The 139409-nt window shown below is 40.0% G+C and overlaps 12 protein-coding genes across 24 annotated transcripts in view; 9 read left to right on the top strand and 3 right to left on the bottom strand.

Annotated features, from left to right (window-relative positions):
- Nucleotides 1-11775, top strand: part of ctdspl2a (CTD (carboxy-terminal domain, RNA polymerase II, polypeptide A) small phosphatase like 2a) — a 12766-nt gene extending 991 nt beyond the window's left edge. Inside the window, exons 1-13 of one of the 2 annotated variants that reach the window (XM_085282501.1) lie at nt 1-171; nt 1356-1567; nt 3802-3937; nt 4110-4256; nt 4444-4683; nt 4826-4919; nt 5427-5538; nt 5655-5741; nt 5857-5919; nt 6017-6096; nt 7884-8010; nt 8159-8254; nt 10517-11775. The exon at nt 1-171 is cut by the window's left edge and continues 545 nt beyond it. In XM_085282501.1, coding sequence (XP_085138627.1) covers nt 1379-1567; nt 3802-3937; nt 4110-4256; nt 4444-4683; nt 4826-4919; nt 5427-5538; nt 5655-5741; nt 5857-5919; nt 6017-6096; nt 7884-8010; nt 8159-8254; nt 10517-10582 — 1437 coding nt within the window. In that variant the 5' untranslated portion in view covers nt 1-171; nt 1356-1378 and the 3' untranslated portion in view covers nt 10583-11775. The remainder of the gene's footprint in view (nt 172-1355; nt 1568-3801; nt 3938-4109; nt 4257-4443; nt 4684-4825; nt 4920-5426; nt 5539-5654; nt 5742-5856; nt 5920-6016; nt 6097-7883; nt 8011-8158; nt 8255-10516) is intronic. The other variant, XM_085282500.1, reaches the window with a different exon arrangement.
- A 1634-nt stretch (nt 11776-13409) lies between these two features.
- Nucleotides 13410-15312, top strand: LOC146569866 (uncharacterized). Its single transcript, XM_085281110.1, has 4 exons — nt 13410-13824; nt 14387-14474; nt 14553-14748; nt 14852-15312. The coding sequence occupies exons 1-4, from the start codon at nt 13410-13412 to the stop codon at nt 14909-14911; spliced, it is 759 nt and encodes a 252-aa protein (XP_085137236.1). The 3' UTR covers nt 14912-15312.
- Nucleotides 15313-22069: 6757 nt separating this feature from the next.
- Nucleotides 22070-28171, bottom strand: parp16 (poly (ADP-ribose) polymerase family, member 16). 2 transcript variants are annotated; one of them, XM_085282504.1, is made up of 7 exons: nt 27914-28171; nt 27036-27232; nt 26170-26307; nt 25880-26086; nt 25570-25741; nt 23617-23761; nt 22070-22784 (listed from the first exon to the last, which is right to left on the bottom strand). In XM_085282504.1, exons 2-7 carry the CDS (start codon nt 27222-27224, stop codon nt 22649-22651), a joined length of 987 nt encoding a protein of 328 aa, XP_085138630.1. In that variant the 5' UTR covers nt 27225-27232; nt 27914-28171; the 3' UTR covers nt 22070-22648. The 2 variants fall into 2 exon arrangements, with proteins under 2 accessions (XP_085138630.1, XP_085138629.1); XM_085282503.1 differs by lacking the exon at nt 27914-28171 and adding an exon at nt 27697-27887.
- Nucleotides 28172-30234: 2063 nt separating this feature from the next.
- On the top strand, nt 30235-39710 carry scamp5a (secretory carrier membrane protein 5a). The gene is made up of 7 exons (XM_085282505.1): nt 30235-30430; nt 31276-31354; nt 31457-31576; nt 32679-32835; nt 32920-33021; nt 34111-34228; nt 36209-39710. Exons 2-7 carry the CDS (start codon nt 31348-31350, stop codon nt 36395-36397), a joined length of 693 nt encoding a protein of 230 aa, XP_085138631.1. The 5' UTR covers nt 30235-30430; nt 31276-31347; the 3' UTR covers nt 36398-39710.
- Nucleotides 39711-41906: 2196 nt separating this feature from the next.
- On the bottom strand, nt 41907-53989 carry LOC146569869 (ubiquitin-conjugating enzyme E2 Q2-like). Of its 3 annotated transcripts, none has more exons than XM_085282507.1 (13): nt 53735-53989; nt 48967-49071; nt 48737-48859; nt 48595-48651; nt 48347-48496; nt 47898-47982; nt 47728-47788; nt 47541-47631; nt 47388-47446; nt 45817-45865; nt 45645-45740; nt 45447-45513; nt 41907-44241 (listed from the first exon to the last, which is right to left on the bottom strand). In XM_085282507.1, exons 1-13 carry the CDS (start codon nt 53891-53893, stop codon nt 44210-44212), a joined length of 1134 nt encoding a protein of 377 aa, XP_085138633.1. In that variant the 5' UTR covers nt 53894-53989; the 3' UTR covers nt 41907-44209. The 3 variants fall into 3 exon arrangements, with proteins under 3 accessions (XP_085138633.1, XP_085138632.1, XP_085138634.1); XM_085282506.1 differs by having other exon boundaries at nt 48347-48499; XM_085282508.1 differs by lacking the exon at nt 53735-53989 and adding an exon at nt 52841-53364 and having other exon boundaries at nt 48347-48499.
- Nucleotides 53990-58264: 4275 nt separating this feature from the next.
- LOC146569870 (UDP-glucuronosyltransferase 2C1-like) lies at nt 58265-61691 on the top strand. Of its 4 annotated transcripts, none has more exons than XM_085282512.1 (3): nt 58350-58377; nt 59475-59583; nt 59751-61691. In XM_085282512.1, exon 3 carries the CDS (start codon nt 59767-59769, stop codon nt 61366-61368), a length of 1602 nt encoding a protein of 533 aa, XP_085138638.1. In that variant the 5' UTR covers nt 58350-58377; nt 59475-59583; nt 59751-59766; the 3' UTR covers nt 61369-61691. The 4 variants fall into 4 exon arrangements, with proteins under 4 accessions (XP_085138636.1, XP_085138638.1, XP_085138635.1 ...); XM_085282509.1 differs by lacking the exon at nt 58350-58377 and adding an exon at nt 58619-59022; XM_085282510.1 differs by lacking the exon at nt 59475-59583 and having other exon boundaries at nt 58265-58377.
- An 8880-nt stretch (nt 61692-70571) lies between these two features.
- LOC146569871 (neuroplastin-like) lies at nt 70572-87687 on the top strand. Of its 2 annotated transcripts, XM_085282513.1 has the most exons (9): nt 70572-71116; nt 77593-77946; nt 79276-79444; nt 79528-79622; nt 80353-80474; nt 82421-82691; nt 84332-84353; nt 86335-86411; nt 86698-87687. In XM_085282513.1, exons 1-8 carry the CDS (start codon nt 71026-71028, stop codon nt 86393-86395), a joined length of 1185 nt encoding a protein of 394 aa, XP_085138639.1. In that variant the 5' UTR covers nt 70572-71025; the 3' UTR covers nt 86396-86411; nt 86698-87687. The 2 variants fall into 2 exon arrangements, with proteins under 2 accessions (XP_085138639.1, XP_085138640.1); XM_085282514.1 differs by lacking the exon at nt 77593-77946 and having other exon boundaries at nt 70575-71116.
- A 3586-nt stretch (nt 87688-91273) lies between these two features.
- On the top strand, nt 91274-109124 carry LOC146569872 (potassium/sodium hyperpolarization-activated cyclic nucleotide-gated channel 3-like). The gene is made up of 8 exons (XM_085282515.1): nt 91274-93654; nt 97853-98276; nt 99299-99460; nt 99999-100217; nt 101551-101697; nt 102297-102537; nt 103701-103865; nt 106663-109124. The coding sequence occupies exons 1-8, from the start codon at nt 92999-93001 to the stop codon at nt 108228-108230; spliced, it is 3582 nt and encodes a 1193-aa protein (XP_085138641.1). The 5' UTR covers nt 91274-92998; the 3' UTR covers nt 108231-109124.
- A 2040-nt stretch (nt 109125-111164) lies between these two features.
- On the bottom strand, nt 111165-118960 carry pkmb (pyruvate kinase M1/2b). The gene is made up of 11 exons (XM_085282516.1): nt 118891-118960; nt 117562-117740; nt 117310-117401; nt 115576-115707; nt 115307-115493; nt 114950-115220; nt 114697-114847; nt 114453-114605; nt 112712-112878; nt 111712-111893; nt 111165-111601 (listed from the first exon to the last, which is right to left on the bottom strand). The coding sequence occupies exons 2-11, from the start codon at nt 117710-117712 to the stop codon at nt 111495-111497; spliced, it is 1593 nt and encodes a 530-aa protein (XP_085138642.1). The 5' UTR covers nt 117713-117740; nt 118891-118960; the 3' UTR covers nt 111165-111494.
- Nucleotides 118961-124521: 5561 nt separating this feature from the next.
- Nucleotides 124522-135224, top strand: LOC146569874 (protein mono-ADP-ribosyltransferase PARP6-like). Of its 5 annotated transcripts, XM_085282522.1 has the most exons (23): nt 124522-124801; nt 125497-125568; nt 126074-126180; nt 126285-126345; nt 126975-127065; nt 127152-127218; nt 127329-127478; nt 127565-127703; nt 129532-129663; nt 130103-130198; nt 130299-130391; nt 130473-130598; nt 130692-130757; nt 130907-130974; nt 131231-131279; nt 131440-131552; nt 131659-131731; nt 131859-131928; nt 132007-132086; nt 132189-132252; nt 132330-132414; nt 132544-132616; nt 135168-135224. In XM_085282522.1, the coding sequence occupies exons 1-23, from the start codon at nt 124760-124762 to the stop codon at nt 135222-135224; spliced, it is 1974 nt and encodes a 657-aa protein (XP_085138648.1). In that variant the 5' UTR covers nt 124522-124759. The 5 variants fall into 5 exon arrangements, with proteins under 5 accessions (XP_085138648.1, XP_085138645.1, XP_085138646.1 ...); XM_085282519.1 differs by lacking the exon at nt 135168-135224 and having other exon boundaries at nt 127562-127703; nt 132544-132705; XM_085282520.1 differs by lacking the exon at nt 135168-135224 and having other exon boundaries at nt 132544-132705.
- A 264-nt stretch (nt 135225-135488) lies between these two features.
- Nucleotides 135489-137467, top strand: LOC146569875 (ribonuclease P protein subunit p25-like protein). Its single transcript, XM_085282523.1, has one exon. It carries the CDS (start codon nt 135489-135491, stop codon nt 136143-136145), a length of 657 nt encoding a protein of 218 aa, XP_085138649.1. The 3' UTR covers nt 136146-137467.
- Nucleotides 137468-137808: 341 nt separating this feature from the next.
- The window catches only part of cox5aa (cytochrome c oxidase subunit 5Aa), a 3392-nt gene continuing 1791 nt past the window's right edge, over nt 137809-139409 (top strand). Inside the window, exons 1-2 of the mRNA XM_085282524.1 lie at nt 137809-137964; nt 139046-139162. Of these exons, the coding sequence (XP_085138650.1) occupies nt 137892-137964; nt 139046-139162 (190 nt within the window). The 5' untranslated portion in view covers nt 137809-137891. The remainder of the gene's footprint in view (nt 137965-139045; nt 139163-139409) is intronic.

Consider the following 139409-nt stretch of genomic DNA (forward strand, 5'->3'; position numbering starts at 1 on the left):
AGCAGCAGCTAACCTCGGATAACTCGAAAGCTTCATATTTTTGCTAACTTCTGCTGTTTACCACCCACTCCGCTGACCGGTCCGGCTTACACGAATTTTTTGTTTTCATAACTTTTCTTTCATTTATACCGGAGTCGAGTGGCCGTGACAGCTAAAAAAAAAAAGGCAAAGGTATGCGTTTCATCTGAACTAATTTGATGAGCTTCCTTAAGTTACTCAATTGTCTGCACACATTTTGACTAGATTGGTGGTGAAGTGTCCATAAATCGTGGGTTTTCGTTGCACAGCTTTAGCACGCCAATAAAAACGCATTTGACTGTATCTGCGAAGGGAGACAGAATGAGGATGTGAAAACTGTAAACATAAATAAATACAACTTTAGGAACTTGCTTCTTTGCTATAGTAAACTAGAACCACACACAGTCATGTCAACGTATGTGACCTGTATTTACACGTATTTCATAAAACAAGAATTTGCGTTGGAAACTGAGGGGAATTTAGAAGCTGCATCAGTGTTTTTCGTGCATTTAAAAAAAAAAAAACCAAAAAAAAAAACTGAAACACATTAAAGAGGTTTTTGGGTAGAGCTTAAAAAAGATGGTTAGCTTTGTGGTGTATTTTTATTTTTTTAGTATTATTTTGTTTAGAAAATAAGCAAGAAAGAACATAGATGAAGTAACTCAGTCTTAGCCCTTGCTGTACTTGCATAGTAACGCCCAAAGGCCAATTTTTTTTTTTTTTTTTTTTTTAATTTTTAAGCCAGGAAAAACCCTGACACAGTTTGTCTGCCGAAGAGAGAAGTTGCTATATCCTGCTCAGCACAAGTCCTTGTCAGGATAAGAAATGTTTGCTTTGTGTTTATGTAAAAAGTCTTGTCTTGTATGATATTGGCTGGGCAGCAGATCTGAAAACCTATCAGGATTTTTAGGCACATGGTTGGAGAGGAACTTGTGCAATTTCCTGCTGTTTCTGACCTTTTGGTAAACAAAAGCCCTTTTGATACTCAAGTAAATTAAAACACCTTTTTTACAAATTAAAAAAACAATTTAAAATAGTGATAATTTTTATGTTTTTATCACAGTCTAGGTTTTTTGAGGGGGTTTTCTTGGGGGGGTAGAGTTTCATGTACTTGAGTGTAACTTGCATTTTTGGTCATAAGTAATGGGGACATGCACGATTCCTGTCAGAGCGGCAAAGCACACTTTTTTTTTTTTTTTTTTTTTTTTTTACCACCATTTATGGATGGATTGTGTTTACTGTTATAACACAAAGGATTGAGTGTCTACCCTTTGTGTTTGAAGTGCAGTGTCAAAACCACTCAGTCGACTTAACTCCATCTTTTCCTTCCTTGTCAGATTTTTCTATGTGACGTTGGTACATGATGAAGCTGAGAGTGCGTAAAGCTCCTCAGCAGCCGAGCGTAGGCCATCAAACCCACCCGTCCCAGGCCAAAAGGAAACACTGTGAAGTGGAGCCATCGCCGGTGAGAGGTCGAGGCAAAATGCAGAAGAATGAGACAGGCCTGTTCTCCACTATCAAGAAATTCATTCGTGGAAATGCAGTCAAGGTAAGCACAGCTTTTTTTTTTTTTTTTTGTTTTATGTGCTTCATTCTGTGCTTCATAGTACGGCGCAAGAACACACACAGCTACTTAAAAAAACAAACCAAAAAGCTGATAAAGGGAAGCTGTGTCACGCATGTAACTGTTAGTAGTGTTTTTAGCCATCGAAACAGCAGGTTTACAATTATTTTAAGTCTGACTCAAATTACTGATGTCCACACAAAAGTTAGATATTTTTGTCTTAGACTGCCGAAACCTCCTATAGGCTTCAGTGGGTTCGTTAATTTTTTCCACGTTGTTTAGTTTTACAGTTTCCACATAGTGCTAGTTTGCTTGGTTTTTATTTGTTTTTTTTAGTTTTCATTGTAAATTTTTGTTAATATAACACAGGTGATGAATGTCAGGGGCAAGATCTAAAAAGTTCAGAATAGGGATTATAATACAAGCACAGCGTTCATGCTATGCAGGCATGTCAGCCTTAATAAACACATACACTAATGCATCCTAAGGTGTATATTAGTTCTACACAGCCAGGTTTTCTTTGTGTCTGCTGGCTTAACAATACCTTAAACCCCAATCAGAGATAAACTTAAGCTTTCTGCTTGCACGCTCACGTAAAAGGGGCGGCGTTTGCCCACATCGTTTGACTCTTCTGCACAAAAATAGTTCGATTTAGCACCACTCATTCCAATCAGAGACATTTTACTCTGTAAAAAAACATGACAATATCACAGTAAAATGCAACACTGCTGCTTACAGGAATACAAGAAAATGCAATGCTGCAGAAAATCCCCAGAGCTACTGAGTTCATGATCATTATTAGCATACTGTGGAGTAAAGTAAACATGTTAATATCTTTGCTGTTTTTTTATTTCCGACCAAGCAGCCACACATTAGAGCTTGAAACCTTTAAAATGCATCTATTAAAGCATCAGAGGTTACTCTGTGTGTTTGACTCTGACTCTGTCTCACAACCTAATAAATTAGACTTGGAAATCAGTTTAGTTTGCCACCAGATTAAAGTGAAATCAATTTTATTGATTGAATAGATATCCTGTTTGATAAACGGCCTAATAATATAACCATAATCAGTTTTCTGGTCTGTGTTCTAGTAACTAAAGTTCCAGCAGTGTAAAACAGGTAGAACAGAATGTAAAAAAAAAACATGTAGACATTTTCTGCATCACCAGCTGCATGCAAATGCAGTGACAATGTCACACATTCATTTCAAAAGAGGGCTTCATTTAGTGGTGTTGGGACAGTTTGACTTAACAAGTTGCATTGAGTTGAGTGTTCTCCTTTTTCCTGTCAGTCAAAGCACTTTGCACACTCTGTTTTTACCCCTCAGCCATAAAAAGGTCCATGGGGTTTTGTTGTCTCCCTACTTGGCAGACAAAACTCTGTGTGTGGCATGTGCTCACGCAGGTTTGTGAAAGTGATAACTTGATAATGTGCCATTCATACCATAGGTGCATCTACTATGTTTGAATTTCAGTGATCTCAACCTCAAGGTCAGAGGTCACTGGGAGTTTGATTTATAAGTGCATCTACTAGGAAGCTGAGGGGTAGCACTGGCAGCTGCCAGTATTGTTATCATTGTTATGTCCTTAGAGGGGTACTACAAAGCAAGTTTAGTGGGTTAGTGAGGTATGTCAGTGCACTGACTTTTAACAGATCATCCTTCAGTTTTCTTCCATTTATTTGATTCATAGTGGTGAGGCAGACTTGAGGCTATCGTAGAGGTCATGGGGTAGAGATGGAGTGTACTCTCGACAGGTTGCCTGTCTATTGCAGGGTTGACCCACACAACCATTGACAGTCACACTCAAACCTGCAGCCAATTTGGAATCACCATTTAACCTAACATGAATGTTTTTGGATTGTGGGGGGAGGCTAGAGTACCCCGAGAGAGCCCACGCAGACACAGAAAAGGCCCCGGGCGGCCAGTGGATTCAAATCTAGAACCTTCTTGTTACGAGGTGGCAGTGCTAACCACTGAGCACCGTTCCGCCCCAGAACAGAAGTCACATTTTTAATCAAATGTCATCACATGCTTGTAAAACATCCACATTGAGAAATTAAAGATGCGCTTTCTGTGGTAATGTCATGGCAACTGCTTTCAGTGCTGCTAAATATATTTTGCATTGCAACATGTTAGCGATTTGCACACTGAAGAAGTTAAAGCTGTGGAAAAATGTCAATTATGTACATTTGTAACTGTGTGTGTCGTTTCTTTTTAGGTGGAGCAGGATATTCCTGCCAAGCGGAGTCGTATTGATTGTAATCCCGACGGTGATCTCATTACTTCAACACCACAGACTAGAGGCCTCTCTAATAAATCCGTATCCAGAGTTTGCCGGAAAAGTCCAAATAAAGGTATGACAGACCAGTCTATAGAAGCTGACCATAACAATTCGCATATCTTTCATGTATATTCTGCAGTTTTATAGCTCTGTCTTAAGAACCCTAAAAATTTTACAATAGTGTCAACAAACTAAAACCATGTCCTTTTTCCCCCTCCTTTTTTTTTTCTTCTTTTCTTCAAAAGACACCATGACCTGCCATAGTAAACCAATTAAACCAAACGGTAAACTGGAGGCCCCCGTCGACTCAACGAGCAGCCCACCACGCACCACCCTCCTTGGAACCATCTTCTCCCCAGTCTTCAACTTTTTCTCACCAGCAACTAAAACTGGTAAGAAAGTCCACAAGTATTCTGTAGCCGATCCACAGGTAATTTAGGCTGAATTAATAAATAATAAATAAATGATAACAAACAATCATGCTGAAATATCATAAACTGAATGGTTTTAGGGGTTTTTTCTGAAGAACCAGCGATATATGACTGAAAGCCACATCTTATTTGTATTCCCTCTGTTAAGCCACTCCTGGCTCTGATTCTCCCGGCCAAGCCATGGAGGCAGAGGAGATCATGAAACAGCTGGACATCGAGCAGGCTGAAGAGATGCCGAGCAGCACTCTCACATCCACCCTCACATCCACCGAGGGCATCGCTCCGTGTCACACTGCTCCGATTTTACCACAGAGGCTCCACATTACCTCCGATACAACCATAGAAGAAGGAGAGATCGTCACTGAAACTGACATGCCCCCGTTAACAGGTACGACCACGCACGTTAGGCCTAATCCTCCTTGAATTTAAAACTTAATTCACATAAACAAGGACAACTTCACAGTAGAGGCTTGTTATTTCTCAGAATCATTGCATTTGAATTTCTCTTAAATCTTATGTGTCTCTGTCAGCTCCTGGGTGTATGCCAGATGGCAGCTATCCACACTCATTACCTGCAGTTCCAGCAGAACCCTCATACGATGAGGACTGGGAAGTTTTCGACCCGTAAGTTAATCAATTTTTTTTTTCTTTTTTTTAAAACAAACTCTAAATTTAATATAAATCCTTTCAGTGTTAATTAAGTAAACATTAATAGACTTGGTGCTAATAGAATAAGTGCTGCATTGTTGTTAAATTTGAGCTTGCACTTTGCGCAGCAAACCCTGTCTTTGTTGAGTTTTGTGGTGTGATTCCACTTGAAATCACATTCAAGGTGACTTTGTATGCTGGTGTTGAGCTTGTTGTGAAACTTTCAGCCACCAGGTGGCAGCAAAACCACACTTTTAAGTCTGTGCATCGCTCTGCGTTTACTTCACTGGATACTGTTTGCTCATCCCCGATTTCCCCAGTGAAGATTAAATATTCTCTTTGTTTTCCTTTATTTTTTTTATCCAACATCTATAAAAGAAACAGTAAATAAGTTATATTACTATCAAAGGTTCAACTGGGACATTTAAATACTTGTGATTTTTGACTGTTGATATATTTCCTTTTGGTTTCTTTAAATTCGAGGTACTTCTTCATCAAGCACGTGCCTCCGCTGACAGAAGAGCAGTTAACACGCAAACCGGCGCTGCCTTTAAAAACACGCAGCACACCAGAGTTTTCTCTTGTCCTTGATCTGGTAAGCAGCAAAATGTCCCTTATGCTTTCATCTCAAAATAAAATAAAAAAAAAAGACTCAAATTAAAGACAACAATAAAATAAAAATAATTTGTTTTTTTCTTCTCTTGCTTCCAGGATGAAACTCTGGTTCATTGTAGTTTGAATGAGCTCGAAGATGCAGCTCTGACATTCCCCGTGCTTTTTCAAGATGTAATATACCAGGTACAGGTTCAGCATCATTCCCCAGTTTAAGAGACTCACTTTTTATGGCTGTTCCTAAACCTTCTGTCTCTTGATCTATTTTTTCTTTTTTTCTTTTCTTTTTTTAAACCTGCAGGTGTATGTTCGGTTGAGGCCCTTTTTTAGAGAGTTTCTCGAGCGCATGTCTCAGTTGTACGAGGTAAGAGGCATCTTTTGTTAGAGTGCATACGTTTGTTTAGTCTGGCCTCCTCTCAGATTCAGTATTAGTCATTTATTGCTGTCCATTAAAATTTCAGATTATTCTCTTCACTGCTTCAAAGAAGGTCTATGCTGACAAGTTGCTCAACATCCTGGATCCGAAAAAACAGTTAGTAAGGTCAGTGGGAACGTGCATCCAAAGATGAACTCTGCCTGCTTTGTAAGATGTCTGGTAGCTGTAGAGTAAGAGAGGAAATGAACAGGATACAAACCTGTATTCATTCCATCAGAGTTCACCAGCTTTATTCTGTAGTCATCCTTAGGAGAAGATCCAAGATGAACATTTAAAATATCGCTCTTGACACAGGAAAAAAAAAAAGGAACTTCCTTGATTTTTATACCAGGTGTACTATCCAGTATTCAAGTTCTTCGTGTTTCCTTTTCCAGTAAAACTAACAGCAGGTTTTCTTTACTGGAAAAGCCATAAAGCTCCTCCCCCTTCCTGGTTGTGTTGATTTTGTAAACAAATCCTTTGAAGATTTGTGTTTGGACTTCTCAGCAAGCTCCGTTGTTGTTTAGAAGAGGTTCAGTTTATCAGGCAACCAGCTTGGTTGTGTGTCGCTCCTAAGCAGAGCCTATGCACAGCTCTGGAGAGTCATGAGGGGGAAAAAATCAGTATTCCCCAACTAGTAAGGCTTCTGGCTGTTTCGTGTATCTGAACGGCAGCAAAACTTTGAGCTCCGATCTTTACATCCTCTAATTGCACCTACACCGCAGCTAAAGCCACTCTTTTATTAGCACTTGCTCCGACCCAGCCAGTCAGGATGCTGATTAAACAAGGACCTAAACCTAAAAAAGCCAGAAAGGATGTATCAGATGACGATGTTAGCAACGAACTCCAAACCGAGAAGATGGAAGAAGCTAGCGCCCAACAGACCAAGACTAGTGTTCTGACTGCAATTGAGTTGCAAGTGATTATTGGGGTTGCTGGTAGTCGCTGGAAAAACAGTTGCTTAAGGTCCAGTCACACAGGTTTGCAGAGTGGTTAGTAACTCCCTGGCAACAACCTGTTGCTAGCATAAATGTGCATTCCCCAACTGATTGGCAAAACCCTCTTTGTGATTGCTTTGGCAGCTGCAGTTGTAGTTTGCATGGAAGTTATGGACCTCTCTACAAATGCTGTTCAGCAGCTCTGCTGGCTGTAGTGAAGCTGTGAAAAGTGTAACACAAACCAGAAATTGAGATCATGTTGCCTTCAAAATAAAAGTTTGAAGGCAATGTTGCCTGTAGCACTGAGCCACAAATCATATTTTAAAGACTTTCTCCAATTCTAGTTAGTGTTGCACTTTTCACCATTTTGCTATTGCTGGACTTGCTTGGACTAAATCTCTTTTTTGCAAATATTATGTATCAAAATAGTGTCTTGTCAATCACGAGTTGTTAGCCAGTAAGCATGCAGTTTCCCAGTCATACCCACCTTGCATTGGTATTTTGGCAAACTGATGGTGGGTGTCATTCATTTATTTATTTATGATTAATATTTGAAGGTCATCACTTGCACATAAACATGCAGCTTATATCATTTTTCTCACTCATTCAAGCACAACCAGCATTACTGATTTGGTCCTCTCAGCGTGTCCAGTGTTTCATGAATATATTATTCTGAAAGCACCATTCACTCCCTTTTCATTGTTTCAAACAAACCAATCTGAAATGCCTGTCGGGACGCTTGCATTTGTTTTTGGGGTTTTTTGGGTTTTTTTTTTTCATGAAACATTTATTAATTTCTTTTCCTTCTGTCACCTTACCGCCAACCTCGGGACAAATGCACAGTGTAAATCATTTGACCCTTTGAATTTTTCTGTAAGCATCATTAACTTCACCAGAGCTCTTCTTCCTTTGGTGTTATTTTCTCGGAATAAATCTGTCATGCTGCATTTTTCTTTTTTGCTTTCTTTCTTTTAGACATAGACTATTTCGTGAGCACTGTGTGTGCGTTCAAGGAAATTACATTAAAGACCTAAACATTCTCGGGCGGGATCTTTCCAAAACTGTAATAATCGACAACTCACCCCAAGCCTTTGCTTATCAGGTAAAGTTCTTACACCAGAAATTATTTTATTATTAGTTGTTTATTTGTTTTTGTTTTTTTTTTTAAATGAATGAATTCATTTTAAACTGCACTTTTATCCATGATTTTGTGTCACATTGATCTAAACACGCGTTTTTGTTTCTTTCAGCTTTCCAATGGAATCCCCATTGAGAGCTGGTTTGTGGATAGAAATGACAACGAGCTTCTAAAGCTTATTCCTTTCCTCGAGAAACTTGTGGAGCTGGTATGTACTTGGACTTGTAAATATTTGCATCTGTGCATTCACACCAGTGGAAAATAACCACAGCTGGCAGTCTGCTGTCACTGTTCCACCCACTCTTCACCACACGCAGAGTTAGCTGTGTAATAAACTTACCAGTTTTATATTTAGTGTTGCTAATAGAGAACATATAAACAAATATGTGTAAATTATTTAAACAAACCAGTTAAGTTTCTTACTTTGCTACTGATTCATTTAACTGAGTTTCAGTCTGTATATCTGCATTGGTTCATGGTTTGAAAACCACTGCACTGTACCAACAAAATGCTGCGTATGGCTGCTGAAATCGCAAATTTTGATTGGCTAGAAAGCTGTAGTCTAACTCTTGGTTAGATAACAGCTGTCAGTCAGCTGTCAATGGCTTAATTTGGTGCCAGGTTTAGTTTTGTGACCAATGCATTTAACCACAAAAAAGGGAAGTGTCAACTCAGTCAACAACGCTCACATTTTAATATTAGATTTTTTTTTCAAAGCTTTGTAAGTGTATAAACCCAGTCAGCAAAGAGAAGGTGGTCTGAGAGGAAGTGCAACCAAAAAAGAGCAGAAAGTAAAATGGTGCAGAGAAGTTTTAGGTAATGTGAGTAAAGCAGAGGAAGACGGACGTGAGAGGCAAACATTGCTATTAACACAGCACTGTGTAACATTAACTCTGCTGGATTGACATGCTCAGTAATATCATGATTAGAGCTGGGCAATAAAACGATAACATTATCATGCAAAAGGTTTACTCAATAGTGATATCAAACATGGTCGGTATAAAATCGATAGAGCTCACTCCATCCATGTTTTGACGGACAACACAAAAGGCCATTGACAATAAGTAGTGCCAAGACAGTCATGTGGGTAGAATAACATCAAAGCCACACAGGTTGGGTTGACGTACACGGGGTAGGAGAGACAGCCGGCAGCAGCACATGAGCTTATATTTGGGCTGCTACACGCATTGCGCTAAAAGCTCGGGCAAGGTAAAAGACGACATGGCAACAGAAAATGAAAACTCAGAACAGAGTAGTGTGCGCTCCAACACTGCAAACTGTGTTGAAAGCAGGTTTCCACAAAGGCCAGGTGACAAGGCATGATGCCAGTAAGCAGAGTCGAAAATGTCAGATTTAAGAAGCTGATTAGAGAAACTGAGCCTGTTACCAACTTCGTGGCTATAAACGTTTTTCTCAGACGACTTTATCCTGCTACATGTGGAGAGAAGAGGGAGAGATGAACAGCTTTTTACTACCACAGCGGATTAGTGGTGGAACGAGTCACACATCTGATCCATGACTGAGGTCTAAGGAGCTTGGAAAGAAAAAAGTGTCTGGACTTCTTTAAGTTGCTTGAAGACGTTTCACCTAGCCCCACCTTATCCTGTAATTTACTGAGGTCAGATGGCCCAGGCCGTGAGTGGGCATTAAAGCGTCTGGCGTCTCATTAGGGGGTCCATTGTCCCTCTTCAGGGGGACACTCCCACAGGGCTTAAATCTGGGACTCTCCACCATTTGACCCTAGAACTGAAGAAGCTTCTTGGATGAGAGGTGAAACGTCTTCAAGCAACTTAAAGAACTCCAGACGCTTTTTTCTTTCCAAGCTCCTTTGACTACAATGACCTGGATGACTGAGAAGCTTCACAGACATCCATGACTGAGACTCCCATTGATACAAAAGTAGAACACAATTGAGTGTTAGTTTTGCTTATGTTCTCCTTTTATGTATATTTGAAAGTTTTTAAAAATTTGTACTGATATGTTTAGTATTTTCTGTTTGTGGAGTTAAAATGCTTTACCTCTATACTGTATTTATTAAATTTTTTGTTGTAATAGCTGCTTTATTTTTTTGGACCTGACCAAAGAATTTAGTGTTGCAGTTCGTTTTTGTTCTTCTGTAACACTTGAAGGTTTTTCCTTGTCAGAAAACCCATGTCACATATTTAAAATACAATTGCACAATGTAGCAGCGCATTTATCATGTTCAACGGCTCAACCGTAAATTTTAACATCTCATTTTGGTGTAAAAGGGAACCTTTGAACTTTACGGAAGTAGGGATTTTAATTTTAACGTGATATCAGTATCAACTGAAAATATTAGCAGCCCAGCTCTAAACACATTGCATTTAGTGAAAGTTTGTCTTTACTTGTTTCTCGTGCAGAGAAGAAGACATCCTGAATGTGTGATCAAAATGAAATTTTAATAATTTACAGTTTTTAAATCAGTCTCACCTTGTCTGTCTCGTCCCAGAATGAAGACGTCAGACCGCACATCCGAGAGCGGTTTCGTTTGCACGACCTCCTCCCTCCAGACTGAGGTGCTAATGTTCATTTACAAGATCGCAGTGGAAGAAGGAAAAAAAACAAACGGACTCATAGAAGGATGTCTTCAGTGGATTCAGCTCTGAATGGCAGTGTTACATACACAACATTGCCATTATTATAATTTTTTTAAGTCGTACAAAAAAAAAAGAAAAAATGAAAATTATGCTCGAGTCCACAAAAAAAGTCCTGGATGTTTCTCCACACACACGCACACACACGCACACACAGTGAAGGCAGACTCAGAGCAGAGGTTTCTTAGCTCACTTGTTTTCAGTGCGACCTTGCAGACGGCCTCCTGGAAGGTATTTTGTCATTTGACAAAACTGAATGTCACAGTGTTGGATTACAAGGACATTGTTGGTTTCCTCCTGACCTCCAGTGGCCAGTCAAACCTGTAAAATATTCACTCTATTTGCCTGTAAATATATGTACATAATTGTTTTGTTTTTTTGTTTGTTTGTTTTTCTCTGAGGTTTTTAAGTCCTTTTAGTTTCACTTCAGATTTTAGTATGTACTCTGACTCGGTTGCTTTTTTCTTTTTTAACTGATAAAATGTTGTTTTGTTTGAACTTGTTGATAAGCAGCTGCTTTTCTGTTGTATGCCTGCATAATTCCTGTGATGCTTTACTCCATTACATGCAGTCGTCTCTTATAAGGTGCAGTTTAAAAAAAAAAAAAAGAAGAAGAAGAAAAGAAATGAGTGTCTTTGGGAGGAAAAATTTTTCTGAAATAATATTTTAAAGCTATGAAATGTAAGATAGACTAGGGTCTCAAATGAATACCAACCCATAATGGCAGAATCTTAATTTTGGAGATTTTTATTTAAGAGTCCGCTTCTGGTTGCGACATTTTGATCGTCCTCTTTGACAGGAGGGGTGGGTGGGAGGGTGGGGTTCAGGCATCTTGCACTTTGACATCCAGCCCTTTGTAAGTTGATGTAAACTCTTGTCACTTTTCTACACAGATGTGTATCGCCTAAATTTGTTATGTGGGGGAAAAATGAAATTGTAGCACCAGCAAATTGCCAACATGTTTGCTTTGAATCTTCTTTTCCAAGACGTCTTGTATGTGGGATCTTTGATGTAGGAGTCACGAGTTTTATTGACTTATTGAATGATCACTCCTGGTGTATTCAGTGTTACTCAATGGTTTCCTTGAAAATAAATACATTTTTATACGACACAAGGCTTCCTAGCAGTAACTGAGATTTTAGTTTGTTCAGCAACACTTTTTTTTAAAGATTTATTTTTAAAGTGAAGACAGCTTGCAGGATTATGCAAATTGATACAGAGGTGGAGGAGTGAATGTGGAGATGCTCCTCTGGGATCAGTGCAACAGGAAAGAGGAGCAGGAGTTCTTTGGTTTGCTTTTTCTGATCAAAGCATCATTTTGATACTTAAAACTTTTTTCTTTTTTTAATTTAAACTTTATTTTGTTTCCTAGACCTCATCAGATGACATAACCTTCAATGTTTTTGAAGGTTATGGGGACTAGACGGGGCATATTTATCCTATATGGGCTTCTCTCCTTTGGCTATGTCAACGACTAAGCAGTAGGACATGAGGACTAATGTGTAAAAAGATTTAATTGAATAATTAAAATTAAGTGAGAGAATAGCAGCTAACGTTAGCTAGCTGGCGTATTATTTAAAGAGGAAGAATAAAATTATTAGTATTATTAAAAATAATAAACCTGTGGCTCTCTTTCACTTTTGTCCTGTCTTCCTCCCCTCGTCCCCAACTGGTCTCTCAGATGGCCACCCCTCCCCGATCCTGGTTCTGCCAGAGGTTTCTTATTGTTAGAAGGGATTTTTTTTTTTCCTTCCCACTGTCTCCAAATGCTTGCTCATAGGGGGGTCATCTGATTGCTGGGGTTTTATCTGCATTACTGTAGGGTCTTTACCTTCCTTTTGTAATGCACCTTGTGTGCATTATGTCTAGCCTCTTCATATTTTTTTTTAATTGTAGTTTTATCTTCCTTTATTAAATTGTTTCTCTGCACTCAGTAAACCTGGACGTGTTTCCAATTCGCTATGTTTCTCGTTTGTGGACCATCATACTAACAGTTCGTATGGATCCAAATGAACATAGAGCATATTAAGAGCCAAAGCTAAAGAAATCCTTTTCTGTCCTCCAGGATTTTACACAGAACATTTCCTCAAAGTAAAGTCATTAAATATCTCTTGTGGCTGGGGTTATTGTGGGCCTTTTTTTCATTCAAAAATTGAATAAAAAGTAATGCAAAACGGGTTTAATATCCAAAGCGGCTAATTTTAATATGTTAACTGCAGCATAAACTACAATAACACAAAACAATTTACCTTTTTGTGACTTGCCGAGGACTAAGTATGTTTCTGCAGCAGTTTGTCCTACTTTTAAGCAGATGTTTCCCTCTTCAAAAGGAAAGAAATGACATACAGCAGCTGCAATGTCAACTGACAGACACCCAGTGAGTGCGGCCATATTTTACTGGCATGCACACAACCTGCGAGATTTTTCATTCAGCTAAGAACCTTGTGAGGCGTCCGGATGAGATAACCTGCTGATTTGTTAAACCTTTTGTTCTTTTGGGAAATGGGACATTATCTGATTACAGGTGCACACCGAATTGCCCCTTTCAGAGGTCATGTGACTCCGAATTCACCTTCATCCGAGTTTATCTAACAATGTTCGGACGGAAGACTTGTTTCAAAACAAAATCGCACTGTTGATAGCGTGGAGATAAGACGTGGGGATAATTAACCGTATATTTTAGACTAAATCCATCCATCTATTGGCTGGTGGTGGTGGGAGGAGGTTGTGGCTCATAAACTACGAAGCATGTGGTGTGACAATGCCGGGGTGCCCGGGGATATAAAAGGTGCAGACAGGCGCTCTCCCCTCAGGATAACGTCAGGTCTATCAACGATGCGGATGCTGCTATTTCTCAGTGCGCTGTTGGGGGTGTTCGGGTTGGAGAAAGCGTCCCCCGTGGACACCCAGCAGCTTCGGGCCCTTCAGTGCCCGCCCTGCGAGCGGATACACTGCTCTTCCCGGCGGGCGCTGAAGCTCCAGTGTAAAGGGGGCGTGACGACGGGTGTCTGCGGATGCTGCCCCGTGTGCGCCAAGACGGAGGGGGAGACCTGCGGGGGGACGTGGGACTACCTGGGGAAGTGCGACGAGGGGCTGGTGTGCGTTTTTCAGGACTCGGCAGCTGCCAAACCAGACGCAGAACGCAAAGGGATCTGCAAAGCAGGTGAGATTGTAACCATTACTCTAAAATGATGACAAGCAGCCACTGCGCATCAGATCCACGGGTGATGCTTTAATCACTCGTGAAATGCAATAGTGGGGAAATGAAAAGTTTTACAGCAGCACAAAAAAGTTATCGAGTTGTTCTGATTTATTCACATGTACAGAAACCATCATGCTAATTAAAAGAAGGCTCTGTAAGCAAGAATGCAATATTTAACTCTTCCTTCTGGAAATAAAGTTGGCGGGAACTACAAAGGCGCTAAAATCTTCTCTAAACGCGTAAAATGCACTTGGTGAGATTCTTTGACTGTAAGTCTGTGTAGTGGGAATGGTGCTGGTGCGGTAAAATCTGGTTTATGAGCTGTGAAGACTGATAGTGTGGTCAAGGCTTCCTTTGAATCAAAGGTTCCTCAGCCATAATTACTCATCTTATCTGTCCCCGATGAAAAGAAGTGTCACCGTTATCAATACGATATCAGACCTTTTACAGTTTTCCTGTCTTTTTTTAAAGTCTGACTCCACAATGCGGGACTCTCATTCGTAATTTCTTTAAATCTGTGCAGTGATTGAACAGCTGGATGCAGAGAGCTGCCAACCAGAGTGCACCAAGGAGTACTGCCAGGCCAACCCCTCTGCAATCTGCTCTGCCAGGTGAGCCCCCTCTCCATCCTCTTAATGCCACGTTGTTTTTGTTGTTTTTAGCAATAATCAGAATTTCCTCGTCTGTAGGTCTACATCTCTGCAGAATAAAGAGTGCCAGGGCTCCTGCCAGCACACGTCCTGCTCCAGCTGTCTGCTGCTGAAGCGTCCATCGTGCTCTCAGACCTGCGCCCCGTCCGATTCCACCTGTCTGCAACACTTTGGGAAGTGTGTGCACAATCACCTGACTGCACCTCACAGTCCCATATGCCACAACAACCTCCAGGTAAGGAAAAACAATAATAATAAAAACCAAACTTTTCCCTGTTTTTTCTTTTCTCTTCTTCATTGCGCTCTGAATCCAACACGGTCTTTTTTTCTCTTTGCAGAGTAACTGCGAGGGGCATTTTGTGTGCTTGATCCCGGACTGTCCGAGCTCATCCAGCTAAGAAGAAACCAAGAGGAACACTTGTAGCAAAACGTGAAGAAAGGCAGCTATGTTTAAACCCTGTGAATATCTCAAAACTACTTAATCAACAATTACTTTTCGCCCCCTGCAATTTAAATCAAGATTAAAACCTTCTACTTTTTTAAATTCTATACCATCATGTATTGACTTTGCTCTATTTATTTATGGGGATTACCAGGCTGGATCTGCACTACTCTAGCTGTTAATTAATGCTGTCCAGTGATGTGCATTGCTTTATATGACGTTAGACAGTTGGCATAATCACTGTTTGTTTTTACGTGTTTTCTTGTATCTTATATGAACTTGTGTGTCACCATAAGTGTTTAATTCATGTACCACAACATGAAAACCTACCTGCTAAGTAAACATATGTCAGATTCTCTCTGTCACCTGTGTGTCAATTATTTAATTAGATCTCAAATTACTGGATATCATTACCAGTGATTGAATATTCTAATCCATATTCTTACAGTTTCAGCTATAAAATACAAATGCAGTAAACACATTATTTATAAAACACAAACTAACACAATACTTTACAAACAACCTGCAGTTTTTGGCCAGACCAGTAAATCCACTGCATAAAAAGAGCCCACAAACATGTGATAGATCTGTATCAGTCAGTCTACTGCCATAAAATATACTGACCAGCCACTTTATTAGGTACACTATACTAATACTGCTTTGGACCCACTTTTAGTTAATACCAATTTAATTCTTTATAGCACAGATTTGACAAGATGCTGCAATTATTCCTGAACTCATTGTCATGCTCTTAAGCAGTTTGAGATGATGTGAGGTTTCTGAAATGGAGCTTTATTATGTTGGAAAGAGCCATCAGGAGATTGGTGCACTGTGATTATAAAGGGATGGACATGAGCAGCAGGAGTACCTGGTACGCTATGGCATTTAAAAATGCTCAAAGTGTGCTGAGAAAACATCAAATCACCACCAGCTTCAACTGTTGATCCAACTCGGGATGGATTCATGATTCATTTGTGCAGTTTATGCCAAATTTTGACCCCACCATATGAGCGCTGAGATACTCAGAGCAAATTCACTTCCTCCTTCTAACGCTTGATTTGAACTTTAGCAGGTCATCTTGACCAAGCAGGGTAAAGACAACCTGCTCCATGTGGTTGGTGTCATGTGATTGGCTGATTAGATATTGGTGTTAACGAGCAGCTGAACAAGTATACCTAATGAAGTAGGCAATGAATGTACATTGCAATCAACAGATAAAAGCAAAAATAACAACAAAAAGATATTTTACTTCTTTATCAAACAAGTTTCTGAGGTGTTTGAATGCTTTCCACACCTTTTCACTTGTGTGTAGCAATGCTTGCAGCAAGGCATCATGTATAGCAAAACATTTTATATAAGACATCATTATTTTCCTGCTTTGCAAAACCATCCAGTGGACTGTGTTGAACGTTTAAATCACGCTTAAAAACTCGCCTGTTCCATCTAGCTTTTGAAGCAAATTAGTTTGGACTTCCACCTGGTCTGCATTTGTGCTATGTAACTGTAACTGTCACTGTAACTATAATTGTTTTAACTGTTTTTGTTGCCTTTTGTTGTAATCTGCTTGGCTACCTTGTAGGAAGCACTTTGATGGACACTGACCTTTTTAAATGTGCTATAGAAATATAATATTGATTGATTGATTGTACTCTCTGACAGGTCTGCTCTGGCCTCGATCTGTAAGTGAGGGTTTTGGAGTTTTGGAGCAAATTGATTGATTGAATCTTTATTTTGAACATGTTGAAAAAGTATAAAAAAAAATAGAATTAAAAGAGACAAATGAACAAAGCAAACAAAAGGAAAACGAGCAACCACAACTCCAAATAACGTCCATGTTCAAAAAGGAGCAGGAAGAAGCATAAGCTTATTTAATCCCACCCCTTTTCCACTATCTAGTATCAATAGACTACAGAAATACCTCCTTGCAATTACATTATATGTTATGTGTAATTTATTTATTTATTTATTTTTTTAAATATATACACATATATGTTTCTATCTATCCATACATACGTATATACACACATACGCACATATACACATTTTCAATAACCCCATTAACACCTCAAGGATACACAGCCTACAATTATATATATATATCCATACCAACAAACCTGTGCATGCGCACACACATGAAAATATTAGACAAGAACACCCTATCAAATCTCTACCTTTTCCCTGTACCCTGTAAAAACCATATCCTTAAACCGCTTTTTAAACTGCGCCATGCTTGGACATTGCTTCATATCTTTACTTAGTCTGTTCCACAGCTTCACTCCACACACAGAGATGCAAAAACTTTTTAATGTTGTACGGATACGAGGATGTTTTAAATTTAATTCCCCCCTCAAATTGTATCCCCGTTCCCTTTTAGAAAACATTTTTAGAATATTGTCAGGAAGCAGGTTATTTATTGCTTTATATATAATTTGTGCTGTGAGAAAATGAACCAGATCTGTGAATTTTAGAATTTTTGATTTTAAGAATAGTGGATTTGTATGATCTCTGTAACCAGTTTTATGGATTATCCTTATGGCCCTTTTTTGTAATATAAAGATTGATGATAGCGAACATTTGTAAGTATTGCCCCAAACCTCTGCACAGTAATTCAAATACGGTGCAATCAGGGAACAATAGAGAATGTGGAGTGATTTGTGGTCCAGAATGTGTTTTACTTTACTCAAGATTGAGACACTTCTTGAAATTTTGTTATGTATATGATTTATATGAGACTTCCAGTTTAATTTATCATCTATAATCACACCAAGAAACTTATGTTCAAGTACTCTTTCAATTTCCACACCATCTACATGAATCTGCACTTGTGCATTTCTAAGGGAATTCCCAAATAAGATAATTTTAGTTTTACTTAGATTTAGCGATAGTTTGTTCCTGTTAAACCATTTTTTAATTTTGCACATTTCTGAAGTAATTGTATCCAGCAGCTCCTTTAGATTCCCCCCAGAACAAAAAATATTTGTGTCATCTGCAAATAATACTAATTTTAATATATCAGATGCCTTACAAATATCATTTATATAAATAATAAATAATTTTGGACCCAGTACAGAGCCTTGTGGAACACCACAAGCAATGTCCAAGCATGATGAGGAATGGACACCCAGCTTCACAAATTGTTTCCGGTCACTTAAATAATTTTTCACCCATTGCAGTACAACCCCCCTAATCCCATACCGTTCCAGTTTATTAATTAATATGTCATGATTGATTGTGTCGAATGCTTTCTTGAGATCCAGAAATACTCCAGCTGCATACTGTTTCTGATCTATAGCATTCGTAATCTCCTCAATTGATTCGATTAATGCCAGAGATGTTGATCTTTTTGATCTGAATCCATATTGACTGTCAGAGAGTAATTTATATTTATCTAAGAATTTGTCTAATCGTTTATTAAACAGGTTTTCTAGGATTTTGGAGAATTGTGGTAGTAAAGAAACAGGCCTGTAATTTGTGAAGTGGCGTCTATCCCCGGTTTTATACAGCGGCACAACTTTAGCTATTTTCATTTTGTTTGGCACTTTTCCCGTCTGAAATGATAAGTTGCAAATATATGTTAGAGGTCCTACAATTCCTTCAATGACCTTCTTGACGATTTTCATGTCAATATCATTACAATCAGTAGATGTTTTATATTTACACATGTGTACAATGTCAATTATTTCTTTTTCCTCCACTGATGTGAGGAACATTGAGTTAGGGTTCCTATCAATCAGGTTTTCACTACATTCTACTGATGGCAGTGACTCAGGAATTTGTTCTGCCAGTTTTGGTCCAATATTTACAAAATAATGATTAAAGCTGTTGACCTTATCAGCAGTGTTTTCCATAATATTGCCATTATCGATAAAGTATTGTGGATAACTTTGTTGTCCAGAATTATTTTTAATGATACCGTTTAAAACATCCCATATTCCTTTCATATTATGTTTATTGTTGTTCAATATTTTACTATAATACTCCTTTCTACATACACGTATAATATTGGTCAACTTATTTTTGTATTTTTTATATTTATTTTCAGCATCTTTTGTTCTTTGTTTTAGGTATTCCCTATAGAGTGTATTTTTCTTTTTACATGCATTTTGTAAACCCTTAGTGAGCCATGGTCTATCTGAATATTTGTGCTTTCTGTTGTATTTTATTGTTGGACAGTTTTTATCGTACAACTCCATGAATATTCTTAAAAATATGCCATATGCAATATCAATATCAGCTTCTTTGTACACATTGTCCCAGTCCTGATTTAATAGATCGTTCTTAAATGCAGTCATCGTTTCTTCCGTCCTCACACGTCTGTATCTCAGTTGTTCTTCATGCTGATTTTTCTTATAATTAGTGTCATAAACTGCAAAAACTGGTAGGTGATCACTGATGTCATTAATTAATAATCCGCTCACAATGTTGTTTTCCATATTGTTAGTGAAAATATTGTCAAGTAAGGTGGCACAATGTGGTGTAATTCTGCTACGCCTGGTTATTTTAGGATGTAAACTCAAACTGTACATAGTGTTTAGGAATTCGTCGCTCATTTTATGCTTTTTTGGATTCAACAGGTCAATATTAAAATCACCACAGATAAACATAACTTTTTGATTTGTTTTAGAGAATATTTCCTCTATGAAGTCATTAAATACTTGAATACTAGAGCCAGGTGTTCTATATATACAGCTAATTATTACATTTTTTTCTTTTTCCTTATAAATTTCAATTGTTATACATTCTAGTAAATTATCAATTACAGTTGTCATACTTTCTACCACCTTGTAGTTTAGGTTTTTATCCACATACACAGCTACTCCCCCTCCACTCTTGTTCCTTCTATTTACAAAATTCACTTCATATCCCTCCAGTCCAAAGTCCATTCCTTTCTCCGCATTGATCCATGTTTCAGAAATGGCAATAATTCCAAATGGATTTGTCAACTCAATTTAGATATTCCTTTATATTGTTGAAGTTGGCATACAGACTTCTGCTATTAAAATGGATTATTGATAAAATGTTGGCAAAGACATATGTTGGCAAAGATAACAAACATCATACCTGACTGCAGACCTGCCTCAAGTTCAGTCCTGCACAATACACGTCTTTTACAGGGAAATATTAAATTGTTAATGCATGAATTTTTTTTATGAAGAAAACAAAGTGTGAGGCACAAACATTTAGTGGAATAATACAGATTCCCTTTCTTCTGATTGCTTCTCATTTTGGGAGTTTTTTCCTGATAAACAAGTTGAGCTCCCTCTACGGCTGCTGCCCCCCTCACAGTTGATGGTTATTGAATAACAGACAGTTTATGAGGCAGCAATAATGAAGCCTGTACATAAAGGGAATAAAGTGTGGACCAACAATGGGCAGTTTGTTCTGTGGCCTTCAAATGTGAGCCATTTCTGATGAACAGAAGCAGTTTATCTGAAGGATTTCGCAAGACGGGAATGGTTTTTAAACCAAAACAATGGCCTGCAATGTCTTTCATCTTCTTTCAAACTTGTTAGTAAGCTGCATCCGTGACGTAACGAGACATCGGAATAATATCTGATGTTTAATTAAAGTACAGAGATTTGTGCAGCATAACAAGTACACCTGAGGAAACGAAAACTAAGACTGAAAGCACTGTGCCATCGGTTATTTATGAGTAAATGAAATTATTTATTGACACAAAGTGTTCTCCTGGTTGTCTTCATTTCTTAATGAGAACCCCGATTTAAGCTAAAGTCTTGCTTTACATCGTTGCTCCACAAAACCAAACAAAAAAATTCTCTTTTGCGCGTTTCTCGGGCTGTTAATACACACACATCAGCACATCGGGTATCTATTAGGAAAACAGGATCGGTCACCAAAGCAGGCCGCCTGTGTTATCAAACCCATATATCACTCTCACTTTTTTCTTACTGATAAAGTACCACAGTTAAAAGAGGACTGTCTGTGTGCCAGCAGTAATAAATTTGCCCCTGTTAGAGGTAACCCATGTTTGAATGCAACACGAAAAGCTGAGAACAATAGAAACGACGCACTGTTCGAAAGAGGTGCCTCGCACTGTAAACACTGTTTACATTAGAGATGTTAGTATTTCAAATTCATTTTAACCTGATGCTTTAACACTTTTTTTATGCTGTATGGAAAAAAAAGCATGTGCACTGTGAAAGATTTTGAGCCACCCCTCACTTTTTTATATTTTGTTATCAATATGGGACATAAGTGCAATCATTTATCAAAATGTGCAAAAATACATAGATGTACAGCACCAAGACACAGGGAATAAAAGTCATTATTTCCTGGGCCACCTTTATAGTTAGCTCAGTCCATGACTGATAGTGCTTTATTGTACGTTTTTCTATCCAGGTGCGCTGTTACTGCAGTGGCACTGCGTTTGTGATCGATGTCATGCTGAAGAAATGAGACACACTCCAGATGGTGGATCAAATCTGGTTTCAATTTAGAAATTTTAACAAGACCTCCAACAACACTGGCTGAAATGCAGCCGTGACAGAGCCGCTGCCGTGTCTTACAGATAGCTGAAACTCACGGTTGTACCTTTCTACTGACCTCCATACATACTGACAATGATTTGAACCAAGCCGCTGATTTTCAGTCCACCTCTTGTGTAATTTAACGTCCCCGTTTTCCTTCCTTCAGAATGGCCTCATGACAGCCAACCTTCCACTGAGAGTATTTCTGATCAGGCTTCAATGAACAGTAGATGGATCAGCTGAAGGGCCAGTTGCATCTCTCAGATCCTGTGTCTGGTCTTTGCTGGAATTGTTTCATATTTCTTAAGGACATGACTCTCAGATACTGTTCATCTGCATTAGAGGGTTTGTTTGTTTGTTTTTTAGGTCTGCCACTTCTTCTTTTGTCATCCACATCTCCAGTTTCCTCAAATTTTTAAGAACATATATCGAAAGATTCCAAGTTTTTAGCTACTGTAGACATGAAACTGTCATTCCACGAGTTAGGTACCTTTTTTTTTATGTTTTGATGATTCAGAGATCAGTGGTTTTAGATGACAACCCTGAATATCTACTGATCCATACTACAACGCCGCAGTCCCCAAAACCGAATGTATACATTAAAATAAAAACCACTATATTTGATCTACACTTAAAAACAAAAGATTTAAAAACATCCCAATTTATTAATTTCCAAAATACAGACAATGACAATCTTAAGAATTTAAAAGTGGAATTTCAGTTTATCATTAAGGCCAGAAAAACTGATTAGTGATAATAATGGCTCAGTTAACGAGGAGTTCGCTGCACATCAAACCAGAGAGAGAAAATCAAAACACACTGATTATTTAAACAGGATGATCTCCATCGTTGTGTCCTCGGAGGACTGAAACAACACAGTAACAGAGATTAACTATAAAACTGATTATTTACTGAATCATTCAAACTCAAGGAGCAACACTGCAATTGTCTTAAAATCAACAAAGATCTTCATACAGATTTCATTAAAATCAATATATAACAAGATTCCCATCTGAAACGATATGTTATCTTGCACTTACAGTAATGATGACTATATTACATTACATATTGCAAACAAAGCAAAGAACTATAAGAGAAAACAGTAGAAAGGTGCATAAAACTCTTCTTCTCATGCCTTCAGCCAACATCTTGGCAGGAAGGCACTGTGGATTAGAAACATCCATGCCATGTGTCCTGTTGTCGTTTCACCTGAATAGTCTGTTCCAAAAGGATACAAAGGTGTTGGAGTTTAAGGCACCGATGAATACAAGCAGCAGAAGGTAGAGACTCATCATGATGGCAAAATGGTGTCTGAGGAGCCACGAGCGGCTGCGGGAATGTCTGAGGAAGAAAAACAGAAAAGCACGGTGACCATCAGCACAGAAGAGCGAGCTATCAAACCTCGGGATGAAAACAAGTAAACATTTTCATTTTCTTTCATGCTATTGATTATTTATCTGTCAGTTCTCTTAACCACTCATTAAATGAGGGTCACAGCGGAGCTGGAGCCAATCTGACATTGGGCAAGAGGTAAAGTACACCTTGGATCTGGACCCTGTTTTATTTTATTTTATTTTATTTCAAGTGGCTACTCGCGTCCATCCAGCTCTGGGTTTAAGAAGAGATGCCTACACCACTCCTGGTCCAGCCACCTCCTCTAGCTCTGTGGCATTCCCAAGACAGCCAATAGAAAAAATACTGCCAGAATGTCCTGGGTCCATCCTGGGATCGCCTCCTGGGTAGACATGCCTGAAACACCTCACATAGGAGGCACCCAGGAAGCATCCACCACATCAACTGGAGGAGTAGCAGCTCTACACTGAAGTTCACTCTAAGGCCAAGCCCAGATACTCTTCAAAGGAAAGTTGTCTCTACTCAACACTATACTCTCTTTTATTTAATCTGAATTAGTAAATGAATGAGTAAAATAGATAAAAACAAGTTTAAAAAATTGTATTCTGCTTCTCTTCTTTGCTCTTAGTGGGCTGTAATCAGATTACTGAGACTGCGTGCTGGAGGACATTCAAATAAATGTGACCTTTCCACAACTTTCACATTGAATTTCTGATTTGTCAGCCAATCCTGTTCTGTATGAAAGCATTTTTAGGTCTAATGTTGCCTATTCACCAGTACACAAAAGCAAACTGCATCATTTGTCCCAGAAAAGTCTTACCTGGACAGGTGCCTCTGCTGAGAGTAAACAAGCAGGTACTTGACTCGTAAAAGCTGATTATTGGTGACTACAAAGTATTTATGTGGTACATCCCCTCCTTCACTGTTCTTTGCCCTCGAGCGCTGGCGGTCTACAACTTCAGAATCTGAAATGAAAAATGAGCGGAAGGCTTTAATAGGTTCTGATTTAAAGAGCAATAAGCAGGTAGAACATTCCTGGAAAGATTTATGCAGTTACTGAGTGTTTTGAGAGGCATAAAGGTCCGAAATAAATTCAAGACAAAGTGTAGGCCACTTTGTTTTTACCCACAACGTGTCATATTACATCATATAAGAGCATTATCGCTGCCACGAGTACTCTCTGCAGTACTTTGTGACTCCCTGAATTGGTATTTTTGGCAACAGTGAATTTTTCTGTTTCCCTAACTCTAGCCTGTCTGGACATTAAGTCCTCACTCTTCCTGATAAGTGGAGGTCAGCTGTGAATCAGGAGAGCAGATTGCATGCATACTCCAGTGGGCTGGTCCAAGTGTCCCTGTCCAAGATATTGGACAAAGTGCATCCACGTGAGTGTTTGTAAGAGGTAAAAAGTGCTTAAAAGACAAGAGAATAAAGCAGTGCATTAATGTGTGTGTGAATGAATGAAAGTGACTTGTAAGTGTTTTGAGGGCTAAGTTAGAGTAAATGGAAAAAGTGTACTCCGGGTCAGGGACAGGTTCCTGCCCCAAGTTGGAGGAGTTTGGTCTTGTTCATGAGTGACGGGAGAAGGAAGCGGTAGATCGACAGACGGATTGGTGCAGTGTACTGGTCTGTTGTGGTGAAGAGAGAGCTGAGTGTAAAAGCGAAGCTCTCAATTTACCAGTTGATCTACGTCCCTACCCTCACCTATGGTCACGAGCTGTGGGTAGTGACCGAAAGAACGAGATCGCGAATACAAGAGGTGGATATGGGCTTCCTCTGAAGGGTGGCTGGCCTCTCCCTTAGACATAGGTTGATAAGTTCGGCCATTCAGGAGGGGCTTAGAGTAGAGCCGCTGCTCCTCCACATTGAAAGGAGCCAGTTGAGGTGGTTCGGGCATCTGACAAGGATGCCTCCTGGGCGCCTCCTGGGTGAGGTGTCCTGGGCATGTCCCACTGGGAAGAGGCCCCAGGGCAGACCCAGGACACACTGGAGAGATTATATCCCTCGGCTGGCCTGGGAACGCCTTGGTGTTCCTCTGGACAAGCTGGAGGAGGTGGCTGGGGAGAGGGAGGTCTGGGCTTCTCTGCTTGGGCTGCCGCCTCCACGACCCGACCCCAGATAAGCGGAAGAAAATGGATGGATGGATGGAAGTGTATATAGGTATTTAAGCAATAAAAGTACCTTGTTTTAACCAAGTTAGCACAGGAGCCTTGGTGGATCTTATGCAAGCAAAGAGACTTAAAAACATCACTGTGCATCGTCTACATGATCATTAGTGCAGGCTTGGTACCCACAGCTGTTTTGGTCCCATCAGCACCACCCAGATCCCCATCACCTTTCTCTTTCTCCATCTTATGCTGGCTGATCGTTAGGTATTATTATCTGCTATGTGAAGTATCACGACTCAAGTATCAAACAACAAATACTAATTCTGTTACAGCCTTGTTACATGACGTGTCATTCGAAGTTATCCCTATCTAACATCACTCACCCATCAAGTCCCTCGCCCATTTCTGCTCTGGTTCTGCTCACTCCACCGAATTATGTCTCCCAGTATTTGCTCTGTTCCTTTTCTCTTCCCAGTCTCTCTGATTCACTCTTATTTAAAAACTGTGACCCGTCATATATGTACAAATGCTCTTTACTCCATATGTCTTATTGCTAATTGTTGACAGCTCAGGTGTTTTCATAAACTGTCACTTTTTTGTTGCCTCCTCATAGCTTTGGAATCCATGTTGAAGACATACTGCTTTTACCCGACTGTTAAACATACCTTTTTTCTTCACCTGGCATTTAACATCTGGATGATCAATGACTTCACACAAGGCGACACAGCTCAGCAGTGGACCTAGAATGCTTTCTCTCCAGCCGCTGCTGTGGGGACTGTAGAGGACAGCCATACTGAGGTCACTAGTGAGGTAGGTCCCCTCTCCAAACACCGAGTTCTGCAATGAAAAATGTCCATGTAAGCCCAATGTATCACTCTGATTTACACTCCAGCCCTTCAGCATCCTCTTAAACTTGCCTTGCTCCTCATGATCTGTAAAAAAACAATTTTTTAAATAAGGTTTCGGTACACTGACCTTGTTGAGGTGACAGTGTAGGCCGTTGTGAATAATCGAATGAAAGTTCTCCAAGCGGCTCCCGTGGAAAGCATAGAAAACATCTCGTCCTTCCCTCGTCCTCTCAAACCTCGCATTCATCTGATCAGAGTACTCCAGCTCAAAGAGGAAGTCTGGCACGGGTGCAGACATCCCTTCATTTTCCGTCAGGCTGCAGAGTTTGGCGTACTAGTGAAGATCGGAGAAACACGCTTGAGCAAAGAAGAAAGCTGTGCAAGTTTGTGGTTTATCTCTCTATGCCTGTAACATACCTCTTCCTTCTGTAGTGTCTTTACAGCAAAGCTCTTTGAAGACAGAATCCAGTGTGCGAGGGCCAAATGATGATCTGCTTCTCCAGGTCGTAGTCTCACCAGCTCTCTCACACCAGGCAACGAGTTCACATCTGCCAGCTGGAGAAGGAAAAACTCCTTTCTTTTATCATATTACCACAAACAGATTCAAATGTCTCTTTTACACACGTCTCTCAAAGTGAGAAGACACCAAAGACATGAAATGATCACAAATTCATCTATGAGTAATAATTGGCATGAAGCTACCATTAACAGCACATCACTGCCACCGAGTGGATATATATCATGTTACATTTGATCAGTTCTCTCAATTATCTTAGCAGACCATATCGCAACTGAAAATAAACAATTCTTGTTTCTTCCCACTCATTCAACACAGGATCATAGGTCAGCCTATATGAGTGGTAGTGGATTTGAGAGTTGATACCGATTACTTGCTGGGAATTTTTCTGAAGTAGCTACATTTTATGTTCTACTGTTGAGTCTGCCATCCCTCTGTCTTCCCCTTTTGTGTAGATGTGTGCATGTATGTTATTTTTTCTAGTTGCCATGTAAAGCTCTGTATCACTTTTCATGTTAATGAGTGTCCTTGTGCTAGGATACCTCTGTCCATAGGCTTGGTGATCATTCTGATCAGTCACCTGAGTGAATGAATATATGGCTGAACTACAGAGGCGCTGCTGCTGTTGGTTTGGTGATCTTGACCCTACCCCTGAGGCTGGTTAAAGCTTGTATGATTAAACTGAGGAGCACTTAGGCAAGCATAGGCTACCAGTGACTATAATCTAGGATCTTCAAGAGGTTTTGACAATCACTTTAGCACTCACCAACTCCTCAAACTCCTTATTGTCACCACTTAAGTAACGAGGAGGGAATGGTCTAAGCAAAGAGTCTCTCTTGTAGTTCTGAGTGGCAGCAACGAAGAGGCTGCATCGCAGGTCTGCTGCTACGGGGTCTCTTTGCAGGCAAGAGCACACCAGCTCTCTGACTGCTTCAGGTGGCAGCGGTGGCTGCATTCCCAGCACTGTGTACAAAGAGATAAGATAGCACACGGCCAAGGTCTAGGTTTCCGCTTTATGCAAGTCTGCAGTCAATAATGACTAAGTTTTTAATCCTCACACATTGAAATATTTCAACTATCAAGGCTCTTGTAGTTTATTTCACTCAAATCCTCACATCAAAGAGGATGCTATAATTTAACATTTAGCTTTTTGGTGAGTATTGTGGCAGTGTGGCATCTCGCTGCCTTTTTTCTTTTACTTTGAAAGATGTTCTGCTTGGGATGCAAACGCTGACATTACACCTCACCCTTGGTTTGCTAAACTAGGACACTAGCTAAATTCAGCTCATCTACTGGAACAATTACATACTTTAGCTTTTGCTAAGTTAGATTGTTTTGGTTTAATACAATCTTTATAAAGTCAATATTAGGACAAAAATGACAGTTCAATTATAGTTACTAATGCTGATTTGTAATGTTAGTCTTACCTTTCTGTATTTGGTTACTAATATTATGCAAAGAAAGCGACGTCTGAGTAGCTAACATTAGCTGAGCCACTACAAGAGAGCATAACTGCCGCTCTTCACTAAATAAAGCCTTGTCGGACTACTGCAGGTCCCCGTATGTATTGGGAATACATCACTGTGGCACTCGTATGAGTTAAATTTGACAGACCTTGTTTAGAAATATAATTTTTGCCCTTACCTTCAGTCTTGCTTAACTCATAGCACTGAAGGGAAAGCTAGCGTTAGCTTCAGGCACTGCTGCGTTCAAGCACAGTTCTGCCTTTTGGAAACCGTATACGAAACACATCAGACAGATGTGCAGCTGAGAAAGCGTGTGAGCCGTGCTATCGAGGCAGTCTGAGACAAAGACGGAGCACAAAATTAATTTCCGCATAAACGCCAATGTGTATTCGGTCTGCTGTTTTAAAACGTTTATTCTACCTGGAGTCTAACATTGCACAGGGCACGCGAAGGCAGGATTCATGAGACCAACTGTACCGATGTTTCAGAGAGCCATCTAATGTTTGACAGTAGCAACTAAACAGTGCTTCAGCTGCTGGGGTGGCACGATAGACAGTCTTAGGCCATTCATATCTTTGTATTTTATTAGGCACACCGATTTAGTGAGATATATGCAAACATACAGTACATTGAAGTACAGAAAAAAAAAGATTTTGGACCATTCTAATACGTTTGAAAGTCAATATTTGATATAAACATATCAGTTTTTCACCACACCCTGAACGCTCTTTGATAAGCTTTCTTATCATTTCTTTAAGCAGACTTCAGAAATAGTTCTCCAGGTTTCTTGAAGGGCATTCAGAGGTCTTTTTTGAATGTTCGCTGCCTTTTGTTCCACTCTTTCTCAAGATCTTCCCACACTGCTTCAGTAATGATGAGGTCCAGGCGCTGGGAAGGCCAGTCTATGACTAATAGTGATCCACTGTTTGATTTGAATCACATGTTTTCCAGATGGTAATATGTGGTGGATCAAAATCTGATGGTATTTTTTGTGTTCATTATTCCATCAATTTGCGAAGATCCCAAACACCACTGTGTTTTCCAGGTGGCTGTCTGCTATACCTCTCTCTCCTGACCTGTTGCCACTGTTCTACAGTCCAGTTCTTGTGTAGTTGGGCATACCTCAGCCTTTTCTTTCTGTTTCCCTTCCTTCAAATCTGTTTTCAAAGACATGTTATATCCATCAATTACTCTTAAATAGAATTAAATAATCTACCAGACCAATTCCTTCAAGAAAACCAAACATTTCCTGTGGAATAGACTACTGTCTTTTGGTCTTTCCGTAGATTTTTATACAACAAACACTAAACTCAGAAATATTTGTGGGTGTTTTCTTGTTTGTTTGTTTTTTGTACTACTTGAACACTAAAATGGTCCTCACATGAGATGACAGTGCCAGCAGTGGCCCACAGCGCATTTAAGTTTGAAACCCCTGTTCAAGTTAGCAGAATATTTACTTTGAATAAAAGAAATCCCTTGGTTGCTTATGGTTTCCCAGTTTCTAATAATACTAATCAAGTCACATGAGGGAATTGTTTCGCAGCCTGGTATAAAAGTGATCAATAAGTCATTTATAAATAATTTACTACTCCTTAGTATCTTTTCAGCTTGATAAGTATTTTAATTGCACACAGCAATTTCAGCCATGCTGATTATGTGGTTTCTTTGGAATAAACTTAACTTACTGTGAAGCAAATTTGTAGTCAAGCATAGGAGAAAAGCACAAGAGAATTGATCCAGTCCATATTAACTTGTTGTACCTCAGGTAAAGGTACTATAATACTATTGTTTTTGGATGAAAATATTTTGCAGCTGGTGCCCGAAGTCTAGAATTTATAACCAAATGCTGCACTTCCTCCCTTGAGAGGATTTGCCAGCTGTTTAATGAGTGTCTCCTTTGCTTGCAGCGACATCTTTTTAGACTTCGTATTGAGCATGTCAGTGCACTGCTACTAAATGCACGGAATAACGAGGGAACAGACCTCATCTAATCATCAAATAACTTGTTGTATAATTGTACATGTTTCGACCCTCTGAAAATAGGGGGTACATATAAAAAGTTCCTGAATCAATTGAATTGAAATCCATTATCTTGGTGTACAGATGCAAAATTACAAAAAAAGTAATTCTACTTATCAAGTGTGTTTTTATTTATTTTGTTTTGTTTTATTTTGTTTTATTTTATTGCACTTGTATATATATTAAAAACTACTACTACTACTACTACCACTACTGGGAAAAGAGTTGTACATTGAAATGTATTTATACTACTAGTAAAGCGGTATCTTTATTATGGAAGTAGCTGATAACAGGCAGCCAATCAGGTCAGGTTGTGTAATGCCTCCTCTGATTTTTAACACTGTCAACCTATTGGTTAAGAGCTAAAATATTTCTCCTTTGTGATTGGTCAGGTCAGGTCAGCAACAAATCCATTGTTTTTCCAGGGCCCTGGTCCTACCCGGCCGGGCACAACCCAGCGTCGAGGAGGGGGCCGGTATGTACGTAATGAAAAGACCATACGTCACGTGCCCGCCTCTTACTCCCAACCCCATCATTTAAGGAAATACGCGACATTTTCGTGTGATTAGCGCCAGATCTAGCTGTTTCGGCCACTGTATTTTAATACAGATGAAATCGTAGGATGCAATTTAAACGGACGGAGGTATTCTAGCGACATTCACGGACTGAACCGGAGGTAGGACATCGCATTTTCATTCATTGGTCTCCAGCTAGAGAGGGAGGGAAAATATTGGATTTTTTTTATTTTATTTTATTTTATTTTAGCGGATTCTAGCTTCGGTAAAACCTCGAAATTTGTAGGCCGGGCTGTTTACTGCGAGGAGTTTGTGCTCGACTTGCTCGACGTCCGGATGATGAACAAGAGCCCCGATGCAGCAGCCTGTCGCGCAGGCTGAAGGACGCTTCTCCATCGCCTGTAATCTCAATGCACTACCCCACTGCAGCATCACTGCCGCCAGCCGAACGAAATACACGTCTAAGACAGCCGGCGATTCACAATGAATAAAAGCAACTTCAGCCAGACAGCATTTTCGTGGCATAGATTGGTTTATCTGTGCCAGAAAGATGCCCTTCAATACACCATGCGTCCACCATGACGTGCGCTACAAATATGATTTTCTAACACAGTTAAATATGGAAGGTAGTTGATTATGGCCTGCTTAGCAAGGAGAACGCGATAAACAGAGAGTAACGTCTATATAATCCAGCCTTTAAGCTCAATAGGCCTTTCAAACGCCTATTTTGAATCCCAAAGGATATGCATTCGAGATCACGACAAGGCCACACTGTGTCCTGGAGCGCGCATTACACCGCTAAAATATGTGACCAAGAAAACAGGTTCATCTCAGTCTATCTGATGCTCCTCTGGAGGCTGGGTACCACCATGGGTACCTCCTCTCTCCAAATCGTGTCAGGATGTCAAAGACTCCTATTGCAGTGATTGTGGCCTGTTGCTTACAAGCAGGGCCGGGATAGTAAGTGATGTTGCACTTAATCATGCACTTCTCTCCTTTTCTGCAGTTTGCTTTTCAAGGGAGCTGAGATTGAAGAACTCTGTGTGCCTGGTTTACAAGTGGCGGAAAGCAGTGAATCATGGCAGGTGAGCTTCCCCCTTTTATAAAGGTTGAATAAAAGCTCATGCACCTCTCTTGACTTGATTTCTTCTTGATGTGAAGCACTGAATCATGTCTCTGTGTCCTAGAAAACAACTTCCCTCCCCTTCCTCGCTTCATCCCCCTTAAGCCATGTTTTTACCAAGACTTCAACGAGATCCCAGACCAACACCGCACTATGTGCAAGAGGCTCTACTACCTCTGGATCTGTGAGTGTACCTGCAGGAAATGCTTTTTATTTTCTTTGCATTTGGAAGCAGTCGGTATTTGCATGCATCTAGCTGTAACCCGTTAACCTGTCTACTTCTCTTCCTCCTCATGCCGGGCTGCTTTGTTTTACCCAAAATATTATGAGAACTAAAGAGTGCAAACACTCCGTGCAGCTGGGAAACTAGATTGGCCGGTCTCACATTATGTCACAGAGCCAGATAACCACCGTTTTCATTTTACCGTGGTTTTTATTTTGAGGGGTAAAGTTCGAAAATGATTTAGCTCACAGATTTACTTTGTGGTTTGTGATTTGACTGACAAACTGTTTACAAATCTGAAGCCCAATTGAGGTCCCACGGGCAGAAAATGAGGACTTCAGCTATATTTTTTTAATTTCCCAAGAAAATAATTTATTTACACAAATCAGTGGGGTACAAAATGAAAAATGGTACATCGTGAAACAAAGTTACAATCCAATACCAATATTTGATAGTATTGATACTTGGATTGTTCCATTCACCTCTAATGTATGCTATAACTCTTAGAATATAATACAGAAGTATGTGTGTGCAATCTTAGGCTTGACAGGTGTCACCTGTCACAGAAAGAGGAGTTATTGTACAGTTTTATAGTGAACGATAGGAATAATTTCCAAAAACATTTATGCTCTTTGTTTATTCCCCACTATTATCTGAGATCCACTAACTCTTAACTCATTAATGAAGAACATAATTTGTACATAATTACAGTCACATGAGTATTATGGTATGTTTTTCATTATCACATAGGTGCTGCTATTTAAAGCAAAAATGTAAGTCTGGTGAAAAGAGTTTAGAGTATATGTTATGTTGGGTGGAAATGGTGTGCTGAATAAAATGCACCTCTATATCATATTTTATTATTGTAGTTTAAGTCTTGAATGTAGAACTGGAAATATGGCAGTGTGTAGTTGTTGGTCTTCATAGTGATTAAATCCTACTGAGTTATGAGTAATGATGGAGCCTGCGGGGTGTTTGCTGTAGCGTTTTTTTTGTTTGTTTGTTTGTTTGTTTCCTCACTCTTTTATGTTTTTGTCATTCTTCCTCTCTGTGACGCTGATAGTGCATAGTGCCACGCTAGCTGTTAATCTGATTGGTTGCCTGGCATGGATGTGTGGAGGCGGTGGAGCTACCAACTTTGGCATGGCTATCCTGTGGCTCATCCTCTTCACCCCTTGTTCCTACGTGTGCTGGTTCAGGCCCATCTACAAGGCCTTGAAGTAAGCGTGTTTCCCTCTGAGTTACACTTCTTCCTGCTGTTCCGCTGAATCAGATCGTTTCTGACGATTAGTCTCTCCACGCAGGACAGACAGCTCATTCAACTTCATGGCTTTCTTCTTCGTCTTCATGGCCCAGGTGGTGATCAGTATTATCCAGACTGTTGGCATTCCAGGCTGGGGAGTGTGGTAAGAGTTTGTACTGGTTTATTAAAAGTAATGTGTACAGATGAAATGGAAATTAACTGGCATGTATAGAGTTTATTTCTTGTCTTATATTGTTGTTAAAGATGATTCTAGAAGCACCTGAATCAAGGGGTATACTTTGTAATCTAATCTAAAGCATACACTTTCATTCAAAAAATAATTTTTTTCTAAACCAATGAGGCTTTAAAGAGGTTCATTATCCTTCTGAGGTCTAAGCCATCAAACTTTAACTCCTAATTCTTAAATCATTTTTTTGGTGATAAAATATGATTAACTTTGATGCATGGTTGTTTTCTTTGTTCCCTGATTGCCAAGATATGGGAAAATAATTTAATAAATGAAATAACTATATTCCCATCACCTAGGTTTAGAGTTAGTGTTCGGGTTTTCCACCACCACATAAGTATACTGTAATATACTCAACCTCTCTTTAACGTTAATGTACTGAAGAGAAATGGGAAATATTAAAAAGCAGGTATACAAGCAGTTTTTTACCCCTTGTAAATCCTTTTTGTTCGAACCACCATTAGCAGACGGCCTGCTATACCTCCTGAGCTACAGCAACCCCAGGAGACACCCTTTAGGAAAACACAGAGTTTGTCCAGCACAAGGCTCTCTACAACTTCCATTTTGATCAGGCTGTTTTGAACTCCACAAACACAACAACCAGCTGATCCGAACAGAATCATGCCTGAATTATTCTTCGGCAGGAAATCTATGCTGTAGCTTTCGTTGTAACTGAAAACTCTTTTTAACTCTACACTGTAACCTGACATTCAGCTTTTAAGAAATGTATCTATATGCTGGCTCAATGGCATGGAGGGTTGCGATGTAGGGTTAAGAGGGGTTTCTGGTTGTAAAGTTAGGATGTAGATTTTCTGCAGAAGTCTACATCAGGCTTTAGGCACAGCATAGATTAGTAATTCACAGCTTCTAACAATAGTCTCTAAATATTTTGGTATCAATCTTAAAAATCCAATATCAGAATTATCTAGAATTATCAAGCTTAATGTATTATTTAAATATGGCGTATTGTGAGCATATGATGATTCTTCTGTGCTTCTTCTTCAGCGGTTGGCTGGCCACCATCACCTTCTTCAGCACCAACATTGGCTCAGCTGTGGTCATGCTGATTCCCACCATCATGTTCACTGCAGTGGCTGTTTTATCCTTCATCGCCCTCTCAAAGGTGAGTGACAGATTTCTACCTGGCCACAGAAATTATTAGATCAATCAGTGCTGGTATTATCAAGTGAAAGATAGCAATCCAGTCCAAGTAGCATTGAATAATTAGCTTGTATTATAATGCCAGCGCCGTTTCCCACTTAAAGGGAAGCAGTGATAACATGACATTTGATCCATTTGCACTAGCAACAGAAATTTTTGGAGGTGATATTTATTTATTTCAGGCTGTTTTTAAATCCCTTTTTGGTGAATGCAAGGAATCCATGAGGGGCCCAAGTACTTATTAGAACTTGGTGATCAGAGGTTATTGTGGCTGTTTTTTTTGTTTTTGTTTTGTTTGTTTTGTTTGGGGGGGGGGGGGGGGGGGTTCTATAACTCTGTATTTGACAACATATTACAGTAAGGTTTAATAGGATAACATTATGACGTTTTCTATACAAAATGTCGAAGGTTGACTTCACTATGACATCAGAGTGTTCTGCAAAAACATTTGAAGCCACAACTCTTGAAAAGAAGAGGGGATTGTGACCATATTTCATGATTGGTGGCATCTAAGTTGATGATGCTAATCCCGAGTTCTAACGTTAAAGCTTTGGTCAAGGTGTGACTGTTTTGTGCTGCAGGATTAAAGATGTGTGTGAAGCATCCACCTTTTAGAATCTGTTGTTTCTTTAAGGCTATTATTCTAGTGTTTTAACTATACCTGCTAAGTCATTGTGGCAATTTCTTACCATGGGAATGCTGTCCATCTATCACCACACCCTCATATATCAATCAGCGGTATTCTTTGCTCTCATTGGTAGTTGCTTCACTTTGTGGATCCCAAGTTAACGGGTCCCAAAATAGCAACACCAGGAGTTATTTTGTCTTGATGTCACTTATTGTCATTGAGGGTCCGATGCCCCTTTGGCTGTGCCTGCCCACATGGACATTACATAAATCAATCGGTAGTCATGACTAGGTGGCATAAACACACAGCTCTGGATCTGCACTCAGCTCTTTTGTCCAATAAACTGTGACAAAAAACTAGATGATTGTGAAAACTATCTTTTTGATTTTAGTAAAGCACAGCAAAGCAAAGATATTACAAGAGGGGCCTCAGGAACGACAGAAATTCAGTTTGAAATTACTTGCAAGTATGTACCATTACATATTTATATAAATTTATTATTCATATAAAAAGTGAAGTAAAAACGGTAATAACAGTTGGTTATGTTGTGATAGTGCTCATTACTCTGACCTGAATTTACCGCTCCTGTATTAAAGTTTGTGTCCCAGGCAGGCGGGTCACAGATTGGCCTTAACACTTTGCTTAAGACTGGGTAGGATTAGCAATGAATAGCCAACAGCCTGTGTTTATGTTTTTAATACATTTTTCAGAGAAATACATCAGTTTGCCTTGTGTTTCGATCAGAAGATCTAAGATCGGGTGGGCTTCATGGGATTTTCTGGTTTTTAAGTGGGCCGCAGCATAGTGATGATTTTTCATCCACTTCATTATTGTTTTTTCATATTGGTATAAATTCAACAAAAACAAGATATTAGTGTATTTAAAATGCAACATTAAAGTAGTAAATAATCATAAATATCCCACTGCAGAATTGTCACATACTTAACAAGGTGCGTCAACTTCATTAAGAACGTCATTAAGATATAGGATGATATCATTTAGTATTATAAGCTGAGAATTTCTTGCGTTACAGCAGGTATAACATTATTTAAACATGACAAGCATTGGGAGTGTAAGTCTCAAATATATCTTTTTCGGTCTAGAATTGCTTAGGAACAGCTCTTTGGAAAGTAAATGTTGCCAATAATGTGGTCATGACACAAAAAAATGAGGTGCCACTACAGACAAATAATAAAATTCACCTTTTCTATATGGTAATTTGGTCAATTTTACAAATTTAAAAAAGTAAAAGTCATACTTGATAGAGAGTAAAATTCATGTTGAATCCCATTTCTCCTTTCTGTCTTTTTTTAGGTGCATAACTTCTACCGCGGCAGTGGTGGCAGCCTGGGTAAAGCCCAGGAGGAGTGGGCTACGGGTGCCTGGAAGAACCCCCATGTCCAGCAGGCAGCCCAGCAGGCCGCCATGGGGGCTGCTCAAGGCGCCATGCAGCAGAATCAGTACTCAGCAGCTCCCACCTACAACTACGACGAACCCATGTAGGACAGAGGAGTAGGCCAGGCGGCTGAGTGGGAGAACTAAAAAGGGATCAATTAAGAACACAATTCAGAATTAGGTGCCCGTCATTATAACACTGTAATGCTGAACTCAAACAGAACAATGTAAAAGTCATGTTTTTGGTGCAAATGTACTGGGATTTCATTATTTTACTCGGTTCACATTTAAATCAACAGTTATTTTAAAAAGCAAAAAATGTTGCTGTTGTTTTATGCTGCTCAGTTGTAGCTGGTCGGTGTTGTTTTCCAACAGAGACACATAGCCTAAAATAGGTAGACCCAGTCCCCTGAGCATCTTCAGTTTATTTGAGTAGGTGGTCTCCAATGTCACTCTGTAAATTTTCTAATGATCTTTAATGTGATATTTAAGGGACTGAAACAGCTATATTGTTAAGGGTCTTTACTTTTATTAGCCTTGAAGATCACCAATGCTGAAACAGTTATTTCTCAGCTGATGTAATGGACTAGCTGTTTGGCTAAATTCTTATATACAAATGTCAAGAATTTTTTATTTCCCATTAAAGGAATAGTTTGACCATCTTGGGAAACACCTTAATTCACTCTCTTGCTTCAGGGTTATATATAGGGTATTATAAAATTAATCTTTGCTAGCAGCCAGTTAGCTTGAATTAGCAAAAAGACCAGAAACTAAAGCTGAAACAGATAGTTTGGCTTTATCCAAGGATATTAAAATCTTCTTAGCAATTATAGCTAGCAGTATAGCTCTAATAATCTGACTAGCTCGTTATATGTCACTTAAGAGCTCTTAGAGGCAGATTTTATTTCATTTTGACAAAGTCATGCAAGCTGTTTCTCACAGATGTGAAAGATCCACAGATCGCAAGGGGAAAATATGTACTCTCCAACGGGCTAGCAAGTGGTTCCTGGATATTGCCAATAGTCACCAGGTGAAATCACTCAAAAAAAAAAAAGGGTGCAACACCAAAAACCTCCCTTGTGGTTGCTTTGGTTGCTAGCAGGTCAAATTTAGTTTGCATTGAAGATGCTGACTTGTATGCAAATGCTCGCTAACTATTGACCTAGCAGCAGTAAAACTTGAAAAAGTGCAACTTAACCAGGAACGTTCTGCCTTTTGAAACATGTTGGCTGCACCGCTGAGGCACAACTTTTATTTTAAAGGCTAACGTTTTCCGTTTCACCACAGCTCAGATAGCAGTTAGACAGTTTTTGTAGACAAGTTAGCATCTTCCTTGCAAACTACTAGCAACCGCAGCAATCTGTTAGCGACCAAAGCTATTTCATATTTACATACAGATGTGACAGGGGTTGCTTTTTAACTTACAGCAAGAAATTAATTGGATCAAACTACCTATTTCTTAAAGGTTATGGTACATTTTAAGTAACCTTTTGAGTTGTTGTTTTTTTTTTAAATTATGCTTAAATACCAGTAAAGAAACTCATCATCTTTCTCTGCTTTTTTTCTTTCCTTTTTTTTGATTGAAAAAGAAAGTTAAACCGACTAAAATGAATATTCTAAAAAACAGAAATATGGAGTTTTTGTTTTGGTGATCTTTTTGACAGTATAAGTCGATTTATTTACATTCTCAGGAAAAGTCTAATAGCTGTTTTTAAATTCTACCTGTAAAGCCTGTAGAGCTTCAACATGTCGGGCTTTTGTCTCCTTATATCGCCCCTATTGACCATGTTTGGTTTTGTCGTTACATACTAGTTTTATGTTGAGCAGGCTGAGTTTAGTTCAAGTATTTCATTTTTTTTTTCATGTTAAAGTGAAGCACACGCAGTATTTAAAGATTGGAGTTTATTGGTCAGACATTCCAAATCGATGTTAGTATAAAGGTCAAAGTGAAAGAAAACCAAAACACTTGCAGGTTATGGTAAGTAATAGTAATAATTGTTGTAAGGTGGTCATAACATTGTATGGAGTGATGGATGTTTACTCTCCCTTTGGCAAACTCTCCCGCTTACCCCTACGTGTAAATGCTTCAGTGACTCCTTGTTTCTGAAATTCGGGATTTCAGGCCTTAGTGTGTTATTTCGTGGATGTTGGTGTTATTCCATGAGTTGGTGTAATAAGAAATCTACATAAAAGAAAAAAAAAGAATATTAAATTCAATCCAGCTATTTCTTTATGGAGTAAAATATCACAAAAAGACATTCGTGCGTAGCCCCGGTGAGGCCTGATGTGTTCAGTCAGAGACGGTGTCGTTCTGGTTTCTTCGAGTCTTTGAAAGCTTCAGCATACAGTAGATGGTTCGTACAGTCGAACACTATTAGATTTAAAACAGTGAAGTTATCTGAATCCTCGTTACTTTAAAATCTGTGAGTCGTCTTGTCTGATTGTGATGACGTGGTTTCCAGTAGGATGTTTGTTGTGCTACCTTTTAGTTGTTTTGTTTATCTCTCTTTTTTCCTGTGTATTTGAATGACGTGTGGATGCTTGTGAAGCACATGATTTGTTGTGTCTTTCTGTTTTTTGTTTTTTTACTATACTTTTTGTTTTTGGAAAAAAAAGTAAGTAATATTTGCGCTGGTTTTCCTCTTGGCATCGGTGCAAACTTCATTCAGAGTGGAGCAATACTAACAGTAGAGTTATTACAATCAGCTGGGGTCCTGTTGTGCAGCCTTTAAATACAGGAAGAAAAATGTTACCAACCCCAACCTAAAGTGTCATAAAATGAATAGCTAGCCTGTTTTTGAGTTGGACACCACTTGTATGATTTTACAGTTTCATAGCATTTTCACCAGCACATGCACACACAGAAGTAAGGAGGTGTAACCCTGTAAAAAGTACCATACATCCGCTCATCTGTTAGTAAATGCACAGCTGGCCATTTCTATAACGTAAATGTGAATTTTTTTGCACAAAGTTGAACAAATAAGCTACTTTCCCTGTGTATGTAGTAAGTTGGTGAACTTTGGATCAGTCCAAACTTTCCGCCATATGTACATACGGCACAATTCATGTGTTTATGGAAATTGCAGCTGTGTAGTTATTGTGTAGCAGGAGCCGCTTATACACTTAATGCCACTGTATCAAAGCTTCTGAAAGCCATTTTCCATCTTATTCCCACATGTACTGTATGTTGTGTAAGATGTATTAACATGTACTATATCATAAGTATATATGAATATATAATTACTTGAGGTGCAGTAAATATTTGCCATGGATCAAACAAATTGAGTAGGCCCTAAATAGTCGAATAAGTCGTTTGAGGGGGCTGCGTCTCCACGAGTGAACGAGGAAAACATTTTGTGTATTACTTTTGTATTATTTGGTCTTACCCTAATAGATATTAAATAGTTCTTGTTGCATCCTGTTTTGTTATGTGATGAGTTTGCATACGGGTACTATACAGTTGTAGATATGGAAAATGTAACTTTTTTTTAAATGAACTATTGACTTTTAGGTGTAAATAGCTGTGTCGAGTAGCTGACCTTCAATTTCTTCTGTCCAAATACAAACCTTAAATATTCTAATATTCATCTCACCTCCGACATAATTGAATTTTGATTCTTTTCTAGGTTAAAACTCGCTAAAAAAAAAAAAAAATCCAATTTAGCCTAAACATGGTGATGAACAGTGATGTGGTTTCTTTTTACATCATAAATTACAATTCATAAACACTTTTATGGATGCTTCATTTTTAAGGAAGGTTGATGATTTGAATACTCCAAATGAATCAGGGGCATTTGTATATATCATTCATTTCATACCTCAGCACACTGTATCCGATTATTACAACTGGAAATGATGTGGTAGTGGAGTAGTAACTAAGTAACCTATAATAAATTACAGAGTTATAAAATATAACAAAATGGTTCTAATAGATACAAATAGCTCTAATTATAAATATTCCAGATGCTGATCACTATGCTAGACAATCTCCCAGTTTATATTTGTTATATTTGTTCAACCTGCCATCAGCAGCCAATCAGCAACTAAGTTTAAATCAGAGAGGGAATAGAGCAGGTTAATGAGGGTGGCAATAAAAGAAAAACACAAGAGGAAGCCCATTGCTTTCTCCATATCCCCCCTGACTCGTATTTCTGTAGCTTTGCTCTTTGCTAGTGCCATCGTCCCTGCTGGTAGCATGAGATGGTACTTGCAGCCTATTCAGGTTGCATATCCATGCATGCTGTCACAAGAAAATTTACTGGGTCTTCCTGCACAGTCCAGCACAGAAATGGAGAAGGGCATCAACCAGGCAGCAGGACCAGCCCCTTTGTGCGAGGAGGAACAGGAGGAGCTCTCCAAAGTGACCTGCAGCAGGCTACTCGTGTAAATGTTTTGTCAGAAACAATGAGATCTGCCAGTGAAGCGCCATGTGAGCCCTGAGCACATGTGACAGATGTGAAAGGGTCTGGACACAGTGTGTTCAAAATTACACTACCAGCAACATCATCCAGCATGATCCTTCAAGGCATATTCTTGAAGGATACCATAAACCTCCATGTTCCAGCCAGCAGTACCAGGCTAAAACCCTCGGATCTGATGGTGGCCTCACCCATCATGTTCCCCAGGCACATCCATGACTTTATCCAAGTCTGGGGGAAGATTCCCAGCACACCATCCACCATCACTTCACGAGTGTTCCCAGATGTTGGGAGTGCACATGCAAGTGGGGGCTGTAAACAGTAATGAGTACTAAATGAGCTGCATCAGCCTGTAATTTGAATTTTTAACTCTGCTTTTTGTGGTTTTGAATCCAGCCCTCAACAAGCTGCTGAAAGGGTTTACACTGACCGTTATATCATTTCATTCTCAACAATTTATACTGCATCCATGCTTACCAGTAAAGATTTTCATCTTGAATATTTCATTCATCAAGAGCCAATGTATATTTTAAGTGTTTCCTTAATTTCCTGGAGGTGTAAAAAGAATTTATGGATTCCTAAACACAGCTCTAAGAGATTAAGTATTTACCCAATTATTCCAATAAACTACAGACTTAAAGGATATCAATCCTTTGTAGTAATGTTTGTAAACTCACTTGAGTACAAATATTTGCTAAATAAGCAACAGAAACAATTTCCCAAAGGTTTTGTATTTATGTAGTTATTTACACCTTTGCCAAATTTTGAGTCAAATATTCAATTTTAGTTATATTTAAGTATTTGAATACATTTTCCACGCTTGGCAATAAGAATAATGTAAAACCAGGGAACTCTGAAACTAAACTTTAACATCACTACTAATTATTGCACTTGAGATAAAACCAGATAAGAGTTACCTTACTCTGAATGTGCCGGTAGATTTTACCTCATTTTAACTATTTTTCTTTTAAGTACATAAATTATTACACTACATTGTAAATATGCAACTACATAATAAAATTGTGTAAATTACTTAATACACATTACAACTGCCACCTAATCATCAACTTTAAATTATGGAGAAATATATTTGATATTTAAGAGAAACAAAAACTAAAAAAAATTTGTTACTGAATAAAATGTAAATTAAAACAATTGAAAAACTTTACAACTCCAATGCTACACACGAATACCAGTGATAATCTTAAAATTCTTTATTCATAAACTTGATGCAAGTTTACAAATTACTGTACATGGTCAAAATTTCTTCAAATGGAAAAAAAAACCAAAAACAAGAAACCCAAAATGAGCCAAGAGTGTCAGACTTGTTGGTGCCAGAAAATGAATTGAGATAAATGATACACAGTCCAGTTAGAGAAGCGCCCAATTACCATTGCATGACCGTCAAACTTGAATCGTCTCAGTATCTGTTGTGACCCAAGCTTTTGCATTTTGAAGGGAGGCAGTCACACATGTGGATAAAGGGTCTGTAACAGAGGGTTTAATGTGCACCTCCTCTCTACACCTGACCACACGGGTCCCCATCATTGGTGAAAGTGTCTTGATAAAAGATATTAATAACCTCCACCCTCAGATACATCCTGTTGTCACAGGTCTGATGTAAGCAGTGTGCTGAGAACAAAAGAAATTCTGATCAGAAATTATTCACGATATGACACCTCTCTGGGGAGAAGGGGGGTGGGGGTGAAAAAAAAAAAAAAAAAAAAAAAAAATCAGTGAGAGCAATTACACAGACTGGTCAACATGCTCCTTGCAATCCAGCACTCGCTATGTAAATTGCTTTATTACAAAGTCATGCGACCTGTGTTTTAAAGTTCAGTTCATCAGTGGGCAAGTATGTCAAAACATTACTGAAACTGCGCACTAATTAAACCCAGAAAGTCACCCGCAGCTCAACATGGACATGTACCGATCCCCCTCCTAAGTATTGTTTGTTACCTGAGTTGCCATTCAAATGTACTTTTGCAGACAGTGTTAGCAAATAAACTGCAAAAGAGCCAACAGATTGATAGATACAACGTGTGTCCTGTAATTTGGGGAAGAGCAGCACTCTGTGTGTACTACAGGATATTTCAAGGTCAAAGTTCGAATGTACAGTTTTATAATCACACTACTAAATCATCCTTTTCCACAAGCAACACTGAAACACACCTGTGCTATATTGTAATGGCAGAGGAAGCCCTACAGATAATGGACATTTAGCTCCAAGTCATGTCGAGTGACAGGGCGGCAAACTTTAAATGGGCAGGGAGGGGAACGAAAAACAAAACAAAAACAAAACACTACAACAAATTTATGCGAGGATGATATGACAAGTTTGCTTTAAAATTAAATTTAAAAAAAAAAAAAAAAAAAAAAAAAAAAATGAACAGAGGAACATCCAAAAAAACCTTAATTTATTTCCTCAATAAAGTCCACTCCAGCAGATATGCTGGATGAAATGACTGCAATCAAATCAAACCCAGCTTTTTAGATCAGCGGCTGAATAGGGGGCTTCTGTACAACGTGCTGTTAACTTTACACACAGATGGCTTCATTGTCAGCATCCAACTAGCCATCAACCTCTACAGCTATTTAAAAAAAAAAAAAAAAAAGCACTTGCAGCCTTTGACATAAATATGGCAAGAGGACCCAAGAGGGGTTAGAACTTCCAATCTTATGTATCCTCTCACTATAAGATATACAATATGAAAATTCTGATTTATTTCATACCTATCGGCCTTATTTTCTAATTAACTGCAAGTTGACTTGTTCACAACACTGCAGCATTTTGTTTCTGCTTGACCCGATGTTCTTCACACATTATAAAAAGCAAGTGCCAAAAAAAACAAAAAAAACAAACAAAACAAAACAAAAAACAGTGAGTAGGTAATCTCAAATTTAAGATAAGCTTACAAAATATGGAATCGTATCATTTGTTGTCTAGGATACCCAAATAATTTAAAAAAAAAATGCCAAATAATATTTCTAGAACAATGTTTGCATCTATGTACCAGTTAATTTCCAAAAAAGAGAAAAAAAGAAAGAAAAAAAAAAAAAAAAAAAAAAAGCAGTTGTGAGGAGGTTCTGCTTCTGTATCAATCTTCCTTTAAAATTCCCACTAAATGAGGGGTAATGGACTGTGAAGCCAGCTTTGTCAAAGCAGCTGAAGAAAAAGCATTTCCCCAAATTTCAAGGGAGAAAATTTTTTTTTGTTTGTTTTTTTTTGTTTGTTTTCAAAAGACAAATGAGCATATTTAGAAAACAGAACTAGTGATAACCTCACATAATCCTCCTCACTAAAACACTGAGGGGGAGAAGCAAAGTGAGACCGGAATAAAGTCTTTCCTGGAGCGAGGTGACGGGAATACTTGTCAAATGAGCCACGAGATGGTTTCTGTGAGAACGATGATATATTCCCAGTAAGTCAGAGAGGGAAAATATTCCAAAGAAAGCAAGACGACTCAAAGACATGTTCCCGGTGCATAGTGGTAGAAGCTCCTTATCCATCCTCTTTAGGTGGTGTGTACCAACCTGAAGGAACAGAAAGACAAACGCAGTTATTTAAAGAAGCCTTGTTAAAGTGGAATTCATTGACAGTGCATATTGTACACGAACACACAAAAGCCTGATATAAATGCAGTTTCAAACAACTAGAACTGTAACACAGATGTGGTGAAAGAAGAGTGCACAGTTCATCCTGCATGTGGGTCATTGATGTGACCTATTTCTGTGCACCAGCGCATCATTTCTGTTAAATGAATTCGTTTATTTTATAAAACTTAGTTTGAATACATTTGTAGTGCCTTCAAATATGAATTTTTAAAAGTTATCTAAAACCTGTAAATGTCACATGGTCCAACTGTTCGTTTAAATGAACAGAAGACCATCTCTTTAAATGGTAAAATATTTAAAATAAAATATATCTAGGCTGGTACACTTTTCATGGCAGGTGGTATGACCAGTGTATGTCATAAAAAAGTGATATGTTTATACTATTGCTACCAAAAACAAAGGTCAACATTGGTGTCCAAGTAAAACCCTATTTAAACTGGTAATAGTTGTGAAAGTAAGGAGTGCAATCTCAGATCTTTCTTATCTAATAGCTTTTATTATTTAATAGTTTTACTTAAAATATTTGAGAGACTCAGCTTTTGTCATGAACTGAATAAATTGTTTTATACAGAAAATTAGGCACAAAATATGATTCAGAGACACAAATTTATAAAACATTCATACATAAATGCGTTCATGCATGAATACCAAATACTACATCACATCGATGACCCACAAATGACTGCAGTACCCAAAAAAAGGCCATTTTAAACCAAGAGAAACAGGGTGTGTGTATATACATGCAAATGAAACGTGCACTTATAACCTTTAAGGAAGTACAGTACAAAAATGCAGTGGTACTTTACATATGTGGACGTATGCTTAAAGCTAATGGAAATGCCATTAGTAAAAACATAATACTCAAATTGTAATTTGTGTGAAAAAACAGTGGGACTAGTATGGATTTTGTTTGTAAAAAGGTTAATTTTTTTTTTTTTTTTTTTTTTTTTTTTAAACACTTGCCTATAAATTTTAATTTCCCAGTAAGAAAAGCTTGCTCATGTTTACATTTATATGAAAGTAGACTGTATACATGCATCAGTGAATGGGGACCATTAGCTAAGGATCATGATGTTCCCATTGTGTGTTTATTGAGTGTCAGTAATTCATAACTCTTTCCTTACCATTCTTTTCATGAATCTGAACCAGGGATTTGTATGACTGTTGTGCTCTGGCAAGATTGTACTGGTTCTGAAAGACAAAAGGCAACATGTCAATACGCAGAAGCAGGATGATCCATTTATTTTACTTGTTTTCATTACTGAAACAAAGTTCATTTGAAAACAAAAGCAAACATCACACCAGTTCATGATATGTGTTACCTTATTGGCTCCAAACTGCACCCTGGCTTTTCCTTTAACCAGAGTTGCATTTATCTGCATAATGACAGATTCTATGGAATAGGCACTGCTCCAGCCCTAACAAACGCAAATAGAAATGAATCAGTTCCTGTTGTTAGTCCTAATTATTATTTTATTTATCCCATTTGCATACCTGTTTTGTGAGAAGTTCCATGCACAATGCTCCTCCCCCTAAAACATAACTGAAAAAAAAAAAAAAAAAAATTCACAAATGTGTCATTGAGTGAGAGTATTAATCTTTTCAAAAAAAAAAAAAAAAAAAAAAAGTATTTTTCTTGCTCTCCAGAATTTTCTTTCTTAATTTGCTAAAATTATCAGAAGCCTTGAAAGTAAGTATAGCACAGTGATGTATGGCAATGGCGTGTGCTTTATAATTCCTTTTAAATTAAATTTTAACTGCTTCACCTCTACTGCCATAAGCATAGATACAGTGAATCTTCACAAGTCATACCATACTTATTTACAACAGGACTTCTCTAGCAGAGGATCTCCTGTTCTATGATAATAGGTTATTTCTACCCTGTACCGAGCACAATAGCACAATGCAACATAAGCCACTGTATCTTTTAAAAAATAAATAAATGAAAAAAAAATCCTAAGCCACTTAATTTCATGTAACATTTGCTTTATTGAACCACTTGACACACACTTTTTTATTTTTACTTAACTCTTTAGAGTACTATATATATATTATATCATCAAACTCCTTATTAAGCACCTGTAATTCAACTTTTGTTTTAAATTTTTTTATTTCCGACTTCCTTTGTTTTATCCTGTTTAAGTTCGGTCTTCCCATTTTCATCTTCGTAATATTAACTGCCTTCACTCACTCCACGCCATACTTGTCAATGCTCTTGTCACATCTCGTTTAGATTTTTGTAATTCTCTTCTCTGTGGTCCACCTCAAATCTCTCCATAAATTGCAGTTAGTTCAAAACAAAGCCGCTCGTATTATATTCTGAATTAGATCTACTGAACATAGAACACCTGTTCTTAAACCGCTCCGTTGGTTTCCAGTTCACCTCCGTGTCCATTTCAAGATCCTGCTTCTTACTTTCAAAGCGCTTCTTAACCTTGCTCCCCCATATTTATTTGATCCTTTCCATACGTACTCACCCCCTAGTACACCTTGCTCTTCTTCAGTTTCCCTTCTGTCTGTTCCACCTGCTCGCCTGACTTTCATGGGACTCAGACCCTTTAGTTGTTTTGCCCAGAGACTTCACAGTTCGGAGATGTGGTAGAAGTGCATTCCAAACTCTCTCTCCACTTTTAAATCGCGTCTTAAAACCCATCTATTCAAAATTTCATACCCTTCATCATGATTCCGTCATAGTCCATTTGTACCTTGTTTAGCTTTTATACTTTATTTTTCATTTACCTTATGTTTTATGGGTTTTTTGTACTAATGTAAAGTGACCTTGAGCGTCTTTAAAGGCACGATAAATAAAATGTATTATTATTATTAGTTTTTTTTAAGTTATTTCTTTAAACACCACCTATAAAATGGCTTAAACAATCTTAAGGCTGCAATACAGCAGGAATTTACATATTTGTTTAGTCTAAACAGTGGGGTGTTATTTTTTAAATAACAGAAGAAACCATTTGAAGTTGTCAAGCAAATCATAAAGCATATTCTGGGCAGTAACATTCATAAGATGCATATGATGTATGTAATTTGGGCTGGGAACACTACTGCACACTCACCCTCCAGAGAGCACAGGCGAGACAACCCGTACAAAAGGTGGGTCAAAGGGAAAATTATCCTGTTGTAGAGAAGAAGAAAAACTGCCTTAAGACAGCCCTATACTACAAAAAAAATAAAATAAATCTGTTGACAATTACTTCCATAGGACTCACTTTATAAGAGAAATTGAGCAAAATGTAATCCACTCCTTCCTTTTCTTTTAAGACCTGCAAGTCACTATGTAATGGACTATCTGGGTCTACCCTGTAACAAACAGCAACAGAAAAGGTCAAATAAAAGCATAATTTTCAAAGTTGGAAATATAAATAGAATAAAAATACACTCAGAATAAGAACTTACGTCCTTAACTTCACATGCCATTCATAAAGGCTGTCATTGACTAGTTCGACTGAATAAATACCTGTGAAATGAGTCACAAACGCACAAAGAGCTTCACTTAAAGCTTCTGGAAAAAAAACATTAAATACAATGCAAGCCACAAGCATTGAGTAATGGTTCCTTGTATTCACCTGTCTTGTAACTCTGTGACCTATAGATCTCCCTGAGTTCCTTCATTAGGCGGTCTGAGGCTTGCACTGAGCCAGAGACTGCACCCTGCAACATAAAACAACTGACGGTTAAACAACTGGACAAACAGGAAGCATACCAGAGGTTTTCAGATTTTGCACAATTTTCTTGGACTGCTGCATTTTTGCACTGAGTGTTGGAGGTTGCTGTTAAACTGGTAGGTTGCATGAGAATGTACAACTTCTTCCCTTTATAATTGACAGACTCAATGAGTCTGTCAATTATACCGCGCCGAAAAAAATAAACAAATCATAATTAAAATTATTTTCTAGTAGAAATTCATACAAAAGACTAATTATCTCATCGTGATTGTGCATTCATAATCTCCAAAAGCCAAAAATATTAACTGAGATTAAGGTTTGATTAAAAATGTGACAGATGGAAATCTTACATTCAAGTGATCTTGTCTCTGATTTTTACGGATTTTCTCCAAGATAGCCAGATTTTCTTTTTCTATCCCTTCATCTTCTGACTTTTTTCCATCCACCGGCTCCTCTTCTTTCATTTCGTAATGGTCCAGGTCTTGGTCAAGATCAATATCCTGCTGGCAGAACACATACATTTGTTCAGAAAAGAGAAAAAAAAAACCCAAAGATATTAAACAAATTGACGATCAATCAATGGATCATATTTGGATACCTCTCCCATTTCGTCTTCTTCTTCCTCTTCAGATGTCACGTCACCTGATAACCCGTGCTGTGAAAGGTTGGAAATTGAAAAACAGTGAGTAGCTAAGGTCAACGAAAGACTCTTGAGCTTTACTCTTATTTACTGAGCTTACTTTTCTGTCTTGGGTGATCGGGCCAGCTGGTAGAGGCTGGTCCAGCATTTCTACATCTGGATGTTGTGGCAGGTTGTAAAGACGACAGAGATCACAAATAAGGCGCTTCAACTGCTGTAGAAGCTATAAGAAACATCGAGAAGATCAACTGTCAATAATAATATTAAATTACATTTTCCTAATGTAGCAAAGCATCCTATGTGGAGCAAGAGCCATATTAACCATCTTACCAATGTGCTGCCTTTCCTCACATCTTCTAGGCGCTCCAACACTTCAGCCAGACTGGGATCATCAGAGTCGACAAACCATATTGGTGGCGTTGAGGGATAGGATTCCTGCAACAGCAGCAATAAGAATCATGCTCAAGTGCTGATGGCTTTACAGTCAACAGAATGCACTTGAATTGTACAGAGAAAACCACTGCTTTTAAGAAACAAAAATGTCACCCTGGGTTAAAAATCTGATTAACATAAAGGGTAATAAAGTTCGTTTCAGAGTTACAAGTGACTTCAAACCAAAAGCCTTAGCCCACACAGCCACCCACTGCACAAAATTAGCCTCCTACAAGCTGAAGAGCGAAAGCAACTCGAGCACGAGAGAGAAGTGGTTAAGTGCTCCTTTGACATTTCAATTAGGTCTTAATACAGCTTTTGAAGTCATGAGTAAAAATCCAGTTTTCAACTGCTGTGCCTAGCAGCAAACGTATTCAAACAAGCATTTAGACACATATGGTAGTACTATGTAAAGTTTGTAAAGCCCAAGAGAAGAAAATACTGCACACAGAAGAAGAGAGAACCGTGTATATATTAATAAGAGATGTTTTATTTTTGATTAGGTTTTTCAGAAAGTTAAGAAAGATGTTGAGAGAAAACATGCTGTATAAAATATGCAGTAATGACTGTGCAGTATTCATGTTAAAATGACTGCACTGAAGTCTGAGAAAACTTCCCTACTTTTCAACTGATTCAAGATCCCAATTTAAAAAAAAAAAGAAAAAAAAAAAAAAAAGAAGTTTGTCTCGATTGGTAGTTTTAGTTAAAGTTCAAGACCAATTTTTCTTCTCGTTTTAAAGGTTAATAAATCTGCTGGTTTTCCAGAGTCTGAGTAATCATGCTGATTAACTGAGTCAGAAACGTCCCTCAATCATAATGCCTGCTTTCAAACAACAAAGATGGTGATGACCAAAAAGCCAAACTCGTGTTTAAAATAGGATCTGACTGAGTGCCTGATACATGCATGCGCCACAGATGAAAAATATTATAGTATTTACAACCTCCAATCAAACCTGGCATAAGATCTCTCATCCACTGTGGGGAGGAGTTAAACACACGGTGCCACAATGTAAACTACACTGTGTAAACTGGGCATCTAATTGTAACCATGACTTGGATGCTGACGTGAATGCTCTTTACAAGTCAGAAACTGGTGAACTGGTAATTACGATGCCTTTATTATCAGCACAGTGCAGTGTTAGTGTAACTCAATAATATGTGCCTTTCAACTTCTTACTAATCTCCATACTAGAGTTCAGCTGATAAACTGATCTTTTACACAAAATGTCATCAATTTCCGAGTTCCTGCTTCTATTTTACGCCTTCGATAACTAAGTGTCATGAGATTTGGGCTGTTGTTACACATTTTAACATTTATTCTTCTGTTTAACTGAACTCTGACTCTCATTCAAGAAAAATGCTGTAAAGTTTATTTTATACTTGCACACAGTGGCCCCCTTTTTGAAAGCTGGAGTGTGTGGTACATAATGGGCGAGCTAGAGGGTCAGTCTCTGCAGGTATTTAAACAATTTATCAAGGACAGAGTACAATGGCAAGGAATTTTTGGAAAAAGACTGCTGAAACAAGTGGAAAATAAAAGACTTTTTGCAGAGAAGTCTAGAAAAAACACCTTTGTGTTTTTAAGACACTTCCTACTTCCTATAAATCATTGCCTACAACTCCAACAGTCAAGTGTACCCGTATGTGTGACTGTCTAGGATAAAGCCATCTATAATTTCATCCATCTAATTTCAAGCTTATCTAAGGTCAGGTCACAGAAGCTGTAACCCTTAACATTATATTTCAAACATCTTTTTACTCCAGTTACTCCTTGAGGACACCCACTCCATCCCAGTACCCAGGGATAAATAACCTGAGTGTTCTGGTTTTGACCCAGGGTCTCCTCCTAGTTGCCAGTGCCCAGAAAACCTCCAAAGGTAGGTGTTAAGGAGGTATTCTGACCAGATAACAGAACCATCTCAGTTAGCTCCTTTAAAAGTGAAGCAAGAGGGACTCTACTCTGTGCTCCCACTGGATATCTGACTGTCTTACCCAGTCTATAACACTGAGCTCAGCCACCATATGATGGAAACTGATCAACCCCTTTTATTTGTGACCTTGTTCTCCCAGTCGCAACCCAAAACTCATGACAACAGGAGAGGGCTGGAACTACAGACAGTACAAAAGATGATCCAGGCATCTGATTTGGGTCTGAAAAGTGAAGTCTATTTGTCTAAATCTGTTACGTTCACATGACGGCTCTACGTGTACATGGTAAATAATGTGCACTTGTCTTTAAATAATACCAGCGAGAATAACAGCATCAGTGGGTGCTCTCCTATGTTTCACGAGACAGAACATTTGGTTTATGCTTTGACCCGTCTTCCTCCCTTCATACCAACCATTTGTGGAAGATGGCCACCCCTCCCTGAACCTGGTTCAGCTGGAGGTTTCTTCCTGTTAAAACAAACTTTTTCCTTCCCACTGTCGCCAAACACTTTCTCATAGGAAGTCATATGTTGGGTTTCTCGGTGTATGTATTATTGTAGGGTCTACCTTAAAATATACAGTCCCTTGAGGTGACTGTTGTCGTGATTTGAATTAAATGTCTCTTTGCTTTTCTAATCCTTGGAAGACTTGGTTTAAATATCTTTTAAGTATCAGCCGTGCCAGTTTTTCCAACTATTTTAATCAGATATTTTGTGGCTGTCTGCCAACTTAGATGCTAGCATAACACTGTGAATGTGCTGCTTACGTAGCCTTAAGCTTTATTTGTGCTCACCACATTGGTAGCCGTGTGCACCTACTGTGATGTCATTGCAGTACATCAGACTAGAAATCTTCTCCTGATTGATGGAGGTCACCACTCAGACAAAACCTCTGCATCAATGCTTGCATAGAAGGAGGATGCAAAGGAAACAGTTTTATGTTATTTTCCTTCAAAGTCTCATCTTTCTGAAGCAAACTTAAGTGGTGAAAACTGGGCCCTAGACTGCAGTCTAAAGGGGCAATTATAATTTGTATTGTCACCGTTGCAAACAGTGGTGCCTCAAGCCATGCTTGGTCATTTAGGCTGCTTGTACATCTACATTGGTGGCAAAGCTGGTAGACATGAATGTATGGCTGTGACAACTTGCACCACCTTTTCAATGATATAGCAGTATAGGAGCTCAGTGATTCACAAATTATAGAGAGGGAGATGCCTCCAGTTTTGATTTCTTCTACTCCTAAACCAGCACTAATGTGGAGGTTTCTGTCTGAGCAGAGAAGAATGCAGTTCAGGAGAAGAATGAAGCACTGGTATAAATGCTGACCAGTTTGTAGTGACATTACTGTTTGTGCACAACATGATCAATGCAGTAAACCTAATGGGCTTTGGCATAATCCTAGCTATGTAAAAATAATTAAAAAAAAAAAAAAATCACTCTGTAGCTCTGATGTCTTCGTGGCAATCTGCTTCAAATCATACCCAATGATATCCAACATGACCATGTTCACAGCATGGGGCCACATTTAACTCACAGCTACCCCTCTGAACAGGAAGAATGCAATATACCTGAGTGTAATCTAGTTTTCCTTTAGCATGAGCTGACTCAAAAGGACACAGACAGTGAGGTTTAATCTCAATATGGCAGGGTATTCGGAACGTTTCAACAAGCACTCGCGCGTCCTCAAAATGCGCATAAGTGTAACTCTGTGTGTGCATGCTTTTGCTGAGAGGAGGAGGATGTGGTCAGGTTGTCAGGAAGATTCATCATCTGCTTACCTGAACCAAGCAAAACAAGTGCCAAGCGAAAAGAAAGAACCTCAGTTGTTAATAGATTACACCTACCTTCATCCACATTTTGTGATGGCTGGGAATGTCTGCTTTGCGCAAGTTTGAATTTGATTTTAATCGCTAATGTATTGGAGCGGGCTGTGAAACGCGTATAAATACTAGGCCCCTGTTTCGTTTCTTTTTGGTGGTGGGGGGGGCTGCGTTACTAAAAAATATACAGTTCCGCTGACGTTAACAGCTGGTCAAAAAAGCAATATTGTCACGTACATTTCACATGTACATTGCGTCGCTTTCGTCAGGTTTTAGTGTCGAGATAAAGAAGACACTAACGTAACCGCTTTAATGTATGCCAGTAAGTTCGTCAGAGGGATCAGTCTACTTACTGAAAAAGGCAGAAAGGACGACCGAACAGCATTCCATTAAACCGCTTCTATTTCACGTCAATTAAAGCCATGTACGGGACCTCGACGCTATGTCTGTTTAAAAAACACACGTACACAGTAATATACTGCTTGAAAGCAGCTGGGGTGTAGTGAAAGCCCTCGTATGACCGAACTAAATTAAGTTTAAATTGAACTAGATATAGGCCATAAGTGATAAAGTTAGCCGTTGTACTACTTTCAACAGTAACGCAGTTAATTTGGCAAACAAAAACAAGCTAGCATTAATGTTAGTTTCAGTTAACAAGCTAGCAAAAGCAACCGCAGCGTCGTTACTAATCGACGTTTTATTGTATAATTTTTCAAAGTGAACATAACACTGTTCGTGTGTCGTCCACTTTAATCCACGGGGTTACTCGGATTTTAATGGCCTGACACAGTTTATAAATGAAAGCGAAGACTTTATTCGTAGTTAATTTGTAAACACGGTGCCTTCCGCGGACCGATTTGGTTTCAGTCGATAGTCAGACGCTGGGTTAGCTTGTGCGCAGAGCTGGCCTGGACTCACCGTGATGTTGCAGTGGATGATCAGCAGCTTCTCCCCTGTTACGTTGAATTGGCAACTGAGTTCATCGGGTTTCCAGTCTATTATTCTGAATCGTTCGTGGTTTGGGTCAAAGATTGACTCCAAAAACTTCAGTTCGGCCTTCAGCCCCGAAACCGACATCTTCTACTCATCTCAAACCACCAGGCCGCTGGCAGAGGGGAAGTCGGGGCGGAATGCGACCGCGCAGTCGAATCGGCTGTACGGATCTCGCATATTAGCGTGAGAACAACAACAAAGGGCTGGAGAGTTAGCTTTATATAAACCTGTGTAGCGCACATAGACTCTTAGCAGCGTTTTGACAGCTGTGACACCACATACGTACATAAATATATTTACATTATTTTATATTTATTTTCGCACCACTACAGATGGAGTCATAGTTGTGACTTTTGCTTAAACGAACCATTTAACAGCATGAAAAGGTTCAGTGTTATACAAGATAATTAGTGCCCCCCATCCCCTTGTTTTTTTTTTGTTTTGTTTTGTTTTGTTGTTGTTGTTTTTGTTTTTAAAAAAAGAGTATTTCCTATATGCTGTTAAACAAAGCAAAGAATCTTAAACACGGACAACCTAGTTTTATTTTGGATGGTTACTACTTCACACATAGAAATAAAATTATTTAGGAAAAAACGAAACTACCATGGTCAAAATTATTAGCTTCCCTATTGCCAACAGTCAGTTGTGTATCCTTTTTGCTGGATAACAGCCTAGAGTCAGTTGTTGTAGTTTTCACCAAGTCCCACAAGCAAATCTTGAGCAATCAATTCTTTTTTGGCAAATCTCTCAAGCTCCTTCAGATGTGATGGTCTTCTGTCTGGCAGGGACTCTGGTCTTCAGTTCACCCCACAGATTTTCAGTGGGATACAATTCAGGGCTTTGTGTGGGCCAGTCAGCAACGTTCACTTTGGTCTTCTGTAGGTAGTTCTTCACCAGGAGCGACCTATGCTCAAGGTCGTTGTTGTGTTGGAAGGTAAAGTGATGACACAGACACAATTTTCCTGTTTGAGGTTTTTTAAAATAAAAATCTTCACACACCATTCTTTCTTAATTATTGCTTCTGCTTTGATAAGATTTCCAGTTCTTGATGCACTGAAGTCTCCCCATAGTATAATACTCCCACCACCGTGTTTACCCTGGGGATGATGTTCTTTGGGTTGTAGGCCTCTCACTTTATTCTGTAAACATAAGCAACATCTCTTTGGCCAAAGAGCTCTAGTTTTAGGCACACTGCCAGTATAATCTTTCTCCAGGTTGTCCTGGGAATACTCCAGTCTAGCATGAAGGTGTCTGTTTTGCAAAAGCAGAGTTTTTCTTGGTCTGAAACCTTGGGGTCTATTCCTGAGCATTGATTTAGTTATTTTCTTCTTTAAGACTACAATTGTCTTCCTTCTCATATCCCAACTAGTGGCAGCAGATGGCTGCCCCTCCCTGAGCCTGGTACTGCTGGAGGTTTCTTCCTGTTAAAAGGGAGTTTTTCCTTCCCACTATCGCCAAAGTGCTTGCTCACAGGGGATCGTTTGACTGTTGGGTTTTTCTGTGTATGTATTATTGTAGGGTCTACTTTACAATATAAAGCACCTTGAGGTGACTGATGTTCTGATTTGGTGCTGTATAAATAAAATTGAATTGAACTGAATTACAATTGCAGGCTCAGCTAAAGTATTTACTAGAATCTTAGCAGTTGGTTTGGGGCCTTTAGACACATGTTTCACCAGTTTTACTTTCGTTTATCTAAATTTATCTAAATCTTTCAAGTTTTGAGCATCACAAAGTTAAAACACATCATCGTACAGCAGTGGTTTGTACCATGGCTAAATAAAACGGTCAGTTTCTCAGGAGAATAATAATATTGACCCTGGTCAATTTTGTTTTTCTGAATTAATACTGTTATTGTGTTCAAACAGAAATAATTTGTGCAGTCTAATGAAAAATAGTATGTTCAGGAAGTGCTATGTTGACAGTCTCTTGCGCTATTAAAAAAAGCACAGGCCAATTTCGACAAAAACTTTAAATTTCATGGGGGGTAATAATTTTGTCCTGATATGCATATACATGTATTGATACTATTTATCAATCAGATGTATAATTAGTCAGTGTATAATACCAGTCAGACATGTAGCTACATCAGCTGTTTGGGAATTGTGAATGTTTGTGGCACAACAGCACATATTAACTGTCACGCAAAGCAAAACTGTGAATCATGAAAAGACCACAAACTAATTGACATACTCAAGCCTGTGGTCTTATGAGTGTTGCCTGGCTTCTACAAGATAAGATAATATAAGAGAAAAGACGACTACATAGTTTAATGTAGAATAGTTAAATAAAATAACAACAATATGACAAAACAAAGTATAGAAATGCACAAAAGCCAATACTTAAAACGTATTGTCAAATGAAGTGGTAAAGATTTTCTGTATCTGTCCTGTGTCAAACAGAGTAAAAGAACCGATTAACAAATTTTGAGCCTATAGTCACTGTGTCAACAGTTTGGCCCATATATTTTTATTTCTTTTGTTTTTGTCGTTATTTATTCCCTCCTTTATTTCCTAAAAAACATGTAAATCTTCAGTGAAAGTAAATATATTTTAGTAAAGTCTTCTAGGTCTTGAATATCATCACACTGTCTTTAAACATGTAGCTAGTGTAACTTATGTGACACCGTTGATAAACCACTACTTATTGTAAATGTTATCTCATTGGCTGATAAGCTGATATCATTTAATATAGCCAATGCTGGATGATAACAATGTTTGGTGTTAATGAAAATAACAATGGTGCACTAGAGGGGCATCAGTGAGACAAATGACAAGACGTGAATGGTTTTACAGGTGGAGGCCAGTGACATTTTTTCCTCCTCATATTTCTAGACTGTTTTTTCACTACTTTTGCATTTAACTATAGGGTCAGGGTCACTACTGGTAGCACAAGGCGATACCTGGACCCTACAGAGGTTTCACAGGTAGTCCCACTCCTCCAGTATGGCATATGTGCCACTGGAGTTTGTTCTGTCTTCCAGCAAAGTCTCAAGAGCATGGAGGAGATTCCGGGAGACAAGCAGTTACACTTGGAGAGCTGGGCACAGCTGTGGAAGGTCCGTAACCCATCAGCCACCAAGGACAGGATAAGGACTGCCAGAGCCCTACAAAATGACTTCCAGCAGCAGGACACTGGTGTGAGTGTCTCTGACCAAGCAATCAGACAGTGACTTCACAAGGGCCTGGCATCCTCAAGTGGGACTGTGCTCACGGCTCAGCACTGTGGAACCAGATTGGAATTTGTCATAGAATTACAGGTCCAGCATTGGCACCCTGCGCTTTTCACAGATGAGAGCAAGTTCACCCTGTGCATATGTGACAGACGCATGTGAAAAAGAATGTTTTGCTGCCTTTAACATTGTTACATTGAAGGCATATAATAACGTAGGGAGGGACAGACCTCTACAGGCTAGCCAACTGTGCTATGGCTGCCATTCACTACTATGCTGGTGGAGTGGGTGCTGGGTTCCTCCTGATGCACAACAATGCTTGGCCTCATGTGGTGAGAGTCTGCAGGCATTTCCTGGAGGAATAAGAAACTGAACCATAGACCGGACCCTACGTTAAAACCTATAGAGCACCTCTGGGACCTTACATTTTGGTCCACCGAGTTGCACGTCAGCCTGTGCAGGATCTAAGTGCTTCCCTGGTCTAGATATGGAAAGAGATCACCCAGGACATCATGTCTTCTCATTAGGAGTGTGCACCAATGATGTCAGACATTCATAGTCAGAATCTATACAAACTACTGATTATCGTTCTGAGTTGCTATAGTGACATGTTAGCATTTCCAGTGAGATGCTCTGCAGCCACTTACAGTTGCTGCTTGTTTATGGGTGTTTCTGCATTCAGTCTTGTATTTAGTAGTGGAAAAACACCCGATTTAAGCTCAAGAGCTTTGATCGGGTGACTGACGTGGTCACTGGAGAATATCCCATTTCTTTGCCTTTGGGAAACTCTTGCAGTTTGCTTTGGGTCATCACCATTATCACTACGAAGCACTGTCCAGTTTGGAGCATTTGGCTATTTTCATTCTGTCATAATGCCGTGTGTGAGCCAGGAAGGATCAGGACCTAAAATACAGAACTCAGAAGTAGGACTAAGTTATAAGTGCATATAAACCAAGTTATTCCATTGATATGAGTTACAGCTGCTTTTTAAACATTCAGAACTTTTACTTCTATACATCTATAAACCATCTCAACATAATATGACTGCATTAATAAGCACATTTCTAACTGATCTCATAGAGATAATCGTTTCTGGTAATTTTAGGCTGTGGAAACACTTTTTTGCATGCACCCATGCAGTTTAATGCTCTGGCCTAGGTAAACAATCAAGCAGTACAGAGTAATGCACTGATTGGACACTAGATGGCAGAAAACATGCATCTGTTCTGTTTACAAGCTAACATGAACTCTGGCAGTAGTAGTTCAAAGCCCAGTACACACACCTTGTATAACACAAATCAGTACACCGTGTAAAAGGTGGATTTAACACAGCACCAAACATTGCATAACCGTGATAGCGAACTTGAACCTGGGGTTCACGGCTCGAAGCATTTGGGTAAGTATTACTATAGCTTAAAATGTAAATATGTTTGGAGAAACATCCCGCACTTTGTGATAAAACACTTTATGATAAAAATGTGAGTCTAACTATTTTAATTTTGGATGATTAAACGTCTATAATTAGATATTATGGAGTGGTACGCCTAGATTGTGATCTTAAAGGCAGATTTAGCTAGCTTTGTTGGATTTGATTTTATTAAACAGTGTGGTCTTTCGCAAGCAAACTGCAGTTGGAGTTGTATTATATATAGGCTGTGGACCAAAATGACGCAGAGCCGGTTTTTCATTAGAACTTAATTCAATTATTACAGTTTAAATTTCTAGAATGTTTTCAATTTTTCCCTCGTGTGGCTATGAAGAGTGAGGCTGGTGCAAGATTTTATTTGTGAAATTGAGCGTGGGTGTGGATAATTACAATTATACTGTTTGATTTGAGTTTTGTGTCTGGATCCCTTTCTTTATTTTTTTAAATCTCTGAGAATTATGAAGACCCAGGCTGGTATAAAAGTTTTTTTTTATTTTTCACTGTAAGGGAGTGGGAATGTGGACTAGCAGTCCAGCGCTGGTTGTGTGGCACATCCCCGCATGGAAGCTGTGGGTCCAGCTGTGGGGAATGACCAGTTAATGCCCAGCTGCACGTGTGAGCTGCACATCCCCAAAGCACAGAGTTTCCCAAACCCTGGCTTGGTCCATAACATGGACATATGTGTCCAGCTTCTCACAGAACACAAAGACTATCAGCAAATATATTCAAAGTATCCAAAGTTAAAATGCCTACATAAAAATTCTTTTAATGTCTAATGTTATAATACTGTTAGTACTGATGCAGTGAGGTATAAGAAGCCCTGTTTTATGAGTTTAAACTGAGCTGCTTTTTAAAAACTGCTTTAAATACAACAAAATATCTTAATCCATAGATTTCTAAGGTTTGGGTGCTCCAACAATAAATAAAAAAGCAAAAACAAAAAAAGACAATACACATATGTTTATTTTTGCCATATTTGCCATGTTTCTTTAGTCTTTTAGAGGACGTTTGAGTTTTATGAAGTACTAAATAATTTGAACTCTTCTGATCTACATAAATTATTTCAGTGAATCCCTGTGAGAAGATTAGTAGAGGAATCCCCACACAGCTCTTAAACATCAGAAACACGACAGGGAGCCCCAATAGGGCACAGCATGCTTCTATAATCTCTGATAGGTAAAAAGAAACTTTGGGTTTCAAATATTGCAATGAAGTAAACACTATTTGTCTCTTTATTGCAGTGGAGTAGACATATATAGTCAAGATATCAAGTGGAAATATCAAATTATACAAAAATGATCAGGCAGTACTGTGTTACCGACTTGTTTTTGTGTATTTTTAAGGTATCTGAGGGACGTCATGAAGATGCTTTATTTACCTTTGATCCTCTTTACGCTACTCTCATTCCAACCACCCGGTTCATTTGGGGGCAAAATTCTGGTGTTCCCACTGGATGGAAGCCATTGGATAAACATGAAAGTGCTCATAGAGGAACTGCATGCCAAAGGTCATGAGATCACTGTCATTCGGCCATCTGATAGCTGGTACATCAGTGAGAAATCTCCACTCTATACCTCTGTCACACTTCCCTACTCTAGTGGATTTGAGGAAAACTTTGAAACATATTTGTTTCAACAGCTGGAAATCCGGCTTCAGGGAAAACCTACGTCCTCTTGGTCCCACATCTGGACTCAAATTCAGATCCGGAATGTGGTTGTAGAACAGTTCACTCAGTTTCACAAAGGGATGAGAGAAACAATCGTTCAGATGTTTGAAGACAAAGAGCTGATGCAGTCTTTACATGCTGCTAAATACGATGTGCTTTTGACTGACCCTGGCATCGGTTGCGGGGCCATGCTGGCACGCCGACTTCAGCTTCCTCTGGTTTTCAATGTAAGATGGACCATTCAAGGCGAGGCTCACTTCCTTATTGCTCCCTCACCTCTGGCATACATTCCTTTTACTGGAACAGAGTTAACAGATAAGATGACCTTCTCTGAGAGAATAAAGAATATGTTGAGTTACATTATTGGCATGTACACATTGTTTCACATGGCAGAAACAAACTACAAACCGGTTGTTATGAAGTACTTTGGGCCTGATGTGGATTACTCAACGTTTTTCCTGGACGCTGATATATGGCTTATGAGAAATGATTTTGTCTTTGAATTCCCACGTCCAACATTGCCAAATATTGTCTACATGGGTGGATTTCAATGTAAACCCTCAAAAGCGCTTCCTGATGACCTGGAGACATTTGTCCAGAGCTCTGGAGACCACGGAGTCATTGTGATGACCCTCGGGACTTTAGTTGCAAAGCTTCCTCAACATGTTACTGAGGAAATTGCTGCAGCCTTTGCCCAACTTCCTCAGAAGGTTATATGGAGGTATATTGGACAAAGGCCAACCAACCTGGGAAACAACACGTTACTAGTTAACTGGCTGCCACAAAATGATCTCTTAGGACATCCCAAAACTAGAGTGTTTGTGACCCATGGAGGCACCAATGGAGTTCAGGAAGCAATTTACCACGGGGTGCCTATAGTTGGACTGCCCTTATTCTTTGATCAGCCCGATAATCTCTTCAGGATCAAAGCAAAAGGAGGAGCTGTGATTGTGGATATCGCTATGCTCAAAAGAGATAGCTTTGCAGAGGCACTGATGACAGCTCTTTACAATTCCACTTACAGGGAAAACATGCAGATGCTCTCCAGGCTGCACAGAGATCAGCCTATGAAACCTCTGGATCAGGCAGTGTTTTGGATAGAATATGTTATAAGACATAAAGGGACCCGTCATCTGCAGACACAGTCGTACAAAATGTCGTGGTTTGTGTACAAGTCTCTTGATGTCATTGCTTTTTTGTTGACCGTCGTTTTGCTTATGATGCTCATTTGTGTGTCATGTCTAAGGCTAGTGTGGAGAATGATCTTTTCTGGAAAAAAAGTTAAACGTGAATGATCAGAAAAACAAAAGCGATCCAATCTGAAAAACGTTCTCTGCACCAGCCATGTGCTAATTACCTGAAAGCATTTTACTTTGCCATATTTATCTTGAGAAAATCAAGAGCATAACCCTGAATGTTTCTGATTTCAGTCGAGGTTTTTATTTGTGAAGCTATGATATCTGGTGGTGAAGAATCATTAAAAAAAAAAAAAAAAATCAACCAATCCACACATGGATCAACTCTAGAAGCGAATCACTTTAAAGCTGGGCAAGCCCCACCTTGTTTTTCACCAAATTGTTTTTTGAAAAGTGCTTTGTGAATAAAGATGATTCTAGTATTTTCTATTTAATAATTTCTCTTGTATTTTCATTGTTTCCTGCTTACATTTTTAAAGAATTATGTCAGTGATGTGTACTGCTCTTAAGCCATTTACTGACCAGGCACTAGATGGCAATACAAGACACGCTGCACCTATCTGTCCCGTACTGTTTTCCTGACAGTGAAGTTAAGCTGATTTTTATTTATAATGGCTCAGTCCAGTCCTGCATTAGTAGACGTGCCATTCTGTAACAATTTGTAAGAAATTCAATTTATGTCCTTTTGTGTTTGAAAAATGAAGAAAATGGATTCTGCAGGATTTTAATGAAAGCCCCTGGGCTCAGGAAGTAGAGCAGGTCATCTGCTACAGAAGGTTGGTTGCTCAATCCCTGGCTGCTCCAGTCTGCATGCCAAAGTATCCTTAGGCAAGATACTGAACTCAGAGTTTCACCTGATGCGTTTTTTCAGACAGTGAATGTATGTGAAGGTTAGACAAAAAGCATTTACACATTCAAAAACAAAAACAGTTTTTAGGACTATGTGTGTGAATGAGGCTTATATAAACTGCTTTGAGTGTTCAAATAGAGTAGAAAAGCACTCTACCAGTTCATTTACTATTTATTTACTCTGTTTGTCAGATCTGTGGGCTTTATGAAGACATAAATGATTTAAAAACGCTCACAGTCAGCAAACAGATGTAATTGCTTGTCCTGTGTGCATGCTACTGCACATTGGCAACAGACGTCATGTCTTACTTTTTTTGTTTGTGGCTCTCATAGTCAGTGAATTTCCAGGTGGACTCGGGATGAGGGACAGATTCAGTAGCAGTGGGTTAATTACAGTGAAGCAAATTTCAAAGTGACCACTAAAGGAATTGTGAATAGCGTGTCCAGAGGTCTAATATATACAAATCCACAGGGTCTCTTCCTCACAGGGAAAAACACTCTGTCTTGGAAAATCACTCAGAGAAGAGAAAATGGTGAGACATTTATTTTATCCTAGTCTACACTTAAATGAAAGCAGATGTCCTCTTAGCACTGTGAGGTGCAAACTACATCATCAGTTTATCCATCCGTTCTCTTCCGCTTTCTCCCGATCAGGGTCGCAGGGAGGCTGGAGCCTATGCTACCTTGGGGCGAGAGGCAGGGTACACCCTGGAGAGATTGCCAGTCTGACACAGGACTCAAACTACATTATGTATTTGCTTAACTATTACTCACCTCTCATTGAAAGTTAACAACCACTAAGATTATTGTACATTCACAGATGCCTGCTAATTACTGCAGCTGAAATTTCATTCACAAAAACTGGAGCACATTTGTACGGTCTGTTAGTACAATTAACTGCACATGAGTCACATTGTTTGACAAATAACTGAAGAAAAAGGAACTGACAAAGACCAGTGATTGTATAACAGGGTCCAGTTCAGTGACCCCATACTGCGTTGTTACAAAAGGGAGGAAATGAGCTTCGAGCCATTCCTAAATGCAACGGAAGGTTTTCTTGCAATTCAGCTAGTGCTTTATTTTTCAGCCTTTCGGGTTGTTTTTTGCAAATCATCCCTTCACAGAAAGCCACAGGGAAACTTAATTAAATGTCATATATGTGTGCCCATTTGTTTACCTCTTTTGCTGTGATGCACCTGCGTGTAGTACTCCTAAACACCAATGATGTGTTGATGTGGATATTTTCTCTTTTTTTGACCGTTCTCTATAACTCTGGGAAAATCCAGTTCAGCAGTTTCTGAAATACTCAGACCAGCTAATCTGGTATCAACAATCACGCCACATTCAAAGTCACTTAAATCACCTTTTATCCCCATTCTGTTGCTCGGTTTCAGCCCATTGATAAACAACAACAAATCCTGGTCTGAGTGTGGGGGATTGTCACATTTTCTCTATCTAGTTTCCAGCTCCACAAAAAAGTGATTTTTTTTCTTAAAAATATAAATAAAAATTTTCAATCAGTTAAGCATATTAGAAAATTGACATGACATGCCCTAATGTAAAAAGAATGGTGATAATTATTGTATCAAGAAACAATAAACCTTTCATCTAATTAGAAATCCCAGTCTTCAATTAATTCAATACAAAATATTACATAGAGTGCACTATACAGGTCATCGGATGTTCAAGATGGGCTTTACGTCTACCAACAACTGCTCACACTGCCAAACCAATTCACCGGACAATTATATCCACGCTCTTTGGTTCTGTCCACCAGTTCAGAAGTTTTGGCGCGAGATATGTGAAGACTTATCGAAGTGTCTGAAATGTAACATTCCAACTTCCCCCTTAGTGTGTTTGTTGGGCAGCTTAGATAATGTCACTTCAGAAAAGAATATCACCCATATGGTTTTCACTGCCCTATGCATAGCCAAGAAAACAGTCCTCATGAACTGGAAAAATAAAAATAATCTTAATTCTAACCAATATAGAAATTATCTATTAGATTACATTAGTCTTGATACAGCCTCGGCCACCACATCAGATCAATTGCTCTGGGCTCCTTTGATCAGCTCCATCACCTAGTGGGGGTGGGGGGTCATAGTTTGGTCCCGCCTTCACTGTTGTGATTGGTGTGGGGGTAGGGACAGGCTTAGGGCGTCGGGGGGGTTCCCCGGAGGCATCTTCCTTGGGGGGCTCAACCCGGGGTAGCGGTCATGTCCGGTTAGGGGCTCTGTTGGCTCTCCGGTGACTGTTTCCTCGCGGCTGCGTGCAGCGGGGCTAGGGGAGGGTCTGTGCTGACGGACGTGGGTTACTGACCTGGTAGCCTGGCTGCCCCTGGGTGGGTCCGGGATGGGCGTGAGGTTCTGGGGGCGCTCCGTCTCTGGGCTGGGACCCGGACCGGGCCTCGGGGGCTTGGGTCCTGGTTGGTGTGTTGCCGGGGTTGTGGGTGGGTGGGTGCATGGGGGCCCAGCCCTGGAGCAGGGTGCCGCCGGTGCGTCGAGCCACCTGGGGGGCTCTTCAACTGGTGGGGGAGATTGTCACATCTTGCAGGAGCTTTCCTCTCCTCAGGAGCTGCCTCTGCAGGAGGGGGAGATACAGGAGAGGTGGAGGAAGATCTCAGCCTGGGTGTTTATTGTCTTATGTAGTCTGGAAGATGAGTGGATGGTGGGGTGGGTGCAGTTTTCTCTGTGGTGGGGTTGGGTGGACTGTCCCGGGCTCTGTGGGGCCGGGCGGCGCTGCTGCACTGGGCCCGGTCTGGATGGGCCTGGGCCCCCTTTCCCTGGCGGGTCGCGGAGTATGGGGGTGCCTACTGGGGTCAGCGGGGGAGCTGGCCCCAGGGAGGGGTCACCTGCCCCTCCCTTCCTTCCCTCCCCATCTCCAGCTGCCTCCCTCTTCCCGCTCCACCACAACCACCCACACATGCAGGGCCTTGGAGTAGGGGTATGTCACCAGGGTGCAGAGGAGGCTACCCCCCCCCCCCCCCCCCCTGTCCCCTTCTGGCTGCCTCTGCCTCAATTTTATCCCACAACTTAGACATTCACATTACTCACACTCTCATTACACATACATATAGGATCTTGGGGGTGGGCACGATACACGGAGTCCAAAGTACCATCAGGGTGTACACCCCACCCCTGGCATCGTTGCCCACCTCTCAATTTTAAATACACGTAGACATTGAGGGCTAGCAGGAGGGACCATGCGCTTACCTGCTGCTCTCTGGCAGGTAGCTCCAAGCCCTCCTGGGTTTTAAATGCACCTTAGAACACACATGCATCGACATTACAATGAGCGGGTGGAGGGAGGTTTGGAGTCTTCTCTCACCCCCGTTCTCTGCGACCTGCTGGAGCAGGGGGGCTAGGACTAGGAGGAGGAGTTGGCCGTCCGACTGCGGTCTGGAGTGTGGAGCCTTCCTGCTGCTGCGGAGTCGGGGCGGTCTGCCTCCCCCCACCGCAGGGAAAAGGGAAACACCACCTGGGTCTGGGTGCAGTTCCCCCCTCCAGGGGCGGGGGCACCTAGACCCGGTTTGTAGAGTACGCTTGGGGAGTGTGATCGTGTGTACAACGTCTCTTTATGTCTGTCTCCACGTTGGTTGAGTGTGGAGTAAGTGCATATGAGAGCATGAGGGTGGGAATGGATGTTTGTATCTGTGTGTGCCTGTATGTCTGTGTCTATATGTCAGGTTGGGTGTCAGGCGCCACCTCTCTGGGGACATCTCAGGCCCTCCAAGGTTTGGAGGCCTATCTCCCCCTACCACCACTTCCCCTGCCAGTGGCGGACCCCCTCAGACATCGGTGCGTTGGTGGTTCTTTGTGTCTGGGGATGGGCGTCCAGGTACACACCGGCTCACTCCTTGGCGGCCGCTTATCGGGGCCTGGAGCCTGGGGCTCGCTCGGGCCACTTCGGAGGTGGGGTGCCCCCGGCCTCTCGGCCTGGGGCTCGGTCACTCAGGCGCAGCTGGCTGCTGGCGGAGCTCACGGGCGCGTCACTGCAACTCCCCCTGGCTTCTGCTCCGCGGCTGCTGAGTGAGCCCTCATCTGGGACTCTCCTCAGCTCTTTCCGGGACAGTGGCGCAGCTGCCCCTCTGTTGGTCTTCCTTGGTCTCTTGTGTTCTGGGGGCCTCTGGATGTCTGGAGTTTTGATCTCCTCCACACCTGCTTCACGCCCTGGAGGACGGGGCTGTGGCCCCCCCCACACCCTCTAGCAGATTATTACATGAAGGAACCTTTTAAAAAAACAAAAAACAAGCGCGTCCATGCTCACAGGTGTACACACGGGTGATCACACCCACAAACTACACCCTTTTTGGCTCCTACCTCAAAGCACACTGTGTTCTGTTGATCTTATGTGCTGCACAATAATGTTTAACATTTAGTATTTACTGTCATATTCCCATATATCATTGTGATGTTGTTTATTCTATTACTCTTGTTTTCTTCTGCTTGCTTTCTTTTTTCTTTCTCAGCAGGTGATCCAGGTGATTGATATATGCATTTTTTTTCTCTGCCCGTTCTGTTGGTTTTTGTCTTTTGCCCTTCTCCCCCGTCCCTCTTCTCAGCTGTTTCTCTTTCCCTCTTTCTTTCTCCCCTTCTTTCCCCCAGTCAAGTCTGTCCCGTATTCAGTAAGTGAAAATAAAATAAACAATAAAAGGTGAATCAAATGGACCATTACGGCAAGGCTGGGATGGTCAGTTTGGTAAAGTAAATCCGTTGGGCATCTTTCTTTGCCTTTAGACAACAATTCTGATGGCAAAAGAGCCAAACGGGACAGGCCAAAAAAAAAAAAAAAAAAAAGGGCAGGGTTGTCTGGTTCTGTGGCGTATGAGCCAACATAACTCTGTGATGATTAAATGACAACAAATAACCGCAAAGTTGTTTTTATAAATACTTTTAATTACATTATACATGTTTGGACAGCTATTTTCAAGGGGTAACTATCTGCAGTACAGACTTTGATGGAGTGGAAATATTCTCACACTTTCAGTCCAAGCTTCTTCTCTTTTTTTTTACATGCTTGTATTTATTAGCCTCTTTAGTTGACACAGAGACATATGCAGTTTTCACCTTCACTTTTTCCATCCAAACTTCAGCTGAAAACGTGCTGTAATTGGTTTGCCTCAATGCTATTTTGTTCACTTGCACACAGATTTTCCATACGCATGCCTAGTTATTTGTGAATATCTGACCTATAACAAACAGCTGTTGGCTGGCTGCTTAGTTCTGCCTCAGATGAGAGCAACCTCTTTGCCACAGTCGACATACAAATAAATAAACCGTTTATTTATCAGGCTTTTAAACAACATCGAGCTCGTTATACAGTCGTTAGGATGACTTGTGTCATGCATCAGTTTGAAATGTCATCTTGTGACCTTATTATCCCCCGTTGTTGTGATTAAACCTGTATTTGTGACTCTCTTTGCTTGTGTGTGCGCTTGTCTGCAACAGGTGTTGATACATATAAAAAAAAAAAAAAAAAAAAAAAAAAAGGTATCGCACACCACAGCCGCTCTATCACGTGACCACACTGATCCAACGTGCTACGGTTATAAGCCGAGTTATGCAATGTCGCAAGTTTTGTGAGGTGCTTTTTTGATATTTAATGGATCGATTACATTTTTTATTTCTCTCCGATATCCGATCCAGTAATTTAGGTCAGTATCGGACCGATACCGATACGTAATATCGGATCGGTCCATCTCTAGTGTGTAGTGAGGGGTTTCATAGCCTTAAAACATCTATAATAAAAAAAAAAAAAAAAAAAAAAAGAAACAGTGGATCATCTTTTTTACTGCATACTTCTTATCTTCTGCGGCTTCCCCAAAAAATACTGACATTGTCAGCGCCACCCCCGCATTCACCGTGAATGAAAGCGGACTTTTATAATGCATAACAAAAATAGTGGTTAAATACACCCATAAGCGTGTTGGGCACTGAATGTGGGAATACCGGTAGTTATGATGATGAACGAGCACAAATTTGCCTTTTTTAATAAAAAGAAAAGAGAAGAATCACTCGAGGCAAGTAGTAACTTTCTTTTGCAAAAGAGTAATTTCTGAAAATACAGTTTCAACTCAAAATGACATTATACTGATTAACATTAGATTTTCCTGCTAGTCTTGGCTGATAGGAAGTGTTCTTATTGCATAGTAAATAATAACAAGAGTCCAAACAACTGATTACATCATGTTATAAGGATGAAAGAAAATGAGAAACAGTATCGTGTTTAGTGTATTATACTAACGTCTGATGGGGTAAGGTAACACTCCAGATGTCCTGTCCAATATATATTACAATTATTACATTCTCACATGCACCTCTGTTTAGGGATGTCTATTAATATTCAGCGTTTCAGTGCATGCTTGAAAACAGCTTAAGCAAAGTGTTGGACCACCAGAACAGCATCACTGTCTCTCTGCAGTGATTCTCCAGACGTCTGAAACTTTACTGGAGGAATGGAACATTATTATTTTAACAGATGTCTTCTGTTTTGGTATTTTGATGGTGATGGTGGAGAGTGCAGCTCAGTTGACTGACAAATTGTACTGTTGCAGTCTTACAGGTTCCAGGGTTGCATAAGTTTTGGTTCTTGTTTTGAATTTATAGTTGTTTTTTAGGTGTTCGCGTTAATCAGTGTAGTCTAAGGATAGTTGTCCGTGCCTATGTGTTTATATAAACACCTGCCTTTGCCCTCACTTTTGTCTGTTTACTTTCCCTCCTGTATATTTGCTGCTGTTCCTGTGAACTTTCTGTTATCTGGGTTTTGTATTTTGCCTACCTTTGCATGCTGCTTTTGGGTCATCTCTTCACTTACTGGCCAAAATGAGTCACACTATTTTCATACTCAGGCTTTCTGACTGATGATCCTGCCACTTATGCCCCAACAACGAACCCTGTTTTAAAGTCACTGTGAGAAATCGTCCATTTTTTAAAAGTCAGAACCAACTGAACCAGCTCAGCAGTTTTATACAGCAGGCTGAGAAAACCTGGATATAAACTGATTATTGTGCTAGTGCATTCCTTGTATTTCTTGACCTATATATTCAGGTTTTTAAATCTGTTATCCATCTGTGATATCTGGGAGTCCAGATGACCCACTTTATGTGGGACTGTGCACCGTTTTTCCTGTCCCCTCATCCCACACTGAAATGCCGATGAAGGCAAAATGACAGATATGAATTCAAAAAGAAATGTACTGATCTAAACAGGCATACCTCATGAATACCAAAGGTGATTATCACAAAGAAAAGCTGCTGAAATAACTCTAAGGTTTTACTTTTCTCTTTTATTAATACAGGAATTTAATTACTGACTGAAGAAGTGGTGAAACAAATCTTTAATTTACAATATAGAGTGTTGGCAACAGTTGTTGTCATTGGTTGCGATATAAATAAAGCTGAATTGAATTGTTTCTTTTTATTTGATATGTAGATGCTTTTTTTCACTTACATATAATTATGCAAACGATGCAAGTATGGTGATATGAGTACAAACTCTTGGTTAATACGTTGTTCAATACACTGGTTCAATCTCACATTAATGCAAATATGTGATCAGCCAATCAAATGGCAGCATCTCAGTGCATCTAGGCACGACCAGGACAACCTGCTGGAGTTCAAACTGAGCATCAGAACGGAGAAGGAAGATGGACTACAACAGCAGAGGACCACACCAAATGCCACTCCTGTCAGCTGAAAACAGGAAACTGATACTACAATAATGCCTGGTCTGGTAGAGACAGAATTGAGTGTTAACAACATAAATGCATTCATTCTTCTTGACTTGTATCAGTTGTTCAGGCGGTTGCTGGTGGTAAAGTGACGTATTTGCATCCCTTTGTCCATCCCTTTAAAACCACAGAATACTCATTTTCTAATGGATGCTTCCAGTAGGATAACACACCATGTCACGAAGCTCAGATCCCCTTGAACTGGTTTCTTGAACGTGAAAATGAGTTAACTGTACTCACATGGCGTCCACAGTCACAAGATCTCAATCCAACAGAGCACCTTTGAGGTGTAGTGCTACGGAACATTGGCATCATGGATGTACAGGTGATAAATCTGCAGCAACTGTGTGATGCTGTCATGTCAGCGTGGATCAAAAATAATGTTTCCAGCACCTCATTGAACCCATAGCACAATTAACGCAGTTCTGCAGGCAAAAGACACCATACTCTTTGCCCCACATTCATGATGTAGAAGACCAAGTGACTTGTGCTTCTGTGCTGTAGGTGTCAGCCTGCCATTAACCTATATTTGCTCAAAGAGAAATTGGATTAAAAGTTTGCGTAAAGCCACAGGTGCTGTTGGGTTCAAGGCTTAGTCAGCCCGAGTGAGAACCTGCTTGACACAGGACACGGCTGCTCAGCGAGTAGCTACTGAAGGATGAAGTGTCAAAGAAACACTCGCTTCTGATTGGTTTGCAGACACTGTAGGCGACAACGGCTTAATTTGACTACAAGAAAGAAACAATCGCAACTATATTCTAATTCTTAAGGGGCTTCGTACAAAACAGGTCTAGCAGTATACATATAAAGACCATGGTTATTATCTTATTTCAACAAAAATCGATTTGTGCTTCACTTTTGCCATTGGACGCACCGTCTTGTCTCTGCGCTCCTCCAAGATCTCGCGGGATTAAAGATGTAACGGGTGGTTAAGAAAAAAAAAAAAAGGAAAAAAAGGTGGTTCGGTATCTGCACCGGGTTGTCAGCAGAGCGGCACAGGTAGCCAGCTGCACCTCTGTGGGCTCACGCTCGTCTACCTAGCGACGCTTGACTCAGTACGTGACACGACTGGGGAGTATCTGGAGGTGCGAGCCTCGGCGAACCAGCCCGCTCCATCATAACCGGCGCAGGTCACCTTAGCGCTCTCCTACCGGCATTTTCCGTCCACCGTCTCCGAAGATGATACCTGGCAAACGCAGAGCTGCAGTCATGATCTTCTCGGTGGCGATATTTGGAGCTCTGATGCTGCAGTCCGTCTCATCTCAGAACGGTAGGAAAGCTCTCCCTATAGAAAAACGCAGCGCGTTACACATCATGGTGAGAATGCGGTTTTAAGGGAGGCACTGGCATTGGCTGACTTTGATGCATTAAAAAAAATGTTACTTTAAATGAATTACTGCAAGATTCCTCCAGCCTCATTAGATAATCCTCTGTTTCTGACAGAAACACACACCAGAGCGGATCGATTGGCGTCTTGTTGGCCCAGCGTTAGAAAAGAAGGGTTAATAAATCATTAATGGGCTACAATCTGTACTGCTGTAGTGAGCCATAAGGAGGCCTGTGCAGTGTCCCTAAAATGTCCTTTGAAGTGTGGAGCTGAATACTGAGCCGATACATGAGCGGTTCAGGCAGCAAGGACAAGTTCTGTCCACGGGTAGGATCGTGCCACACTGAAGTTTAAAACCTGTGATGCCAGCACACAAACACTCTCTCACATGTCCAGTCAACATGCTGTCACGCGTGGGTCTGCTCAGAAATGGCAGGATAGAGATCAGGAATTCAGAAAAAATAAAATCCTCTGCTACAGAGTGAAATAATTGTATGCATCAGTGCAGGTCCTTGTAACATAGGCCCATGTAATTATGTAGGACCTTAGAAGCGCAGCTCTGTAAATAGCATCAGTCCATTTTGCTGCATGTTCCTATTTTTAGAGCAGAGATGCTGCACTGGGAACTATGGCTTTAATGTCCTCTTGCAACAGTGAATCTGTTAACTCTTTGCTGAGACGTGCTGCACTGCAGAATGGCATTGATTTCCCAGCGCAGCTCCACTTGCCCAATTCACCCTCAGCTCGTAAACCTCATCCCCCCCCCAAACTGATTAGGGCTGTGTAACCCCCCTCTCAGTCCACTATCTGTTTGTGTATACTGTAAGCGTGCAGTGCTTCTTGCATTCCTTTGCGAGCTCTGTGTGCGGACGAGTGAGAATGGATTGAGCTCCGGCCTTCCCCGGAGTGGTCCATGTGTAGGATTGCATTACACATCTCCTCCTATACTGTGCGCCCACTCACAACATCTCTTCTCCAATCAGAGCTGACAAAGCTCAGACTTCTGATTAGAAATACTGGCTTTACATCTGACAGGAGGAGGTAGAGATCAATCTTCTTTATTGCCTTTCAAATATTGTAGTTTTCTCTCTTCTTCTTTTTCTTCTTCCTTTCTTCAGATTGCGGTCACACAGAATATTAGCAAACACTGCTGCCAGTCACGTCCCAGAATCCATTTGGCTGCTTATATGTGAAGCTATATCTCAAAAGATTAATACAACAGTATATCATGTTGCTTCCTGTCGAGATGCGTTATCCCCCCTCTGACACCAAATATCAATGTTTTTTCACAACATACAGATGCTCTAAATCACAGGTGTCGAACTCCAGGCCTCGAGGGTCGGTGTCCTGCAGGTTTTAGATGTGTCCTTGATCCAACAAAGCTGATTTAAATGGCTAAATGACCTCCTCAACATGTCCTAAAGTTCTCCAGAAGCCTGGTAATGAACTGATCATTTGATTCAGATGTGTTGACCCAGGGTGTTATCTAAACCCTGCAGGACACCGAGGCCTGGAGTTCGACACCCCTGCTCTAAATAGATATCAATCCAGTTTGATTTACCAGACTCACTTCTTCATTTCTCTTTGAGCTAATGTTTTAAATGAAGTGAAGAAGGAGAAGAAACTGACTCACATGGGGGAAAAATCAGACTGCCAGTTAATTGAATTGGTATTTAATGCAATAGTAATCTGTAACACAACAGTGCACAGATGAAATAAATGATTCTTTTCCCAATGTATCAAGATCGTATCTTGTGATTCCCAGCCCTACTCTCTGTGGACGTATGAGTCTAAAGTGAAGTTAACATAACAGACTGTTTAAACAGTCTGAAAAACAAAGTAATGTTTTATTTTCAGAAGCTAAAAAATGATATTTTGTGAGCTATTTCAGTTTGAGTTGTAGATTTTATTGTTTCAGTACCTGATGAATTGGCCAAATTACAAATAATTTGCATTACATTTGTAGATGTTTCCAGAGACTGAAAATGATTGTGTTTAAGGAAACGATTTAAACATGTAAAACTAAAAGATGTAACAATGTATTGTATTATAATAGAGCAAATTAACAAAAGCATATAAAGCACGATAATTGCCGGGGATATTAAATATCAGTTGTTTTCATTGCCCAGCAATCCATTGATTATTACTCTCACTTGGCTAAAAGATTATTTGGTCAACATATGGACGAAGAAGGGAAAAAGCGGGGAACAAATCTCATCACAGTTTTCCGAAACATAAGACGATGCTGACATGTTTCTCATGAAAATTTAAACCCCGAGCAGCTGAGGAGCACACAGGAGAGAGAAAAAAGCTAAATCCTGCAATTAAAAGGTTGGAACCAGTGAACGGTTTGTATTTTTGACTGGTAAATGACAGAAACCATTACTGATCACGACTAACCACAATTGCCCACATTTATTCTTTTTTTCTGATAATTATTGGATGGATGCATTGTTTCATCTCTAATGTGCATTTCTGCTATATCTAACATCAAAGGCAATCCCTACAGGGAAATGTAAGAGAAGTAGTGCCGTTTTCTGAAGCCCCACGATGCATATAAAAGATTAACATGCTTGAACATCACAGTTGTCAAATTCAGTTTAATCTGATTGCATGTAAGTATAATTATTGTTACTATAACACATCAGCTCCCTTATGTTGCATTTCAGTGCTTCGAAATGTTTATTAAACTATATCAAAACATTTAAGACATATATATTAGAACCATTTTCACTGTGCAGTTAATGCCGTCCAGCATGTGAATGTATGTAATTGCTGTTTTCTTCAGTATGTGTTGGAACATAAACTGGGACTGTGGCCAGAATTTCTTCATTTTAGACACATTTAAATTGGATTCGTCAGACGATTCGAGGTCGTCTGCTGTCAGTTTGTGCTCTTGGATTTGCAGTTTGAATAATAAAACTGAAATTGGCACACAGTGTCATAGTGTGGATCTGGACAGGAACAAACACTCTGATAAAGGACAAAAGAAAGTTAGGACTATTTATATACTGGACTGATGGGCAGGTGGAAACAGGTGAGGAACGAGACACAGCTTAACCTAATCAACACAGTTTATTGCAAGCTGAAAGTAAAACTAGAGTGAGGAACGGCAGAAAGGTAACCTTCAAAGCAAAAGAGGGAACAGCTCAGAAGACAAAGGGTAAATGCAGCGGCTAACAAGAATAACAAACAGTGGAACAGACGCTAGTAGAAAGACAAGAAAGAGGAACAGATGGGGAAAAACAGAGGAAACTAAAACTGCTGCAAAGAATAAAAATAAACACCTGAACTTGAACTGAAACCAAACTGAAAGGCTAAAGGTTTTAAAAATAACAGCAACAACAACAAAAAAAACACGAGTCAAAAAGTGAAAAAGTGCAAAAATATAAAAAATAAAAGGACCAATAATGCACAGATCTTACCAGAAAAAGCATATAAACACAACATCTAAAGACCAAACAATTATTTCATTGAGAGAACAAAAGACACACACACACAGGTGCTTTATGCACATTAAAATTCAGAAAGAATTTAGAAGCAAATTGGGAACACAGACAATGAAAACGTTAGATGGCAATAACAGATTTTTGGACTGTCACGCTGATATAGCGTATATGAATAGATCTCTTGATAATAAATGTGATGTGATTTGCTACAACAAGTACAATTTTACAATGTTGCATTGGGTTTTTATACGTTTAAGTGTGAAATAGGCAAATTATTTCCTTTAACATGTCAATATGAACTAAATGTTCTTTGCACAATGTTATGGCTGTTGAGTTTAGCACCATTTGTTTTTAGATTGGTTGCCTCCCATCATCAAAGGTTTATGATGTAATTCTGTCTTGCACCAGATACAAAATCTCTCAGGAAAATCACTAAAAAATGAGAAGACGATAGCAATTTTATTTTCCCTGGCATTCATCGGTGGCGTTCCCTAAGCGATGGAAATAGCGCAGCAGCAACAAGCGCAGTAACTGTGGAAAGTAACAAATTAAAGAAAAAATTAATTGGAGGGGATAAAGGAGGTGAAAAAATAAAAGTGAACCTCAGTCTTTGTGACAGCAGTACAGGAAACACATCTCACTGTGAGTAAAAACAGATTCATTGCTAACAGAAGGAGCTTTGATTTGTGGCTCAAATAGGGACTGTGTAGATAATTTAGGCCTTAATGAAAAGGACAAACATTACAATTCTCCACAGTTTGGTGAGCTGTCCTCGCCCAGCTCATGTGAAAAGAAGCACATTTTGAAATCCAGCTGGAGTAGCATAGTTTTCCACCCCTCGAAATCCCGGGCCCGCGTCAGTCATGAACGTTCTCGCTGAGTTGCACCAGGAATGTGACCTTAAGTTGCATTCAAACTTTGAAGTGCTGTGTGAGAACTTTATCTGTGGACATCATGTTTAATTTAAGATATTAAGCTAGCTTATTATTCACTAATGGAAAAAAAACATCCCACACATTAGACGCACACAAAACTAAACCGAAATCCTCTTGACGCGAGTGGCGTCATTCGGACATGTGCTGTACAGTGGTGTGCGAAGACGTGGCTACTGGCTCAGCACTTTTAACATGTCTACTCTGTCGGAGTTGACAGGGTCTGTCTCTCAGCATTTCTGCGATAAGAGCTGAGGGGCTGGCTTTAGGTTTCAGTCATGTTATTTGCTGGTTTGCATGTATGAAGGAATCTTTATGTGCACACTGTATATGGTCTGGTTTTCAGGAGCCCGTTGCAGGCTGTGCAGCAGAGTCTTGTGATGTCAGCAGCTTGACACAGAAACCAGGTGATGGTCTGTCTCATCTGGTTGGCTGTCTCTTCTTCCTACTTTGTTGCCGTAGAGTGCTTCTATGGAAACGCAGGGGGTCTATCACCATGTGCCCACACACTCCCCAGAGACCCAGAGCTGAGGCTTCTATAAATCTCTTGTCTCTCTGCAGAGCCTATAGAGCGTGCATATAACTTCCACCTCCATGATTAAAAGCATTTACATTTAAAAGGGAGACATTTCAATCCAGTCAAATTATAAGCAGCTTGTTGTATCAGTGTCCTTGTTATTCAGTAATTACATAAACACGATTTTCTGAGCACTGAGATATTTTTATTATACAGCCAAGAAAATGACAAGGTCGTGTGGAGGACTTCTTGATGTGAGCGCTGTGCGAGCCAGGCGCAGTTTTATATGATGCCATTAATTGCACAGAACCAAGTGAGAGCAGCCTCGCAGGGCCGTCCCAGAAGAACTGAATTAAAGCTTCCCAGGAATAGCAGCAATAATAGTTTAGACAGATCTGGGGTTGTCTCTTTTTCCCAGAGCAAAAATTGTCAGTGTGATGACTGATGGCTCATCAGAGGTGAAACTGTTTGTCAATGAACTGATTTGTGACTTTGCATCAGACGCCATCACATTGCGCTGGGCTCTGGTTGAGAGCGAATGGTCGCATCTGATTTGTTTTTTCATATTTTGTGTAATATATACTGTATATATACAGTGGGTGCTTGTTGTGAACATGGTGAAGTTGGCTTAAGGTGAGAGGATTTAAAACGTCTTGAGCTGACAGACCCAAGATGAGATGTATAAAAGGATTATTTTAAATTTGGTGTAAGATTTGTGCAAAAATGTTTTTTGTAGCGGTTCACACCAACCGCTAAATTTTGCAGGAGAAATTTTCAGCATTTATTTTTTGGACTAAAAACTCGATTTTTCACCGATTTGTTGAAATATGTGCAAAAGAGACGGTAATACAGATTCAACTTCTTGATCAAACCAACTTCCTGATGTTGTTTCCTAGTTAGAATAGGATGAACCCAAAATCTCAATCTCTTTCTTCTTTGATTTAGATTCAGAACGCACTGTGGATAAAAAATAATGCTTAACTGAAATCTGTGGGGTGATTGTGTAACAGCAAAGTTGGTAGTAGAAGAATTACTTACAAACCAGGAACCTTTCTTTAGTCAGATTTGACTGGTGTCCTTATTCATCCCTGGGACTACTGAAATTAAAGTTGTGCCTTGAGGTGGCTACAAGTGGTGAGACTAGCTTCAAGGATCCTCTGATAACAAGTCCCTTTTCAATTGGGAAAAACTAATGAGTGCCAGATTAATTAATGAAGGGAAATGATGATATTTGCAACTTTAATCTGAATTTATCAACATGGCTAGACATTTTATAAACCAGGAAATGATTAGATTAATTGGGGAGTTAAGCAGCTGTCATTTATTCATTTATTTATTTCTAATTTTAACATAATTTGTCTGTTCTGTTCATTATTTTGCATTTGTTGCTGTTCTTTTCATTTGGTCATGTCCTTTGTCTGGCTCCTGTTTTAATTTAACCTGTTACTTTCTCACCTGCACCTGTTTCTCCTCTTTTGTTTTGCCTCTGGACACGCTGCCCCCGTAAACGACCACCACCAGCACCGGCGGGCTTTGTGAAATCACCTCTTTCTGAGACTAAGCTCACAGGTGACACCTTTGAGCTGTACTGTGACGTGGTAGGTAACCCCACCCCCGAAATCCAGTGGTGGTACTCTGAGATCAACCGAGCCGACTCTTTCAGGCAGCTGTGGGATGGTGCCCGGAAGCGGCGGGTGTCCATCAGCACCGCCTACGGCATCAATGCTGTGAGCGTGTTGGGGGTATCGCATCTCACACTAGACGATTCTGGGACATACGAGTGCAGAGCCAGCAATGACCCACGGCGTAATGACCTCCACCAAAATCCAGCCACCACCTGGATCCGTGCTCAGGCCACTATAACAGTGCTGCAGAGTGAGTGGTCAGTGTAGAGCAATCCTCCCCCAGTTCCTGTGTGATTCAGCCTCCATCATACCTCTCCAGAGGAGCAGTAGCTTCCTAAGTAGGTGCCACCCTCCCCCACAGACCTGAGAAATGAGGAAAAAACACCATCCTCTCATCTTCTTGTTATCTTTAGTAAGCAGAGCTGAGTAGTATTCTTTTAATGCTCATCGCACATTTCAACTCTTACTTTAAATAGAGCTCACAGAGCCCAGTTTTTTCCTTCTTTTCCTCCCTTTTCTCCTCTTTTCTTCTAATTTCCCAGAATTATTCATTATAATTGTGGTTTTTCTCTCATTGTTGTAACCTGCTTGGTATTTGGCATTTGGTATCACCTTCATCACAGCCATGTTTTATTTGGAGAGTGATAGCACGTCTCATTTCTGACTCATATTAGCGCTAACAGTAGTTTCTTGTTTGCTCACCAGAATCACAGTGCTTTTTCTAGAGACGTGTATCTTCTTCAGCTTTATAAAAGGACAAAATGGGGGCCAAATCTCCATACAGTTTTTTTTCTTTTTTTTTTGGGAGGGGGGCTGAGTACCTGCCAGCACAAACCTGCAGGTGCTTTGTTGCAGACGGTGTTTTAGGCCATGACTAAAGATTAAGAGCTTCACTGGTGTCTAACTGTGCAAACAAGACATAGATAATCAGGATTAAGCAGAATACTAACTCTCCAATTAAGATCTTCATTGTTTAAAAGCCAACTGAAGCGAGCAGCTTCGGCAGGTTACATTTCTACGGGATGCAAACGAGGAGGCAGATTTTAATTGTTGTAAGAGGTTCATTTTAAGGTAATAAATCTAATCTCTAAATTAAGTGGAGGGATATTTTCATGAAGCTAAATAAGTTGTGGTAAGTCCAAAGAATTGGTATAAATAACATTAGTGTGCTTCATAAAAAATGTTCTGGAGTCACTGTAATGTGAAACCTGTTTTTATCCACCTGCATTGTAACAGATGTATACTTATCATCATGCCTCACACAAAACACATCCAGCTGCTATAATTAAACCAAGTGCTTCTCCAAAGCTAGCCTGTAATCCAAAAGCTGCATTTTGTTCTGTAAAGTTATATTTGGTAATGTAGTTGCTCGAATGGGTGTATTTCATGTCCAGCTACCCAGAAAGTGAATGGACCTTTACTTCAGCAGGCTGGGATGCCCAGAATAATTCCTCCCACTTTAAACTATTCCTGAGCATTATTGAAAAACGACTAGTCGTCTGTAGTGTCTGAACTCTACATCTTCCAGCGCGCCTTCACCCACTACTTCTGCTGTGGCTGAGCTACGCTTCTCTTGCAGAGCCGTCCATTGCTGCCTCTGAACACGTCACGCTTCCAGTGGAAGGAGAAAGCCTCACACTGCAGTGCAACCTGACCAGCCCCCACAGCACCGTCCAGGAAAGCTTCTGGATGAAGAACGGCGAGGAGATCCCAGAAACGCGTGACTCAAGCAAGAACACTGAGTACAGGTCAGCTTTTTTCACGAGTCTGAGAGGAAGAGGTGTTTAGCAGCCTGGCGTGCGTTCACGTGAGATGTATTTCTGCTCCGCAGGCTGAAAAGACCAAGAGCAGATGACGCTGGAGTGTACATGTGTGTCTACAACTTCAGCACGACTCCTTCGGCCAACGCCACCATCGAAGTTAAATGTAGGTGTTGACTGGCGAGCTAAAGCCGTCTTTGCAATTTTGAGGCCACATTAGAGATGCCACCAATAAAAATGGCCTTGAGCACTTGTATCGCTGTCATGTGAGGACCTGTGATCTCAAACGGCTCTGCTGGCTGCTCAGGGGCAGCCGGTGCCCTTGACACCTCCATCAAGCCAGTGCCCGGCTCAGTGGCAGCAGATGGTGTCTTGTTTGTCTGATGGAAAGGGATTATGTAAAATCTGGTCAGCCTTTTCTGCTGTTGCATTGCAATGGAGGTAAATTGGATTTCAGGGGCAGTTTTCTTGATATTATATGGGGCATTTCTATTATTGCAGTCCGTTTTATAATCTACTGAGTAATGCACACAGTTTATGGTTACATTGGCTCAAATACTCTTGCTAGATTAAATGTAATGCTTTATGTTTGAAGTTCACTTTCATACACACAAGTGTTCGTCTCTGCAGTGTAAAAAGACTATTGGAATGACTCCTGCTTTGCGCTTCAGTGCTTTATTCTTAAAAAAGAAAAACAAACTGCTGTGCGTGATTTACCTCATGTGACTGTTTTTTAGCTTTTACTCAGATTACTTCATAAATGTGCAATGTGGTTAAATGCAATACAGCGATCAGTGAGAGCATTACTATCAGTTTCAACTTGGAAAAATAACAAAAATTATATTATTATTGTTATTTTAAAAAAATTAATTTCTCAAATGTGTTTTGTGTTTTAGCTGCTCCTGAGATTGTAGGCCACAAACGTAGTGAGAATAAGAACGAGGGCGATCACGCTATACTCCACTGTAAGTCTGTGGGTTATCCTCACCCTGTGTGGTCCTGGCGCAGGAACGACAAGGTATGTCATATGAATTTAAATGATACTGCTTAGATATCATTTGTGATGTTTAGATTTTATGATTTTAAAAAGATTCTAAGTCTCATATGTACAGCAACTGGTTTCAGTGGTAAAGTAAATCTCCTGTTAGTAATTGAGACTAGCTACCTAAGCAGAAGGTCACCATTAAGAACACTTAAGGTTAAGAGGTCCACAAATCCCACAGCTGCAGTCTAAGGATTTTATGTGTTTGACTTACTCTAAATATTAAAGCTCAACAAGAACATTTACGATTAACAGAAACAACAAATGGAAAATATTGTAGATCGATTCTTTAATTGATCTACAATAAATGGAAAAATGAAAACGTATCCAGAATAAATATAAACCCACCGGTATAACAGTTTCACCTGAAAAGTATCACACTCAGGCACGACTGTTGTTTTTCAGTCTGATTTTATGTTTTTTTTAAAAAGCCCATGGTCATAGAAAGTTGATTAAAAAACAATAGCTAACCTTTCAAAATAAAAGTGAAAATACTCTTTTCAGTTTATTTTTACTTTAGTATAACTACATTCATATACAGGGTGGGGCATTTATATGGATACACCGTAATAACATGGGAATGCTACAGTTAGCAAACTGTTTGCCCCCTCACATATACTAATGTGCCACAAACAGGACTTTAATATCACCAACCATTCCCATGTTATTACGGTGTATCCATATAAATAGCCCACCCTGTAGTTAAAGCTAAGTTTTATTGGTAAAAATCTATTTAAAAGATGCTATTGAACTCCAAAATGAAGTAGAAAAATGGATGTTTTTACTCTCCAGCTCCTTGGTTTAACTAGTGTTGATCTGGAGGTAGTTCTGCTGGCACCAGTCTACAAAGCCTTGGGTCAGTTCTCTGTACTCCTTGTCGTCCCCATCAGTGATAGCATAGATAAAACCAGGTGCTTGAAACAATCCTCATCTCAAAGGTGCTCCATTGGATTGAGATCTGGTGAATGTGTAGGTCATTTTAGAAACAGTGTACTCATTGACATGTTTAAGAAACCAGTTTGAAAATATCTTAGCTTTATAACATGGTATATTATCCTGCTGTAAGGAGCCATCAGAAGACGCATACACTGTGTGGATCGGCAACAATACTCACGTAGGTGGGTGGTGAGTCAGTGATGCTCTGGGCCAAGAAAATATCCCCCACACCATAGACCACCACAACAGCCTGAAATGTTGATAAAGGGCAGCATGGACCCAAGCCTTAATGCTGTTTATGCCAAATCCTACCATCCAAATATTCAGGTAGAAATTTAGTCTCATCACACCAAGCAACATTTTTTCAACCCTCTATCATCCAATTTTGGTGAGCCCATGCGAACTGGAGCCTCCGTTTCCTGTTCTTAGATGACAAAAAGCAGCACGTGATCTTCTGCTGCTGTCGTCCATCTGCTTCAAGGTTGGACATGCTGTGCGTTCAGAGATGCTCTTTTGCATACCTTGATTGTAATAAGTGGTTATCTGAGTTACTTTTTATCAACTCTAAGCAGTCTGGGCATTCTTCTCTGACCTCTGACATCAACACTGCATTGTCACCCAGACAACTGCAGCTCATCCTTTTCAGATGATTCAGAGATGGTTGTGTGGGAAAACCCAGTAAATCAGCAGGTTCTGAAATGCAAGTGGCTTAAATCACCTTTCTTTTCTGTTCTGATACTCAATTTGAACTTCAGCAGGTCGTTTTGACCATGTCTACAAGCCTAAATGCACTGAGTTGCTGCAATGTGATTGGCTTATTAGACTTTTGTGTTAATAAGCAGCTGAACAGGTGTACCTAATAACATGTCTGGTGAATTTATAATACTCCATGATCTAAACTAAGGCACAAAAAACTGTCCATGTAAAAAAAAAAAAACTCTCACTGCCAAATCACCAGGATGATTCTCTTCATTCCCTCTTCGTAGGACTTTGAAAACTCAACACGCATCTACATCGTCAGCAAAGACAACTACACAGAGCTCCACATTCTGAATCTGGACATTGATGAAGATCCAGGGGTGTACGTCTGCAACGCCACCAACATGATTGGCCACACTACTGAGAAATCTGTGCTGAGGGTTCGCAGCCACTTGGCCCCCTTATGGCCTCTCCTGGGGGTTTTGGCTGAGATCATCATCCTGGTCGTCATCATCGTTGTTTATGAGAAGCGCAAGAAGCCAGAAGATTTACAAGACGGTGAGTCACCGCTGATAATGCTTAGGAATGTTTTATTAGTCCATCGTTTAAATATAACTGGGGATAGATTAGCTGCCTTCAGCATACAAATGAAATACCTAATGGGTCTGTCATGTGAAAAGGCTCTGGTGTGAGCTTGAAGGCATTTCTTCCCCAGGTGCACCGGCAGAGTTGCCTGACACTGTGCCCATCGCTGTGCCCGCATTCAATAATTCAGGCAGCGAGGCTGACCCAGAACGCAGACACTGTTGCACCTTGTCAGGACAATATCATGCCTTTAATATTCATGAGAAATATGATACTGCAGTGTTGAGGAGGTGGGCGGTTTCAATTATTAATACCTTTCCAGGGACCTTGTAGTGTCCTCAATGCAATGTCCCTAATGCAAACTTAACAATGATGCTCGTAATTTAGCTGTGAAACCTGGGTATGCCATCCTGCAATTTTCTGATAGCGCTGAGCACTTCATTTGAGAGTCTAGCTACGTCATATATTATGCATTAATGGTATTTGGGCAACCTTTTCCTCTCAAACAGAATTTTGATGTTGTCACCTGCTGATTAGCTGTAGCACCGAGGGAATGACTGACACCTAAGAGCTGTCGGTGGTATTCACTAACGCCTACAGTCATTGCACTTGAACGTTTTCTCAGTACGGTTTATTATTTTATCAGAATAGATTGCAGAATATGGGAGCGATATAGTCCCCTCGAGAATCCGTACAGCCTTTAAGCAGCAAATCAAGACGGATGCAGATTGCTTGCTTTCGTGAATTGTTTTACTTGAAACTCTCGGACCTGGTTTCTCTTCTCTCCGCTTGTTGCATATATTTTAAAAGATTGTTTTAATATCTCCCATCCTCCCCTTTTTCCAAATTGCCTAACGTAAACTGTGTTTGTGGTAAGTGAGAGACTTTGCATGCCTCGTGAATTTCAATAAGCATTCAGCCTCGTCATCCTCCCGTCTGCGGCACATTATAATCAGCACTTTTAAACGTTTCAGTTCCAAATTTTAGGTTTTTATTTGTTTTGATGAAATGATTATGCCATGTCTTTGCATCACACTCATAAACATAATCACCGCAGCAGAGAAATGGCATGTAGCACTCTAAGGAATTTGAAGTGTTTCGTCACTGTTTGAAAATGCTGCGCTGAGTTATCACCGCAGGGCTGATAATCATGGACCTGCTTCTCGCTAATCTCCTTGAGTGAGCAGATGTTCTTTGTGAGCGCTGCTTGTCTGTGCATGACTACAGTATTTTTTTTCCCCAGTTTGAATTCTGCCTGTTGTTCTCAGTTGCTCGTGCATTTTATTGTGATGTTTAATTACACTCTGTGTTTTGTGAGTGTTCTCATGAGCTACTTTTCATTCTGCATCGCAGCCATTTTTATATATATATATATATATATATATATATACATATATACACACACATACACACACAGTTTGCTCCTGTGTTACTTCACCTAGGCTATGTTTTTATTTGGTAACAGTCTGTACTTGGAAACCACAGACGTAGAGATTTTTAGGGCACTAAATGTCAGCTTTAAGCAAAACACCTCATCAGCGTGTGCAGCTTCTTTGCGATTATTTTATTTTTTTTGGTGTTCATTTCTCCATATTTTCCTCTTGCTGCCACAGATGATGATCTAGCTGGACCAATGTAAGTATAAACATTTCACCTCTTACCACCTTATCTCTGTTTAGCTTGGTAAAGTAATGTGTGTTTTGTTGTAGATTATCATGATGTATCTACTCCAGACAGTCTGTAGAGCTCACTGTGAAGTAGTTCCTAAAACTGGGTCACAAATAACGGTGAGCATCATGTCCTAGTATTTCAGATAAATCACCGGATGGTATTTTAAGGTCAAGTTTGGCCACTGTTGCTGTGACTGACAAGTTGTCTGGATTAGGAAAGTCCTGCTTAATCCGCCCATGTTTGGCAGTGAGAAGCAGTATGCATTGTTTATTAAATGTTTTTTTTAACACGCTACAACGTAGTTTTAGGCAGATGTGTGATTTAAGGCATAGTTTTGTTCTTCCTGTTTCCCCTCCTGGCTTCAGTAATCTATTGATAGGTGTCCTGGTAACCTAAATTTTAGTTACCTAGTATCTTTTTTAAGAGGAAAAAACTTAGCTCACTGAAATGCACACAAAAAAAGAACAGAAAAAACTCTCAGCAGGTAAAAAATTATGTTTAAAAATGTTTTAAAAATATTTACATAACTGGTCCTGGGTCTGGTTTTGTCCTTGCTGCAGTCAAAGACTGAATGTAAAAGATGGAGGTAGCCTCAGATCTAAAAACTAATCTAATGCGAGAGTGCTATATACCTGCATTCTCTTTAATGGCCAGCAGGGGGAAACAAAATGTCTATAGAAGAAAAAACTAATATGCTTCTTACATGACTTAATACCTCAGTAAACATTTTCCTTGTGTGTTTATGGTCTCATTCACTAGTTTTAAGTCGTGTTAAAGAAAATGTGATGTTAATTTTATAACTTATTGTCCCATTTAGTATAAAATACATTATAGCATGGGCGTCAAACATAAGGCTAGGGGGCCAGAAGTGACCCAGCAAAATATATATAGGAAAGGCTAAGAAGTGATCTGCAAGACTTTTCTGTACTTTTACATTTCTAATGTAAAAAACTGACATGTGCTGTTGAAATTGTACTTCTTTATATTATATTAAGATATCTCGGGGATTAAATGTGTAGTTAAATGTCTTTAGACTGACAGAAATTGGAGTTTCACTCATTTGGCCCACATAACTGGGCCAGACTCGGCCCTCGGTGTAGAATTAGTTTGACATCCCAGCATTATATAGACTTAAAGGTTTAGAGACTAGACATGACAAAAGGACTAAATGACAATCCTCTGGCTATGTCCATCTTTGATATACAGTTTATGGCTGCAAACAGTAGTAGTAGATGTTTTCATCAGTGGTTGTATTAATAACCCTGAGCCATCATCAAGGCATCAGTCAACTGTCAACATCAGTCAGTTTCATCTATAAATAAAATGATGGTAAATTTCTACCACAAGCTTGCAGATGTTAAAATTGGTTAATTAGCAGCCTGCAGCGTTTATTTTATGTCATGAAACAGAAAGCGGAGCATTAGCTATTTTTATTTCATACACGACAACAATCATTTTACAGTTGTTAGGACTGAGATCACTAGTTTCTGTGTATGACATGTGTTCAAAAGTTTATTTAAATTAGGCTCATCTCTGTTCAAGATCAGCTTCTTGATCATGTCCAAAAAATTTTTGCCAAGAGACCAAATATCAAGCGAGCTGATTTATATTTTTCCCCCTATGAAGGATTTGTGCCAGAGTGCCATCTTGTGTCATTGTGAGCGTAGGTAGCTTCATGAAAAATGATGGGTCACCACCCAGACCGGTTGATATTTGATATTTGAAGTGTCCAATCATGTGTTTTAAGACAAAAAGCAGCAGCCTTGCTGAATAAACTGTAAAGGTGCATGAGAAGATAACCTTGAATTTGAGATTTGCCATTTACACCACAAGGCGGTTTTTTTGGAGGTTTTTTTAGGGATTTGATCACAGAACTGCTTGATAACACCTCATATACGCTTTGTTTGAGATGAGAGCTGATTGTGTGTTTTACTTCTTTGTAAAGGAAAACTAACTCGACCAACAACCACAAAGACAAGAATCTCCGCCAGAGGAATACAAACTGAGCAGCCTGTCTGCTGAGTAAGTATTAAATTATTAAGAGAAGCCCTGATAATAAAGACCTGTGGCCACAAACCCAAGATGACTGATTTGATTTAATTTAATTTAATTAAGTGTAATTACATAAAACCAAATGAGAACAACAGTTGCCTCAAGGTGCTTTATATTAAAAGGTAAAGACCCTCCAAGAATACAAGTTGACTATACGAAACAATAACTGAATGCTTTTGTCACGCAGGATAACTCATATATACTAATAGATCGCATTTACACTGGGCTAACAAGCTGAATCTTCTCTTTTCTGCAGGTCTCATTACACATGTATTGACCATATGAAGGTAAACAAGAATGGACTCCATACCCGTTGTTTATAGGACACATCTGCCATTAAAAGTATGGTTGTGGAGGAATTAAATGAGGCATGCCTTATGATTTTATTGTGTGAGGGTGTGAGGTCAGGAGGTACCCAAACCATTATAGAATTGTTAACATTATAACCATTGTGACTGCATGCGGTTGTTGACGTTTATTATTTTTCCCCATGCTCTTAACCACTAATTTAACATTTTTACTACTTCTAAAAATAATGCATGCAAGACGTTGACCTTCTGTTTGCTACAGAAATGGCTTTTTTTGGTTTTATTTTGGTTTTTCTCTGAGAGTGGCTTCATTTTAATAATCTGTACTGTGTGTTTTAGAGGAAAAACGACACTCAGCAAAAGAAAATACCACCGTAATCTGGTATGACAGATGTGTACAGTTTTATCATCCTGCTGCATACCATTGGTTCATTTTATCCGACAGTATCTATTACATTTAAGGGCTTTGCAATGTCCCTCTAAATTTGATTAAGATCTACTGTATGTATGTACTGTATGTATTAAATCATAATAACTATGTATCAGATCACCGTTAATATAAAGACTATCCATATTATATGATGCACTTAAATGTTGAAAAGTATGAAAAAAACCTGTATAAAAGCCTACTTTAGGAAATCTGTACTAATCATTCTAACGTATTATTTTATAATTATGTGTATTGTACAGCATGGCTATTATCCTATGCAATTATCATCCATATCAGTATATGGCAAATCATTGCAGCTTTTGATTTCTCTGTGACAAAGCTTTAATCTAGTAGGATCACCGTAGAGCGTCGATGGCACACAACACAGCTGCATGAATTCTCGACAGCTTACGTGGGGCAGAAAGGAAAGCCCGCGTCCGAGCTGACACATGTGAAGCAATTCCAAGATCCCGAGTCATTTTTAAAAATAAATATCTTTAAAAAATCAGACATGTCTGGCAAATCAGTTTCTTTGCAAAACACAGAGTTGTACTCTTAGTCACATGGACTCTCAAAAGTGGAGAACAGCTCCATCTAGTGAGATTTCAGGAGGTCGAAATGGGGAATGTAGTGATTAACATCAGAGCAATAAAGACCTGCAAACCGTGAGGAAAGTGTTCGGGGGTACGTTTAAGTCTTACGCTGTGAAAATCAAGGATCAGATTAGATATGAAAAGACAGAAAGTAGTACACGGTGAAAGGACTTTGAGTGACAGCCGAGGGATGAAGCTGCCTTTCTTTTTAGGATTAATGGAGGATGCCACTGAGGTCACGTCTTGAAATGAAGGAAGGGAAATGAGTTTTAAACAGCAGATTCAAATATTCAGAGGGCTCGATGTTTAGAGTTCTGTTTTATGGTGCAATGTCAAATACTTTGACTTTGTAGTTCTGCCACTGTTGAGGGAGCTTTTTATAAGTTGTCAGGTAGTGAAACAGGCAAACCTACATGTCAAGTCAGCCATTAAAAGCTTTGCATTCATGATTTTAGTGCACATCATTGGAATATGCATGCATACATACATCTCAGTTCACTTACTGAGACTGATCTGTGTTCTTGTTGTACATTAGATACCAGTTCTTTTTGCTTAGTATAAAAAATCAATGTGCAAATTTAACCTGAGTCACATGAGACATCCTTAGTCTTTGAAGCCTTTTCTTTTTGTTAAACTTTATTCAACACTTTGCATAGTACGAAACTGCAAACATAACAGATAACAGAGCAGTCACAGACATTTATGTAATCCCAAAAAAGATTACTTTCACATCAGTCCATATCTGGACTTGAAACTGTTCCTCTTAAACACTGTCCTCTGCTGCTCCGTCTTCTTCTTTTTCTTCTTTAAAAAAACAGAGATCAATTTATCTTGTAAAGCTTTAAAAAAAAAAAAGAAGTATGATATCTCACTAGATTTAAAATAAATACAGCATATATTCTTTCTCCTGTGTTATCCTCGAGCTGTAGTGGGAAGCACTTTCATCACAAAATGTGGGAAACTGCTGCAGCCCAACAAAGGCGGGCACTATTTTGTCATTCCTTCTGGAAGGTAGCATCGGTTTCTTCCCTGATGGACTTTCAGGAATATTTTAAAAAACTATTACCAGCCAGAGAATAATAAACTATTGTTCTTTGACCTTTTTTTTGTGTCTTTTTTAACTGTTTTATTAATTGTTTGGGTCTAATTCCTGTGATGTAATGCTGCACCCTGGATTAATATGTCAGCAGGATTCAAACAGTAATAAAATCAGTCCATTTCTAGAGCAGAGAGACATCTGTGACTTTGTGAACCCGGAAAAAAAAGGAGGGAACACAACTCCTGACAAAAATGATTTGTTGTTCTCTCGGGGCGGATTAATCTCTCGGATGTCAGGTGAACTTTAAACCGGTGTGATGGACTACTTCTTAAACAAGCCAGCGGATTGTTTTAATAGCAAATCTAAAGAGTTCTCCAAACTTAATGGAGAGATTAATGTTTTATTTATTTATTTATGGGACTTTATTTACATCTGCTGCCACAGTTGTCAACATCATGTGTCACAAATGGCATATAATTAGTTGTCTTAAATAAAGACTTTTTGTGGTAAGTGAAACAAAGCAGTGATTAGTGCAAAATAGCATCATACAGTGTGACGTACCATTTAAATGGAAGTTTTGGGTAATACATGATTTTATTAATTGTTTGACACCTAAATGAAATGGTATTTTGTCAAAATGAATCTTTTTTTTTTAACTTAAACAAAAAATGTTTCCAATGTGAAAAGATACTCGATGTTACTCAAATGTGGAAGCGTTAACTCACAGCGGTAACTTTCAGTATTTCAGGGGTTGTTTAAATCTCTCTATTCTTATTGCAAACTAGTCAAGCTTTGTATGAGTCTCAGCACCCTAGACTTATGTAACGGCACTGATACAAGCTACTTTGGCTTCTGTCTCTTTAAAACCCCTCTCCCATTTTCTTCTGATTATGTCCATCTTGCCTGGCTTTTGCAAAAAGAACCTCGAGTTTGTGAGCCTCACGTCCTCTGCTTGCCAGTTCAGAGGTTCAGAAAAACAAACAAAAAAAACCGCAGTAAACCTATCATTTCTTGTTCTTGATCGGAAATGGCAGCTCCGCACCTCCATCTGCATGTGTTAGCACCAGAATCCATGGCCAGCACAAACATCTTAAGCAACAACGATTACAACAGAGCATGTCTATTCTGTGAATTTTGAGCTCATTGCGTGCTAACTGCGTATATAATCTATATAAAAAGTATCTGTTCTTGGCTGACAGGAGCGGCACCTGACCGTCTTCTGCTGCTGTAGCCCATCTGATGGGGTGCTCAGGAGGTAGAGCAGGTCTACTAATGGGAAGGCTGGTGGTTTGATCTCCGGCTGCCCAAGTCTCCAGTTTACATGCCTAAGTACACCTTGGCAAGATACTGAACCCCAAGTTGCTCTTGAATGTGTTCATCGGAGTATAAATGTATGTTAATATTAGATAGAGAGCACTTAGGTGTAGAAAAAGTAGGAATGTATGAATGAGTGAAAGAGGCATGGGGTATAAAGCGCCCTGAGTGTTCAAGTAGTGTAGAAAAGTGCTATGCAAGAACCAGTCCATTTACCATCTGCTTCAAGCCTGGACACGTTGCATGCTCATAGATGCTTTTCTGCATACCTTGGGTGGTTATTTGAGTTACTTCTCCATCAGCTCACAGTAGTCTAGCAATTCTCTTCTGACCTCTGCTATCAACAAATCATTTTCACCTAGAGATCTGCCACTGAGTGGATATTTTCTCTCTTTTGGACCATTCTCTCTAAACCCTGAAGATGCTTGTGTGGGAAAATCCCAGCGGATGAGCAGTTTCGGAAACACTCCGACCAGTCTGTCTGGCACCAACAACCACACCATCTTCAAATTCACCTAAATCACCTTTCCTCCTCATTCTAGTGCTCGGTTTAAACTTCAGCAGGTCATCTTGATCATGTCTTCATGCCTAAATACACTGAATTGCTGCCAGGTGATTGGCTGAGTAGATATTTATTAGATTGTTTATATTTATTGATATATTGATATAACGATTTGATATATTGATTTGATATTAACACATTAATGCGCAATTAAAGAAAACATGTACCTAAGAAAATGGCTGGTGAGGAGTATGACTCTATTGTTTTCTCTAACATGTTTTCTCATTTTGACTTGGGTGTAAAATTATTATTATTATTTTTAACATTTGATGAGCTTCTTGTATTTTGGGATAAGATGGGATCTATTGTGATGTCACAGGTCAGAAAATTAAGCAAGTAGTCAAATGTAAATCAGCCAAAGCCACCTATACAGTGCACTAGGGGTACGAATAAGGATGACACTGCATGGAAATTCAGATTTGCAGCCCAGTGAAGACACACCGACCTGATTTCCAGCAGGCTGGGATGTTTACATTTGCAGGTACCAGAAAGGGCTGGAAATAAAACTCTGACAATTTAGCTTTACTGCCTACCAAACATCACTAAGCTTGATGATTGTGGTGTAAAACAAAAAGTGTTAAGTCCTTATCTGGGCATCCCTTTAGGAGACTAACAAGCAGCAAATAAATAAAAGAGAATAACCTGTTTCCCTGTGTGCTACTTTATATCCGCGTATTATGTGGCCGCTGATGGCGGGGAATTAAAATAAATAATTTAAGTGGAGGAAGAGTTCTCTTAGTTGTGCAAGCGGCACACAAATGATGATTTTAATTAGTTTACCACTGTGTCGTGGGGAAACATTTCGAGGGAAACAAACTGTTCAGCCCTTCTTGTTGGTTGGCAGTGAGCCAGATGAGATTGCCGTATGGTTTAAATCACTTTAGTGACATTTGGATTGAATCATACAACCTTAATGCAGCCAGCTGTCAACAACCTTTCATCAAATTAATTTGCCACATTGGCCAGAAGTATTTCATCGCTTCTCCCTTTAACTAAAATTGTCTTGTTGAGCTAATAAAACTGAAACACTGATGCCAAAAACACAGGTGATATGTGACCAAACAGCTTTGTGCACTATTTTAGTTTTAATTAACCCCCAACTGATGATTTTCAATGAAGCATTCAGCGTTATTTATACAGTGGGGATCATGCCAGTGTTTATGGGAAAAAATAAAATTCAATACTATCATTACCCGGTGGTCAATTTGAGATATTTTAACCCTGGGTGAGAAATCTGGGCAGTTAAGAGAATAATTTGGGTTGGTTTATGGATTACAGGTGCCATTCCTTAGATTTTTCCACGTGGACTGTTTTTATTTTTATTTTTTTCATAGCCAGGTGAACCTGCGAAACCCAGATAATGCAGTAGAGCCATACACATCATATAGACGCACATTCTGCCTGCCGTACATGTGCTGCCAAGGACGTACTATCCACGTTGCCCACCAGAAATGACCAAGATGGGCACAAGATTTGCGCATCCTGAGCATCACAAACAACCACGCATGCTTAAACACAGGATGCAGCTCGTGTAAAACTCGTGTCAATCAGACTTAAGTGTCAGTTTTGTGCCCAACATCATTCACCGGGTTGGGCAAATATCAGAATTGTTTGTTGCAGTGTAAGGCCCGATGCCACAAACACCAAACCTTAAGATTACATTCTCTCAACTATTTAACTACCAACTCCAATGCTAGATCGCATCCTTGAATCATCCTCTCCAGTTTGTCCTGCCTGGGCGGGGTGAGCGCGTGTGCCATCCTGGCTCCTATGGCAACCCGATAGATTAGCTCCATCAATATTCACGTTATTAGAAAGCGCGAGGCTTATGGATTAGTGATGTCAGCGCTCAGTGAAAGCCAGGGGCAGCTGCGTGCATGTGTGTATTCACCTTGCGCCGTGAGAGGGCTCAGATAGGCTTTCGGGGGAGGTGGGGATCATGCTTTGTCATTGAGGAGCTCAGCAGCAGCAGCAGCATTCTCCCACTCCGGCACGTCCGACGCTCAGCATGCTGCATCCTGATGCGCTCCCGTCTGCACTCAACGAGCTTACCTGGATTTACATGCATTTGTCGTTTGGCGCTTTTACATGAGCGTCTGATCGCAGCCGCCGCGTATTCGTTGACGCATCTCAATGTTTGAACCGGAGGAGAGCGGCACGTCCCAAGAGTCAGATAAGATACGACCCGTCCTGCGGACCTCCCCCGTCACTGTTTTTGCCTCCAGCGGCACCCCGAGTGTGTGAGATTCATGATTCATCCCCCCGCTTTCACGGGCTGTCCTTAGAGCGCAACCTCTTCTGGTTCTTCCAAATGGAGAGATTCCAGTCCTCCATGCGCAAACGGCTCTACAGCTTGCCGCAAAACATTGGGCAAAAGCCCTTTGTGACTGACGAAGGGGAGAACGGCGACAAGGACACTAAAAGGAAAAGTATCGGGCTCAAACATTTGTCCTCTCTGTCTCCCGCGAGCAGTTGTAAGAGCATTGGGGAGGCCGGGGTCGAAGACTTTGAAAGGGACGTCACCGTGAAGACCAACTTGAATGGGGACTGCCGCTTTTTTAGGGGCAGCATCTCTTCCATCTCCGGACGGCATCCCCCCGGGTCAGATTTGGCGGAGCAGAGGCGCCTCATTCCCGAGGCTGATGCTGGAGTCAACGAGAGTTTCCCCGGTGAGCACGGCCCCGGGGCCCTACAGCGGGCAACGGGTGGGCTGACCGGCATAGTCGGGCAACCGTCACTGTTTGACCAGTCAACTTTCATCAAGTTGGAGGGCTCTGAGCAAATAATACCCGAAGATGAGCGTCTCTACCAGGCTGGCTTCATGCACCGGCAGTTTGGGGCGATGCTCCAGCCGGGAGTCAACAAGTTCTCCCTGCGGATGTTGGGCAGTGAGAGGGCCGTGGAACACGAAAGGGAACGCGTGAAGTCTGCAGGCTTCTGGATAATCCATCCCTACAGTGATTTTAGGTAATTTCTGTGCAGAAATCCTTTTTCTTTTTTTAAAATCGCAAATAGTTGTGTCCTACAAAGAAGTGCTGCAGTGATCCTATCACACATTAAAGGCTCATTTGGCCTGCGCATGCGTTAAAACTAATAATTTAAAAACTGCCTGGAATGAATGAGCCATAAAATGTGTTAAGGGTATAAACTATAATCCCCGTGCATGCCTTTCTGTAACTACAGTGGCCATATTAGCAGCACGATAATCAGGAGTGTAAGCCTCTGCAGAACAGGTAGATCATTAGCTAAATGTGCCTCAGTAGCCCACCTTGAGCAGATAAATGGCTTAACGTGTGCAAATGGACATTTTTAAAAGCGTTGTCTACATTTTTTTTGCAGGGAAACGTGGTTATGTCATGCATATCCAGGATATAAGTCCTTTTGCTTTGGTTGGCCCAGTTTGTGCATTTGTGTGTCCATGGTGTCATCAGGTTATGTAGAACTTAATTAACTCTTTGCAGCTCTTTGCATGTATGTGCAACAAACTAAGCCAACCACAGTTAACAAATTTCCCAGCCATGCTGCACTATTTCATTGCACACCAGTATTCTGGATACGTCCACCACCAAAAGATTTTCCCGGCATTTAACCTTAATGCTCACTGTCATCATATTTTTCATCAGTCAGCTGTATGCCGATGTGTGCCACTGCAGTTTTTTCCACTCATCTGAATTACACTTTTTTTGTCATCATTTAGCCAGGGCAATGGATTACAGAGTGCAGCAGGGGCTTGGAAATGGGGTAATCAAAATAGGGTAACATGACCATTCAAGATATTAGAAGCACACATCAGTGGGAGATTATTACAGCACAATTAGTCTAATGGAGCAGAGATGGTGTGGACGGGGAGGGGACATGCCACAAAAACGCAGAGAGAGAGCGCACGACACACACACACACACACACACACACACACACACACACACACACACACACACACACACACACAGAAAGAGAGATTGAAATGAAAATGGTGTGTTGTGAGGAATCAGGACGGCCAGCTGTTAACTCCGTGTGTGAGGTACGAGGTGTTGTTACTTTATGCTCACTTTGGGTCGCAGTGCGAGCAGGAGGGGCATTTTTAGTGCTTGCCATGGGTCTCATAAGGTGAATGCTTTATCCCGCAGATCCCATTTTAAGTTACAGATGCCTTTTGCAGCACCAGAGATTATTCTGAGATTTTGTGGCAATCCAGCAAAGAGGCAGCTCCGTGCCCTGCTTGTGAGCTGACATACCGTGCGCATCCATGACAGTCAGCAAGGCATTGTATAACCGATGTAAGGTTTCCTGTTATCTTCCTATAGACACACACAATCTGATGTTTTTATCAAGTAACTGCTGTTTTTTGTTTTTTTTTTCATTCTAAAGCTTTCTAAGGATACAGCAGCAGACACACTGAACTGGCACACTGCGTAAATATGGTTAATATGATTGCTGGTGGGCCTGAGCCACAGTACAGGTGTGTGTTAAGCCACTGAGCTGCATGCAGGCTGTTGTGTTTCAGCTGCACTCTGGCAGCAAGAGATAAGTATCTCTAGTACAAATGTGATCCCTTTTTCAGCTGTCCTGATTGATCTAAGCTCCTTTCACCATTTTAAGCCTTTTTGTGTTCACTTTGCTTGTAACTCCCCTCTCTTTTTTGCTCTCATGCTCTTTAACGTAGTTGCACTCTGACCTCAATAGTGCAAGATTTTGTCTCTGGACCAGTCGAGGTCCACAGACCGTACAAGCAGCAGCTTTGTTTCGATGGTAACATCAGATTACACCAGCCAGTTGTCTGTTTTGTGGTCTGAATTCTGCGCGCACAGGCAGCCGATGTTCCAGCAGGGTGGTCAGCAATGTACCGTCCTCTGCAGACCTTTTTTTTAAAAAATAAATAAATAAATGAATAAAATTATCCAGCTGTTCCAGCGCTCTGCAGCACAGTGACGTTTGCAGAGCAGTAATGCTAACTACTCAACATCTGGCTGATGGGTGCTGACTTCTGGAGATGACATGGATTCACAGGAGATAACGGTGGATTTAGCCAGAGAGAGGAAGCGCAATTAGGACCAGTGTGTCACTGCAGAGACAACGGGCAGATGTCGAGAGAAATGCAAATTCTTTGTTTGGCAAAGAACAACAGAAAGCTGATTAGAACAAATGGCCACCGTGCCCTCACTGGTTTCTACATTTTGTCACATGTGACTGTGAACGTTTTGGGTGTAAGTAAACTAGAAGAGGTAGAAGTGCATTCACCAGATTCCTCTGCCTCTTTCCACCGTGTTGTCCTCATTCGACTCTAGAATGTTTTCCATCACCAGTAACACAATGCAGCACCTGTAACTCATCACAACAGCAACCCACTGGGAGGTATCACCTGAAAAAGCAAATATTACATCTAATATTGTGGTGAACCTGGCATGGATCAAACAGTGACACTCTGAATGACTGCTGCATCCTTTGCACACAAAAAAATGTATAAAGAAAAAGCATAATTAAGTCTTAAGAAAATGCAATTCAGTTTACCTTTGAAAACAAATGTATCGCTTAAAAGAAAAAATTAACTAAGAAAATAAATAAATACATAAGCTAATTAAAAGCTCAGATCCTGTATATTTTAATATTTATGAATGTATACCAATAACTTTACACTTTTTAAAAGAAAGAAATATTTTGGCATGCTTGAGCCTCCATATAGTTTTCTTCCCCCCCATTCATGGAGAAAACGCTAAAGTTTTAAATATACCTGCTGATGAGATGATGAGATATTTGGTTTCTTAACCTCCAGCTGGCGTGCAGTTTTTGCTGACCCTGCATGTTTGTCCTGTTGAGATCATTTGTTTTTGTTTTGTTTTTTGACACGACTCACTCATGAAATCGCACATGTATGGGTTCTCATCTTACACGCTCTTTGTGTGGATGCGTTGTACATTACTGTGTGACTCTGACAAATGTAGAACGCTAGATTAAAAAGAATGAGTATAGCAAATAGCTGGGAAACATCAATCAAGAGTCAGAATAGCTTACAGTGAACTCCAATTAGCCATATTTCTAAATTTCATAAGAACATTTGCTAAATAAATGTGTTCTGTTTTGTGTGTAAATGACTAGTAACAGGCAGTTTTCGATGAAACTGAACACACTCCTGCTGATACTTTTGAAAATCAATATGTATTCATGATTAATTCAAATGAATTCCCAATAACCGGTGTCACTCTTTTCCCATTTGGCCCACTCTTTAACTGAATCAGAGAATAATTCTTTGCTTGTTTACATTGTTTCTGCTCACTCGGACAGAACTCTGCTGGGTTTTCAGACCGTGTGAAACAGCGAGGTTCATTTCTATAAGTAGCCAGAATCACTTTGAATTTGGAGCACATACTCACACATACTTGTATTAATTGTTTTGTGTAAACTAAGCAGCATACACTGATTGGCTTTGTATTGATGAAATGTTCCCATCAATACGTCCCTGTTTGTTGTTGTTTTAATACAAAGTTCAAACAGATGCGTTTTTATTACCAGTTATTCTGTCCAATTTTTTTCTTAAGTGAAGGCAAAAAATGCTCATTTTGAATTTTCAGATCCACAAGCAGGAATTTCCTATTTCTCTGGTCACCCAGAAACATTTCATTTACATCAGTTTTGCGTTTGTTTAGCTCGGCTCTTATGACAAAGGTATGACATTTGCAATCAGGTTTTCTGCCGTGCTGAGATTTAATACCAGCATGTGTTTATTTAGATTCTGTTTTTAAACTAAATTAGTAACCAAATTGCATTGCATTTATGAGCTCCTACTATAATTGCTTTTCTTGGCCTGTTGTCATTGTTAGTGCAAGTTTACTTTTCGAATGAAACTAGGTCATTTAGCATAGACCACAACTAACACCTGCAACCTAATATCATATGATAAATTAAATTAAATTTGATCAAAAGAACAGAGGAAAGTCAACACATGAATTTGTTCCTTTCACCAAAATGTTGTCGCCTCTAAATCTTTATTTTTCTGTGTATTATATCAACAACGTCACTTTGGCGACCCCAAAGAAGTTTTAGCCAGACCTAGAGGAGACTATACCCTCTGTTTACATCAAATAAGAAGAAATTAGCCGTTTCTGTGCCTTAATGACGCTGGCCTGCTGTGATTTATGGTGTGAGTCACATCCAACTGTCCATCTTTCAGGTTCTACTGGGATCTGACAATGCTGCTGTTGATGGTGGGAAACCTCATCATCATCCCTGTGGGCATCACCTTCTTTAAGGACGAGCACACGCCGCCCTGGATAGTCTTTAACGTCGTGTCGGACACCTTCTTCCTCATGGACCTGGTCCTCAACTTCCGCACGGGCATCGTCAAGGAGGACAACACGGAGATCATCCTGGACCCGCATCAGATCAAGATCAAGTACCTGAAGAGCTGGTTCGTGGTGGACTTCGTCTCCTCCATACCCGTGGACTACATCTTTCTTATCGTGGAGACGCGCATCGACTCAGACTTTTACAAGACGGCCCGAGCTCTGAGGATCGTCCGCTTCACAAAGATCCTCAGTCTGCTACGGCTGCTGCGCCTCTCCAGACTCATTCGCTATATCCACCAGTGGGAAGAGGTAGATGAAGATAGCCCCATACTGGCTAGCTTCAACTGACTGGTTGGATATTTAAAAGATTTTGTTACAGTCTTAAAAATATTAGTCGATAAAAATGAACAAATTCACAGCTTCTAGCTTTTTAAGTGGGAATATTTTTTAAGTCTTTTAAGTAGTGTGGCTGATATTTAGAGAATTTCTTACACTATTTTCCAGATTAATACCTGCAGCATGCTCTCAGATGCTTCTCTCATTTCAAAGGGGACGTCTTGTGCTCATTTCCACCTTCATCCTTATATTCCAGGACTCTACTGGAGTAGCTTTGCATGGTTCACAGTTCAAAAGTAATCATTGTTTACCAGTCAGCCAGTTTATCAGTTCATCCTCTTCCTGACAAACTATTTCACATTCTCTCCCTTTAGGCCAGCTTTCCTCTCATTGGCTGTGTCTTGCAAATAGAAGGTTTGAAGAGCTGCAGAATGAAGGAGGAGTGCAGAAAAAAACTCAATCTGAAACCAAGCGTTTGCAGCTGCCTGAAGCCTGATCTCATTTTTTTAAACTTTCTCCATGTTAAATGTGCACATCCATCTTTTTAACAGTACAGGTTTCCCTTTAGGCACCGTGCATACTAAGGTTTCTCTCTCATTAACAGATTTCTTACACTTTCGCTCTGTATGTGGGGAAAAAAAGTGCTGCTGCAGAGTTAATTTGTTGGCTCTGCATTTAAACACACTTACACACAGTCAGCTTACTCAATAAGAGATATTATCCCGCGTTATTATTTTTTATATGTTCCATCCCCATCAGCCATTAACGTTACAGATGGTTGCTCTGAAATAGCCTCTGGTAGTCTATAGAAGATTAAGTGTGGTTCGGTATAGTTTGCTTGCATCCATCAACACCATCATCGCGGTTCCTCCTGTTTATTTCAAATCCTCTGTTTGCGTGCATGGGTGTTAACATTTTATAGAAGAGATATGAGTGTTTTATTATCTCTCTTTTTTCTCTCTCTCTCCCCCTAATTCTGAAAATCTGTGTCACAGGTTTTCCACATGACATACGACCTTGCCAGCGCCATGGTGCGTATCATGAACCTGATTGGTATGATGCTGCTGCTGTGTCACTGGGATGGCTGTCTGCAGTTTCTGGTTCCCATGCTGCAAGACTTCCCCCCAGACTGCTGGGTCACCAGGAACAAGATGGTGGTAAGTGGATTATTTATGAGTCAGACAGCCTCCAAAATGTGTTCCTCCCCAAAACACGACGAACCACATGCAGACATTTATCTCTAAGCGTCATTAGTTATCAGTTTGAGAGCACAGATTAAATTAATGTCAACAGGTAGCGTGTTTAATCTTTATATCCAGTTTTCAGTCACACATGTTTTTCAATAAACATTTTGCAGAAATAGGGTGGTTTTTGTTTATTTGCAAAGCTGTTAATACCTCCTGAAGAAGATAGAATAGAATAGAATTAGAATTCAACTTTATTGTCATTGCACATGCACATGAAACAGACCTACCCATAAATGATGTTTTGTAACAGTTGGGACATACATCTGTGTTCACGTCCATAAGCTCAGATTAAGCTGATTTAGATGTGATGTACGATGGCTCCGTAATGTAGTGGTTTACACATTCAGGAGAGGCATCCGGTGTAAAAATCTAACAAATCAAATATTTCCTGAGCCGCTGGTCGTAGATAGCCGTACGCGTTATCTCTCCTCCTCTGCATCCCTTTCAGAATGACACCTGGGGTCAGCAGTACTCCTACGCCCTGTTCAAGGCCATGAGTCACATGCTGTGTATCGGGTATGGCCTGTACCCTCCTATCGGCATGGCTGACGTGTGGCTCACTATCCTCAGCATGATCGTGGGTGCCACCTGCTTTGCCATGTTTGTGGGGCATGCGACTGCACTCATTCAGTCTCTGGACTCCTCCAGGAGGCAGTACCAAGAAAAGGTGGGTGTTTGCTGAAAAATCATCCACAGTTTTACTTCTGATATAACACTTCTGTTCCACTACATTTCATAAGGTAATATTATTTAACTGTTTCACTTATTACATTATCAAATCATGAAGTGTATCAAATTCGGTTCTTTTCTGAATTCTTTTGCCAACAGAGAAAGAACAAAAAAAATAGTCATCAGTTCATAAAATGTGCTTTTTTAGGTTAAACTGCCAGCTATATATATATTTAAGTTCCAGCTTAAATAGGGCCTTTATTTACTTATACCTCATTTATAATGAGCGGCTACAGCAGTCTGAAGCCTGCGATTTTGAGTCAGAGGGATTACTTGCACATATGCTGACCTCATTACTTCAAACTGTGGCCACATTTAATATGAGTATTTTGCATATATATATATATATATATATATATATATATATATATATATATATATATATATATATATATATATATATATATATATATATATATGAACAACAATAAGCTTAAGCTTAAAAGGCAGATTACAACGGTAAGATGTGCTTCATCTTAAAAAATAAAAAATATGAATACTATCCTATAATATTATTATTATTTGATATCATATATTATTAGGTACAGGAGAGGAGCTTTTTTTCTGTGTGATGTATTTTAATCTGGACACCTACATAAGTGCAATTTTTAATGCAGGATTTCTGTTTTATATTTCAATATTGCTACTTTTCACTAAGTGACAGATCTTGAAGGGGAGCGTAAACCCACTTTTTTGTTTGCAAAAACATGTTTTATACATCCACGTATAGCTGCCGTTAACTTTTCATTTGGGGAATATGGGAAAGGACAGACGAACTGCAACATGACACAAAAAAAGACAGACATGGCAGTGCATTATGAAAAGCAGAGCTGACACTTACAGCTGGATTTACCATGCATAGACAGGGTGCATGGACCATATTTGGTGCTTTGCTGCTAGAGTACACTGCTGAAGGACACAGTAGTTAATGTTATTAGCTGCAGCCTGCAGAGCACAACTGTAATTGTCAGATGGGGCAGAGTCACAACATTGCACTGTGGGCAGGTTTCACAGATGGCCTGACAGTTGACTGTTAAAATAATGAGACACATTATATTCCTACCTCTGAGCCAACACATCAATCAGTGTAATATATTCATTTTGACATGACTTTGCATTTTGTCTCACGGTTATGTTACGTTACATTTGCAGCCTTCTGCTACTCTAATCAACAGGAATATATATATATTTATATCTATATATATATAGATATAGATATATAGTTTTTTTTAAAATCATGTTAATAAGTGTGCTCTTTGTGCTTTTCATAGTACAAACAAGTGGAGCAGTACATGTCCTTCCACAAGCTTCCTGCAGACATGCGTCAGAGGATCCACGACTACTACGAACACCGGTATCAGGGCAAGATGTTTGACGAGGAGAGCATACTGGAGGAACTGAATGAGCCGCTGAGAGAGGTCAGCCATCAACAGATGATTTTTAGATAACATACATTATGCAAACAATGTGTAAATGCTTAAAGACAACATAAAGTTGTTATTTGCTCTCTTAATCATTTACTGTCCGTTTAATATAACCCTTAAGTAAAGTCTGGTGTTTAAAAAAAAACAGATGCTTTTTGACAAATACATTTTTTATTCTTATATAAGCTTTCAGCTACATTATTCTGACCTGTAGGCTATTTGTTTAGCATTTCTTTAATTCTTCTAAATAGTAAAATGTTAACAAAATTATTCATTGTCCTTATTTTATTTTGCAAACATTTTATTGTCGTCAGCAGCACATGTATAAATGCATGACATGAGCCACGTTGTTCTTAATGGTGAACAGTTAATTATGTAATCTAATATGGCTGTGTTACTTTGACAATGTTAATAGTCATGTAATCTGATAAGTAATGGCTTGAAGAGGACGGGGGACCTCATTAAAAAAGCATTAAGAGCATTAAGCTGTTAGCCCCCCTGCTTTTATCATGACTGAAATTTGTTTTTGAAGGCATTGCATTAACAAAAAGAAAAAAATGTAAAAGGTGAACTTTTTTTTCTCTTTCCTGCAGGAGATCATCAACTTTAACTGTCGCAAACTGGTCGCCTCCATGCCCCTGTTCGCCAACGCTGATCCCAACTTCGTCACCTCCATGCTAACCAAACTACGCTTTGAGGTCTTCCAGCCGGGCGACTACATCATCAGGGAGGGGACCATCGGCAAGAAGATGTACTTCATCCAGCACGGCGTTGTCAGCGTCCTGACCAAGAACAGCAAAGACACCAAGTTGTCCGATGGCTCTTATTTTGGAGGTGAAGTCGGCTGCTCTGCATGCTAATATGTTCTGTAGTGGACAGTGGGTCAGTTTGAATGCATGTGAAGGAGTGGTGATTGTATGATTTGTTTTGATTTATTTGGCTCAGGCACTCAGCAGATTATCTTCCCCGACTATTACAGCTGGGAAAAATCGTCCACATCATCTCCTTAAAAGCGCTGGGAACTAAGAGGGGCAGAGCTTTGCGATCTTTGATTCCATCTGTGGGGTTTTCCCCTTTTTGTTACACCATATTTAAAGCTGAAATCCAGAATTTTTCCTCTCGGTTATGTTTTCTCAACCTGCTGTTGTCTGTTCCATCTGTGCACCAAAGTGAAATGTCATCATTAAATGTCAACTACGAAGCATAAAACTCTTAATTCTTTTCAGATTTGTTTCGGCAGAAGTATTAAACGAGGAAAGGGGGAAAAAAAGCAGCTAAATTAAACCTTTCATAGTCACGCATTTATTTGGAGTAAAACAGTCAGGGCAAAAACAATTTGGCTTCAAGTTATTCTCCTACATCTAAAAACACGAAGAAATGTTAAAATAATAAACTAGGACAGAAAAGATCTAAAACCAACACAAGATAAAAAGAAATCCCATGATGTAAAGTGTAATAAATTCAAGAAAGTGACAGAATAGGGCGGAGAGAGATGGAGAGAGACAGAGTATGTGTGTGTGTGTGTGTGTATTTGTGCGTCTATATCCTCAATATGTCTGTCCTGAAAAATATGCCTCATTTTTTTCCCTCCTGTTTTCTTTTAATGGCGCATTATTTTATTTTTCTGATCTGGCACGACAGATGAGGTCAGAACAAACTGTAAGCTGCAGAAATTGCATTAAGTGCTCCATCTGTGGAGTTCAGAGGCATCAGCCTTTTTCATGCTTTATCATCTCATACTAATAATACTATTTTGGACTTTTCTTTTGTGAATGGATCTAAGAAGATAGGAATTCTGTTGCGGCTTGTCACACAACTTCTGAAAGGAGGAGGAGGGTGGGTGGTGGTGGTGGTGGGGGACTCATTATATAACACTTCATAGTAATGCGTTGTTTTTAATCCTTGCTGTTAATACCTGTCTTGCACTCTGCAGGAAGTCTTTTAAAGCGGTGAAACAAATAATTGAAGGGTTTTTTTTCTCATCTCTTTCCCTGCAGAGATCTGCCTGCTGACCCGAGGCAGGAGGACTGCCAGCGTGCGGGCAGATAACTACTGTCGACTGTACTCTCTGTCTGTAGACCACTTCAATGAGGTGCTGGAGGAGTATCCCATGATGAGGAGGGCGTTTGAGACTGTGGCGCTCGATCGCCTGGATCGCATAGGTTAGTCCTTAAAGATAAGATAAAACCTATTTACTGGCACCAATTTTATATTATTATCAATCATTCATTTGTTCATTTTAGTGTTGCACTAAAATTAACATCAGTTGGACTTTATATCTGTTATTAGTGGTGGCGTGGATGTAGGCACGTATTTAAGCACAGCGGCTAACAAAAGCCAAGAATAGAAAACAGTGTATAATAATAATATTTAAATGTAAGCGTGCCACATTAATCCATGGTCTTTAGACTTTACTAATTAATCTTATATGAATGGAAAACAGTTTAAAGTCATTTTCCTGGGTACACCTTGCTAAGGACCCCCTTGTCCTTTGGAAGTCTTAATTCTTTGTAGCACAGATTCAACAAGGTGCTGGAAACATTCCTCAGAGGTTTTGGTCCATATTAACGTCACAGCATCACACAATTGCTGCTGATTTATAAGCTGCACATCCATGATTCGAGTCTCTGGTTCCACCGTGTCACAAAGGTGCTCTGTACTAAAGAGCCCGAAGTGTGCCAAGAAAATATCCCACTCACCGGCATCCGGAACTGATCATACAATGCAGGATGGAGCCAGGCTTTCATGCTGTTTACACCTACCATTCCAGTGTCATAGCAGAAATTGACAGTCATCTGACCAGACAACTTTTCTCCAGTCTTCCACTGTCCAATTTTGGTGTGAACTGTAACCTCAGCTTCCTGTTTTTAATTAACAAAGACCTAAGCCATCTGCTTCAAGGTCCAAAGTGTTATGCATTCAGAGATGCTCTTTGGTTGTGACACGTGGTTATTATCAGCTTGAAGCAGTCTGGCTATTCTCCTCTGACCTCTGGCATCAACAAGAACTCCTTCTCACTGGACAATTATTCTTTTTCGGCCCATTTTCTATAAACCCTAGAGATGGTTGTGTGGGAAAATCCCAGTAGATCAGCAGTTTCTGAAACACTGAGACCGGCTTAGGCAACAACAACCATGCAAGATTAAAAGTCAGCTTTCTTCCCCCATTTTGATGCTCAATTTGAACTTCAGCAGGCCGTCTTTACAAGGCCTCTGTGCCTAAATGCACTGAGTTGCAGCCATGTGATTGGTTAATTAGATATTTGCATTTTTAAGCAGCTATTCAGGTATACCCAGTAAAGTGACCAGTGAATTATACTATAAGCAAGTATTTACTAAGTAAACTAAACTCAAACAGAGTATTTTTTGTGCAGTCTGCAGTTGGATTGGAACCTAAAAGAGACAGTTAGGTCTAAAGGGTGGCATTTTTCTAACTTTTTGATTGCTTCCAGTCTAATCTGGAGACATAATATACCCACATAGCAAAATTGGTATGGCCCGGATCTGGCCCACAAAATGTGCTTACACATGGCCCCACATACCGCAAAGAATGACGGCCCTGTGAGATGTGGCCCACACATGGGCCAGCACAAGGCCAGTTGCAGACACACTGCTGGCCCACAACAGTTTCAACCCTGGCCCCAGATGTCAGCCCAATGTGTACCTTAATCAAGCCATGTAATTACAACATGTTCTATATAAGAATCAGTGAATGGACTGATTCTTATATAGCGCTTTGCTACTCTCCCAGATTACTCAAAGTGCTCTATACAACATGCCATATTCACCCAATCACACACTTCCGCTAAACTGAGTGCTTCCTAACTACAGCCACACACATTCTCAGTTTTGCCATGCAGACTGGAATAACCAGGGATCGAACCACTAACCTTCCGATCAATGGGTGACCTGCTCTTCCTCCTGAGCTACAGCCACCCACTGGAAAAAAATGAGTAAACCGACTTTGGATAAAGTGTACACTCACAAACCTGTCAAACCTGCATTTGAAACGTTAGCTACCATAGCAGTATAGTATTGCAACATGGCATTTGGTCTTCTAACTAAAATAGAAGACCAAACAGTGCCATCATTTGCAGACCTGCCCCACATCTGGTTGACATACACCCTGCCATGACACCTTGATGCCAGATCCAGGCTAGACCTGTTTTCTATGGGCTTGGGCCACATAAACCAAACCACAATCGGGCCAGATATGGCATCCCATCACATAAATAGTGCCATCTATGCCAGGCCTGGCCCAAATCTGGATGACATACATCTTAGAGAACCAATATAGTAGTGATACATATGCTGTATAACATTGCAATGTCTTTATATACTGTGTATTTATGCAGTATGTTGGTATGTTAGTTAGAAGAAAATGAAAATCTCTGGATCATTATAGATTAACTTCACATAAGCATATTTCAAAAACTAGTTTGCAACTTAGTGACTGACTTTACTCCACTGTTTACTCAGCAGTGGTGCTCCTCCGCTACATGTGCTACAAACAGTGCTGGGTTATTGTAAACGATGAGACTACATTGTTTTAAGACCCACTGTGCCAGAGTGTGAGATTGTAAAGCATGGAAATATATATGACAAAATTTGCACTGTTGAACTTGTAAGCCAATATTGTCAGATAATATCTGTCAAATTGTGAGTGTATTTTTTGTAGTGTTTTAACAGCAGGCTGCATTTTCTAGAGGTATCATTTGCCTTTTTACTCCCATATACGAGAGGAGTTGTGGGCGCTTTTGTGTGCAGAATAAGAAATACATAATTTAAAAGTGTTTGCATTGCATGGACGCACTATTGACGAATATATTTTTGAGTTATACAATTATATTTAATTCTTCCTCTTCAGCGTGTGGTATGATGTGTTGTCTAAGGATGTCATTTGTGAAAAAAGGGGAGGGGCTAAAAGTGCATCACGGCCTTATTTCTCTTTTCTTAACAGGGAAGAGGAACTCTGTTCTTCAACACAAAGTTCAGCATCACCAAAGTTCTGGCACACTAAACCTTCATGAGAGTGAGATCATCCAAAGAATAGTGCAACACGACCGCGACATGGCCCAGTGCACTCAGCTGAACCAAACCAGCACTGTGCCGAGTATAAACCGTCCGCCTGCTCCTCCGTCACCCACCCCGGTCATCTGGGCCCCGCTGGTTCAGGCTCCGCTCCAGGCTGCGGCTGCCACCACCCCGCTTGCTATGGCCTTGGCCCACCAGTCCCAGCTTCCTCCAATCCTCTTCCACCATCCTCTGGTGCCACGTCCCGGCTCTGTGAAGGACCCGTCCAGCTATTCAAAGAGAGTACATGTTGGAGCGAGTGCCTCCAGTAGCTGTGGTTCAGGGCCCAATTCTCCCACTAGCTCTGCCAACCTTAGATCTGAGGTTGAGACTGCCACACTAGTATTCCCCAGGACACAGCTACTCTCCAGTGGGCCGTTGTCACCCATACTGACGTCTCAGCCCATCTTCACCAGCAGCCTGCAGCCCCTCGCCCCTCTGCACACACACCAGCCTCTGCTCCATCCTCCCCACTCTGGCATGGCGTCGGTGTTTCCCATCAGCCAGGCCACCGTCTCTTACACCTGCTCCGCTCAGCTCCACTCCCAGCCGTTTCACGGTGCTATGACCACCCCACCACGACCGATAGGTTTACTCCAACAGGGGGCACCAGGGAGGCTAGCAGGGAGATTCCCGGCCCCCTCAGCCACCACATTAACCCCTCTTATTTCAAGCTCAGTCGGCCCCATACTGAGCCAATTGCAGCAAACCTCCCATATCACCTCACAGCAGGTGGGGTCCAGCAGTGACAGAGCAAGCAGGAGAACCAGTGGCCTGAACCTCCCACATTTTCCCTTCATCACCAACACCCAGTCCTCCGCTGGATTTAATCAGCCAGTGTCTGCAGTCGGAGCCGGGGCCGCAGCCTCTCTGGCCCAGCACAGCCTGGCAGGACTCCAGTCTGTTTTTCTCCCGCAGGTTCTCCCAGAGCACTCAGCCCTTGCCTCCCTGGCCCAGTATGGCTCTGCAGAGGCCTCGCCTTGCTACACGCCTCCTGTCCACAGTCCCAGCATCCAGAGCCCTGTGAGGGGAAGGACAGTATGCCACAGTGAGCTCCCCAGCACTGCAGACTCTCATAGTCCTCTAACCCTTCAGACCTCATGCCCTGCCAGGGTGGCCTGTACCCTCAGACAGAGGGCAGAGTCCTCGGTGGATCTCTTTTCCCAGGAAATAAAGACTATCTCAGGCTCTCACAGCTCTATACACCAGGAAAGGCCTTTGGCCATAAGCGGCTCCTCTGAGGGTGTAGCAGGGGCGCCCAGCCCCTTCTCCTCACCGATGGCTGTCAGTAAACCCTACACCCCGATCCCGGGTCAAGCCACTCCTGTCAGTCGGACACATTCAGGGCCTGAGCCTCAGCACCAGTCCGTTGGTTTTCACTCTTCTCCCATTAGATCTCCCGCTAAAATGTTAGAGAAGGAACACAAACAGTCCAAACTCCCGTCCAATTTGTGAGATTTAGACACACCCTCCTTTAATGCCTGAGTGAAGGGAAGATCACTTGGCATCATTTTAACCACTATGTCAAATTTTGAAGTAGGAGGGTGTGCTATAGCTCAGTGGTTTTGTTTTTAACCAGAGTGAACGGATCGAGTTTGATAATGGACAGTGACAGATATATATTTTTTACAGGATACTGCGTCTTTAAAAATGCTAATAACATCCAAACTGTATTGATGGGTATATGTAACACCTCATGAAAGTATCAATTGTTCCGTGTATTATATTCTAACCGCACTCTGTGATTTGTATTTGTTTAAAACCCCATCGTCCAGGCAATTTGTGTAACCTTTTAGCCACATCCTATTTAGTTGGAACGTCGTCCACAACTGTATCCAGTTATGATCAAAACCAAAAAAAACCTGCTGTCCTCTGTTCACATCCTTTCCCACTGCTGAGAGCGTCGTGTGAACGCAGGGTTACTCCGTAAGAGATGTGAGGAGAGATAGACTGTGCACTTTGCTCGTTTCAGAAATAACCTGAAGGCTTGACGATGGCACGTCTTCCAAGATAGCTTTCCAGCAATATTGCACACCCAAATGGGTCACACAGATCAGATAGTATTTAAAAATAAATCTAAGTAATGAATGTAATGAAAATGTGTGAGTGGGAGGAGCGGGATTCATTTTGAATGTGTTTAAACATGAAGGTGATGACAGATTTCACAATAGATGCCAACTTATTTCAGTCTGGCAATAACTTTGGTACAAAACATCCACCTGAGCCGAGGTTTGTGTGCCATTAGCATAGTATGCAATAATCTGTGTGTTCTTTTGTCTTGTTTTTTTACTGGTATGCAAAGGTACTGTGAATCGAAGCACTGATTTGAGATCAGACTCATTAAAACAAGGGAACTGAATTTAAAAAAAAAAGAAAGAAGCAATTGTCGATAATCAAAACATCCTGAAACCAGCGATGCACTGAGATTGCTCTGAATGTTTCTTGCACCAGTCAAAGGGCTAAAAGCAGTTTCCTGGACTCAAGATCAACGAGAACCCCTGATGGGTCATATTGCTGCATATTTACCTCTTTCATTGTACAATATTTGAAAGATTTGACATGTATTGTTGAACAATTGCTGCTTTGTGATGCTATGCTGAATCAATAACGTGTATATCAACTGACTTACTTTTAAAAACCAGACTCTTAAATCCTTCTACTTGTTAATAAGTTCACGTGTTTAGATGATGCGTCTACCTTTGTGGACCTGCAGCCGGTGACAAACTGTGAGCTGGTCGGCAGGTCGGATCATCAGAGGATCCTGTCCAGTGGCTTTAGCTGCCCGGTTGGTGAGCCTGAGGTCTGCAATGACTCTGAGTTCCACAAGAAAGAGATACCATCAGACACTAGCCAGCCTCTGCCAATGGGCTCGATCAATCCTTCATTACTATTCTCCTCCAACCGCCTGCCACAGGCATTTGCTTAGAGGTTATTTTGAGTGCATTCAACTTAAAAGTGTCATTCGTTCATCCATCCATTCATATATTTATTTATCATTTTGCTGCCTTTTAGCCATCGAATCTCATTCTTTTGTCACCTGTATGTTACAGACATTTTATTTAAGCCTCCAAATTCAATGCAATAAAATGACATATGGTTAATTACCCTCACCTCAACCGTTTAATTCCTTCCAGGAGGAGAGTGTGCGAGAATCTGATAATAAATTATGGCAAAGTTCTAGACTTTAAGCCGGATTAGAAATTGAGAACTGAATGGTGTTGTCTGGTGCCAACAATGAAAATAACCAGGATTATAATCTGCCAGATACTCAATACAAAGAAATTATCTACCACGTTCATGGAGCGATAACTGCTGGTTTAGTGAGTAAACAGATTTTAAATGCAGGGCTACTGCAAAGTTTTATTAACAGACCTGACAGACCTGATCCTCCATATCCTTAAATAACTTCACTAGATCAGCTGGTTTTGGAAGATTGCTTTATCATATAATGATCTACTTAATTTTTCCTGTCCTTTTATGTAACTCTAAATTTATAAATATTTCTCTTTATATCAACCCTTTGCAGTATTCAGGGATTAAAAATCATGAAATACCAGTCATTGGAGATTTCTGGATATCTGATTTCCTCAGTTAATGCTTAAAGATTGGCATTAATTTAATCACAAATCTGAAAAAAAAAGTCTAATAGTTTTGGATATTTAATTCTAGCAGCTTCCTATTCATCCTCACAACTAATACAACCAATCACAATGGCTCTAACCCAGCAGCCCACCACAAGCAGTCCAATCGCCTTGATGGCTTTGGGAAGTATGGAAATTTCAAAGGAGGGGATCAACTTTGAAACTAACAGTAATTTCATGTTTTCCAAACACACAATACGCATATATATATATATATATATATATATATATATATATATATATATATATATATATACACACACACACACACACACACACATTATTAGAAATAATAAATAAGCACAGACTAAGATTTGAAGAAGCAACAAAGACAGCAATTAATTTACATTTCTTTGTAGTTGCTATTGTGTTTGCCATTTCTAGGTGCAGTAGTTCACTTATTACACATTTAAAACAGGTAGCGTTTGAAATTGTTGTTCTTAACTGTCAACTTTTAAAGCTCACATCCTAAAAACAATTTATCAAGTTATTTGTCACTCTAGTGCAAAGGACACCATCCTGTGCTTTCCTTTCGATGACTGCTTTCCAGGAAGTGGCCTGTTTACAGTGGGAGGTTTAAATGGATGTTTTGTTATTGCAGTTCTGTTTAACACAGCTAGTAAATGTTTGCCAAAGTGTGTTTTTTAGTAGTTTATTTTTACTTTATCTGTTTTTTCAGATTTGACAACATGTTTTCTTATTTGTTATAATTTTGCTGACTCAGTGACAGTGATTACAAGAGTCAAAGTTGATCACATAGTTCCTTTTAATGGATGTAAACCCAGTCATACCAGTTCACTTCACAATGATACATTTGCACTAGCCATGAACAAAGGAAAAAAATTGCTTGAAATGAGGCTAAAGTGTGCACTGAGAAGCAATGTTGTTCACTTTGTTCACCAGAAGGGTTGCCACTAAAAAGTTTAGTCTCCAGCAGCAGGATTTAGACAGTGAATGAGACATTTATTCATGCTGTCTGTAGACATCAACAGAAGAGCTTTCTGAAAGCAGTAGCAAAGTTCAATATGGAGGGAAGGTGGGCTGCAGACGAGTAGTAAGTGATATTTTTCGATGAAGTTCAAGGCACCAGCACAACCCTCATGGTGTTGGTGTAACCAGACCCTGGGCGCCACCCGGTCACAACAATGGCCATGTCTCCAGTTTTGAAGAATTTGCGGTGCTTGCCTACAAAAAGAGGTTTTTTAAAAAGGGAAAAAAAGATTAAGTTAACAAGCAAAAATCTCTTGCTCAGCTTTACTGAACTACCAGAACATCCTCTTAACTCTGACACTCACCAACTTCCATAGCAAAGTTCACACGCAGGTCCACGTCCTCAGCCCAGACGGCGTTGGCAGTCTTGGTGTAGAGCACAGGGTAGATACCGCGATACAGGTGAGCCTGGCGGGCGGCCTGACCGCAGCGGGTCAGAGCAATGATGGGGGCACGGGGCCTGTACCTCGACAGCATGTGAGCAGACCTGCAGGTGACAGGCATAAGTCACTGCACTCTGACATAACTTGGAGCAGTTATAAAATAGCTGGCTATTTATTTTAGAAGTTAGGGAACAAAATATTAATTCGTTTGAAGTTTAAATGAGTGTTATTAGTGCAAGTCTAATATTTATTCTCAATCTGTCTTTTAGTTCAACTGCTGATTAAAATGCTTGGCTTTCTAGCAGCTAAATGCTTTATTTAGTTTACCTGCCTGTTGCTAACTATCTGCTGTTTCACACTATGTAGGTAGCAGGCTGTGAACACACCTACTGTGGCAGAAAGAGCCCACCAATAAGAGCAGAGCAAAGCAAAAAGGTGTGAGACAACCAACACTGAGCTGAAAGATGCTACACATCTCCACAGAGCTGATCTGAACAGCAAAGTCAGGAGATAATTTAGTTCCGTCATATAAATCACTATTTAAAAGTATTAAGTATAGCCCACGTTATTTCATAGGATTATCATTATGAAATCAGCCCAGTTGACTATATGTATGTGCTGAGTGCCATGTGCTGGGAGGATGAACTCTAAAGTGGAGAAGAACGATTAGGGAGTTATAATTAACTTGTAAAATGTCAGGGTTCAGATCTCAAAAAAGTCACGGGCAGAGCACAGATTGTGATTGCAGTGAAACTTGGCACACTTCAAACGAGCTGGGGGCTTGCGTTCAAGAAGAAGCGGAGGCAGCAGGATAGAAAAATATTATAATGCCCCAGTTTCTTCTCTGAGAGTGGGCGCCGGGAGGATATTATGACTCAGCTTTACAGAGATTTACTGGGTGGAAATGTTCCCGGAGTCTCACCTGCCAGTCTTGGTTAGCACAATGATTGCACTGGCGCAGCACTTGAAAGAAGCCTCGACGGCACCAATAGCGACGGACTCTGTGGGGTCACGGGTCAAATGAGTGAGGCGACGCAGCTCCTCGAACACCTGCCTGTGGAACATGGCTGCCTCAGCTTCACGGGCGATCTGAATAAGTGAAAACAGATTACAGTGGCTGTCAGACTGCAGATACACAACTAGTCTGAGCTGTGGGAGCAAAGACCAAAGTTAGGCTTAGTGCAGAGTTCCTCATACCTGAAAGCAAAGTGAAACATCAAGCTACACAACAGCCATGGCTGCGGCGTCCAGAGACCGTTGCTGTGCACTGCAGACACATGCAAGCTGAGCTCTATCACACCACGCAGAAGACAAGAGGAGATGCTGTTGGTAGCAGATGGAGTGCAGGAGCAGTGATGGGCAAAGAAGGTTGAAGAAATGGGAAACAAGCTGTTAGTAAAACCCAATGTGATGGCAGAGATGTCATGCCACCTTTGACCTCTGACCTTTCCTTAAAGGCCAACAGATTGAGCTGAAGGTCGAAGTGATAATAATGCGATGCAGAACAATTTATAACTACGTTTCTTACTGCCATTGTTTTTATTTACAACATATACGCATATAGGGAATCAGATATGTGGATTCTAAATATCAGGTTACTTTGACCTTTTTTGGGGGCGATCGTGGCTCAAGAGTTGGGAGTTCGCCTTGTAATCGGAAGATTGCCGGTTCGAGCCCCGGCTTGGACAGTCTCAGTTGTTGTGTCCTTGAGCAAGACACTTCACCCGTTGCCTACTGGTGGTGGTCAGAGGGCCTGGTGGCGCCAGTGTCCGGCAGCCTCGCCTCTGTCAGTGTGCCCCAGGGTGGCTGTGGCTACAATGTAGCTGCCATCACCTATGGGTGGATGACTGGATATGTAAAGCGCTTTGGGGTCCTTAGGGACTAGTAAAGCGCTATATAAATACAGGCCATTTACCATATATTAGTAGCATTTGAGAAATGATGCTGGTACATGGGGACTAAACTGAGTTTTTCCTTCCCACTGTCCCCAAAGTGCTTGCTCAAAGGGGATCATATGATTGTTGAGGTTTTCTGTTTTCTTCGTATTATTGAAAAAATTAATTGAACTGAATTATACCTGTTCTAAAAAACGTAACGTACGTGACATGGCAGACTTGATTATCGTAAGAAGTGCTTATGTTTACAGTCTTTTTTTAATTTCTCTGGATTTGAGCGTGGATAACATTCATGGCCTTGATCATTATCATCAAACTTTACTGATATGCCCTCATGGAACCTGTGAACAAAACGATGTTACATATTCTGAGCATAAATTTTCTGGACGCAAGGCACACAGTTCGCGATTAGTAAGCAAGACACGACAATAACGAGTGCAAAAGTGAAACAAGTAGCTTCAGATAAAAGGAACGCACAAAGGAGCAAGTCTAATCTGAATCATGTGAACCTTCTGTTGCTGAAAAACTATCTGTTTGGCAGCAAACGCTCAAGATTCACATGTAAGATAAACCACACACTTTATACTTATAATGAAAGCTTCCTCACAGGCTCAAAACACAACAATTTGACTGAGTGTGACTGCCGCGGCAGCGGCAAACTTCACAGGAGGAGTTCTCACATCAGACATTCAAAAACCTTCTGGTGTTCTTTTGATATTGGTATTAAAGATGGTTACACTGAGCACATTCACACTGAAGCCATCTTACCAAATGCTGTGTGCGCACTGCCTCCAGAGGGTAGTCTCCCTTGGCTGTCTCACCGCTCAGCATGATACAGTCGTTGCCATCCAGCACAGCATTGGCAACATCACTGGCCTCAGCGCGAGTAGGGCGAGGCTTCTTGGTCATGCTTTCAAGCATCTTAATGTGAACAAAGAGACAGACTGCATCATTTCACGTCTGCAGAAAAGCACTTATTTGGACTCCACTAATCCGTGCTCCCATCACAGACCTGTGTGGCACAGACGATTGGCTTGCCAATCCTGTTGCATTTGCCGGTCATCATTTTCTGGGCGATGAAGACCTTCTCGGTTGGGATTTCAATTCCCAGATCTCCACGGGCCACCATGATGCCATCACTAGCTTCCAGGATCTCATCAAATCTTTTAGAAAGAAAAAAAAGGGGGGGGGGGGATGAAGAAAAAAAGTTCAACCATCAAAAAGACAGACTTGTGCTGTGATCGTTTGCACACTACACCACCCACCTGCGCACGCCCTCATGGTTCTCCAGCTTGCTGATGATCTTGATGTCCTTGCCCTTCTCACCCAGCACTTTCCTGACAGCATGAACGTCAGCGGCCTTACGGATGAAAGAGGCGAAGACCATGTCAACACCCTGTTCCACGCCAAACTGCAGGTCCTGAATGTCCTTCTCAGACACTGCAGGCAGGTCAACAGCAGCTCCGGGCAGGTTGACGCCCTTCTTGCTGCCCAGCGTGCCGCCGTTCTCAATGTCACAAATCAAGTAATTGCTGCCTTCGGTTACAAGGAAGCACAGAAAAAATATTTCAGCTACTGGAGGCAGAACGAAAGGAGGACGGACAAATTGTTGGTGCTCTTACCGACTTCTTTAACCTTGAGGGAAATCAGACCGTCATCAACATAAATGTGGCTTCCAACCTGCACAACCTTAGTGATGTTTTTGTAGTCCAGCCACAGAATTTTCTCATCACAGTTGTCTGTGTACTGGTCATCGAGCGTGATCTTGATGGTTTCACCCTTTTTCAGCTCAACCTCAGCAGTGCCACTCTGAAAACAATGAGAAGTGACTTGAGGAGAGAGTTGCTCACACTGGCTTCATTAGAGCTGCGGTAATCTGGCAAGAACTCACGCCTTTGATAAGTCCAGTCCTGATTTCTGGTCCCTTGGTGTCCAGAGCGATGGCCACTGGTCTGTAGTCAACAGATCCAGGTACAAAGCTCTCAGTTGCGTCGCGGACATTCTTGATGGTCTCGGCATGGTACTGCATGAAAACAGATGTTATATTAAAAAGATCTTGCAATGGTTTAACCCTTTAAAGCCGGTCGGAGGTTTTGCGTAACTATTTTTAAATCCCCATAGAACCGGAACCACGTAAGCTAGCGCGATAATTTTTTTTGCATATGAAACCGGAGGAGTTGTACTTACATCTTATGCCATCAGCTTGTCCTAGGTCACGGTTTCCTTCCACATATAGTTTTGCAAAAATTGCATAAAAAGCAGTATATAAAAATTATATCTCTCAAAAATAAAACAAAAATAACACTCAAAATAAATTTCCTGTTGTTGTAAACTATTTTTTGCAACTTTTTTGTATTTAAAGTTTTGAGGGATAAACTTCTTAAATTTCTCCAAGTAGAAGTATATGTAAAAAAACAAAACAATTTTCAATTTTTTTTGTAGTTTATTGCACTTTTTTGCAATTTATGTAGTTACTATGGACTTAATGCATACATATTATTAAAATTTGGGCTATAACAGTTGTATTGATGTATAGCAACTTGAAATGCTCCCAAAGATGGTACTACAGCATGTAAAAATATAAAGTCAGCTCTGGCGGACTTGGTTCTATGGTAGGTCTTAAAGGGTTAAAAAGCAAATAAATTAAAAACGTTACAAAAATATTAAAGGTGGATATTTATACATTTTTTAAACCCTTTGTTTAAAAACAGCTAAATTCAGTTAGTAGAGCAACAGGTGACGCCTCAGTGCTGGTTATGTAACTATATATTTATTTATAAGTGCAACATATTTTGAAAGGAAGACATTGTTCAGCTGAACTGTACATAAACAGCTGCCACATACGTCGGTACATGACCGGTATGAATGTATTTTTCACTTAAACAAAAACAGTGATGTGAATTCTGACTGCTGTCCTTGGTCACTGGCTTCTCTACATGCCTTCTCCTCATACTGTTGCTGTGGGGGGGTGACTCCTATTTATAGCTGTACTGGCAACTGTGACACCAATAACACAGAGGTCAAATGTATTTTCCCCTCCTCAGAAGAAATCATACATTCACTTTGCTGTACAGATAAAACTGAGGTCTTTTTATTTGACTGCTGTTGAGCCACTTTGAGTCAAGTTAAATTGGAGAGAATTTTTTTTTAACATACTTAATCTTTCAAGATCCAAAAATTAACTGTGGGTGTTCATTGCTACAGCTGATGACATTTGACGGCTCATCCACTCAGGTGACAGTGAAAAAGGGAAAGAGGCTTGACTTTTAAAGGCAAGGGGTCAACAGTGTAATGTCGGCTGAAGAGCTGGCCACGATACAGTGGGTTCACAAGCTACCAGACAGACCGAGCGCCAAAGGGGCGAGAGGAGGCTCAAAGATCACATTACAGATGGTCACCAGGCCACAGGAGTAATGGCACTCTGACTGCTGCTGCAGTAAAGGGTAAATCCTCACCGACTCACTTCTAAAGGGCAAAGAAACTGACTTGACGATCTGGGTTTGTACTGTCAAGCATGTGGCTTTACTGGAATCTGTGACGTCAGGGCTTTAGCAGGTTAGAACATTTAATGTAAAACAAATAAGGAACTGAGGTTGGCAGAAAGTATTTCTGACCCTTCACTCACTTCATGTGTGCCATGGGAGAAGTTCATTCTTGCAATGTTCATCCCAGCCTTGATCATTTCCTTGGCCATCTCCACAGATCGGGTGGCAGGTCCTGCATCGAGACAGTTAATGAACACAGTGAGACACGGGCCCAAGATGATCACATTTTTGCACCAAGGTCGTGTTTCTTTTTCGATGCAGATACATGAAGAAAATAATCAGATTGTACACATAATAAGCACAAATCAATGGGCCTTGGTAATGCGCCTGACCAATTGTGCAGATGATGCCAGTGTTGCGAGCCACAGCCGGCTCAGAGTCGATATCCAGCAGGCACATGTGCTCAATAAAGGTGTCTGCCATAGCAGCTTGTAGCTGCTGGGTGTGGATGATAGAGGAGCCTGTATCCTTTGGCTTCGACATGGCTGGATCTGTGTCTGCGGGAAGAGACCTTGGAGAGAGAGAAAGAAACATGAAAGATAATCGACCGGGGCCCTGGTGACTCTGGTGTATGGCACCAACCACAGGTTATGTAGAAAATCTCCTGTTTTTTTCATGGGCATCTAATATTTTTACTCGTGACACAATGGAATTTGCACTTACAACCAATAAGTTGAAGAAGAATTTATATAGACAATAAAAAATCAAAAAGAGCGTACAAACAAAAAAAGAGACCGAAAATATGTAATAGGAAAAGAAGAGTGCCAACACAAACTAAATGTTCCACTTCTCTGTGGATGACTTTCAACCCTCTCACAGTCCAGTTTTGGCTAACTGGAGAACAGCCGACACAAAAAGCAAGGACAACAGTATGGGGCTGAATGACTGCACTCTCCCACATGTATGTTAAAGAAGAGGAGCTGATCACTTCTGACAGCGACTAAAGCTGATTCACATACACAAAAAAACCCGCACAAACTTGAGGAGGAGGCTGAAAAAAATAATGTTTCATGCCTGAAGTGTAATGCTGGTCCACAAGCCCACATTATAGAGACAAGTAAAACTTATATGATTCAGCTTGCACTTGTTTAGCCTGGAGGAGTGCAGCATGCTTGATAAAAGTGTGTTGTCGGGCAGTGCATGGATTTGTGGTGGGTGGGCTGAGACCATATGTCTGCCCTTTGTATTCACCTAAAATAACAGTCAGCTGAGGCTATTTGTGGACTGTAGAAACATCAACGTCATAATCAAACAGCAACAGACATTTTTATTAACTCATTATTTAAGTAAATCAAAGTCTTTATTGATCCCTTTGCTGTCTGCAAAACCAGCAAAAAATAAAATAAAATAAATAAGTGTAACAGCTACTTCCTAACCCAAATCACTGACTGAAAGGTGATACATTTGAACGTTAATAAATGTTATTGCGAGATTACGGTTTCTTTAAACGTGCAGTTCAGTAAGAACACATTTGGTTTTTAGCTGCTTAATTAACAGGTAACGTGCTACATATATACATAATTACCAGATAAATCTAAAGGATTGCATGTGCAAAACCAACATTAACGATTCTGATCTTCCACACAGCTAATATACTACATTTCTACACTTTTAAACCTTTCCTCCATCTCGAAGACACAAACTCTGCTGCTGTTACTCACCTACTAAGTGAACTTCGCAGGGACCAAAGCGCCACAAGTCCTGTCGCAGCGACCGGTTTTATGCCTGTAACTGACCGGGACTACTTTCCTTTGAGTGACATAGGATATAGGGCGGTGAGGGCAATAATGGTGAGTGAAGAGATGCTTGAATTAAATGTTTATTTTGACAGTTGTTTCAGATTCAGGGGGAAATATTCAGATAAAAAGACGGAGGTTTGCCAGATTTTGAGTTATACAAAGTTTACGCTTTAAAGCACAGGTGCAAGTTTAGTTCACAGTTTAATCACAGAGCTTCCGCCGAGTCCTCAAACATGACACCATCATCTGTTTGGCCCGGAGACAGCTCAAATTCAGTGCAAAATACCGATGATGTCGTATCTGGAAAACAGTAACAAATGGAAAGCAATCCTGTTCATGTATTAATCACCAGGAGATGTCATATAAAAAGAGATGAGATGTGCCAAATCCCGGGGTTAAAGTGTTTTATTTTGTTTTTGTATTTTTTAAATATTGATATGTTCCCTCCTTTTAAATCCCGTTTGTCATTTTTAACCCTGATAAATCCCTCTGAGCTGATTGGTGGTGTCATGAGAAAAATGGCGCCTCGTTATTTGTGTTACAGAGACACTGAGGCACGAGACCAGACAGAAGAGTTTTTTTTAAATTTCTTTTTTGTGTAACTAAAATAATTGTGTAACTAAGATAATAGTGACACATGTATGGATTTGCACAAACTGGAGATGGAGACCTTGTTTGCTGAGGTCTTTAATCTTGTCAAACTGACAGACAGAGAAGACCATTCAGAAAATGACGATTCTGCGAATGCAAGATCTGGAACACCGGGAATGAAATAGTCACTGTCTGAGGCCTGTTGGTGAGGAAATCTGTGATCCAGGACCAGGTGGGCGGGGGGATCTGAAGATGGTCCATACTTATGATATTGCTTTGTAATGTGTGTTATTGTGCTGTAAAATAGATGTAGTCTCATCATCTAAGGTCACACTTGAATGCTTTCTGTTCTTTGATGCTTAGTTTTTAATCAGGTTCAACCCCCAAATTCAGGAGTCAAAAACCTACCATATCACACAGTTTTTCAACTTGACGTTTAATAACAGTCAGAACATTGGCTTCCGCAGACTCTCATTTATTGCCCTTACTTTGTTTTCCAACTTAGTTTAACTTTTGATGTTTCCCTTCTTTCCAGTGGCTTCATATTAAGAACCACCAACTTGCATTTAAGACTCACAGAAAAATCTCTTTTCCCCCCCTGATGCCAGTGCTGTCTTCCACACTGACACATGAGCTCCATCCAGGACATGAAAGGTTACCAAATGGTTAATGAGTATGTGAGTCATATATATAGTATATAGTATTTTATTTTATTCTATTCTGTACAGTTGTGTACTGTATTTATTCTTATTGTATTCTAATTTTTGCCTCATAACTTTTGCACTGTCCACTCCTGCTGTGACAAAACAAATTTCCCACGTGTGGGACTAATAAAGGTTATCTTATCTTATCTTATCTTATATACTATGGCCTTCACATTCAAGAGCTCTTAACCCAGTCGAGACTCCCTTTCCATTGCCAGAGCAAATAATCAAAACACCCAATAGGGAAATGCCTTTTGAAAGAACGCTTTTCCATCCTAGAGACATGTAAAAGCAATAAGCTGTCCTGGCAGCATGTGGTAGCTCATCACCTTGTCCAGACACTTTGTTCTTTTAATATCTCATAGTCCTAATGCATTTAAGAGTTTTCTATTTTGTTTTGTTGCATTGTGTATTCTTTCCCCATTATTATTTCAGGTTTTATCCTTTTTTGACTTTTCAATTTAACTGAGCAGTGTCTCTCTTGACTTCTTACACAATTCTTACAAAAACTCCTCGTGGCTCATTTTTACTTAATCTCTAAGTTCCACCTTAAATTTGAAAGACTTCTTTCAGTTGTTTTTTCCTGGTGTCGCTGCAGTGGATCATCTCCCTCCATCTTACCCTGTCCCCAGCAACCACCACTATCACCCTCTGCATGTCCTGCTTCATTACATCCATGGCAGTTCAGTCTTCAACCTCATTTGTCCAATATATCCGCTATCCTTCCTCTGCACATGTTCAAACCATTCCTGATCAAGTCCATTCTGATCATTCCAAATGTAAATCCTAACATCCTTAGCTCAGCCTGCTGCTGTCTTTTTGTTTGTGTCACTGTGTCCAAACCACACATCATAGCATCCTGTAAACCACCTATTTCACTCCTGCTGTCATACTTCTGTAAAATATTATCACTGATACTCATTTCCACCCAATTGTGCCCTATTTGCACTCTCTTTTTCACTCATCTCGTAGTGTCCGTTACTTTAGACAGTTGACTCCAGTTCTCTTTCACTACCTCTACTCCTTCCATCTTCACCTTAAAGGACTACTAAGTCAAAAATAATCAGTTTGTCATAGTTCAACTTCCTTCATTTGGCAAGCACAGAAATGCAAAATCTAACATGCACGTGCTGTAATGCAGTGGTAACATGCCGCTCAAAACATTTAAACCAGACCCACCCAGAGTTGACTCAATTCAGTTTTATTTGTATAGTGCCAAATCACAACAACAATCACCACCAGGTACTTAATATTGTAAGGTAAAGACTCTACATTAATACAGAGAAAACCCCAACAATTAGATGACATATAACAGCACTTGATAGTGACAGTGGGAAGGAAAACCTCCCTTTTAACAGGAAGAATGTCAGGGATGGCTGTGTGGCAGACATGACTCAAAAAGGACAAATGGAAAATTCAAAAGCAGCTCTACTGCTGATCTAAGAATGACAAAATGCATAATACAAAATAACTCAGGCTACACAGAGGAAACAAGGCTCTAAGAGGAAGGAGGAAACACAAAACACACAAAGCACACAGCAAGAGGGAGAACACGACATGGGGCAAGAAAAGACAGACATACTGTATACACACACTGATGATGAGGGAACAGGCAACAGGTGTGAACAAGGTTGAAACTTACAAAATAACAAGTAAGAGGAAGAAGAGCTGAATACAATGCACACAAGACAAGAGACTATCAAAATAAGACAGGAGATGACACTTAGACCTAAGACACACCAGCATGACAGAGGAAAAACACTGAGACAAGAGGGGAACTATAAATGGATATAAATAAGCTCTCCTTAACCAAAGACACGATAACAGGAACTGAACCAAAACAATATAAACAGAATACAGAATGAAACCAAGAATAATTAAAATTACAAACCAGAGAAACTCAAAACGGCGACAAAGAAACCTTCAGCAGAACCAGGATCAGCGAGGGGCATCCAGCTGGCCACGACTGGTTGGGAGTTGTATTCAGCACATATTTTCACACTCTCCAGAGTTTCATTAAACCAGTAGGCCAGTCATTTCTAATCTCTCTTTAAAATGTTTATGTGTAATTCACATGTATAACACCTTAGATGATTTTTAAATTCATCCACTTTTTTATAGAAAACGACATAAGTGAAAGGAAAGGCTTCTCGACAAGGATGACGCCCTTTAGGGTCTACTAGTCTGTTAAACTGGGTGTAAGTATACAAATTTTACACTCATTTATGACTCATAAATATTCATACAGTGTGTGAATAGCGTAATCCTCTGAGATTACAGCACTGGCTCCAAACTGGCTTTCACTGACCTTCCATCTATATGTGGATAAATCTGGAGCCGCCAGAAGCAGCGAAATGCGCCGCTGATTTCCAGATTACAGATGGGTTAAAAGCTCAAACAATGATGCAATGAAATCCAAGACGCCATCCCTCTTCTTACTTATCTTTTTTCAATCTTACTGCATTCAAGCAGAGACAGCATCACAACAACAACATGGGTAAATGTGTTCATTTTTGTAATATTGTAGATCACAGAGCAGTAGGTTTTGTACCATTTTACATTGTTTCCACTATTTTGTCCACATTTTTTAACAATATATGTGGATATTTTTTAAAAATTGTAAATTAATTGCAAACCCTACTTTGTCCTGAAATCTACGTGCAGCGGTTAACAAATTTATTAAACCACCGAGCAGTGAAAGGCCTGATTTAACAATAATGACAATGGCAATTTGATTTATATAGGACACTTCATTACATGCAAACTCAATGTGCTTAACGCAGAAAAGGAAGAAACATAAAAAATAATAATAATTTATGAAAATCATTTTTTCTGTTTCTGTCAGTCAGTATGTGCAAGCACTTTAAACAAACTGATATTTGGAAAATTGCTAAAATATAATTATTGTTGTTATATATTGATTAAAAAGCAGAAAAATAGTAAAACAATATTATTTTGTTATTTGCTCGTATTCCTGAACAGAAAGAAAATATGATATGTAGTTCTCGAAAATTATGCTTGACAAATTTTTGACTTCGAGAGGTCGGGTATGCCGGTACACATTTGGGTATAAAAACATAATTTCAGTTCAGTGAATTTTTTTGTTTGTTTGTTTGTTTGTTTGTTTGTTTTAAACAGGTGTTTGACAGATTTCAAAAATATTTGTGGTTTTTTATTTTTCTGCATGTGGTCTAAAACATGTTTTACCTACTGTATGTCAAACAAGTCTGGGATTACAAAGCAAAAGCTAAAGGAAGGATTATCAAAAGACTTGATATAGCATCAATATTACATCTATGCCTATAAAACGTATAAATCGATAAAATTCTGAGAAGCCTTAGCAGTGACATTTAAAGTTTCAAAAAGTTGCAGTTTGACTTTTGTACATTTACTGCAAAACATGTCGAATAAACCATAACCTGCCCCCACCCCCCCTCTCTCAACAACTCAACAGCAGCTCTCTCTTGTGGACAATCTGCTGAACTGTGACTTTTCTGTCACAGTGTCAACATACTGTGCAACTTAGCAAAAATGATCATGGTGTCATACAGATTACAAACCATACAAACGAAACTTCTAAGATAAAATCTTTCTCTTTAAAAAAAAAAAAGATTTGAAACTGCAGTCAGTTATTGTTTGTTAACTGTAACTATTGTATTTAATGTAAAATTAATGTCTATGGTGTCAGTAGATTGTGTAGATAGATTTTTTTTACTAAGTAGATTTTGTTCTCTGAGCTATTCGAGTGGGTAAAATGTTTACCAGATATGACAGCATTCCTCTTGGTTCAGTTCTAGCTTTTGACCTTTTCCCAAATCTGTATCAGATTTGTTATAATCTTAAAAGTGGACTCTTTACAAACACATTTACTTAATTACGTCACCAATTTATTTGAAATATATTACCTGTAACAATGGGTGTATAAAAATAATGAAATTATTCGGCCTTTTTTGCGTTTCATGTCTGTTCCAAACCCCAAAAATGGCAGTTTCCTGTTTGAGACATGAGACATTTATACTATTGTGTCCATCCCTGTAAATACACAGGGGACACTTAGACATTCATGTCTAAGTGGATTACCCCAAGAAAAGCACTTGTTTATTGAAGGTGTGTGTCTAATCTGACCAGATTGTGGAGCAGCGGGTGACTGCTAACAAGGGTAACTGCAGATTAAGGTCAGTTTGCGACACAGCAGACAGAAAACAAGGCTAATAAATGCCAAACATCACCTGTTTACCCATCTTCCCTCTGAGGGAGCTTTGTTCTCATCACTCCAGGCACTGATTAATGCGCCTGGCTTTTAGGTTTCTACCTGTGCCACATAAGATACTTAAAGAGATATAGGAACAGATCCACATCAGTCTTTCATCTCACTGCACTAAGTGATCAGGCTGCCAGTGTCTGGAGTCAGTCATGTGACCAAGAAGTCAGGCTGGGCATGTGGGACTTCCTGCTATTGAAAAGAGAAGGCACCGCCAGCAGAGCCTTCAACAGAAATGGAGTATCCTTTTTTTTTGCTACATTCTCCTGAAGGAAAGGTAAGATTGTAACCTCGTAACCTGCTGTATCATTAGCATTAGCAAACACATGCTCTACTCTTATGAGCAAAATATGTTGATGTGTTGTTTTATTTACTTTTCCACTTAATGTCCGTGCACAGACTAAAACCAGGGAAACAGCAATTATCTCGACATAGTTCAAGATACTCAGAGCAACCTGCTCATTCATACATCACAGAAGTAACTGAACTAATTAAGCCACAAATGTTTTTCCCAATAGTGTTTCAGTCACACAGGAATGGACACTTTGTTGATTGTTGCTAAAAAAGATATAAGGACACGATGAGTCTACAAGCTCCAGATATCCACCCCCACCACCAGCACCACCACACTTTTATATACATGTAGAGGGAGTTATCCTTTTGTAGGGCAGAGGATTGCACTAGCCTTTGCAGTGGGTAACCGACAAGAAAATCAATTAAAAACATAGTTAACAGATCAACTGACAAAAAAGAAGTAAATAGCTGAAGCCCTCTCTTGCTGGTTTCTTGCTGAAATTGCATCACATTGTGGTATATATTCTGTTTTTGCATTTTCATCAAGCAAATGGCTTAAATGAGGCGCAAGTCTTAGCAGCAGGGCCAGCTGATTTTGTTTGGGTTAATAGAAGGTTTAAATTAACTCTGTAAATTAGAGGATCTTTTGATTGCCAGCTTTTCCCGTCAACCCAACAGGAGTGCCAGGAGTGGGAGGAGCGCCACAGTGACGACGACGCTGATGCAGACGAGATCCTGTGTGGAATCCAAGTAAACATCAGTTTCAGTGTCTTCCTATTACAACCTTGTAGCATTTTTAAAACCATTCAAGGATAAAATATTGTTGCATATAAAAGATAATTAAAAACAAACAAAGCATTGCATGGTCATTCAAGAGCTTGATAAAAGTATTTGTCAGGAACAATGATTTCTCCTTTTAATGATTTCACACTAATGCAAACAAAATTGTCTACATTGTAAACACACTTCTTGAAATCCACTTTTGTTCACATACTCGACTCATTTAAAATTTTTTCTTAATCTTTCTGTTGCAGTGAGTTTGTGTGTATTTAAGCAAAGCCAACAACTGATATGTTACTCTGAGGAACATGTTTAGTTTATTTTTTAAAAAATCTCAAACAAATCTTTAGAGAGTAAAAATACACAATGACTAGCTTGTTCAGATCACACATGATCAGCTTTAAACTGTATCAATACATGTCATCTCATACACTGGAGTTATAACGGTGTAACTTCCTTTCATCATGCTTCATAGGGGGAGTTGTGGAGTCAGTATCCCGCTGACTTCTGTCGCCACCCCTGGCTGGACAGGGACATCGAGGCAGTCAGGACTCTGTATTCAGTCTCTGCTGTCTCTGTCAGGTGAACTTCTGAACATCCCTCCTTGTTCATGGCTTTTAATAGAAGTGATCCATGGTCCTTTTTAAACTACATTTTCACAATTTCTCTTCTTTTTTTTCTCCTAGGGAGTACGGGTCAATTGATGATGTGGATGTGGACTTAAAAATGAATGCTAACTTTTTAGATGTGAGTTGATTTACATCAATATACAAGTGAATTACATTTTTATCTGTTATTCACCAATTTATCTAAGTAATTAATTATCTATCTCTATGTAAAGTGCAGCTAATATGTGAGCCCATGTTCTCGATTTGATCAGCTCTCTTTGGATCTATAAGTTAACCTAATTTTATCTTGAATTAACCGTCTCAAAACCACTTCCGATCTATGCTTAGGATCATTATCCTGCTGGATCATATAGTCACCACAGAAATATGACTTTCTGACTTATAGTTTGATGTCCTAAAAAATGTCTTCACTGTCATATCAGCACTATCAATACTGTTGGTGTGCCCAGAATAACTCATATTTTCAAGCACAGAGAGGCAGATCCTAATCAAATGAAAAGAAGTTAAAGAGTCTTGTGAATTTAAAATTATGCATTCTGGGAACAGTATGGATTAAGCTTTTCCATTAGTTAGATGTTTTATGTTATCACATTTATATCTATAGAAGAGACCACGTTTTTCTTTTGTGACTGTGCCTCTGTGACAAATGGATGTCTGGAACCTTCTGACCACAACTGCACATGCATTGGTTAAAGTGGCATATTCGCATGACACCTGAAAGTGTTGACATCTTTTTGGTGTCCATAGGAGGTGGCAGCCCAAGCCTGGAGGATTAATCTATCGGAGCCTGTCGTTATCCGTCTGCAGTTTTCTATGTCTCAGTATCTGGATGGACCTGGTGAGCAGCAACAATACATCCACATGCAGAATTCACTTCAGTCTAAATCAATGTGACACTTGATCAAGTGATGTTTCTCACTGCAGCACCTTCAGTTGAGGTCTTTCAGCTGTCTAATAATAATAACTTCAGTCTTGGGAAACAGTTGCAGAAGTGAGTGTTCATAGATTAAATGCTCCAACAGGACACATCCACCGTTTTTATTTCAGTCATAGCTCATCTGAAGATTGTGTAAAAGCCAACCTTTCGTTTTTGTTCTCCAGTATTCTCACAGTTTTCATATCTCGGGTGTGGAAACACCTTGCAAACGACAACGCTGTAACTGGGCAGAAGAGGAGTCACAGCTGGTTCAGGCCAAGTGGAACCATCAAGAAATTTTGTGCAAGACTTAGCACCAGGCTGCCACTATCAAAGTATGAAAGAGTTAAATGACACAGCTGTTTTACTGACTGAATCCATTAGTGCATGGATCTATTCACTCCTGTCTAACAATCAGCAGGCTAAAGGAGCTCCAGGAACCGGCTGCAAGACGCCGGATCATTTTACCAACAATGAAGCTGAACCGTCTCACAAATCATACAACTTCCTACACCATCAAGAATCCCGGTGAGCTCTTCACCTCCACGCCCAGCGGAAAGGTGAGGGAAAATATACTTCAAAATACATCGATGTGGAAAATTGGTGTGTGTGTACATATTTTCTATCTGCAACTGTGTTTCAGGTTCGGGTTCAGATTCTTTTATTGATAGCCTTAGGTAGATTTGTTTTGACGCTAATTGACCTGACATCAAAAACTATATTCACATATATATGGTAAAAAAGGAGAAAAGACAGAGTGCTCCAGGCTTCACTAAAACAACAACTTCAATCCCTGAGGCTATAAATAGCACAAAAAGGCTAAAAAATGAAAAAATCTAAATTAATCGATTCCAATTAAAATGAATTAATAGGTGGAATAGATGTGTGCACAATTTGATGCTCTGTCATCTTCCGAAATACAAAGACTAAAAGTAAAAAAAATTAAAACTAACTCAATAACAGATCCATCAAACAGCGTCTTAATGATGTGAAAGGTGAACAGTTTCCACAAGAAAAACAAACTATCAAAATTCAGTCTTGCATCAGTAATAATCCCTGTGCACACATTACACAGTATGACCCTTAATGTTTGTGGCATCAAGTGTGCGGGACTTTTTTCATTTGGTCTTTAACATGTTGAGCTGGAGATCAGACTCTTCAAACCACCTGTTCAATAACCGATCTGCGGCTGGTGTCCAAAAGACTAATAATGGCATTTAATCTGCATACGTTAAAGTGTTTGTCCTTTCAAACATCCTCTGACACATGTTCGTGCATCGTATAAACAGCAAGGAGGACAGGACACACCCTTGTGAACCAGCAGATGACCTGACTTGGCCAAACAGAAGCCCATTCACTGTCTGCGTTCTGTTAGAAAGTCCAGATTATGACTTAAATCAAATGGACTTAAACAAATTAAAACATGACTGAATGGTGTTAAATGCAGAAGATAAATCAGTAAACAGTAAAGAGTCTGACATGATATTCGTCTCCTTCCAAGGGTTTAAGGAGCAAATTAAGAAGAGTAAGTGTGGAGTCTTAGACTCCTCTGTGAAGGTTATACGCAAACAGTCTTTCAAAGATATTATTAAGACTGAGGTCAAAGCCTCTGGTTGAAAATCACTGCGGGCTTTGGGGTGACTTGAATTTGGTAACAGGGACAATTTCAGCATTCTTCCACACACTGAGGACATGTATAACTTTAGGAACTGAATAAAAGATGTAGTGAAAAACCAGGCCCAGCTTGTTTGCAGTGTTTAAGCAGCCTTCCACATTTACTTGTCTAATCCCTGACTCTTGTTTACCGTAATATGAAGAAATTCCTTTACAACTTCACTAGTATTAAAATGCTGGTTGTCCCTTAATGTGTGGCTCAGTTCCTGAAAGTCTTTGCTGAAATCATATATGTCAAACGGATAATCAAAGCAGTAAGAGCATTGGCAAATTCTCTGTCTGAATGGTAAAACCCTCTAAAATGCCATGCGTGCTGGTCTTTGCTTTTCAGCTCTTTGGTGGCTGCCTGCAGCTCTGATGCCTCTCCCTATTGAAAAGCATATCTCTTTCTTTGAATTGTGGACTTAACTACTTTCGTAACCCATGGCTTATTATTTGAGTACTTTAAACCCTCTTACATGGAATAATCATATCTCTGCAAAAAGAAATATATGAGCATTATATGTCCACAAAATTGTCCAGATCACCTCCACAGGATTGCTCGAAAACATCCCAATTAGTGCATTTAAAGCATTCCTGCAAACAGAGCACTCCTTCCTCAAATCTGTCTTTGATGTCAGCAATCTGGACTTTATTTCAGTCTTTCCAGAGTTGTTACCTTTTTTTTAAAGTTCTGAATATAGAGTGATATTGTTTGTGACCCTTCTTCCACAGAGGGTGATGGTCTCAGCAGTGAAATCATCAGCACAGCTTAACACTAAACAGCTGATGGAGCTACTCTTCACATCCCAGGCAATTGGGCACTGTAAGACCACACCAACTCTGCAGCACGGCTTCTTGGTGCAGGTGAAAGCTTACTCTAATCTGAGGGTTTGAGTTCTCTTGCTCATAGGGGATTGTCTGAGTTCTCTTAAATAAATAATTTAGGGTCTTAACTTTGCAATATAAAAGGCTTTGAGTCATTTATTGTTGTGAATTGGTGCTACTTAAAAAAAAATTGAATTGCTTGTTAAAACCTGCGTTTGCTAGGGGACAACCAATCACAAGATAGTTGGCTTGAAGAGAGGGAAGCTACTGAAGGGCTGGTGCAAGGCCTGGGATAAGATAAATAATGATTAGTTTGAACTGTGAATCATGGAAAGCGACACTATTAAGAGTCCAGTTACAAAATATGGAGCTGGAAGCAGGAAAATTGACTTTAAGCATGACATTTGAGCAGGTTTGTGTTGATTTTGAATTATTTTCTTAGAAAGCTACTTTGCCTCTGTTTTCTTTGTGTGCACAGATAATGAGGTATGCTGAGCAGAGGATCCCAACACTGAATGAATATTGTGTTGTTTGCGATGAGCGGCACGTGTTTCAAAATGGGCCCATGCTTAAGGTGTGAGCTCTCGATAAATAATTAACTGTTGGTTGAGCAGCTATTCAGTAAAACTGAGCCTTGATTCTTCGACAGTATTCTCTACGTTGTGTGTTTGTAGCCAGCGGTTTGCACCAGGGAGCTCTGTGTGTTTTCCTTTCACATGCTGGGGGTTATGTCTGGAGCGACAGAAGAGGTTGCCACCGGTGCAGAGGTCGGTAAGCTTTTAAATATTTTATAGCAGGAGTTATTACAGTATGGGACATGAGTAAGGCAATAATCTTTGCTGTTGCAGGTGATCGACTTGTTGGTAGCCATGTGCAGAGCTGCCCTTCAGTCTTCACGCAAGAGCCTTATTTTTGAACCGTACCCTTCTATTGTCGATCCACACAACCCCAAAACTCTCGCCTTTAGTCCAAAGGTATCAGCTGAATCAAAGTTACCACTGGCGTGATCCGTCGTGCACTATTCAGTGTGTCATTTTATTGATTTGTTTTCGCTTTTGTTGTAACAGAGCAGAAGCTATGACAGGCTGCAGAAAGCTCTGGACAATGTCTTGTTGGTCAGGAGGATGGCACAGGTGAGGTCTTTCAAAGTAAAATCTACACTCTCATTTTCAACAATTACACATCGGTCTGCTGAATGAGCACAAACTCAAAGCAGGTAAATGATTTCCTGAACTGGATTTATTAGATTATAATGATTAAATTGTCTTTAAATCATACTCAGGGTCCATATTCTGAGATTAAGAAGCAGCTGGACAAGATAGACCCTCTCGCACATCCATTACTGCAGTGGTGAGAGACTAAATCTGGATGTGTTTTTAGTTATTATTTAGTAGATCGCTGCATATCTGTCCTTTTGTTACTCACTCGCCTCAGTAGCCATTCATCGAGTCTAGTTCAAACTTGGCAAGCGCATTGTTTTGGGCTAAGTAATTGCAGCGTTGCGTCTGAAGTCGTTTAAATGAAAGTGTTAGAAAAGAGTAACTTGAGTGAAATCCAGTTATATTTAGGTTAACATCTGGATTTGCTTTTGTATGTTTTACAACAGGATTTTAGCAAGCAACAGATCGCACATTGTGAAGCTTCCGCTGAGCAGGGTATGCCCAAGCAGTCAGATTTATTAGCAGTCTAGCTGCAAGCTTTAAAGCAGTTGTAGACTAGTTAATAATTAGCAGCCACATATCAAATTTCACACTGTGCTTTCTATAATTTAATGTTTTTTGTTGTTGTTGTTTTTAATCAATTGCTATTTAACAGCAACTGACGTTTATGCACACACCCCATCAGTTCCTGTTGATCAGCAGCCCTCCATGTAAGGAGGCTCACTTTCAAACTGCCAAAAAGCTTTATGGCAGCACCTTTGCTTTCCAGTAAGTGAAGTCAAAGATTTTTTTTTTCATGAAATTTTCACATCATCACTTATACAGTATATAGAGCATGATCCATGCTTAGTAGATCATATTTCTCTTCTTTCAGTGGTTCCCACATTGAAAACTGGCACTCTATTTTGAGAAACGGGCTGGTTAACGCATCTTACACAAAGTTACAGGTAGAATATATAAATTCTAAATGCTTATTGTCTTTGATCACCGTCTGAAGTTACAGACAATTTCAACATAGGAAATTTTTATGTGGATGTTCAGACCACCGAAACCTCTCCCTTCTTTCTATTTTAGCTCCATGGTGCTGCGTATGGGAAAGGCATCTATTTGAGTCCCATTTCAAGCATATCATTTGGATATTCTGGTAAGAACTCTGTTTCTTGTCTGTCGATTACGAGTTCTTTTTGCATGTTTTTAAGAGTATTCTTCCATTTTTCTTTAGAGATGGGGAAAGGTCAGTACAAAATTCCTACTAGAGAAGAACTCTTGCAGAAATACAACCGAATAAACCAAATCAAGCAGGTCGGGTTGTTCACATTTATCTAAATGCTGCAAACATTCACTCTGGAGTACAATATCCTTTTTTGCTTTCAGTATCTCATCTTGTATTTCTATATGTTTTAGGAACAAGTGGGGGAAGGCAGGTTTTTGCAAAGCACGAACCTAAACTGCGTTGCACTCTGTGAAGGTAAATACGGAAGACCCCACAAAGCAACAAAGATTTATTTAATTGCGTGTGATGTGATTTTGTCTATCTGTTAACAGTGATAACTTCAAAAAACCTGCAAAAACACGGCAACATTTGGGTGTGTCCGGTTTCCGACCACGTGTGCACGCGGTTCCTCTTTGTGTGAGTAAGACAAAAAGCAGAAAGCAAAAGCAAACAATGAGAAACAGTTCCAACATTTTTTTTCTTCAGAAAGTTAGAACTCTGGACTTTATTTGAGCTTCCTAAAAAGGCTGCTTTCTTCTTCCACAGCTATGAAAACGGGCAGGTGGGAGATATCGACATAAACACCCAAGAGGACAAAATCCAGCAGGAAATTTCACGAGTAATTGCTTCAAAGCCATGCTGAGAAAACCAGGATACATACACACATATGTCATTTCTGTTCTTTATAATAAAAACAAAAACTGTGAGAATGAATATTGATTGTCTGTGGCTTTTTCTGGTTTAAGACTTTAACATGAAACACGGAGCGCCTTGAGGTAAAAATTTATGTCTTGCACAAGTGAAAAACATTCACATGATTTAAACAAAAACCTCAAAACTGAATATGAGAAAAGCATACACACCACATGTATGCTGATGTTTATTGTGGCTAGCACAGTGGTTGGCACTGTTGCCTCATGCAAGAAGCCCCTGAGTTTGAATCCACTGGCCAGGGCTTTTCTGTGTGGAGTTTGCATGTTTTCTCTGGTGGGATTAGGTTAATTATTCTAATTTAGCTATAGGTGTGAATGTGAGTGTGAACAGTTGTCGAGTGGTAACCTGTCCAGGGTTAGCTCTACCTCTCGACCTATGACAGGAATAGACCCGGATGAGGACAAGTGGAAAAGGATTTATGGAGTGACAGCTATGTCCTAAATCCATTAAATTGGAGGAAAAAACAATGTGCATGACAAGTTTTATGCTAACCAGACTCTGACTTAGTTGAACACTCCAAAAAATAACTCTTTAAATTAACTTAAAATAATCATGAATAGGATTTCCACCTTACTAAATGTCTTACTTTTGTTGGACTGATGTAATTTGCCTGGATTGGATCAACTCAATTAAATTAAGTTGGGCTCAACTGCAGTAAATAAGCTGAGTCATCATTATTTAATTAAGCTGGTCCAACTAAAGTACATGAAGTTGAAAGAATTGAATAATGCTAAAATAAACCAATTTAATCAGGTGGAAATCCTTTCCATGTTTTTTATGACCATTCAAATAGTTTTTTGTTTGAGTACACAAACACATATTCACGTGTATATGTACATATACATACATGCACACATGTGCACAATCAAAGTCAACAAAATCTATGTGATATGAAATAAACAGTCAATCATCAAGTCCTAAATGGAGTACAAAAAAGTATGTACACTGTAAAAAATCAAACTTGCAGTTGTTGAGCATGTAATAGGGATCAACATGTATGTATACATACATGTTGATCCCTATTACATGCTCAACACTTTCAGATTGATCACATTCATCACCCCCACTTCCCCTCAGCATTTGTATATAATCACCCTACAAAAACAGAGAGAAAAGAACAGGTATGATCCATCCATATTGTATGTATCTAGCAGTTCATCTATAGATGTATTCATCAGACATTAATTTCATATTCTTCCAAAAGCATGTTTTTTAGAACAAACTAATGCTTGAACATTCCTGTAATGCAGGTTCACTTTAACCCACGGTGATATTAGTTTTGCAATATGTACTTTCTTCCACAAGATGGGGGTGTGACCATTAACTCTAAGGACCTTTTCGATATAAATACAGCGGCTCAAACCCCACAACTGTTATGTTATGAAAAACATAAACTGGAGACTGAAGGATGTTTAAACTGGGTACGCAGCTGGGCGCTGGAGCTTCTGTTCATTTTCCAGCAACACTAAACATGTCAGATAAAAATAAACACTTGGGGAGATTCTGGAGCGTGCGCAAGGCCTCCAGTGAACCACCTTCAAATATTTAATGAGTATTCTCGGGATGGGAATGCTGCTGTTAACTGATGTTTATGAAAAGCAGATAATTCTTCTGTAAAGCAACTTAATTTGAACAATGCATTTCATGCTTCTGCTGATTGTTTAACATGGGGTGCATACCATCCTGCGAGGCAGAAATGCACCATTATAACAGCAAGCTGATTCCATATGAGCCCTCCAGCTGCCTCCTCACCTCCTCCCTTGGATCAGCTTCTCTAAAGAGAGCTGCAACCAATGCACCTCTGTTCCCATCTGGATACTGATTTTCTGTCTTTCTATTTAATGTACTTGTGGTCTGACAATAAAAAGTAGCAGCTCCAAGATGTGATTGTCCTTGTACATGTCATTTCTTAAAAAGAAGCACAACTTTTGTAGCAAGGATTATTTTGGGGTCAGCCCAGCAGGCGATGCACTGAAAGGAGGAGAGCTGTGAAGCTGCTGTAATAGCCCAAAGGAAGACATTTATCTTGGACCATATGGCTCTCTGATGATAGCGCACTGGGAAAATAATCTTGAAAAACCACACTCCATTATATACTACAATGACTAGCATTGCTCCACATCTTGAGTGAGATTGGTTGTTTGGTGTCATATCTGCAAAACCGCACATTAAGAATGTCAGCAAAGTGGCACAATTGAGTCGAGTTCAGTTAAAACAAAGATTTATTTCAGCTGCGTGCCTTGATCTCATTAACTCGTGTTCATTCGTCTGTATAATTCAAGCAACCACACAGACAAAACCATTCCCAGATCCCTTAAGCCTTTTAACAAGAAACCCAACTAGCTGAAATATACAGACATTATTAAATGAGGCAAAATGTTGCATGTGCCTTTAAGAGCACTATGTCCCACTCTACATGTCTCTCTCTGAGCCTCATATGTGTCTGTTGGCATCAGCTGTCCTCAGTGCTGAAAAGAGCAAGGACATCTTTTCCTTCACTTCAGTGGGATTAGTGGAAGAAGTGCCCTCTTTATTCTGCTGGCTGCCATCTCAGCGCTCATAAAGGCAAAATGAAAAAGAAGCTTGGACGGAGAAGAGAGAGGATCAAGATAAGTGACAAGTTTAGATTACAGAGCCATTCAGCTTTTACTTTCTTAGAGTAAAGGAACAAGAACAATGTTTTAGATCCCAAAGGAGACATACAAATAGTCTGTTACTGCAGCTTCCCGCACTGTTATTTTGCTGCTTTCTAAGTAATGACTTAACCCAGGGGTCAGATGAACAGTGCTATATGTGGCACTACAATGGAACAGCAGCCTACTTCATTCAGTCCCTCTGTCCAGATCTCGTTGCCACTTCCAAAAACTGCTGGTGAGAACAACTTCAGGAGAATCAGCCGCACAGAGGACAGCATTCCCTATCCGATCCCAGGCTTGGCCGCAGACATCCTGCACATGCGAGTAAAAGGAGGAAGCAAGATTCGCAGCTTACTGCAGTTTGCAGCAGCTCGCATGCAAGGGGAAGTAAGAAACCCAAATGGGATGTCACTAAGACAGGTGGTCTTCACTGGCTCAGGCAGAGGAGTCACAAAAACTATCACCTGTGTGGAGATCCTGAAACGTAAAGTTGAAGGTCTGCACCAGGTGTCCAAACTCTACTATAACACAGTGAAGGAGGTTTGGAAGAGTCCACAGCCTGGAGCACCAGGTATAACCATGGAGCGGAGAGTTCCTGCCATCTGCATCTATCTATCTAAAGATCCTCTGGACCCCCAGGAGCCTGGATATCAGCCACCACAAATCAGCAGTGTTCCTACAGAGGATGCTGAGAGACGGAAGGGTCTGCTCAGGACGGCTCATGCTCACTCATCCCCACACACAGCCAAGAGACTCTGTCTGGATGATTCGAGTGCATGTCCTCCCCTAAACCTCTGATTACTTCATGAGAAATAAGAAATTTGGCATTTGCATAGATTTAATAGATTGTTGTGTGCTCCGTTTTACAGCATGAAGCTTTCTTGAAGAAAATAATACCTCTGCATTTCTGGGGGTTTATCGTGATGCTTATGTAAGGCATTTTGCTACAAAAGTAAACAGTTGTGTCTATAATGCTTCTTTGCAATACTTTGTCACTTTGTTGTGAAATGTAACAGGTTAACATATGACTATAACTATTATTATCAACAATATCAGTAATAGATTTGTAGTCATAGAGGGGGAAGTATTTTAATCCTGCTGAATTTCTATGTTGCCTCACTTACAAAGAAATGAACAGTCTCGGATTTTTATGAGAATTTAAAGAGCTAGTGGCTAAAATTCCTCCTGAGATGTCTTACTGCTGTGCTTACCGACAGTGATTTCTCCACCAAGTACTAAGTCATGTTTTGCTTGGGGATTAAATACTGATTTCAGTCAATGTCAGGCATTCAACTTTGATTTTTGATTTTTGGTTAGTATTCTATCTCTCTTCATTAACATGAAACTACCTTAAAAATCAAGAACTGATCATTTCTTTGTAAACTTCTGCAGGGGATCAAATGATTATTTGCCCCACTTTATAAGCTGATGATGGTGTTTTAGTGTAGTTACATTAATAGTTAGTTTACTTGCAAATGAACAAGCAAACTCCACTGTGCCCAGCTGGGAAAACAGCTGGGGAAAGAAGCATACACAACAACCCATGCTAGACACTAATGACCACTGTCCGGGGTCATTCTGATGCAAAAAATCAACCAGTAGTCATGGAATTGGTCATAGTCATTTTAAATATAAAGAACATGTTTTGCATCAGTTGTCTATATTCTGTTTTCTGCCTGTGGAAATAATTCATGTGCACAATAATGGCTCACAAGAGCATACGTTTTTGGTTTGTTTGACTGACTTTTATAATGATGGTACTCTTTTGTAGTAGAGTCACATCAATAAAAATGAATCATAAAGTGACACAGTGGTCAAGTGGTCACCTCACTAACCTCCAGGTTAGTTGGGACTTCTTTGTGTAAAAGCTGCATGTTCCACCTGTGTGTGCTTTCTCCCTCACAAGAGATTGTTATTTTTAGGTTAACTTTGAACTGGCAATCGGTGTAGTTGTTTATATCTGTGGTAGACCGGTGACCTGCATAGGTTATGTGTAATGCTCTAGTTCGCCTTTGACCCAGGCTGAATAAATAGTAAAGAACATGAATTTAATTGTATGCATCTTATTTTTGAGGTTTTAGTGTCTGATGACATGAAATAAAAGCAGTTTAAATGTCCAACATTGAAGTTTTGCACACACACCTTTTTCATGCACATCACCACTTATATCTAACTAAAATGATCATAAATCTAAAATGTTCTGCTTTAAGAAAGCTCTGTGTCTTACAGTTTCAACTTGTGTGCAATTCTATCATCAAGAACCTTTGAAACATCTATTTTGTATCGTTCGCATTAAAAAGAAAGAAAGAAAAGATATCCCATAAAAAAATACTTCTCTGTGAGAATGACATTGCAAATATTAACATGTTTTCCCATGTTTTTTTTTGTCAGTCCTGCAATTTCTTTCTAGGGAAGTCAAGGGTAAATATGAGCTGCAGTTTGCGCGTGCGCAACAGGAGATTGCGTACGTGCCAGGCTAACACAGTTAGCACTAGCTTCCTTCGGACAGACCGCACCGGTCCGTGTAGCTCGCAGTCTCGCATCATGTTCAGAGCCGCCGTCCGACTGTCAGTCTCCGGTGTCCGAAGTTTAACTCGGACGCAACCAGGGAGCCGAGGTAATTCCTAATTCAGTCACCCATTGTAAATATATTAATCTGTAATTGATATAGTTGCTTAGAAACTGTTAGGGAGACAATGTAACGGAAATCAAGTGTGACTGTCGGCACATTTGCGGTTCCTTTACGGCTAAGCTAGCTAGCTTTTATTCAAGAAAAATCGCTATTAAATAAACATTACGAAACTGCATTATAATGATTCAGCCATGATATCCACATTTTTATTCAGTCCAGCTTTTTCCCACGTAAACTGTGGGTGTGGTGCTTTGAAAAATGTCCTGTCGTTCTTCTTGGCGGAGTTTATGTCCTTGTCATGACCCGGCTAGAAGGCTTCGTCTCGGGCCCTGTGATTGTGACTGCTGACGCTAGTTACTAAGTAGGCTAGGTGACTGCAGGAGAGTTCAGACAACTAGAATTCAACATCAAAACGGAGTTTGGCATAGATTTTTATGAAAACAAACAGAATACTTTTTTGCATAGTTTTGCATTGTCTTGGTGTTTCTTTAGGGGTCAAAAAGTCTAAATGAGAAATGTTCTTTGGGTTGCAGGTTAATTAGTATTAACATGATACCTGAGCACATGCCTAAGTCATATTGTTTCATTTAAATTGCTATTAAATATAACCTGAGGACCATGTGACAGAAATTTCCGGTATGTCACGTCCTAGTGTGTCAGTCTGCTACGTGCAGACTGATACACAAGGTAGGTCATATCAAGACGGTGGCAACTGCATCACATTACAAGGAAGAATTTGTCCTTTTTACATCGCAGATACAATTCCCGGCCTCTTTATTAGATACACCTATGAAATTTAATACTGGCGAGTGCAACAACACTGATGCCGGAATGACTGCATTTTCAGTTTTAGTTGGTTTGAAGAAAAAGTTGTTTTTATTATTATCATTATTATTATTGAAGTTAGAGTTGGGGTGGTAGTGTAAGTGTCCCTAATATTTCGCCCGTCATGTATGAAATTTTTAAAATATGATGTAGCCTGGTCCTTCCGCATTTACTTAACATTCACTTTAGGTTTCTTTTATTAGACACAAATCACTGAAAAAAAATCTGTCTTATCATGCAGCTCTTCTGGCCTCAAGGTGTTATTCACATGGGAAGCAGGAGACAGACGAGGAGTTCGATGCCCGCTGGGTCACTTATTTTAACAAGCCAGATATTGACGCATGGGAACTGAGAAAAGGTACGTTTCTGGAATATAGTAATGTTGAATCAATGTAATCATTGGAATTGTTATTCATTGCTGAGGTATGTTTGTCTTGAGTCAACAGAAGTTATTAAAAAAATGGCCTTGTACAATTTTGCATTAAGAGGCTTAGTGAGATTAAGATTTAAGTAAACAGTCATAGTTTGCAATATAATGATTAAAATTGCATGTTTGCTTTGCATAGTTAACAAAAATGGTTGAATCTGTTGGTCAGAATCTGTTT

Source organism: Mchenga conophoros, linkage group LG7 (genome assembly GCF_057382185.1).
Source record: "Mchenga conophoros isolate Kocher_MC1m ecotype Shallow Benthic linkage group LG7, M_conophoros_male_GT1.1, whole genome shotgun sequence".
Lineage (NCBI taxonomy): Eukaryota > Metazoa > Chordata > Actinopteri > Cichliformes > Cichlidae > Mchenga > Mchenga conophoros.

Bases quoted from the DNA above. Each gene is read 5' to 3' on its own strand.
- LOC146569866 (XM_085281110.1), top strand. From the start codon at position 13,410: ATGTGGTGTGACAATGCCGGGGTGCCCGGGGATATAAAAGGTGCAGAC. The intron at 13,825-14,386 runs GTGAGATTGTAA...AAATCTGTGCAG, and splicing joins CAAAGGGATCTGCAAAGCAG to TGATTGAACAGCTGGATGCA. The intron at 14,475-14,552 runs GTGAGCCCCCTC...CCTCGTCTGTAG, and splicing joins TCTGCAATCTGCTCTGCCAG to GTCTACATCTCTGCAGAATA.
- parp16 (XM_085282503.1), bottom strand. From the start codon at position 27,754: ATGTTAGCTACTCAGACGTCGCTTTCTTTGCATAATATTAGTAACCAA. The intron at 27,233-27,696 runs GTAAGACTAACA...CTTTGTACACAG, and splicing joins TAGTAACCAAATACAGAAAG to TGCTGGGAATGCAGCCACCG. The intron at 25,742-25,879 runs GTCAGTGTACCG...TTTTCATTGCAG, and splicing joins TACACTGTCACCTCAACAAG to AACTCGGTGTTTGGAGAGGG.
- scamp5a (XM_085282505.1), top strand. The intron at 32,836-32,919 runs GTAAGCGTGTTT...CTCTCCACGCAG, and splicing joins CCCATCTACAAGGCCTTGAA to GACAGACAGCTCATTCAACT. The intron at 34,229-36,208 runs GTGAGTGACAGA...GTCTTTTTTTAG, and splicing joins CCTTCATCGCCCTCTCAAAG to GTGCATAACTTCTACCGCGG.
- LOC146569869 (XM_085282506.1), bottom strand. From the start codon at position 53,893: ATGTCGGTTTCGGGGCTGAAGGCCGAACTGAAGTTTTTGGAGTCAATC. The intron at 47,789-47,897 runs GTGAATACAAGG...CTCATTTCACAG, and splicing joins GTCACAGAGTTACAAGACAG to GTATTTATTCAGTCGAACTA. The intron at 45,866-47,387 runs GTGAGTGTGCAG...TTTTTTTTTCAG, and splicing joins TCGCCTGTGCTCTCTGGAGG to TTATGTTTTAGGGGGAGGAG.
- LOC146569870 (XM_085282509.1), top strand. From the start codon at position 58,968: ATGGAAGCTGTGGGTCCAGCTGTGGGGAATGACCAGTTAATGCCCAGC. The intron at 59,023-59,474 runs GTGAGCTGCACA...AAATTATTTCAG, and splicing joins GTTAATGCCCAGCTGCACGT to TGAATCCCTGTGAGAAGATT. The intron at 59,584-59,750 runs GTAAAAAGAAAC...TGTATTTTTAAG, and splicing joins GCTTCTATAATCTCTGATAG to GTATCTGAGGGACGTCATGA.
- LOC146569871 (XM_085282513.1), top strand. From the start codon at position 71,026: ATGATACCTGGCAAACGCAGAGCTGCAGTCATGATCTTCTCGGTGGCG. The intron at 79,623-80,352 runs GTAGGTGTTGAC...TTTGTGTTTTAG, and splicing joins CGCCACCATCGAAGTTAAAT to CTGCTCCTGAGATTGTAGGC. The intron at 84,354-86,334 runs GTAAGTATAAAC...TTCTTTGTAAAG, and splicing joins GATGATCTAGCTGGACCAAT to GAAAACTAACTCGACCAACA.
- LOC146569872 (XM_085282515.1), top strand. From the start codon at position 92,999: ATGGAGAGATTCCAGTCCTCCATGCGCAAACGGCTCTACAGCTTGCCG. The intron at 98,277-99,298 runs GTAGATGAAGAT...TCTGTGTCACAG, and splicing joins ATATCCACCAGTGGGAAGAG to GTTTTCCACATGACATACGA. The intron at 102,538-103,700 runs GTGAAGTCGGCT...CTTTCCCTGCAG, and splicing joins CGATGGCTCTTATTTTGGAG to AGATCTGCCTGCTGACCCGA.
- pkmb (XM_085282516.1), bottom strand. From the start codon at position 117,712: ATGTCGAAGCCAAAGGATACAGGCTCCTCTATCATCCACACCCAGCAG. The intron at 115,494-115,575 runs GTGAGTTCTTGC...CATTGTTTTCAG, and splicing joins GGACTGGACTTATCAAAGGC to AGTGGCACTGCTGAGGTTGA. The intron at 114,606-114,696 runs GTCTGTGATGGG...GTTCACATTAAG, and splicing joins CAATCGTCTGTGCCACACAG to ATGCTTGAAAGCATGACCAA.
- LOC146569874 (XM_085282517.1), top strand. From the start codon at position 124,760: ATGGAGTATCCTTTTTTTTTGCTACATTCTCCTGAAGGAAAG. The intron at 130,975-131,230 runs GTGAGAGACTAA...GTTTTACAACAG, and splicing joins GCACATCCATTACTGCAGTG to GATTTTAGCAAGCAACAGAT. The intron at 132,253-132,329 runs GTAAATACGGAA...ATCTGTTAACAG, and splicing joins CTGCGTTGCACTCTGTGAAG to TGATAACTTCAAAAAACCTG.
- LOC146569875 (XM_085282523.1), top strand. From the start codon at position 135,489: ATGAACAGTGCTATATGTGGCACTACAATGGAACAGCAGCCTACTTCA.